General features: G+C 38.2%; 5 protein-coding genes across 11 annotated transcripts in view; 4 read left to right on the top strand and 1 right to left on the bottom strand.

Annotated features, from left to right (window-relative positions):
* Nucleotides 1-9,290, top strand: part of dkk2 (dickkopf WNT signaling pathway inhibitor 2) — a 15,857-nt gene extending 6,567 nt beyond the window's left edge. The window contains exons 2-4 of one of the 2 annotated variants that reach the window (XM_042485601.2): nucleotides 3,696-3,846; nucleotides 5,272-5,403; nucleotides 6,668-9,290. In XM_042485601.2, coding sequence (XP_042341535.1) covers nucleotides 3,696-3,846; nucleotides 5,272-5,403; nucleotides 6,668-6,918 — 534 coding nt within the window. In that variant the 3' untranslated portion in view covers nucleotides 6,919-9,290. Of the gene's footprint in view, nucleotides 1-3,692; nucleotides 3,847-5,271; nucleotides 5,404-6,667 lie in introns of both variants that reach the window. The other variant, XM_042485600.2, reaches the window with a different exon arrangement.
* A 31,850-nt stretch (nucleotides 9,291-41,140) lies between these two features.
* aimp1a (aminoacyl tRNA synthetase complex interacting multifunctional protein 1a) lies at nucleotides 41,141-59,595 on the bottom strand. 2 transcript variants are annotated; one of them, XM_088075968.1, is made up of 7 exons: nucleotides 59,555-59,595; nucleotides 54,059-54,189; nucleotides 52,845-52,958; nucleotides 49,852-50,010; nucleotides 47,004-47,212; nucleotides 43,908-44,076; nucleotides 41,141-41,446 (listed from the first exon to the last, which is right to left on the bottom strand). In XM_088075968.1, exons 1-7 carry the CDS (start codon nucleotides 59,578-59,580, stop codon nucleotides 41,280-41,282), a joined length of 975 nt encoding a protein of 324 aa, XP_087932094.1. In that variant the 5' UTR covers nucleotides 59,581-59,595; the 3' UTR covers nucleotides 41,141-41,279. The 2 variants fall into 2 exon arrangements, with proteins under 2 accessions (XP_087932094.1, XP_087932095.1); XM_088075969.1 differs by lacking the exon at nucleotides 59,555-59,595 and adding an exon at nucleotides 57,126-57,157.
* Nucleotides 58,802-120,027, top strand: tbck (TBC1 domain containing kinase). Of its 2 annotated transcripts, none has more exons than XM_042485272.2 (26): nucleotides 58,802-58,961; nucleotides 59,394-59,597; nucleotides 60,870-60,942; nucleotides 61,236-61,350; nucleotides 61,450-61,523; nucleotides 62,342-62,483; nucleotides 62,616-62,676; nucleotides 62,769-62,830; nucleotides 64,095-64,156; nucleotides 64,496-64,644; nucleotides 66,187-66,325; nucleotides 66,459-66,558; nucleotides 67,582-67,631; nucleotides 67,751-67,880; nucleotides 69,253-69,351; nucleotides 69,444-69,506; nucleotides 69,605-69,731; nucleotides 70,279-70,329; nucleotides 70,444-70,527; nucleotides 72,477-72,562; nucleotides 76,216-76,252; nucleotides 81,343-81,504; nucleotides 93,592-93,764; nucleotides 106,189-106,352; nucleotides 111,530-111,689; nucleotides 118,354-120,027. In XM_042485272.2, the coding sequence occupies exons 2-26, from the start codon at nucleotides 59,405-59,407 to the stop codon at nucleotides 118,462-118,464; spliced, it is 2,667 nt and encodes an 888-aa protein (XP_042341206.1). In that variant the 5' UTR covers nucleotides 58,802-58,961; nucleotides 59,394-59,404; the 3' UTR covers nucleotides 118,465-120,027. The 2 variants fall into 2 exon arrangements, with proteins under 2 accessions (XP_042341206.1, XP_087932090.1); XM_088075964.1 differs by having other exon boundaries at nucleotides 58,803-58,961; nucleotides 59,398-59,597.
* Nucleotides 120,028-120,173: 146 nt separating this feature from the next.
* Nucleotides 120,174-131,842, top strand: LOC121941966 (polyunsaturated fatty acid lipoxygenase ALOX15B-like). 4 transcript variants are annotated; one of them, XM_042485015.2, is made up of 18 exons: nucleotides 120,174-120,516; nucleotides 120,673-120,754; nucleotides 121,044-122,046; nucleotides 122,639-122,754; nucleotides 122,964-123,123; nucleotides 123,557-123,761; nucleotides 123,920-124,001; nucleotides 124,385-124,507; nucleotides 125,104-125,207; nucleotides 125,548-125,714; nucleotides 127,295-127,438; nucleotides 128,141-128,344; nucleotides 128,464-128,550; nucleotides 128,661-128,830; nucleotides 129,243-129,364; nucleotides 129,499-129,599; nucleotides 129,956-130,126; nucleotides 130,353-131,842. In XM_042485015.2, exons 5-18 carry the CDS (start codon nucleotides 122,971-122,973, stop codon nucleotides 130,530-130,532), a joined length of 2,013 nt encoding a protein of 670 aa, XP_042340949.2. In that variant the 5' UTR covers nucleotides 120,174-120,516; nucleotides 120,673-120,754; nucleotides 121,044-122,046; nucleotides 122,639-122,754; nucleotides 122,964-122,970; the 3' UTR covers nucleotides 130,533-131,842. The 4 variants fall into 4 exon arrangements, with proteins under 4 accessions (XP_042340949.2, XP_042340951.2, XP_042340950.2 ...); XM_042485017.2 differs by having other exon boundaries at nucleotides 122,909-123,123; XM_042485016.2 differs by having other exon boundaries at nucleotides 122,639-122,796; nucleotides 122,909-123,123.
* An 898-nt stretch (nucleotides 131,843-132,740) lies between these two features.
* LOC121941967 (polyunsaturated fatty acid lipoxygenase ALOX15B-like) lies at nucleotides 132,741-143,941 on the top strand. The gene is made up of 15 exons (XM_088075967.1): nucleotides 132,741-132,843; nucleotides 133,009-133,186; nucleotides 133,619-133,823; nucleotides 133,982-134,063; nucleotides 134,361-134,483; nucleotides 136,817-136,920; nucleotides 137,244-137,410; nucleotides 137,565-137,708; nucleotides 138,057-138,260; nucleotides 138,583-138,669; nucleotides 139,866-140,035; nucleotides 140,617-140,738; nucleotides 140,855-140,955; nucleotides 142,186-142,356; nucleotides 142,560-143,941. The coding sequence occupies exons 2-15, from the start codon at nucleotides 133,034-133,036 to the stop codon at nucleotides 142,737-142,739; spliced, it is 2,013 nt and encodes a 670-aa protein (XP_087932093.1). The 5' UTR covers nucleotides 132,741-132,843; nucleotides 133,009-133,033; the 3' UTR covers nucleotides 142,740-143,941.
* The last annotated feature ends 238 nt before the right edge of the window (nucleotides 143,942-144,179 follow it).

The raw sequence follows: 144,179 nt of genomic DNA, 5'->3' as shown, positions 1-144,179 counted from the left end.
AGCCCCCAGTGTATATGGGCCCTTAGAAGTATTTATGCAATGGCCATGCCAAAATAACCCTAATGACATCTCCAGGGTTATTTTCTTAGATTTTATAAAGTTCCTCCTCTATACAACTGCAGAATAGTGATGAGTAAATTTGTCTTCATGTGCACAACTGGTGAAGTGTCCCTTTAAAATAAGGCCTTTGGATATTCTGAAAACAGCTTTGAACACAGCAGTAATTAAGAAATATTTAGAATCCATCAAGCATCAGAGCTTTGTTACTTTCATCAACACATTAAGCATCTGCATTATGTCAGTCTGTCATAATGATGGATTCAGTTTAATATTCCTGCTCATTTTTCTGCATCATTGCCTCCATGTGTGTCAAGCTTGAGAAAGTCAGCATGGCATCCATCCAAATATCATCTTGTTCACTCTCTGAGGCACGAGCACATCAAGTAACAACTTATAATGTGCTGAAATATTGATACCGTTGAGATTTTATTTCAACATGTGGTGTGCATTCTTGTTTGCCTGCTCTTCTGGGCAGGGCAACCCCTCTACGCTGACCTTCATTCCCCAAACGGAGTTGGCTATTTATTGTGGTTATAACGATTTTACTCTGATTTAAACCCCTTTCTTGTTCATTCTCATGTTTATTGTTCTATGTTTGTCAGTGGTAAGCCACACTAAATCAGATCTGTCAGTGCAGTGCCAGCTAAATGTGGTTGTGGTGCCGGTGGTGGTGTGCCAGCCAAACATGTTGCTCTAATGACGGTCTACGCTGGACATAATTTACGTAGCCAGAATCCATATCCTGCTCTTTTTTACTGATCTGCACATCTGACAAGGTGTTTTATTGTGCAAGTGTCTATCCGTTGTAATGCCAATACCCTAAAATAAAAATGAAAGGTTTAAATAAGATAAAGCTGTGCAGAAATTGAAAATCACAGTGATCTGAAGTATGGCTCTAAAAATGTCCCTTTCTCTTAATTTATTCTTCTCAGTTTTTACAATTTCCGACAAACTCCTTCCTGCTCGAAAGTCTAACAGGGACAGGATTTGCATGTGTAGCGAATTATATCAAGTTCTTGGAAAACTTCTCATTGGTGCACACACTTGTTATGGAAAAAGTGAGCTTGGCTTTAATTGTACTTCTGGGTGCTGCAGAGAGTGGATGTTTGCTAAGGTGGTCATTTTAGTGCATTTACGGCAAAGACTTTGTGTGCTTTGCTGGAGGACAGAGTATGTCTCAACCTTTCAGTGTAAACATGAGAAATACTAAAGCAAAAACAAAGCCAAATTGACTATGAAGGAGTATGATTAGCAATAGTAATTACCCCTAAATTATGCCTGTAGACTCATTAAGCCTCTGAACACTTTGAAAGTAATTGAGAGAAACTGAAGTAGTTTCTCTTGGTTTGGAAATTCTAATAGCTTTATTGTCTGGGACCCGAAACAAATGACCACACCAGTGAGAGACATTTTAATCCCTACAACATGTTATCCACTAAAATTGGACGCAGAGGGACCACAGCAGATCTGCAGTCAGTTCACCCAAAGCAAACAACCAACATATTTTCCCATTTACCCCCCAATGATATCTGGCCATGCAGAGTTTGCTGTCAGTTTTTATGAGACTTCTGCAACCACTTCAATACAGTGAAGCTGAATGCACAATTGGTTTAATATATTTTCTGGTTAACTATGTTCGTATAGGGATGAGCATGGAGCATGAATCAATGCCACGGAATGTATAGCCTAAGCTAATTTGCAATGCTTGTCCATAGATGAGCCTTTAAAATACATAAAGCTCAGCAACGGTACACAAAAGACAGTACAAAACACAAACTCAGCAATAAATACACACATAAAGAACACAAAACTGACAACCAAGAAAACACAGAAAGAGAACAGTACAAGACACTAACTACACTACAATAAATCCAACCCAATCACAAAAAAATGCTTTTTACTGTTTCTGCCAACAATGGATACTACACATTTGCACGTTATTTGGGGGAGACAATACTGGCATGAAAAGCAGTTATGTCTCAGTAAAAATCAACCACTTTTCATGCCTACATAGCGGCTAGGAAAAACAACTACTGCTTGCTACATCACATCAACACTTGGTGCCTAAAAAGCTGCTAGAAAACAGCAAATCACTACATCATGACCAATTTTTTCTGCTGTTGTTGGTCTTTAACAGTTGTTGTCAGCTTGGCAGGCATATTGCCCAGCTGACACATAATCCACCATCCCTTCCACATCCATATGATCTATTTTTTTCCTGGACTTTTCTTAGACTGGGCTGATAAAGCACCATAAAACAAAAGGCACAAGATCATTCATTCTTTCACTGATGTCCAAAACATCAAAAATTACATTTGTACAACTCAAAAGCTCTGTCTCTTTCCAGGATAAATGCTACTTGTAGCTTCCAAACTGTTAACAATGAGTAAACACACAGTAAACCTTTGATACAATACAATACAAAGTTAGTGACTTGAACGTTCAAAGCCTCCGTTACCTGTTTTCCCACAGAATAGTATCTAACATTTCTTTCTTTAAACAGTGACATGTGATACATATTGCAAGTGCACACAAATAAAACACAAACAAAATAGCATGTCATCAGTTATTCTTAGACTGACTGCCTCATTTTCTAATATGAAGGATAGCATTTAAAGTGGGCTTCAGTTGGGCCTTCCTGCAGTCCTATTATTGTTCTAAATCAAATTTTGATTTGTCCCTCTGATTTTCTGGGGGTATAACCTCTCTAAAGAACAGTAAGCATAACATTGGGTTTATTTGGCTTGTTAACTGCTACAGTTTTTAATTTTGCAATCTGAGTTGCAGGGAATGGAATTAGAAGAAATACAGTTACAGTGTTTGATCTTGGTAAGTCAGGGTTTGCTGATTGTAACCAACAATATCTACTGTTCCTCCGTGTTAACAATGTTTCCTTGTTCAACACATCACTCCGATAATCTGGTTGAAATTTTTCGAGCATAGCTGATGGCTTTGTCCACCGTTAATAGGCTCTATTTAATCAAATTCAGTTGGAAGGCGAAAACACTTTGGTTTGGAGCCACTGCTCAACATTAGATGTAAAACAGAATCAATGTGGTTATTGGACATAGTCATAGTGGTCAGTCTGAATGATGTAATCAAGGGAATTTGCTACACATACCAAAGCCACAAGTGTGTGTGTGTGTGTGTGTGTGTGTGTGTGTGTGTGTGTGTGTGTGTGTGTTTCATATTGTTTTATCAACCGTGGGTAAAGATATCAAAAGCAACATTTTCTGTAATATTTACAAAAAAGGTAATTGTGCTTTTTAATAAGATGTGCTCATGTTTGGCACTCTAAAACCACAAAAATGAAACAAACTTGTGACATGCACCTTTGAAGTAATCTGAGCAGACTGGCATTGCAACTGCAACCACATTGGTACCAACATTACACTTTCTTACTGAGAAACCTACCATATTGTACATGGTATCAAATATCCCACTGAATTAAGGTTGAAAATGACACCTCATCAATAAATAATAAAATGAGACCTCATCAATAAATTCAGTTTTTAATTTCAGAAAGAGTTTTAAGAGTTTTAAGACCTTTTTAAGATAAATGTGTGCTGATGCAATGTGAGTTCTTTCATAAACCAAGTGAATTGATTGAGTAAATGCATCTTTTTCCTCAGCAGGTGTATCCATGCAGCAATGACAAGGAGTGCAGTGTGGGAAGCTACTGCCACAGTCCTCAACAGGCTCCCTCTCGCTGCCTCACCTGCCGCAGGAGGAAGAAGCGCTGCCATCGAGATGCCATGTGCTGTCCTGGGAACCGCTGCAGTAACTGTGAGTACCTGACTCAAACACATTTTCAGTGCACGTCAGTTTCAGTTGTGACTGCAGGGTACGATTCAGAAATCTGATTTCTTGTCTTATGCAGATATTCTGGATAAAGTGTTCCAGGTCACAGAACAAACAGTACCAAAGTATGTAGCCCAGAGACTTAGCGAAGGAGCCAAGACATTTAAATAATATTGAGCACATGCTTTCAGACTGAATCCTGAACTATAGTATTCAGTAACTGTATTCAGTTGATACCCAGAAGTTAGGAATCAGTGGTCACCTTTTGGAAGGTGTTTCATTCTTGAAAAGTGTGAATGGCATGAATTAGTGTGTTTGTGCAGAGGCTGTGCCAAAATCATTCTTTGTTTTTAATTGAAATAACTGGCTGACACAGTTGCAGTTACTTTGTCACAAGAAATTGTTGGCATTGTGCGTTTCTGCAAACCACAAATTTGTTACATGTGTATGCTTCATATGTATCATATCAACTTTTTTAAAGTAATGTAGTATATGAGCTGACTTTGTAATGGGGACATAAGGAGATGGTGGAAGGTGTGACACCTAGTTGAGACACCTGCCAAGCTGCAGACCACTGTTCCAGACCAACAAACAACAAATCTGGTTGCAATTTACAAAGTCATTGCTGTATTTTCAGCTGTTTCTTAAGCACCAAACATGGGTGTGTTGTAATAACCTGTCACTGCTTTTCCAGTGTCTTTTTTAGCCACCCATTGCTGTTTTCCAGCATCTTTTTAGGCACAAAAAGAGTTTTTTTTTTTTTTTTTTTTTTTTTTACAGAGACATTGCTGCTTGTCCTGCCAGGACTGTGCCCCCCAAATAAGATTTGTTAGCTGAAACATAATGTTTTCCTTACCATAACCAATGGATTTTTGTGGGTGGGATGTCTGAATAGCCTAATAATGCAATCATGCTATTACCATATTCTATTTTTCTCAACTATTTTTATTCATGAAGGCAATTTAAGTGCAACGTTTTCAAATGTTTACATATCACATAATCTTTACTTCACAATAATTTGCATAGCCAGCATTTTATTTATTTTTTTCCTTTCTCCTCTGTGGTGCCAGCCGCTGAGATTGATGTTGCAACAATTAGCATCACAAGCTGCAATAGAGAGGAGGAAAAAAAGTCACTAAGACAAAAAACAAGAATCCCTCCCCTAAAAAAACAAGAGAAAAATAAATTTATGAACAAATAAATAAATAAAACTTGTTACACATTATTATATTGTGGAGTAGGAGTAAATTGACACACAACATAATGCCATATTCATCTGATCTTTTTACTCATAGGCCTATTGACCATCAGGTTAAAATCTCGTGTGTAGTTTCTTGAGAAAGCAAGCAGGGTTGGTATTGTTTTCTTTCACATTTGACCTTTTTTTTCCTCTTCTTTTTCTGCCTGCAGATATCTGTGTCCCTATCTCTGAGAGCGTGCTCTCACCTCACATCTCAGCTTTAGACGAGCATAACAAACTCTCCACCAAAGACCACAGCTGGAGGAAGAGTGGGAAAGCACATGCTAAGCATTCTCTTAAAGGTGAGACATACAGTATCTCTGATGTTATGTTTAAAACATGTCCACTGGAAAGCCTGCCCCCTTGAAACACTGTCATTGATGTTTTTTCTGTCAACTTTTCTGCCGTGGCTGAATCTTTCTGTTGTTCACTGCCTGCGTGTCCTAAAGAGTTCGTGGGTGACGCCAGTGCACAAACTATGTTGATAATTATCCCTCTGCTCAAATGTCAGTGTCTGTGAGCATAAAACACAGCATGGGGAGCCTTGCAGAAACCACAATGCCCCTGCTGTTTCTGCACCTACATTAAGGCCATACAAACACTTTCACTGACATAGTGTGATACACAAGTAAAACCACAGAATGCGAATGGCACAATTATAGCTAATAACTCTGAGCCCCCTGCTAAGCGTTCATGTCACCTGATTTAAGTCAGTGTATGGGCCTTATCCATAAAGCAATACATTTAATGAGACACTTAAATTACTCAAATGCACCCTCAAGAGAGCAGGCTGCATTGCTAAAATCAATGTGAAAATAGCAGCACTGCGTAAAAATGCCATTTACTTTTATTTGGACTCCCTCTCCGTCAATGTTATTACATTATAATGACCTCATGCAAGTCGCTTGTTGAGAAAATCCAACAAGAGGAATCAGTGGTGTGAAAGCAATGTACACGCATTCAGGCTTAGCAGTCCATCATGCTGATACTTTGAACTTGTAAATGCATCAGCAAAGTGTGGTTTTGTCAGCAATACAGGATGACTGGTTTGAATAATGAAGCTTTTGGCAAGAGGTGATGCACATTTAAAAGTGTTTGTGAGGAATAAAACAGTGCCTGACTAAATTACACTAATTATGCATTCATATGAGTAATGTTAACATCCTGCAAAGGATATCAGACTCAGACCAGATGGGACGATATGGTTAATATAGAGAATAAAACAAATTGTTTGCTTGATTTATGTTGAAAGCTTTTGCTTTTGTTTTGTCTCTGACATGGCCACACATAATGCAATCTGAGCTGAAACGTGAAGAAAGGGTTGCATAAACTTATCCGTATGGAAAACATAACAGCTTAATGAACAATAATCATACATTTCCTGCACTTTATTTAACTGAATCACTCTACAGCAAAACTCTGAGATGATTTATTATTTCATGCAGGTCTTTTATGTCTCTGATAAAGCATTTGTTTCTGTTTTTCTTAGCAGACATATGTCAACTTGATGTACTGTTTGTAGATTTATCGTTCTAATCCGCACTGGTTCTTGTCTTCCTCTGTTAGGGCATGAGGGTGACCCTTGCCTGCGTTCCTCTGATTGCTCAGAGGGCTACTGCTGCGCGCGCCATTTCTGGACCAAAATCTGCAAGCCAGTGCTAAGGCAGGGAGAGGTGTGCACCAAGCAGAGGAAGAAAGGCTCTCACGGCTTGGAAATCTTCCAGCGCTGTGACTGTGCCAAGGGCCTTTCCTGCAAGGTGTGGAAAGACGCCACCTCCTCGTCCAAGTCCAGGCTGCACATGTGCCAGAAGATCTGAAGCGGGGGCAGCTGCTTGTCAGCGTATAGAGGCCTCTGACTCCATCTGCCAGGGGAAGATCTTTTTTTAAAGGATGGGTTGTGGCTGGATTTAAAGGAGTAAAAGACAGAGACTAACAAGAGGCAGAAAAGACTGTGTGGGTCTGAATTCGCTATTCAGCGAGCAGAGAGTGAATGCTTTCATGTGTTTGCTGTGAGTGGTCCATCCCTGCACCCACATACAAACAAGCACACTCATATACACACACTTCACGGGAGCTCATGGTGTGTTTGTTCACAAATACAACAACCTTTTAACACATTCTCGTGACATTCAGGGAGCCACAAAGTTAGCCAGTGAATGCTGTGATAGTTATGGACCTTTTCTACATGGAGGAGGTAACAGTCTTTTATCAGGCTTCAACCTATAACAGATAAAATACACACAAGCCATATTTTTACTGCACTCTTTACTAATATCCAAAGTCAAAGATCTGATATGTGACATCCTGTGTTTCGTTACTGGATGTGCCATAATTAGTTAATCAAATTTCAATATCTCACTCATCTTGGTGTTTGTCTTAAAGTCTTGAGGAATTCAGCTATTGCTATGCAAGACAATTACAACCAGTAACAATGTGCAGACCCAGAAAATACCAGTCATATCATATGAGGAACTAATTGCATCAACTTCACTCCAGAGCTCGACTTGTGTAACAGCATCCTGAGACTTCAATGCGTCGCGTAATACTCTTAAACCAAAGAATGAAAGAATATTTACATCAGAGTGATGAGTTTCATCTGGGATATTAGCTCCTCGCCCCAATTTTAGCCACAAGAAGAGAGATAAAGTATTGTGTCCATTGTGGAGAGCTCGTTTGATCTGTCAGATCCAGCTGCAATCTATTGTGATACAACTGTGTGGGTTAAAACAGTTTGCACTGAGGTAGTGCTCCGCTGCAGACTTAGTGGTTCCGATACCAGACTGGAGAATGGTTCTGCTTTTCCAATCACATGAACAGGATTCAAGGATAACCATGGAAGTGCAATTTTTTCCGTTTACGTAGCCAGTAGGAATGGAGACGTGAAAAGATTGATTAGAGTTACAAAAAAATGCTCCATAAACCTGATGTTTTCAAACGGAATTACAGTTTGAGTCAACATTTAGTTGATGGCAAACAGCCCTGTTTATTTTTTCAAATACGACTGCATACTTTCTTCTCATGAAATACCGTGCAGTTTGTGGTACTGGAGTTGAAAAAATGCTTTTATCCTCTCCAGTACAACTTCTTAAAACAACCACTTGTTACCTTCATAGTCAATATAATATCACATTCGCCTCTTTTTGCTTTAATGTTTTTAGAGCATCAACTACACATATTTTGTAACCATTTAAAATATCAATAAGCTCTTATATTGTAAATAGACTGGAAACAATGAAAATGTATTTAAGAATCCATGTATATCATGTACATATAATAAAAGTATGAATCTTAAACGTTACAGCAAAAAAGACCTAGGTGAGAAGAGTAATGAGGGATGGAATAGGACGAGCACAGCTGGATAGATTCAGAATAATGTAGTTGAAATGATAAAAGCTGTGTGTATAGGCAGAGGGGAAGGGCATAGATAGCTCTGACTGGTATTACAGACTGGATGCATCAAATAAAGAGAGACAAGCACATTAATTTCCAAAATAGTTTGTGTAAATGGTGTGTAAATGGTTTCAAGATTTATATCCCACTAAATATTATTTGTGTTGATACTTTGCATTGATTTGTTTTGTGTATTTACAGTGATGAATGAATAAAATAATGTATTTTGTATCATTGGTTACACAGGACTGGTTATTACTTTGCTTGTTATGCTGAGTTTTTATAATGCTTTCACTCTGCATAGACCTTTTACACAAACATTTCTGACCTGTCAAAGTAAGAAAAGCACAGGTGGATTCAATAACTTTACTGAAAGCTGCATTCTGCTTAAGCAAGGCCCTGGTATTTTGCATGCTGGCTTACTGGAATAGCTTACCGGGACACTTAATGGAACTGAGCCATCGTTAATGTTATCACTTTCACCTGTGCTTATCCGACTATGCTGTGAAAAAGATCCATTGTTAGCATTTAGAATGACAAAATGAAATCAACAAAAAAGCTCACCAACTAAGAGGACAGTGTGGCTTGTTACGGACGTACAGAATATCATTTGACAAGCTGCTATTGAAAAAGTAAGTTTATTCCTCTGTTTCTTTGCATCACATGAACATGAAAGCTTTAGAACGGGGGGTTTGGTTTTATCGAGGAAGCAGGTTTTGTTTTAACACTGGGAGAGACCTATGTGAAAGGTTGGCTTTGGGGGTTCTCTCCCAGAAATAAATTGAGTGCCTAAACATGATTTCTTGCATTCTGGTGAATTTTTGTGCATCAATTTGTGCCCCTTTTCTGCAGCATTTTATGGTTGGAATGTCTTTAATTTAATTAAAATAACAGTAGCAATTTTATTTTGAATATAAATAAAACAATTAATAAACAAAATAAATAAAGCAAAAGCAGAAATCTTTCATGTGACACACTGAAAACTGTTTTGCTTTAGGTTAAATGCTTTAAGAAGCACTAATAAGCATTATTGTTGAAGCTGAATTTGATGACTACAGTGACTACAACTCCAGCATAATAAGAAATTTATACCATAAATAATGCAAAGTAACATTTAAAAAATAAATTAATTAATTAAAAACATATTCAGAAACCAAGTAAGTAGCTTGCAGTGCTTAGGTCTGATAACATTTAACAGAGGTCTAATATTACTGAGATTATATGCTACTATGTAAAGTGACCATATAATCCAAGTAGAAATTATCATAATTTGAATTGTACTTTGGAAACGCAGTGATGCGGTAAATCCTGATACAGTTCAAGGGTCACAAAAACCACAAACCGACAAACTGTGTCTGCATTTGAATTTTTTTCATGAGTACAAATAAGACTTCCTAAGACCCATTATAGTCTGATGCATAGCAGATGTGATCTATTGCCAATATGCTTTGATATGCTGCTTTTACAGTAAAAAATGTACAGGATGTGTTTGGTTAGGTAGAAACCACTTACATTTTTTGAAATGGCATCATATGTAGAGCATGATTAAACAGAAATTTCCTAATGGCATCTTTGAATGCGATCACTGTCCTGACCACTTCAGACTATGCGGCAACATGTGATGAAAGCTCTCTGAAAAGCTACTTTGTAGACAAAACTCACAATTTTAAGAACATTATTGTACAACTTGACTGTTTTGACTGTTCCCAAGAGAATGACATATTTTTTCCATCATCTCTAGCAGGGGGAGTACAATTTGCAAAAACATCAAATGCAGCAGAGTCATTGTGGAGCTGCTATTGTTCTGAGTATTAGTATGCCTCATTACAATACGTTCAAAATAAGCTTTTACTTATTGGCTGGCAGGGGATTTGTTCTTTCATATTTCAGCTTAACTTCTTCATGCCCCTTGCTCTGGGTCACGACAACATTAAATAAAATTAAAGCTGTTGAAAACTGTCTTAGCAGCAGTGCCTGTCGCTACGTTGAGGCTTTTTTCAGGCTGTTTTAAAGGCAGTTTGAACCAGATGTTAAGTTTACATGGCGCAAGTAAATAAAAATGCATCTACTTCAATGCTGTTTGTGATGTACAAGCTGATGCGATAAATTTTCCAGACCTGTTGTCAGTATATATTTGCATAACAGTGTAGCCAGCATCTTTAGCTTAAACATCTGGTGCTACTAAACAACCAGAACACACTGGTAGGATATTGTCTGTCTTGCTGGGTTTGATATGTTTTCTCTCTGTACACTGTAAAAACAAATCATATGTTTAAAATAAAAAAAGAAAATGTCCAGGCTTCCTTAAAATTTTAAGTTATCTGAATTTAAGAAGACAAGTTGAGGTAATTTTGGATTGATCCAACTTGTTTTGACGGCCCTGAACAAAACACTGCAACATTTCAGAAAACATTATAGAAAGCATTACAACATTTAGTGAGAGTAAGAGGCAGGTACTATTGGGCAATAATTCTGATTTTCTGAAATGTTGTAGAGTTCTGACCCTCAGGGCCACTGTAACTTCAACTCAACTCAACTCAGAAATTTAAGGCAGCCCAGTCACTAGCTTTTTTAAGTTAAAACAAATAGTTTATTTTTACAGTGTAAGTCCTCCGTAAATTATTTAATAATACATATTCATTTTTTCCTTCAGTCATTAGCTTATTTTACAGACTATGTGGAAAAGTCTGAGAGTGACCTTTTATGTAAACGTGTTCACCAGATGTTCAATATTTGTATTTCTTTTTTAAAGGTGAGACTCCTCCAGGTATTGACACCATTATCTTTCATTTTTTGATGTATATTTTATGACCTATTTTTCAATTTAAAGTGGCAAGAGACACAATAAATCATTTTCTCACATTCCTGGACAGTTAAAAAGGCAAGAATCTGCAATAATTATTCTGCACCAAACTCTGCGCTCTTTACAAGGTTGTGTTTTCAATCCAGCAAGTGTCCAGTCATTTTTTTTCACATGTGCTTTTGATTGAAAGTAATGACTCTACCCTACCTTTGTTTGGATAGGGTTTCTATTTGCTGAAATATTGGATGCCTTTTTATCTCCACAGACACTGGAAAGGGTACACACAGGGTGAATGGAGACTTCAGGTCTCCATGGAAAGAAGAGGTAGATACAGAAAAAGAAAGATCCAGCTCCAGGCCACCCACAGGCTCTGGAGCCTCCACCAAAAACTTGCTAATGAGAGAGTGACTGTCACTGGCTCTGCACTTTCCAGCGTGTGTCAGCAGAAAATACAAATGAAGGAGTTCACACAGACAGGTTCGACTGCCCATGAAGTTGCCAGCTAAATAAATATGCTAAATGATTCAGTGGAAGGCTTTGATTTTGTGCCCGTGTTGGCACGGCGTGGATCATAAATGTAATTTGGGATTGTACGGCTCATATCATTTACTGTGGCAGAGAGGGAAAGTCTTCTCAAGCAAGCAGGATTCATGGCTTTATCACATGGACTCCTGCATCTGTGTGTGATGTGTTGGGGTCAAGCTTACATTTCTTGAAAGCGAATGAAAAGGGTGATGTTTTATGGTGATTTTATGGCAAAAAGATGGCTTTCATTTGCCTCATGTTTTTATCTGTATGTCTTCATTTAGGAAGGAAAAACAATCTCTCCTCCTGAGCGAAGCTAGAAAGCCCCCAAGGAAAAATTCTTAAGCAAATGAAGAAAGTTGGTTTGACCACAGGAAACATGTGGTTGGATGCTTGGCGACATTTTAACCTTCTGTCACAGGGTCTGTTGGTCATTCTCATTTTTTTCTCCTGCCTGCATCGACCCAAAGTTCAGGAATGCACTTTTGTCCTGTGATTATGAGAGAATTACAGCACTAACATTCTCCTGCAGGAAGTGGTGGAAAACATATGAAAAGCAAAACTAGTTGACAAGATCTCTCTCTCTTGGTTCACATCTAAATAAATCACATTTGTAGTATTTTCCACTATTGGGAGAAGACTATTTGTATTAACAGCAAAAAATATGTAAAAAAAAACAAAAACAAAAACTTAATTACAAGAAAAAAGGTCTCCATTCATTTTATCACATAAATACAAGTCCAGAGGTTTTGTGAGCAAAGTGCACTAAAAGTATAAAAATAGATGTACTTGTTCCACAAAAATTGGCCCCTGACTGTGACATATTATTATGAACTACATAGTTATTGTTAATACTGATCCATCAGTGTGTAGGTAGTATTTTATTTTTGTAGCTGATTAAGGTGCAGCTATTTTTTAACTACTTTATTGGTAGTTTAGTCCAGCCTTTCCCAACCGGGGGAATCACCATAGGGAGTCATAAGATGATTAATGGGGTAGGAAACAAGACAAAAACAAAAACTCTTCTACAAAAAAATGGTAATTGTATTTTGGAATTTTTCCCCTAATATTTGCTTTTCAGCAAAATAATGGTTACTTTAACTGTCTGGGCTTTAAACGTTATTCAAACAAAACCATCTGAGAAGTCTAGAGATGAAATCAGTCATTGGTGGAAAAGTAAGGGCATACGTTTCATTTCAAAATTAAGGGAGGATGCATATAAAATGGGGGGTTTGTGGGTCCTCCGACATTTCCTGCATTCTGATCAATATTCATGCACCAATTTGCGCCTTTTCTGAATCCATTTATGTTGTAAATGTCTTTAATTTTGTCAGAATAAAAGTTCTCTGCTACTTTCACATTGTTATTGGTGGGGGACAAATGCACACATTCTAAATATTGAGGGGGACATATCCCCTGCGTTCCCACCCAAATCTAAATTTTATCAAAGTGCTAACATCTAAAATAGATTTGAGATGCTGTTCATCTTACACCATGTATGTTATCTTATGATCTTATCATATGATTTTTATAAAATATTAATCTGAATAGTAACTTTATATTTCAAATAAATATAGCTTAGTAAAAATGTTTCCCTCTCAAATGATGGAGTATAAAGCTGCATGAAATTTAAATCATCAAAGTAAAATCAAAGGATGATTATATTAGTATAAGGATTAAATCAAATATCATGGGAATAATATTTCAGAATATTACAAAATATTTTAGTACAACTCAATTCTTGAGTTAAATAAAGACAGAACAATCCATTTCGGGTCATGACCCACTGTCATATCCAGAGAGAGTACATTTACAATGGGTTATTATATATGTATGGAATCAGCCAAAGCTATATCAGATACAGAATAACGTCTCAGCCTGGAGCCTCTTGTTGCTTATCTTCTCTATCTAAATCTGCATTCTGCTCGCATTGAAGCAATCATCACAACTGGCAAAGTTTTGGTTTTATCATTGCAGCAATAGTTCACGGTTATTATTTTCCATGACCTCTCCTTGCAGCAGCAAATGGTCCAAGAAAAGAACCATTTTTACATCAGAGGTTATCCAAATAAATGAAATGTCTCTGCCAACTCTCAGTCCCTGGACCCCTGCCTGGCCAACCACTGCTTTTTGTCAGCTCTCAGTATCTCCGTTCCACTGTTATTAAATAGTTGCATTAGTCCTTAATGGAAATACCACAGGGTGTGTAACAGCAGCCCAATAACCTTGAGAGACAAAATACTAAGTGCCATATAGAGAATTGTGTCATGTCACGACAGGATAAATATGACCGATAAGAAAATCATGACTTATCCTCTGAAAGCTCTGAAAGTTCCCTCCATCGCCAACACTCACACAACACTCAATTTATATCTGTGCTTTTTAAATCCTCCCAATCCCCGCTGTGACTTTCTTTCTCTCTCTTTTAACCAACATCTTATTTCAAAACTTTCAGTCAGTGGACTGTTCGTTTATCCTCCTCCATCACATGGAGCAACATGAACGCGGGAGTGTTCGAGCTGTATGAGTTACAAAAGATGATGGTGCTGGAAAACTTTTCACTGGGGGGTTTGTTTCGAAATTCACCCATTTGTGTTTATTTAATCACTGCCAAACAAAGTATAGTGGCAGAGAGTCAGTTGGTATGACATTAACAGTGGTGGATCAAGTACTCAGATCCTTTATTCAAGTAAAACTACTAATACTGTGAAAATACTTCAACATAAGCAAAAGTCCTGCATTCAGTGTGAGTATTATCAGCAAAGAGTAACTAAAGTATCAAAAGTAAAAGTTTTCATAGTGCAGTAAAATGTTTTCTTCAGTATTTTATTATTCTATCTGATGTTTTTAGAATAATTTTACTGCAGCATTAATGTGTATGTTGCATTTTACTGCTGTAGATGTTTAAGGTTGTATTAATGTAAACCCCTTTGTGTACTGTTGTGTAGTTTAATGTTGCAACAAAGCATCATATTCTACAAGATCATAATGACTAAAGCAACACTTTTCACAAGAAAAACAGCTCTGTTTCAGCTTTGTGAAAATGCATCTTTCAGCTGATTTAACAGTTGTTTAAGTATTTTTTTTAAGACTTTGAACAAATTTCTCAACACACAACACACTTCTTCCCTTCTTTTTTTCAGAAAAACTCATATTAAAAGAAGGTAGATTTATTTGTTATTTTTAAGCAAAGCTTAAAAATTTGGAGCTTTATACTAGACTTAATAAATGGGCTTAGCGCCTACACATTTCAACTCACAGTCTTCATCACGACATGTAAAAACAAGTGGTCTGGTCATTGTAATAATGAGAGAGTGTGTCATTTATGATGAATTTGCTGGTCTTGAACACACTGGTGCTTTGTTGAGGTTAACCTGATTGCACATTCATTGATTGCACCTGTGACAATTATCCAGTGCTCCTCGGATTGCCTGACACCTGAGAGCAGCCTTGTTCCAACTGTGAGCTCCCACTTGATTTTACATGCCTTGATGAAGACTTTGATTTGGAACATGTGAGTGCCCATTTATTAAAGGTTTTTTAAGTTTTTTTGCAAAGTGGTGTGTCCTGGTATTTTTCTGGTTATGACTTATTTACTTCACTTATTTCTTGAGTAAATGTACTTAGTTACATTCCACCGTTGGTCATTAGTTTCTGACAATTGTTTCCAACTATCAACCAAAGAAAACATCAACTTGACTACTTGAGAATAAATCCACAGTTAAACTCTGTACTGTTTATTTTGTGAAAATATGTAGCAATTATCTTGAGTAACTCAGCCTAAACAGCTTAATTGTGCCAAATTGTAATGTTTGGGGTCTTAGTCCCCCAAAACCCCCCAGTTTCACTGTGCTGCAGTTGGTTTGTGCTACTTGGATTAAATATGATTTAGTTTGGCAATATTCACACAAGGCAATAAAACTGAAACAGCACTCACTGGGTTCACGCTGGGTAAAGTGATTTCTAATCATTGACGGGGAAATATCAAAAACATGGCAAGAATTAAAAAAGCCATATTTTTTAGATAGTTTTTCAAATTCATCTAAAGCTGTCTACAAAGAAATAATCTGCAATAACTTCCTTATTGTGTTTCTTATGCTAGTATTTTGTTACAGAGGAGTGACAGCGACATTCTCTGGAGCACAGCTGCTACTTCCATCTTATTGCTTTTTGTCTTATGTTTAGAATAACTGCATTTCCTGCTGTATAGACAAAATGATTTTTGAAAAAAAAGGATTTATTTTAACACAAAGAAATACTAAGCTTTAAATTTTTAAGCTGTCTGCTAGCCTCAGCTTCATGTTTAATAATAATAAAAAAAGCTCAATAGACTGCATAGACACTCTTAAAAGCATATGTCCTCTCCCACATAAAAAGTCCAGAATATGCAAATGTGTTTTGTTTTATAAAACTTAAACTGCCAGATGCGAGATGTCTCCTACTTCACTGAAAGGTTAATACTCAGTGTTTGCAAATGAAGGTTTCATCAGATTTGTATTGGTTGCATATTGACTCCCAAACTAGGTGTAAAGTTATAAATCATGCATAGAGTACATACACATGTTAAACTCAGGTTTAAGGTGAGCACAGAGAAAATGTCCTTCCTAAGCAAATAAATGTGAAAGCAGTCTCCTAGTATCAAACACAAGCATCATTCTGAAGCTCAAACATCAAAGTAAAGAAGTAATAAGCGGAGCACATTTCTTCGCAATTGTCAAGAGTTACACCAATGTGAATCATATTAAGCTCAGATGCAAGGTCAATAAAATTTATCAACTGCTTATATTTATCTGTCCTGTGGGGCAAAGGAGTTTCATGCGAAATTCAAAGCGTATGAATTGTTGGGATATGGTTCTAAACATGGAGGTGCAGCCCAGTCTCGAAAAGATGTTCATCTTGTTTGTTCCGCAAACCAATAATATGTTACATTGTACATTTCATGCATATCATATCAACTTTTCTGAAATGAGGTAATATTTATGCTGACTTTGTAAGTAAGTGCTCCCTTGGTGGATGGTGTGACACCTAAGGGCCTGCCTGGGAATTCTGCCAAGCTGCAGACCACTGTTCAAAACCAACAAGCAACACTTACTGTCTTTTGTTGACCCTTCACAATGTTTCCAACAGTATTTATGGCACCGAACCCATGTGTGTTTTATCGATCCAAGTGTCTTTAGCTTCACGTTGCAGCATTTTGGCCAAGAAACATGGATGTCTTTCACCAACACATCCCTGCTTTTGCAGCAGCTTTTGTGCCTCCACACAAGGCTATTTTAAGCCAATACATAACATTTTTTAAACCATATTCAAGTATTTTTGTGCCTAAACCTAACCACACCTTTAACACAATGTTGTTGAGGATTGTTGAGTTTCACCATATCCACTACAAAATAAGGTACAATTATAACATATCTGGGATTCTCAAAAACATTCAATGAAAACATTTTTTTCTGTTGATTGCGTTGGGGAAGTGCCTAAGCTGACAGCTAACAGCTAGAGGTACTAATTTTTTAAAAACGTAATAAACAACTGGAACAGGGCTGACAGAGCCAACAGTGTTAACCAGTGGAGAACTGGAGGGTGGGTGCTAAGCTTCTGCAACAATGTTATCCCAATATTAGCAGTAACTGCTGTATGAGATCAGCGCACAGCGAAAGTGATGAGCTAGCCAGTGGTATACACACATGCACTGAAATGCATGCTGGTCAAAACTGGCTTTCCACAACAAACCACAGAAAAGCTCGGACAACAACACATACAGTAGTACTGTGCCTTCATTCTCTGCTCAGGACTCCGTTGCAAATAGTGCTGCTGTATTAATGTTCTGAATGTTGCATACAGAACCCATAATATCCTCCGCTGCTCTGTTGATCCAATTTGTCTGCGTGTTTGTGTGTTTGACATATGTTCTCATAATTCTCCCGTCTGTTCCCCATGACTTACCAAATAATTTTGGAATTCGGTCACGCGCAATTTAACATCTTTGAAGCTTTGTTATTTGTCTCATGTTGTTTTGAAAACTTTCACATTAAAGTGCTAATTTGTGCTTTCTTGTGGCTAAAAAGTGGCATTCAACTTCATATGACCCGACTTTGTTGTAGTGTTTGTAATTTCCAATAAATAACTTCAAAGTTAAAGCTGTGTTAAGAGGTTTTTACATTATTTTTCCTACCACCTGTGTATGTCTGGAAAGGACATGCTGAGTAACCGTCAACATCAAGGGAGAAAAAAAAGACAAGTTTTCCATCATTGGCAAGTTGAGATGCAGCAATAGAGGAATGCTCCTTGACGTGCCAAACCTCAAGCATTTCCTTTCTGTCCATATTGTCTGTATTTATAGTTATTGATTTCAGTTTTTATACTCGAGAAGTTTAGCTTTTGTAAACTCTCGTCTTTTATACAACAGGGCAGGGAAAACATTAGGAGATGGTCCAAAGCAAGTTAACAAAAGCACATGGCGGACTGCCAGAGACATTGTGTCCGTATACTTCTCCTGAGAAGTTTCAGATGGACGTTTCATGTGGACATTAGGCAGGACATTCAAATAATAGATCCAATTACTTCATGCACAAGTTATGAATCAGGCAACATGTGCTCAAACCATTTCTGTTTCTCAAGGCCTCACATCTGCATAACAGCCTACATATATGGCCTCTGGTGAGTGATGTCTGTATATGTATACATCCAAATATGTTTATAACCTTGTGTATATTTATATGTGTACAGAGAACTTGTCATATCTGAAGCAATTTTATTTTGTTTATTTTGTATTGGTCCAAAATCAGGTTATTGTAAATGTGGTGTATATCCAGCAGCACCTTAAGAGTTTGGGATTTATACTGTAAAACATGACAGCATTTCCATCATGATAATAAACCCATTTACACCTGCTCAAGGCTGATCTCCAACTCACTTTGGGGGTCATGACTCTTTTCTCACTTTCTCAATCTTGGAACATCTGTTTTGGCTTCCTCGAGCTTTGCCTCTGCCAGACTTTGGAGTGTAAAAATTTATGAGAACCCCAGAGGGAACTGGTTGTTTGTTGGTATATGCACTGATTTTCTTTTCAGGAAACAGCATGGGGAGTCAAGCCAATTGTAAGAGTGAGTAATTACAAGAGATAGGCCACCCTGGTGGATGCAAGTTCTGAAAACTGGAAGTTAAGTAAGACAAAAGAAAAAAAAAACAACACGTCAGGTCAGTGTGATTTAGGTGCAACAAAATTAACACTCTCCCTAGCTTGATGTCTGTTGTTTGTAAGTAATCACGGCTAATGTTTGTGCCAAACATATGTTTGTGCGTGACCAATGGGGTTTCTATTACATTTCACAAAAAAAAACAGGTTTTTAAAAGTTAACAGTAGAAGACCTGCTTTTATTCTCACTTTAAGGTCAGCTTCATATTTAGTGAAAACCATACAAACCTTCTGTATAAAATGTATGTTTTTGTGAAAGTATACAGCTATTACTAATATAGTAGTGTTCGAAAAGTAAGCAGAATTGTGCCATGGTACAACTCTTAAAAAACTTAAGCCAATGTGGAAATGCCAAAGGCTGCATTTCCTCCAGTCGCCACTTGAGGGTGGCTCCAATGGCAGGTCAGTCGCCATAGACACCAGTGTTAAAATGTTTGAATTTACAGCAAATATAAACTTGTTTACAGCCTGGTACAAAAAACAAACAATTTTGGTCTCTATAACTAATTTTCCTATTGATGACAAATATACTGGGACTCATCCGTTTATTTTTTATTAAGGCTTAAATTAATGCATAATTAGGAGTGGAGCCACCTTAAGAGACAGGCTGTCTGTGAGATATTAACTGGGGGTCTCTTGTCAGATCCATCCTTGCTTCCAAATACAGTCACCTGGGGTCATTTATGACTCCAAAAGTTCAAGATGGCTTCAAAACAGGAGTCAATAAACCAATAGTTGACATTATGGTGGCTACAACCATTATTTTTATAGGGTCTTAGGCCTGAACTGACACTTTGACTTGCTCATAGCCTTGCTCTCTCTGTTGAGCTGCAATGTTTTGCTGGTGAAAGTTTGGGGTTTTATCAGCATGGTGCACATTAAAGGCCACAAAACAAACAAATAAACAAACAGTAACAGATAGTTTTGCATGTTATTAGCATAATACAGCTGTCAGCGGGTTATTTAATGGAGTGATCTTTCATCTGGGGCAGAACCGGAAAGTTCATGTTTCTATTCGGCTCGCTACGCCAAGCCCCCAGGAACAGCTCTAGGCTTTGAAGCCAATTTGACATAGTAGCCAAACCATGAAATAAAATTTCAGAGTTGTGCCAAGCGAGTTACTATTCTAGTAAAGAATTTATGGAATGATCAGTTGTTTTAGTTGATTTAATTTATTGTCGTTTTGTTTGGTGGTACAAAGCAACAATGATGGCTCGAAATTGTTTACAAAAGTCTCTTTCAGTGGTCCAATTTATTTGCTCTTATCAGGGACAGAACGATAAAGGACCCAGTTTCACAAATGTTTGCATGTAGCTAAAAAATGTAATACAGCTGGTCAGCTTAATTCCACATACTCTAAACTGTTGTCTCAACAAGTGATGATTAAAAACAAAATCTGCTTAGAAAAACCACAAACGCACAGAGTATCACAAATTCTGACAGAGTGTGTCCAATCTCCTTGTTTGTGCTTCATGCTGTTTGGAGATCATACTCAGGGGAATGGTCAGATGAATTCAGCTTCAAATGAAATGAAAGTTCAGTGCTTGAAATGGATATGGGGTCAACAAACAAGTGCTATGCTTTTGAGCGCCGCATGTGAATGTGTTTAGCGTGGAATGCAGGATATGCCATGTAAGATTCACAGCCCCGCTTTGATCAGCGCTCACCCTGATTTACAGGGCCTGGATCGAAGATTTGTGTGTGGTTTTATTGGCGAGAGTAAGTCGGGGATAGCAGCCTCTCAGTTCAAAGGCTGGCGTTTTTGCACATAGGTGAGGGTTATGCTGACTTCAGGGCCAGATATGTCAAAGCAGGCTAGGTATTACGTATGAAAATGTGTGCCTGTGTGTGGCGGGGTGCTGTCCTGTAAGTCATGCTCAGAAACAGTTTTGTTGATGTTGACCTCCTTAAATCACTCTTTAGTGCCTGCGTGTGTTTCTTATCACTTCTACCAGAACAGAAACTCAAGCACATTGTGAGGTCTTCTGCTGGAGTGTAGGCCTACATCCCATCCCAGTGAATCCATTTTTGCTGGATTCCAGGTGAAAACTGGACAAAAACTTAAAATTTTTACCCATCTACGTAAAACGCATGTTTAAAACACATTTCAGTGTCAGTATTTCAGCATATAATAGGTTTACTTTTTAGATATTTTTCATGCTATATTTTGGACATGTTAGATCAGCTAAGAAAAATTTAAATTCTTCCAAATTTGGCAGTGTTTTACAGCTTCTGTATATCGTCATGAATTAGTGTGCTGTCCAGACAGAAGGCAGGCAACTGAAGGCAAAGACTAGCAACACTGCACAAATGCCAATGATTTGTGCTGTTAATGGCTGTTCCACTCCATCAATTTGGGAACCACTGTCTAGTGGTCTAGACTCTGCACCTTAGTCTAGTCGTGTGGAGTCAACTGATACGTTGGATGCAATTCCAATGTGCTGTGACAACTTTTTTTTAAATTGTGTTTCACCAGGCCTCTGGGAGTGATCAACAAAGACAAAGTTTGCCCACATTAGGTTATAATGTTAGCATGACAGCAGTGCATTCAATTTACTCACACAGCCAAATCAACCCAGGCGCCTAGGAAAGCAGCTAAGCCTTGCTCCCAATTTTTCCCAGTGGCCACTTGCAGTATTACAGCAAAAACAATTTCCTGTGGCTCTAAAAAGCATTTTCCCATAAATCACCACTGTAAAAGAGACGCATGTAACACTGTTAACAGGACACTGCGGACTTGGTTAATTATGACTCCTTTTATTATGAATTTCTGCTCTATGGAGGTTTTAGATTTGTTAAACTTTTCTTGAACTGAGAAAAGTAATTTAAAAATCTGTGACATCATCGCAGTCTAAGGTCTTTGAGCCAAGCAGAAACTCGTAGAGGGGCTAGCAGAGGCCACACCACTGCTCATTTTCAGTGGGCTGCTGTGGAGGTAAACCTCTCAATATTATTGAGATACATCTATACATCATACATCTATGAACCAACCACGCCCAAAATAGTTATGGTGCACCAGACCAGAGATTTGTAACAAGTGGCCCACACAAGGAAAATTGGTCAAGTTGTGGGGAAAAAACACTTTTCTCAATTTTGCATGAATTACATCAACATCAAGTTTCAATTTTCTGACAATACCTGCTTATAGCAACCCATGATTATTTGGGACTTATTTTCCTTTTTTCAATTCATTGTGGCTGGATGTCACAGATTTGATTGGAGAGTGATTCAGATCACCTGTTGTGCAGGGTGTGGGGACTGACTCCTAATTAGGAATTGAGAGCAGCTTGGTGCATTTCCCCCTCTGGGCCTTAATAGAGGTGAGGAAACACACACTCAGGGCATTCTGATCCTTCCTCAATTGAATGCAGACCTCATGTTAGCAGATATTGTCAGCCAGACACTCTGATCTCTAAGCCCTTTTGAGACTTGAACGCTGTCTTCGCTGTTCTGTTTGAGGGCAGTTTTGTGCAATCTAAAACGCAAGTGTTGTTTAAAGAACCCCTTAACACTAGGTCACCTGTATCTGGGCTGTTTTTAGGGTTTTATTGCAAGAATAACATGTGAAGGCTTTATATTCATTCTTTCATTCCACCTTTATTTAAATCTCAAGGAATCATTTAGGGCAAGCCCTCATTTTCAATCATGTCAGGAGCATAGAAAACACAAAGAAAGAACAAGCATGCATAATGATTTGTTTATTGGTGTATTCCACTAAGACTCAATATAGCCCCCATAAACATATTTGCTTGTTATCGAGAATGCTTTTGTTTATTATTATTATTGAGGAGGCACTTTCTATTATGAAGGCTCTCAGGAGATATGTTTCAACAAGTGAATATAATTGTGTTTCTATTATGTGGTGGGAACTGAGTCTCACACTTTTCAATGAGATGAAATCTGGGGAAACACTATGCTGCCTGCAGATTCATCCAACCCAGTTTTTTTTGTTTTCACATTCCTCTATTTCCAATTTCACACAGTATATAGATTAATCACCTCCTGACCATCTGAATTTTACATGTCATAATAGTCACATGATTGCAAGCTGTTTAAACCTTTTCTCTACAACCAAGTCACCATGCTTACTAGGTCTCTATATTTGCATAATGCAGCAATTTATTTCAGACAGCTCTTTTTGTTATTATGACTCTTTAATTTGCAGGGGTGATGACAGCATGCATTTCCATTTTGTTTGACGTCTCCACTTTTTTAAGACATTGAGTGTGACTAACTGCAAACAAACACATCCTGTGTTTATTTTGCTATGGCCCCTTAGAAGTCAAGAAGAGTAATGAGGATTTTGTTTTGGGAGGGGTGCATTATTCCATTGCTCAATCACCATTACCATAGAGGAATGGTTGGTTTAACATTTCAATCCCTCATTTGGCCACTTTGCACAAAATATTTCAAAGTACTGTTGTAGTTCAAAGTACAAACAACAGTTGGATTTTGCGCCAAAGATTTTTATTCAATTAGTTTTAACAACTCGAATGGCAGTGTTAAATAAATACCAGTAGAAATTCCTCATTCACTCAAAACATATTTGTTGACATGCTTGCTTGTAAACATTTAATAAGATGCTCCATATTTATCTCCATCCATCCTCTGTTGTTGTTAACAGATAGGGCTCTTGCACTCGCCACGATCACAGCAGGAGATCCATTTGTCAAACAGGCAAACCTGATACCAGGTGTCATTGTGCTCCTTTCAACAGCTCCAAACGGTGACACTGCCCCTCCTACTCCCGGGGGACAAGCTTTAACCCCCACCCCGTCCTCATCTCACTGTCATCCCTCATCTCTAAAAGGAGGCTTTGTCACAACGTCTCACTTTGGCAGTTTAACTTGATAGTTACCATTGAGTGCTTGTGGGTGGCAAAGGGTACAATTTCCTCTAGCTAGATAATAAACTCCAACAATTACTGGAACCTTCCCATGGTGGATCCACAGATCCTTTCTCTATCTGCCTGTCCTTCTGTCCTTGATCTCTTGGTTCTCCATCAATCTATCTTTCTATTATTTAAAACCTATAGCAATCAATCTTGAGTTCCCTCCCATAGCTTCGTGGTGCAGATAGTGGAATATTCCAAGCAGCCCCACCAGCTATGATCTAGCTGTACAGCTCTGCAGCAAGCAGGAGCCAACAGACTCTGTAAGCAATCAAGACAATGAGACAAACACATGTAGAGTCCCAAACTCATGCAAGCCCAGTCTTGCTATTTATTTACACCATGTAATGCCCTGGCCTTTGCTAAACGTCGCCCTCACGCCGTGTGCCCCTAATTGAGCACACTGTCGACATTATTTTTTAGTCCCTGCTGTAAAGTGGTAATGGAAGCTTCCCTAAGGTCATTTCTGTTGCACAAATTGGACAGGGCAGATGAGAACGTTGCTGAATGTTACTGAAATTGTTTCTGAGTCGATTCCTCCCGGAGAGCTTGTCCAAGGCTGTGCCGCATTTACTGAAGGTTGCTTAATGGGTGGTTTGGATCCCAACAAGTTCCTCCTCGCTCTCTCTCTCTCTCTCTCTCTCTCTCTCTCTCTCTCTCTCTCTCTCTCTCTCTCTCTCTTTCCCTTTCCTTTCCCAATTCATAATAAAGTGCCATGGCGAGATTCAAGCCCACACTTGTGCCTGATCATGTATTACAGCTAAATGGGGGTATTAATATAGCTGAACTCTTGCCAGCTAATTCTTCTTTCTTTCACTTGAGGGGCCACTCAGGTGTTTCTGCACACGCAGTGAATGTGTTTGGATTCAATTTAAATTTGCAAAGCATCACTAATCAAACTTAGAAGTTTCCTGTGAAATAACAGCAAGCTGTGGGTGTTTAGAGAGAAGAGAGGAAATGGCTGAGCATGAACAGGGTGCGCCAAAAGGACAAGACCACACAACAATATAATTCATCCATTAATTATTTCCTCGTGAATGTTACAGTTTTTGTTAGCACAGTGAGAGAGTTGAAAGTCCCATAAATATGGTGGAGAGTGGGGGTGGAAATCCTGAGGTGGAAACTTAGGATGTGATGGTGGCCATAGGTAATAAGTATAAGGATTTAATAATCATCAAATCTTAATTACTGAGTTTTTTTGGGGGGTGAGTGAAAGCTTCATTGAGTGTGTAAATTGGTCAGAAACTTTATGGAAGTTTTCAATAATGTATGAAATAATTGACTGGAAAATAAAAACCACAGAAACGGAATAGTCAAAATAAAAAAATACTGTATTAAAAAAAATGAACGGTTTTAGAAGTCAATAAGTTTTAAAATGGACTAAGAAAGATAGCTAGATATATACTTAAATTATGCTTTGTAACCTGCATTTTGCCTGCAGCAGTGATCCGAACTCAAGTGTGTTCATGGAGAAAGTGCAAAGTATAGACAAGATCATGAACCTAACACACGTTAAGTGAATTAAACGTAGATCAGAGTCAATTACATGTTGGTGTCCTTTTACTAATCGCATGCCTCCTTTTCTCTTCTCCACCTGTAATATCCCTGTCCACTCCCCAAAGCACGCACACATGCATGCACACGCACACACACACACACACACACACACACACACACACACACTCCCTTGAGGGCGATCCTTTACCAGGCTTCCCTCTGAGCAGCGTGCTCAGTGGGGACCTGGGCATGAATGAACGACCTGGAAATCTCACTGTTTCAAATGACGGGTGTGCGGAAGTAGAGCTGCGAGCCTGGCCCATTATGCTTCCCAAGATTCATTCACTAAAAAAAAGGGAGACACACATGGGGAGAGGGAGGACAGAGGTATGGCCCCACCCAGCCGACTCATCCTCCCACCCCCACACCAGGGACTCCACTAACGTGACATCATGTCTCTGTCACAGACCAGACTGCATTGTTGTCAGTGACTGGCTCTAACTTTCTGCTTTGCCCTCTCTCTCTCTCCCTCCCTCCTCACGTCCGCTCCCTCATGCTCTTTTTTTTCTACCTCTCTCCCCCTGTCCTCCTCTCTTTTTGTTTTGTTTTCGCGAACAACAAAGGGACGCCAGAGTGAAGGCTGGAGACATCCTTCCTCTCTCTGTCCATTTAAAAGACAGCTCCCCCTCCCACCCATTCCTCCACTTGAATAGACAACACACACACACACACACACACACACACACACACACACACACACACACACACACACACACACAGACGCACACACACACACACAGATGCACAAACACACAAATCTGCACACAAATACATAGGACCTTTGGCTGCGCCCACAGCTTTACATTGGTCTCTAATTTCCTTTTACAGCAATGCCCATGTGCACACCGTGAAGCGCCCCGCCATGATTCCCTCCTTTCTCATACACTCAAACACATGCACACAAATACACACACACAAATACACTCACAGACACACACACACACACACACACACACACACAACCACAAAACTGACTGCCAACCCATCATTTATCAACGGCTCACTGGGAGGTTTTTCTCACAGACACTCGAGGTGACGTCCCACTCACTTCTTGATTAACTGCTACCACCCAGATTCATTTACCATAACTGATAGGGAGTGAGGTCCTGTGTGGGCTACTTCACTTGTGGAAAACTTTACCTAAAATGTTCAGATTACTATTTTCTTGCTACATTACATAACATTTGGTTTTTATTTATCATCACCACAATGGTTTCAACAGCCAATAACCTCCAGAAAAAAGGAAAAGTTTCAAACATCAAAGGTAATATGGAGCGAAGATTAATGGCAAGACATGGACTATAGATATATAACTCCACCAGGCTGTATTTCTGATTTGGTCCATTATGTATATTTCATTACTCATAGTGCTTTTTATGTGCTGTATATTTCTTCTTTTGTTCTCTATCTGTCTGGAGTCACAGCAAGTGCCGTCATGTTTCATCAGAGGTCATGGCACTTGTCAGAGGGGGTGATTCATATTTATCTGAAATGCTTCTCCCTGTAGGGGTCCCACTGTGTTTGAACTCAGCACAATATGCAGTAAGTCGCCTGATATGCCTGAGTGGTTGCAAAAGAAGTCTGTTTGAAGTATTTAGGCTTCATTTAGCGTGACATATTGTTTCAGTCAGCTGCAGAGCCTAATCACTGTTGGTACTCTTAAGTTACTGCATGTAACTTTCTAATGTATTGATAGGTTGTTTTTTTGCCAATAGGTGAACAGATTGTAACATAACGTAAAAATTGAGAACTTCACCAACTTTCTTGGTTGCAAATAACAGGAAAGAAGGACTTTGAGCAAATTTTCTAGAAAATTTGAGAAAAATGGCAGTATAGTGGGATGCGCTAGCTAAATCTTGTCTCATTTTCAGTCCATTCAACAGTAAATTAATCAAATGTAGTGCCCCATAGACGCAAATAATATTGTGAAGGAATCTCTTAGCTGGCCCATGTTAGTTAAAGTTTGGCTTGGATTGTAACAATGGCGAATTGCTAGCGAGCTAATGTAGCAAAATACTGTAGAGTGGATAACGTCCACAATTAAGTCTAGTCAAGTAAGTCTAGTTGCCTTGCTCTATGGGCCCCACAATGTGGAAGATCCTGAAACTCAAAAATAGAGCTTTTTTTGCTTCATGTGCCACTGAACAACCTTCATGGGCATGAACAGGTCCATGCAGCCAACAAGCTAACCATAACCTAAGATAAGGTAAAGCCAAGCTGCATAGATAAGCCATTGCTTTATCCCGTCAGCTGAATAAATTTGCAGATGGTAAACTAATAAGAAACATAGAGCCGATGGTACTAATGAAGTATAGGGACATATAAATAGTAATGTTATTGTAAACGTGATTATTGAGTATTCTACCAACTTGATGGCAGCAAATCACTGTCAGTCTATTATTAGTCACTGTTGTGGCTGACGCAGTTGCTCGCTGGCTGCTCTGGAGGATGGTGACTGTAGTTCACTTGACAGCCTCAGAGAGATGATGAAAAACAAGGTTTTCCTGAAAGTTACATACAGAAGTTTGGAGCGAGTTACTGATATTAGGTGGTTCTCCACTTCAGCTCACTTTTTCTCACTCGCCTCTGTTTTCATTGTTGGAAATACTGAGAGACATTAAGTGGACTTATTATGACTCTTGAGCTCACATCGGTAATTTGCTCTCTTTTTGAAATCAACTTTTTTCTGTTTCACAATAAATAAAGGTCCATTTAGTGGTATTATTGACACCTTGTGGTACAGAACCAGAAATAACACAATCTGTTTATCCAGCGCAGCCAAGCAAGCAGTCTGTGTTCGGCTGCAGAAATGTATTCCTTGGCAGGTAAACTGACCTTTTATCAGAAACTATATCCTACACTGTCATAACAAATTAACAACTTTTTTCCTCCACAAGACATTTTGGGCAGTATATATAAATACTAATGGTACACCATGTTGAGTATCCATAGTGACTGAAGCAAGGTTTTCTGGAACAACTGGGCGTATAAGCAGAGTTGTACATCAGCTGGGTCATTAGGAATACTCCTCATATGTGACATTTAAAGAGATTCACAGACGTAAAACTTTGCCACACATTGGACTTTAATGAGTAATGAGACCTGAACCGTTCGTATGATGGAGTCTATGTTTTGTTTGGAAAATAGGTGCAATGAGGTGTTTTTCATACGCACGGATCCCTGCATATTATTAATGAGCTTTGGTGTTTTCCTCTAGTAACTCTACCCATGCATAACCGTGCAGAGTGATTGCTTTCCTTTCCTTTGGCACAGTATACCTGACAGACTTGATTACTGTTGAGTCAGATGTTGCAAGATTATACAGTACATGTGTTCAGATATCTGTTTCACAGCGTCCTGATAAAGGCCCGATGGGGATTAAAAGTCAGCCTTCATGTTAAATGAATTCGTGTTTGGTTCTGTTAACAGTACTCCAGTGTACAACAAATGTCTTGGCTTTTGTTGCAGCCTTTGTTGCCTGGAGAGAAAATCAACCCTGACAAATGACACTCTGACTGTCAGAACATCTGAATATTTGGGGCCTCTTCATTGTCATCATCAGGACTCATCAGTAACCAGTCATTGTCTGGGTTATGTTTCAGTTTTTTTGTTTGGTTTGGTACTATTTTTAAACTGATTTACATAAAAACCAATGCGTAATACAGTGTTTAGGATCATATTATTAATACATTTGAAGGCAACTATTTCAACCTATTGATAATGAACATTAGAATCTGAATTTGAGTGCCACATATAGATAACCCTTGCTGTGATAGATTTCAGAAATGAAATCTGGTGTGGAAAATGTGCTTTTGCAGTGCATTGTATAGTCCCAAAAAGTCACATCTATAAGAATAATTCTTAGGTGGAACTCTTTTTAGGTGGCTGAAATACATTTTGTTGCCGACCTCTCCACATGAGTAAACTGCTTAGCCTCACGTGTCAGACTCCTACCTGCTCCTCTAAACTGGGCGCAAGCCAGCTGCTATCTACTGTATGTCATACACTGACTATGGATGAATACCTCATACACCCCCATTTCAAAATATCGAATTGATCCCTTTAATAACAGCTTCTCTGATTATATCTGGGTTCTCTATCTTTGCTTCCTAAATGATATCACTTACTTTCCAAACATCTCTGGTAGATGATATACAGGAAATAAATCGTTTACGACAGCCTGAATTGTTTTGAGGATCAAAAGGGTAACATGTACATGTCAGCCCCACCAACACCCTTTGACTGAGGTTATTGGTAGTTTGACTCTGGGTGATTCACAAGGGGAATTTTAATCTGGGCCTGGATGTTGTCAAAGGGCTTTTATATCAATATATAAGGTGGAGCCCAATCAAAACCATTTTGCTTCTTGCTTTCCACTTTTGTCTTGTTTAACAACTCAGAAAAAACAATAGATAATTCTTGGGTAAATCAAAGTCTGTGTGGCAGTTACTTGGCAGTCAGCAAGAAAAACACAGGCCAGATGTAAAATGTTGCACAGAAGAGCTGCTCAGTGATTCAAACAGTGATTCAAACATCAGTCAGTGGCAGTCTCATCATCCACTGAGTCCTCAGGTGAAATGGGTGACGTTGAGTGATGACAGTTGTTGTAAGTGACCCCTAACTTTTCATAGTTTCTTTTTCATGTCATGACCCCAGTGACCATCAATTGATACACTTGGCCAAAGGCCCCATCCAAAAGCCTCTTCGGTCCAGCTGTCTCCTCAGGCCATAACTGATTCCTGAGACAAACCCACTCTACTCAACCAACTCCAATTATTATATCAGGTCTCCAGGCCTTTGTTTTGAGGCTTTGAGGGATGTTTTTTTGTGTTTGTTTGAGAAATTATGGGTGTCCGGTCTGCAAAGAGGGGAAAAAAATTACCTGGGATAGAAAATAGAGCGGCCACAATGCTTTCACAATGCTTTTTGCTTCTCCTTTCTCTTACCAATACCTCATGGTGCAACCTGATTCCCCTTCTATTTTAGCTGTGTGTTTATCTAAGCGTCTCCACGGGACAGGCTGATGTGATTCTTTAGTGGACATCTTTTCAGTGTTCCACTATGAGAAAAAAGCAGGATTCCCATGCAATCTATTCTTCTCACACAACCAACACCTGCCCTATACACACACAGTACACTCATTCACACACACAAAAATGTATATAGATACTCCTACCATTAATGTTTCTTTAACCCTTTAAAACCTGGATAGACATCAGTTTCCTTGCACAGCGCTGAGATGCCTTTTACAAGTATTTAAACCTTTGAAATGGGATTTTTGTTTTTCAAAAACATGGAAAAAAGGCAATCAGCATTGGTTTGAAATGTCATGCCAAGTGCAAAGAAAATTATTAAAAAGTGACAAGCATGTTATGTCATGACGTAAAAGCAAAAAAAAAAAAGATTTCTGAAAAGACTAGGGAAAAATAGCAAGACATTTTTATTTCTAATTATATAAGTATATATTCAAAATTAGATCACAGAAAAAAATATCACTATTATTTTAAAATGATTTTTATGTTATTTTAGCACATTTCTCAGGTCATTTCTATGATTTGTTTTTTTTTTTTACTTTTTTTTTATAACTGTCTTTTTAGAAAATTGTTGTTAAGTTTCTCAATCTCTTCTTTCCATGTTTTTGAAACAAATCAATCCAATCTGCTCTGGTTTCAATGTGTTAAGGAGTCATACAATTATCAAAGAAAACAAGATCTGACCATACAATCAGGCAAACAAAAAACAAATAAATAAATATAATAATATAAAGATGAAGATTATATACTTAAAACTCAAAAACAGTCAGTTTAGTAGAGCTATACCTATTTAACAGCAACCTGTGATTTTTAAAAAAAAAAAATCTTTTCATAAGTCCTATGATGGCATTTGCCTCCTGTATCATCTTTCTCTTGGGATTCAGCACATTGGACAGCTCAGTTTTTATGTCCTTGGCTTTGGCTCAGTGACATAATCCTAAACATTTGTTCACACATGCACAGGCCTTACATCATATGCAAATAATTTTCCCTCAAAGTTGCACGAATGCTAGTCTTTAAAGAGCTTTTAAAAAGTTCTGAAGGATAACAACCATGAAAAATGTTCCCCACTCTCCCTCCAGGCAAATAGGCTGCAATCTTCTTCATTATAATTGGCTCAGAATTGATTTTATAGGCATGTTTAATCTACATCTGATGGGTGAAGCCGGTCTGTTTATCAGGGGTAATGATTTGCATGTCTTTATCGTCATGTGGAGGAATGAGCCTGTATGGAGCTCCATTTGTCCCTGTGACTTTTTTTGTTTACTTCTGTAACATAATCTCCTGTGAGATAAGATCAGTGAAGCTGGGGCTTTGTACTCTTATGTGACACTGAGTGTATCTCTCAATCAACTGCTGGATGATAAGGCAGACCTGACTGGCAGTTTTCAAACTGAGGGTCACTACGCTGAAGATTTATCATGGTAAACCCTAAACTGCACGGTTGCACTTTAAAGTGAAGTTGACGGAAGAGCTGTGGTAGTTTGGCATGCCACTTGTGGGCTTAATTGTGGAGAAACAAGACCAAGAGTCTACAGCTCTGTTAGGCTGTACTTTAGCACAACTAGGCATTGAACTAAATGCTAAAATCAGCATGCTAATATGTGCCATGACAATGCTAACATGCTGATGTTTATCAGGTATAATGTTAACCGTGATCACCAACTTAGTTTTTTCCAACATTAAGTGGCAACCTCCAGGGCTGGAAAATGAAGCCAGTGCAGAAATGCCTAAAAGTGCATTTCATCAAATGGCTGTTTGAGGATGGCTTCAAGAGCGAGTCAAACCCATGTTAAAATGTCTAACTTAACAGTAAAAATAAGAAAATAACAAAAATGTTTTGGTCTAGCTTATTTACCCTTTCATTCTTTCATAGAAACTTAACCAGTGATTTTGTTGCCTTAACGAAACAATTGCCGTTTCACAACATTACTCACATGCTACAACATGTTTCAGCTGTGTGGCACATAGATACGCTAAAGTATGTCAGTATCAGACGCAGAAGGGTGTGACAAAGCATCTGTATTTGAAAGCCTGGGAATGAGAACGAATTAAGTGACCATGAATGTCAGCACAAAATCTTGAGCCTATCCATCTGTCAGATGTTAAGATTTTCCCAGGATAAGTGAAAATGTTAACTTCATGGTGGCGCCAAAGTAAAGGTCAAAGGATCATTATAGTCAGTGGGATTCAACCTCTGGGGAACATGAAGTTGCTTACAAAATTTCATGGCGATCTGTTAAGCAGCTGTTGAGTCTTGGACTGTCAATCAGAAGGTTGACATTACATTACAAACTGAAGGCACTCACAATACAGAACATCCAACAGATGTAACAGTTTCTATTAGTGATAAAAGGACTGCAAGGCAGCAAGTGATGAGGTTATTCTTGAAAAGAGAATGTTGCTTCACAGCTGAGCAAGAGATCAGGTCAGGCACAGTCATAGCTGATGTGTTTTTCCACTCAGGGGTGTCATCAGAGCTCACCATGCCCCTCTTGGCTGCTGAGTGGCGTTTATAACCAGGACACACTCATACACATACAAAGTGGTGAGTCAGCGGCATGGTTCAGGTGTGTTTTTTGGGGGTTTAGAGTTCAGCCCTTTGGTCTGACTATTAGGAGACAATGAAGTCATAATAGTCAGTGTTTCCATTGTCTGATGTTGTGTTTCTGGAGTGATGCAGAGCTTGTGTGAGTGGTCCCCCGAATACTCTGGCAGAGTTCTTGCATTAGTCACAGCTGCTGAGCTGTACGCAGTTGAAAAGCAGCTTAAATTTGGAATCACCTGCTCCAAATGTGAACACACAAATGATGTAATAATATTAATAATACAATACCATATTGGAAATTCAATCTATAATTTTGACATGACAATATGAAACCCATGTGCTCATCTCAATGTAAAACAAACATTCAGTTTGTTGAATATGTCAGCATGTTTCTAAAAGGTTAGCCTGGTCTGGTTTACAGTTTGATTGTGTACATGTGTGGTTATTTAGTGATTCAGTGCCAGGATGTCAAAGCCCTGCATCAGCACTTCCCCTCCTGTCCATGAATGAGGGGATTTTCCCCCAAAATGCTATGGGCAAATAAACCAAATCAACAAGCATTAAAACAGGAACATTATATCCAGTGTGGCAACTACAGTAAAGGACTGTGGGCACCGATAATGCCTGTCTTCATTGTTTATACCTAAAACAGCTGCTCCACTGAGTCCACCGCATGTTATTCAAGACAAAGCTGGATTACATAGTGCTTCTCACTAATATCACAATAACACTTGTCCGCATATGGTAATTAACGGCGTGTACACTCAGTCTGCTTTCATGTGAGTTGGACTTTGTCCTCAAACAAAATCCCTGACGGAGCTTAGGAAGGTAAACTGATCTCATTCCCCGAATAATAATGCATTATAAGACAACAACCACAGCGAAACAAGAGCTCCCAGTCCAACTCTCACTCTGTAAATCAAATAATTGTGTTCGCCAATTCACGAGGTATAAAATTACCCTTACCCTACACTTCTGACTGTCATCCACCCATCATACCCAAGAACCCATCATCCTAACTGGTGTCATATACAAATCAGTCATGATGTTATAAGTAGGTCCTTTAAGAAGCCATAAACCAAAACAGGTAAAGGGCCTCAACTCCCGGCCTTAATTTGTCCAAAAAAGCTCCCATTCACATCTCCCTTCCTTGTTATCTTGGGTTTCACCTGTGGATGCAGGGGACAGTAGTGTCCTTGTTTGATTCTAATTATGGTCCTCACCTCAAAAGTTCCCCCCTGGGAACTTCCCTCCTCCCCCTCCAAGGGGCCTAAAGACACACTCAGACTGACTCATTAAGTGTCAAGGTAAATCAAGACAAACCAGAGCTGTCTGAGAGGACGCTGGAGTCTCACTGGAGACGCTCTCTGTCAATTGTCTTATCTTCTTTGGCATGCGAAAAGTGTCTCCGCAGGCCTGCCGGCTGCTGAAAGATGAATGAGCTCATCAAGACACTAGACCCTGAGCAGAGTCTTAGTGTTGCTGCTGCAGACATTTTATCTAGGGTCATTTTTGTGTGAGGTGTTTTATTTTTAGCTGAGAATGACCTACCGAGACTATCCATGATCTATGCTGACAAATATAGCCGTTTCAAAATGTTTTGAGTAACACTATTTCTCAGCCATCTCTCAAGACAAATCAGGTTATAAGAGCAAAGGGTGCAACCCAAAACACATGTCTCAGCAGCCTTTTCTTTTTTCATTCTTTGCAAAAGGTCGAGTAATTAGGGAGGCTAACCACATCCTTATTTATGCTGTTCTGATAGATTAAAAAAACATACATTTCTGTCTCCAATATAGCCTTTCAACACTTTGTGCATTGATAAGAAATGGATGGCTTTATGTACCAGCCCAGTATGGATCAGTATCACAAATGGATCAGATAAGCACAAACAAAGCATTTTCCTCACAAGGATAATTATACAGTCATATAATACTTCCTCCTCCTCTGCATCCTCTTACACATTGCTGCAGCAATGAATGATTCCACATGAGCAGGACTTTCCTTCTGCCACTTCAAATTGGCTTGAATGTCAACAGAGGGAAAAAAGACAATTCACCATATAAAGGTCAGCTCAATCAAGCACATTTAACTCTTCAATGCAATGCACAAAGCCCATTCTTTGTGTAGTGGGAATAGTAATTTAGTGGTGGGGTTCTGCCCTCCTGTGGTCAGCGCAGCAACTCTCAAGGTGTCTCAGAGGTACAATGAATTTTCCTGTTCAGTGGTTTCTGGTCTTGTGCAGTGGTACAATTATCTCTGGAGACAAAGACCCTTTGGTTGTATTTGGTTTAAAAATGTTCCCTTTGTTTTGAATTATTCAGTTTGTCAGCACATTTTGACATGTCACTGTAGGAAAAGATGTAAATGAGACAATTAATGATGGTTAAGGGCTTCAGTTTCAGGGCTCTTGGAGGCAGTAGTTAAAAAAAATGTACCCCCCCGTAATATATTGACAACAAACAAAAAAAAATGCTATGCAACAACAGACAACCACACACTCCTGTCAAAAAATAATAGTTAGTGAATGTATTCCTAATCGCAAATAAACTTTAAAAATTGCCATAATTATTCTTACTGTAAGTTGTATTATGCATACTGCAGTTCTTTTTATTCAGTTATTTCTGCTTTTATTTGTGTCATATTTGTATTACATACTGTTTAGAAGGACTTGCTTATGATAATTAATAAAGCAATAAACCCCCCTTCTGGCTGATTTGGTTCCCCCAAATGTTGACTCCATGGCTATGGCGTTAGGTCTTAGTATTGTGCATGCTGGCTCACTGTCACACTGTCATATCGTACAGAGTCACTTGAACAGAGCAGAGCAAGCATTAATGCTATTAGTAAAACCTGTGCTTTTTCCACCATGACAGTTTAAAATGTCTGCTGTATAAGCAGCCTTCAGTATATTGCAGTGGATTAAACATGAAGCCAGGATGATATCTCTACAAGTATGTTTAAGAGCACATACTGCATGTGTTCTTTACAAAATCTACCTTGCAAATATTCAAAAGATTGATGGAAATAGTCATAAGACAAGTGAGGCAAAGATGAATAAGTAACAATGGAGACAAACACTAGGACAAAACACAAGTGAACGAATGAGAAGACAAAAAAGATACATGCATAATATATTTCAAATACTGTTTTGCATTTACATTTATATTGTTTAAACATATTAAATGTCTATCAAAATACTGCCATAATGAATGTGACGTGTAGTCTACTGGTGTCATTATGTTTTGTTTTGCCTCCATTTATTTATTGAAAATGGCTATCAGAGATGGAAGCAGGCTGGGACTGTCTTTGGCACTTATTAAGTATTTTACATTGAAACTATAAAACAACTCATGATTAAAAATTGTTCAATTATGATTCACAAATACAGTATTTCACTATACTAAATGTCTCTCACATATTTATTTGATCATGAAAGTTTTCCCTTGCCTAGAGCACTGAATGTGCTGCATGTACAGCACATTTTTTGCATGTTTTTGCTATTACTTTTTTTAATTACACTTTTTGGATGACGACTGTATTTTCATACAACGTGATTTTAAGGCATTATGTTCTTTTGCAGTAATCTGTTTTACCACTAAATTTTCCCTCTTGCTTTTTATCGGTTCACTGTGTTTTTATAAATGGATATCCTGCTTCAAGTTGGATCTGTCAGACAACATGACACAGACCGAGGACAGCCTACAGCTGTTTCCTTTGGAATTAAGTATTATATTAGTCTGAGCTGCTGCCCAGGAATGTATATATTCTGTTATTCCTGTGGTTGTCTTATTGTTGCCTGAGGGATTGAGGTCCTATGACAGAAAGTCAGAGCCATTAGGCAACAAGTGAAGACAGTAAGCAGGAGTCTGTTCACCAATGCTACCAGCTGAAATTAAATTGGCTCTTCAGATTTCTATCAAAATACTGACTTCACTCGGAGAAGACACAGAAATGTTGGCGTGAATGTGAGCGGCACTTTAAAATAAATAATAAAAAGGGTCCATAATATGGATAATAGATTTCCTCTAGTTGAAAGGAAAGCTTAGATAATTTTGTTCATTGTGAACACTGGCGAAGCGTGAAACCACACACAGAGCAGCATGCAAGATCTGCTCTTTCAACTACAGCCAACATATGTCCATGGAGGTTTGTCTTTCCCGCAGCACTCTTGACAGTATTTTCCACCCAAAACATGTTTCTGCCCACCTACTGCTATTAGTGAAACAGAGTTGTTGATTATTTTAATTTGTTGGCTGTTTGTTTATTGATGATCTGATCCAAATTCTGAACACATCACATTTAACAGATTTTCCATTATGTAATAACCACCTAGACCATTAAGGAGTGTGGAAGGACTTTGAGGATATTATGTCAAACTGTCTATCACAGGAACATTTACTTGCAAATGTTTTCATTTATGAACAGCATCTTTCTGAATAAACACTCTACAGACACAAATCTCAACAGGAAACAGTCAGTACAGAGAGATCACCAGAAGGTTAAGCCGCACAGAAGGCTCCATCTCTGCCATGTGCTCTCACTCAGCTCTATCACAAATAGTAAAATGCAGAGTTTAATCACTTATTCTAGTAATCCATATTTTTATATAAGAGAAAAAGAAATGACTGCAATGTGAAAAAGACTGCTTGTGGAAAACACCCTAAAAAAACACTTGAAACACACTGACAGGTCACTACCAGACAACCATATTTAGAGCCTAAAAAGCTGCTGAAAAATACTGACAGTTTGCAAGAAAACACCCATGTTTGGTGCCTAAAAAGCATTTGGGAAAACATGTATAGGTTGCTAAAAAATACCCACATTTGGAGCCTAAAAATCTGCTGGAAAGACAGCAATGACTTGTTAAAACTGGTTTAGTTGTTTGTTGGTCTTGAACGGTGGTCTGCAGTGGTGTAAGGCTTGGCATGTGTCTTGCCCTATGTGACAATGACAAAGTCACCTTATATACAGTATTACATCACTTTAGAAGTGTTAATATGATATTTATGAAGCATGCAAATGTAACATTCATGGTTTGCAGAAACATACGATGCCAAAATTTTGTTCTAGCCACAGGGCTGCTGTCAGCATTGGAGCTCCTCAGCCCCAAAGCGGCCCCTCAAAAATATAATAATGGATTGAAATGCACTTTGAAAAATAAGTATTGGAATTTTGATTTCAGGATAGAAAAATGATTAAAGCTATAACCTTGGCTTGCAAGATATTTATTAGGATTTGGAAAAAACAATACTCATGACATCATTATTAATCGTAGATGTAGACAAAATAGAAAGTCCTGCCAATGTACATGGTAAAAAATGAAAAGCTTGGTTTGGCTTGCTGTTATAGCCATTAAACATCACTAAGTAAATGATAAACAAATGATGGTTAAGCTGGGCTCTTCCACATGTTCCTGCATCCAAGCAAAATCAGCCACATATAGAATAATGCATTCTTCCTTTGCTCCCTTAATAATCATAAATTACACATTGTGCCAGTCTGAAATGTATTTGTTGAGAGAAATGTAAACGTGTTACTTGTTATTAATGGCACACAAAGCATTCAAAGAGGAAAAAAAGATTTTTGTTACAGTAAACAGCTACTGTATAACACTAAAATATATTTACACGAGGACTGCGTCTTCATTACACTGTTGCATATCTTGAAGACACGCGGCCAGTGTTGATCCAACGATTCAAGTCATTCTGCTTGGGGGGGATTTTTATTGCTACACAACAAACACAGCTAATACATCATTTCTGAAAACAAGGTTGGGGAAAATGTAAAAAAAAAAAAAAAAACAAACAAAAAAAAACAATAACACATTTATCAATTTGACAGGACCCCTACACACATCCAAATGGTCTTGAAGTAATCAAGAAACACACGATGTCTTGATTCACACCAAATCAGATCTTGCAATATTGAAATGCAAATCATGCTGTCCAAAATGAATCATGACTTTTATCCCAGAGGTTTGCATTCCTTCATAAAGACCTGTCATAGTTTAAATTTCACGCCTTGCCGCAAACTGACTGCTTGGCTCCAGAAATGAGAAATATATTCCTCATGGCCTCTGCTGTTTCTTGAAGTTCTGGCTGTTGGGACACTCTTTGTGAAACTTTGAACCCAACGTTTAGAGAAACATAAAATTAAATTTGCCTATTAGTCATAGTTACCAAAACACCAAATCCTGTTTTCAGATGGGTCTGTTAAGCTCCATCACATCAAGGGTTGTTTGGGTTTTTCCAAAATTCTTTTTCCTTTTGTTCATATTCACTCATGTCTGAAGGTGTTACATTTATATATGTCCACCTCCATGAAGGCCTGCTAGAGATATTATTTGCTCAGGGGCCATGTTGTGGACATGACCTGGAGGATAAAGGGAAAGGTTGAAATAATAAAGCACCAACACCTACAGGTCTTCTCTGCTTTCGCTTTTGGCAACTAGAGGTGAAAGAAGGTCTCAGATAGTTTTACTTATTAAAAATAGTAACAAACTGTGGAAATACTGTTTCAAGTTTGCAAAGTCCTGCAATCAAATCTTTATTTAAAGGTCCAGTGTGTAAGATTTAGAGGCATCTTTTGGCAGAAATAGAATACAACTTCTTTAATTAGTTTTTAAGTGGTTTATAATAACCTGAAAATAGAAATCCTTGTGTTTTCTTCACCTTAAAATGAACTGTTTACATCTACATACAGAGTGGGTCCTTGACCATGAAGTCTGTCATGTTGTTTCTACAGTAGCTCAGAGTGGACAAACCAAACACTGGCCAATTGTATTTTTTGTGCTGGCTACCGTAGTTCTCCTATCCACTTGGCACACAGGAGAAGTTTCAGTTCTGCGATCTCACCTCTAATACAGACAGACATGTGAGCAGATATTCTGTTAGGACGAATAGGTGACTGCTTCACACAGTGTTCACTAGTTACAGCTGAAAATTCAATTAGGAAACGTGTGGTCTCCAGACGTCTGAGTCAAAATATCCTGGGGTGAGTTTCTCTCAGTTTGCAACACTTCTTGTGGTCAGAGAAAACCCAAGAAGAACTCTGTGGTTTAGGTGAGAATACGCTTCAGCGGAGGTCACTTGCTTGAGCTGTCTATATGTCATCTAAACCAAAATGAGAGGTTCTCCTCAGTGAGGATCTAAATAACTTTTTTTTTTTCACTTGAGGTGTACAGGGGTCCTGATGACAGATTAAGTCATTTAAAAACAGCTTTTATTTTTGCAAGAGAAGCTAAGAGAAGTTTGGACTTCATTGCATGTGTATAGGGGTAAGGGGCAGACGCCAAAGGTAAATCAGCAATATGGGTTTACTCAGTTCTGCTTTTGGTGCTAAATATTAGAGATAAAAAAAAAACAACTTATTAATATAATTTACATTCTCTCTATCTGTGGTCTACTTGTGGAGTATTTATCTTTGCATAGGTGACTGGCTTTCAAGAGATTTAAGAAAGATAGAATACACCAAATATACTGAATAATAGCACTCCAACAGTAAGCACAAGTTCTGCAGGATGGTTGGTTTTGACCCATGACAGATGTTTTTGTCGAGTGGATGGCCTTAATTACTGTTGATGTAACATTAGAGGCTCTGGTGCACAGCTCTCTGTCTGTTTCTTCTGCGTAGTCCGATACTTCCGGAGGTGGGTAGACTTTTTCTTTCAAGGGGACAATAAAACAAAGCACATGGAACTGGCATCACAGAGCCCAGATTGAGACACTGACAGTGAGAGCTGGGACTGAGTACCATCTTAAATAGCCCCTGAAAAGAGCATGAGAACCTGATCTGTTTTTCTTGGGCTTTGTAGAATCACATCCCTATTTCATGTCCTGCTCATTAAAATGCCTAAGACTAGATGAAGTGGAAACCAACGATGCTCTCTCAAGTCCGGTACTGTATGTCCTTTAGAGTTATAACCTCAAAATCAAAGCGCAATCAAGCTCAAGTGCCTCCAGGGAAACACTGATGAATTAAAGCAGAAACTCAATTGTATTGATCAATTTCACTTTATAGAGCATGACTGTTTATATTTAAGAGGTTAAAAACGGATTGCCATAAGACAGACTCTTAGGAAACACTTTAAAAGTATTATTTTCAAATCCCTTTATTGAACGTCTTCAAAGCATTTACTTCCATTCATCACCCTTCTGTTTCTCAACACCATCATCGGCGTCACTGCAGATGATTGCCAAGTAAACACTGCGCTATTTCAAGCAGCTCTGTTATTTTATTTGATTCCACTGTTGCTCATGGTTTGGGCTTTGCACACTCCCTTGCCGGCGACTTCAAAGGCAGCTCCCTTGTAGGTTGCAACACACTGGTCGTCTGTGCGTAGATCTGGCTGGACCTGCTCCCACACCTTCTTCTTGGGGTTCAGCTCTTTGTCTGGCTCACCTGTGATCAAGAAGTCAGTTTGATGCGTTAGAAACTCCTCAGTTCTCTGCTCCTCCATCACACATGCACGATTTATGGATTCAGGGCTGATGTTTTATGAAGTTTTTGTGATCTGTCTTGTCCTTGCATAACCTCCTGAAGCTCTGTTTTAATATACTCAAGCAAAATTTTGACAGATTTAACTTTCCTTCATGGGTTTTTCATCGAATACACGATATGGTCTGTTATAAACTGAAGCCAATACAAATTGTGATCAAATGACGATGATTCATAACGCTGATTCCGATTTTATTTCTCCCACATGAATTGTGAATATTTCAACTTTCTATCATGTTCTGTTAAGAGCTTTTTAAAACTGCCATTTGTTCTTTGCCATAATTCAAAACATCTAAAGCCAACTTCTCAGAATCAAAATATGCATCCACGGAAAACAATTAAGTGAGGTTCTCATTTCCTACGCCTTTTTTTTTGATGCTGCGCGGCATTTGTGAAATAATCATAGCCGTCACTAGCTGGCTTCTGTCTGGTGTCAACTTTTTCCTCTTTACAACAACCATCTCAGGGTATGAGGACACAAATGTGTTTCATTTCCCAATGCTGCCATTTCAGCCGCTTTTACGACCCAAGAGTGGCAACAATCAGTTTTGATCAGAAGCGTGAAAGAGGTTTTGATGAGCAACTTGAGCACATTCTTAAGTTCAAGCAGAAGTACTGGGCCCCATTAGTTGGGGAAATGTGGGCAATTACAACCATGTACTCACACCAGAAGTGGAGTGGCTGTAATTGAATCTGCACTATGGCACTTTGGTGGGAGAAAAGAGGGAAAGTTGGAAAAAAAAGTCACCTCTTCACCTCTTATTTTCCATTATATGTACTTCAGAAAGCAGCAGTATCAGACAGACAAGAAGTGAGGCCTACGACAAAAAAAACAACCAGTCCCGTCTTTGCGCTATCCTCCATGCCTTCTGTTCTCTGGTGAACCATGTTTTTAGAGGATGGTTTAAATATGTCTCTTTTTAATGAAGGATCCATAAAGATGATTCTGGCTGAAGACATCCCTTATGAATCAAACAGCTTTTGGAGTGGCTGGGACATGTGTACTGCAGAGACAAAAAGCCTTGGCTGATGCAGCTGGGCTGGGCTGTGGGTTCTTGGCCCACAGATCCAACTTCATCATATCCTCCTCTTCACTTTTTGTTCAATGGGAATTCCCAATTTGGTTTTCAAAAGAATATGAGAATGACAAGACTGATAATCCTCTAACCACCAATATCCAGGTTTGCTAACTGAGTCTAAGGGTGCGTTAAGGTTCCGAACTGCACGCTAATTCTCTTTACTTTTAGTAGGTGCTAGGGCTGCTCTTAGATAGTCTGTATTGTTACATATTACTTCTTCATAACACTGCGCTCTGAACTTTGACCCTACTTCTCTCATACATGTTACCATGGAGATCAAAGAAAACATGGAGCTCATCAGAAACGAAAATCAACCCTGAAAGCTCCTCTGTTGTTACTTTGCAATGTATGTGGTTTAACCCTTAGTTATAACTGCATACATTATGAATTCAAACATTTTAAATCACTAAAATTGGTCTAGATATGCATTTCTCTATCACTGTTGTTATTTTTTTCTTTGAAGGTAATCTTTATGATTATTTTGTTCAATTAAACAATTAATATATAATAACATTTTATTAGCCTACTATTTGAGGCTTCAGCCACTGTAATGTGTTGTCATCCGTCACTGCAGCTTCTGACAGCTGTCAATCAGCTGTCAATTGGCTGTCATCTGTTTGCCTCTGGTGTTTTTCATGCATACTATATAGTATGGCAGTATGGGTATTGTAATGCACAGCAAGAAAAAGAAAGACATAAATCACAACCACACTGGCTTGCTGGTGGCAGTCTTTGATTTTAGGCCGCATTCATTAGAGGTTGTGTTTGGAATACTTCATGGGAGAGACCTTGAACCTTATATGGTCTAGTTGATGTGCAAATTAATAGATAACAGAGTTCACGTTTTTTTTCCCCAAAACTCAATTACATTAGTCGAGCTTAGCAAGACAGTTAGCACACTTATCTTTACAACTGACTATTTAAAAAAAAAAAGTTGGTTACATTCCTAGAAATGAGCGTTGATTAGTCTGTCAAATCAGCAGTCACAGGCCATTTAGCCACCACCAAACAGAGCTGAGGAGTCCTCTAATGAGAGCTCTCAGTGGGGTCTGAGAACGCATCATAATTGGTGTTGTTTCTGGCAGTGAGAAGGTTGAATGCCACCCTTCATTACCTTAAGTCAGAGGCGTCTGTGGACACTATGCTGGGAAATTCTTTCAGTGGGCTTTATTCCATGACAATCAATTAGTCAGTCAGTGTCTGTATGGTTGGATATGATTATAATACTTAAGCTTTTTGCTGGTGATTAATTCATTTCTGAGAATACAGTGATTTGGTGATGGTACCTGGGAAGCCCTGGAAAGTAAGTCTGTCCCCTGGTACTGCTCCACTTGGGGGATCGAGGATTTCAACTTTGTCTGGTGAGCTGGCGCACATGACCATTGCCTGGGACACGACTCCTCTCATCTTGGCTGGCTTCAGGTTACACAGCAGGACTGCCATGCGGTTTTGCATCTGTACAGGGGACACAAGATTAAAAACATTTTTACAGCCCATTTGCCCTCGACAATAGAGGAGAACTTGAATCACTGCCTTGCGGTTGTATGCCTCCACCAACCAGTCAAGTTGCAGTTTACATCCATGCCCAGACTCATATGAAGCCATGACAGTAGACAATGCTTCAAAGATGGATGTTGCTGCCAAAGCTACTAATTACGTATGTAATGTGTAATTTATATTTAATCCTTTTGGATAAAAAAATCACTTCATCCTTTTATCCTATTAGACATTTGTTTGGAATTTTGTTGTAATTAGTAAATGATTGCCTATAGTGATAGTGAAAATACCAATTAGTTGCAGCAAACCAACAAATTTGAATCAGTTCATCCTTGACCGCATGTGAACATTTGTGCCAAATTTGAGGGAATTCTCTCATGGTGATCTTGTGAGACTTTCCAAAAAAATAGGACAGACAGACAACTCGAAAACATGATTCCTCCTGTCACGCCTGTCACTGGCGCAGAGGCATAGAAACAAATTATATCAAATTTACTTAAGTAAAAAAACACCTTCAACTGATGTGGTCTAATTTCACAATGCAATATAAACGATAAATGACAATTCTAATTTCTTCATTTAAAATGAGACTGTCCAAGGTTTATGGTTTGTTTGCCCCATTTCATAAACCCAAAGGGAGCAAACAGGAAAACTTTAGAATTGAGTCTAGAGACTTCTGCGGCTTGCCAAAATTTAAAAGAAGACCAGAGGCAATTTCTGCCAAAAGTTGCAAGACAGAGAAAATCCAGCATTCTGTGAGATGATGTATACCAGATCTTGGAAAATCATCGTACCTTTTTTTTTAATGGACCATCCTTTTAGAAATTGCGACATAAATCTAAAATCACTCATGTTGCTTTGACAGATTTTGGTAGTTTTCAGTATTTACTTACTGAATGTTTGACATGTCATGTGCACTGTGGACACTAAATTATTTTATGATTACACTGTCTCAGACTCATGTTGGACTTGTATAACAACCCATTATTTATCCTAGTATAACAAACACTCAAGAGTGCTGCCATACAACCCACAATGCATTTCCTCAGATATTTCATCACTCCTGCTTGCTTAAAAGAAACAGATAATGGCTCATACAAATACGACATTTAACAAGAGAATAAAGTAAGAACTGTGGGCAATGGACTGATGACATTAGCTTGGCGTTTTAACTGCGGCCAGTCAGAAAGCATGTAAGACTGTGCCACAAAATACCCTTTCCACCAGAGTGTGGACCAGTTAAAAATGCTGATGTCTAATATTTGTCTGTGTGCAACGGAAAAACTGTTCCAATTCGAAGTGTTGTTCCTCAGATACAATGGCTTTTTCTTGACAAAGTCGGACAGGCTTTGATATGCATGATCACAAGCATATGGTTCCTTTTAAATAATAAACACTCTCTATGTACAGTACAATGCAGAAGTGTAATGCACAAAGGCTCCCTGGTCTAGAAATATTAAGAGACAAAGTAAAACAAAATACTGATGACCACAAAAATAACTAGTGCACAAATGAGTTTGCCCCAGAAGCAAATCTTAACATGAAAGCAAAATAAACACCAATTTTTGACAGAGATCCTGTATCACCAACCACCAAGAGTTTCTGAATAGAACCATCAGGACAGAGTTTACATAAGAACTCACTTTAAACAGACTAATAAATCCTTATTATGGCCCTAATGAGCCTTTAATGTATACATACAGCACTGCCTGTGTGTAATAAAAATACGTCTCAAATAGAGTCTCAGCAGGGATTCATAAAGCTAATACGAAAATCTAATTTGTACTGAAGTCTGCATTTTCCTCACTTATAAGCAGACAGTGTTGTTAGCTGGCATTGACAGACCTTTTTATTTGCCACCTAATAAGCAAGTAAATCACTGAATGTGTGTAAATCCTTGTATATAATCTGGATTCTTGTGAGGTGGCCAAATCATCATATGACAAAGTTCTCTGACCAAACTTCTGTTCTGGATAGGGCAAAAATAAATGTGTGTTTTGAGTTTTCCACACCACATAAGTATGTGTTATTAACGACTCAGCTAAATCCGAATGATTAAATCGCCAAGCATATAAAAATAAGTTTCAAAATCATGAAAAAAGAACCAGTATTCTCTGCTCTGAGACACTGCAGGTTTGTCCACTAAGGGAGCTAATCTGAACAAAAAGCCGCTACAAAGCAAAAGACTCTTGTTAGCAGTTACCCCAGTAGCACACAGTCTATGGGAGCACTGCACACACACACAAGCTAAAGACTGAGTGCTGCCCCACGGAGACAGAATTCAGCAGCTAACAGCGCCTAATGTTAGCACATAACACACCCACAGCAGTGAGGAGTAACTGCCTGTGGGTCGGTAGCTGATTACAGCTGAAATATTGAAAATTACATTAGTGAAGGCTATTCTAATTGTGTTTAAATAATTGTTGCATTTTATAGAGTTGTTTACTTACGTATTTATTAGACTGAAAGAGCTAAGAGAGTTTATGGAACGTAGCGAACTTGCCACTCACACACACACAGGGCAGTGAAAACGACATTTCAGTTTTCATATACTAGGAGAGGATCTATACTAAGGATGGCTCCAGTGTGTAATCCAACTATCATTTCAGGCCCACCCCAAAAATCCTGCAGACATAAATTGTGAAAAAGCATGTCACAGTTCCCAGGCTTTTCACATTTTCAGCAAGTCTTTTCTAACATGTAAACTGTGTTTAGAAAGAAATCACTGATTTCGCTTAACCACAACTTTTATCACATAATATGCCAGAAATTTCTTAATCCCGCTCTGCAAATTGCACTCCGTTGCCAGACTAAAGGGCCTTTTTTGTTTCAGCTAACTATATATAATAACATAGCAAATAAGGTGCAGAAGAGTTGGACTGTACCTGGTCCAGAGGTATGTGCTTGACCAGCCCACTGACCACTGTCCTTGGAGAAGCCTCTCCCACATCGACCTGCTCCACGTACAGACTGTCGGCATCTGGGTGCTTTTCAGCTGTGATTATACGTCCAACACGCAAGTCCAGACGAGACACGTCCACCTTGGCATCCTCTTGGCTGGGGGCCGCCTGCTTCTTCTCTGCTTTCTCCCCTCCTGACATAAAAGGCAAACACTGTTACTACACACTTCACATTGAATTTTATTATCATTTTAGTAGTTTTGGCAATTCATTTGTGCTCTTTCAATGCAAGTTTGGTATAACAATGTGGAGGTTTGGCCGGGTGCACTTTAAGAACAGAAAGTCAGACAGTAGCAATCCATCATGTGTTAAGGGAAGGTTTGCTGAAGAGAGGCATATGTGAGAGTTTTCATGCTATTATTTCTAAATGTGCATGATATTTTTCGGAAATGTCTATCTAAAAGTACTGAGATAATTTCAGCCAACTGGTATTGTTCCAGGGGAAATTATAAAAATGAAAATCATAGTTGAAACAATACTTGGCATCTGTCTGGAATCTGATTTAATTTCCTCCCATAAATGAAAACAAAGCTCACCCATGACAGGCCTCAGGGTTTCATGCAGGGGCATTTCAAGTGATCCATGGGTAAATAAAAATTAGAGAAGAGACTATTACTTTTTCACCTATTCCCAGAAATGTTGGGCACATGCCTTTACCAAATGACAATACCAACACCCACTTTTGGCTGAATGCTTCATGATCCAATGACCTAGCAGAATAGCAGATGCTTTCCCCGGAGAGACAGAGTACCTTTCAATCGCCTGCTTTGCTTACAAATTCATTCCAGTGGGTTGCACTGTTTAAATGATCATGCAGTCTTTAATCATTCATCTGAGCCCACACCAGCTCTGGTGAATATGAATACCCCTGCCTTTGATACTGAACATTTCTCCTTTGTGTAATCAATGCTCTGCTCTCATGACAGTGTGCCACGCAACATTATCAGGGACAACGCTAATGTCACACATGAGTTTGTGGACTAATAAGTGATGACGGTTTGGATGAGGTGAGAACGCAGTTACATTAATGCCTGAAGTAATAGAGCATTTAACATATACAACACCTTGTAAAGGGGAGTAAGTAACTCTCATTAACATCTCCCTAACATCTGGATGTAAGAAATGCCAGACACAGCAATGACTTTGGCAATGTCCTAAAGGGAACCTATTGTGTTTATTTTCAAGTTTGTAGTCATATTTTGGGTTTCCATTTGAACATATTTACATGATTTAATGTAAAAAAAAAAGCAAAAAACTTTATTTCCTCATGCTGTCTGTGCTGGACCACCTGTATTCACCCACCTTTTGTTATAAGGCCTGTCTCTTTAAGCCCCCCTTCTGAAAAAGCAGATCTGCTCAGATTGATCAGCGTTTCTGGGTCTTCCCTATCTTAATATTTTTTTCATACCTTCCTAAAAATATACTGGGGTATGTGGTATATGACCATATTTGTGTGTGGTGCTGCCTAACAAAAGAGTTAGATATGGAAGTATGCCATTTCCCCTGTGGTATCTCTCTGCCATCACTAGATAGTTGTTTACTGTCCTTTAATGTTATCCCCACCACTTGCAGTGGTGTCTGTTGCACTAGTAGAGACTGACCTCTTGTAATGTGCACTATTGCAGTACATATAATACATTCTGAATGCTGCCTCTCAGAATGAATTTAATAGAAAAAGGAGCATCTGTATTTTTGACAATATTGGAAATCATACCATCTGGATTTCTAACTGCCCTGGTATACCGTTAATACCGTAATACTGCCCAAGCCTAGAGTAGACTATGTAATGTTCGGTAGCAGTAGCATGCCCCAGAGCAGATGACAATATAAAGAAATTCGTCTCAAACGGAGGTCAACTTGTCTTGAAAGTAATAAAAAAAATGTTAGAAACATATTCAGAAATGTGTGAAGACTGAGGTTTTACTCACGGGGATTACTTATATATATATATATATAAGGAAATGGTAAAAGCATGAAAGGTCCCTTTAAAAGTTTGTTTCTTTCTCTTTCTAAACCATAACCTCAGAAACACATCCACTGCTAATCATTCTCCATCCCTGACAGCTGTTCTAATTATTCCAGACAGCTTTTTGCTGAAAAAGATGCTGAAAATTGATTGAAAGTCTGTGGCAAGGATTTTCTCGTTTTGTAAGTTTAGCACCATTATATTTGACACATAGTGATACCCAAGTTTTATGATGGGGTCATAGAATGGCGTACATCCACAAAACATTAAATCATTCTCAAATGGGATTCAATTACTGGTGACATTAGACAAGCACGCCTCTTTACAAATGTAACGTATAAATCATAATACACCACAACAAATGAAGCCTCACTAAACGTCTCCCTACTGAGGCACAGAGATCTTGGATCCATTAAGAGGCCGATATTGCTGCCTTACATCCATTATCACCTGATATTAAATATTCAAGTGGAAAAATGTGTTTGGAGAAGATCAATTGACTTCTGGAGACCAGAGTGCTGGATCTGTCCAACTGTTGATAGAAAGACAGGATCTTAAGCAAGACCTTAAGTTTCAAAAAACAATAATACTGTTGATGAAGGCCGAAAATATCCTGCAGTTGTGACAGGTCACTTTTATAGCTTTAATAAGGTTCTTACCACTAACAAACTGAAAATTCAATACATGTCACAAATGTTGCTATATCACATAAGGGGTTTCATTTTATTTTACTGTGATGTGAAAAGTTCAAAGGATTTCTTATTAAATTCTTGCAATATGCCATACTTTTTCTCATACAGCTGTTACCTTTTTTCTCTGGCTTCTTCTTTTTCCCCTCATCTTTGGGAGGAGGGCTCTGGACAGCAGCAGGGGAGGCAGAGGGTGCTGGTCCAGAGGGTTTTGGAGCAGAGGGCTTAGAGATGCACTCGACACCATTGTCAGCCAATGGCATGGCCACATCAAGCACTAGAGAAAGGAACACAGGCAAAAGGTCAATAAAAATTAATTATTAAATAGTTTCTATTGTAATACACCCCCTCCAGTCAGTAAAAATCTGTGGAAAGTATTTAACCTTGTTCGCATGTTCATACGGTGTTTTCTATACCCTACAAAACATATCATGAGTAAAACAAGTCCTTAATGTCATGGATGAGCATTTATTCTTTGGACACAAAGTGTACCAATGTCTCAAAAACACAGATTCAAACCTGAGGTTCATGTTATCTATTACTGTCTTAAGGCAAAGGTTCATGTGCTTGATGTGTGCTTGAGCAGAGCTAAAGGTGAGCAAATGTGCTCAAGCTGCAGATGAGCACCTAAGTGGGCGTGGCTGCTTCGCATCTTCATAGATCCTTGAATGCTGAAGGCAGAAAAGGTGTAGAGTTACATCTAAGCTATTTTAAGGCATGGAGGAATGTTTTTCATGGAAAAAAAAATATGTTTTTGAGCAGAAATGACTTTTTAGGGGTTTAATCAATGCCTGAAGAGGAACATTGAGTATCTCACGTTGTTTTCAAAATGTCGTGTGGAAGTCTAGAAAGACATGAGCACAGCAGCACTGTCGTGAAAGAGATCATTTACATTACAATTCCACAAAGTACACAACTTTGCAGTTGCCCCTTTTCACGCACAGAGGTTGCATCAACATTGTACAATGAAATGACACAGAGGGAGCTTTATTTACACACCCAGAGGGAGGACTGCTCTCCTGATGCAAACAGTTTAGATGGGAAAATGACACAGTGTCCAAGTTGATGGAAACAAGGAAATGGAGCCATAAAGTACGGAACAATGTCCTACAATAACTCTCCAGAAAAAAATAACCCCTTATTTGAGGCGCCTGATGTTTGAATTCCTCCAAAATCTAGTGCCTGTGTCTGACTAACATTGGTCTGCAGGCACACCACTGTGGCCATAATGCTTTTAATTACCTTAATTCTATGTTAGGACCCGAGCTCAGGACCTTTCCCATTCACCTTGGAATTACGGTCAACAACCTGTTAAACTCTTGACAGTCCCTTTATGTTAACTCCTAAGGTTTTTGACATTTTGAACCAACATTTTAAACACCATTTACCAATATCACATTCTGTGCTGTACCTACAGTGTGGGTATGTGGTTGTACTGAATTCTCAAATGAAATGGTTGTATGTATTTTATTTTATGTACATTTCATGCATGTATTGGAAACATTGGGATTTTGGCTATAATTTAAATTAAAACTGCACTAATAAACGTTCGTAGAATTTGACCTGACTTTATCATTGGGCGGTGGAGGGGATGGTGCAGCATGTCACCTTGGCAGAATGCCTGCCAAGCTGCAGACCTCTGTTCAAGACAAAAATCAAAACAAAAAAAAGGTCATGATTTAGTGATTCATTGATGTGTTTCCAGTTGTTTTTTTGGCCCCAACGGTGCATGTTTTTAGGGACGAGTCACTGTTTTTCCAGCAGGAATAGTGCCACAAAAAGCAATTGTTTTTTTTTTTTTTATCACAAAATTGCTGCATTTCCTGCTGGGTTTGTGCCCCCCACACCAGGTAATTTAAACCAAAACATGATCTTTTCCTAACCATAACCAAGTGGTTTTTGTGTCTAAATCTAACCACATGTTAACATGTTTGCTACGTAATAAAGTGCAAATGTAATGCATCAGTGGTTTGCAGAAGTGTACAATGCCAACATTTTTCTAGTCATTGGGTAGAACCCACTGAGAATTATCACTCATCAGTACCAGTCAAGTTTTCTGACCATGGCCTAATGACTTGCTAGTGAATACAATTAAAAATTTAGCTGCTAAGGAGCCAGATATTTCAATTGGGAGTTGTTGAAGACCAAAATTAAAGAGCTTAATGTGAATATTGAACATAAATTTGTCACATCACCAGAAACACAAATCAAAATCTTTGTTGCTCCATGTATGCCAGATGTGTAAAGATATTATGGCAACCAAAGTAGACCCAAAAAATGATTGCATCTATAAGCTCTGTGGTTTTGAGCCATACTTGTCTTAACTCCTTTTCATCTTTAAAATGGCATTGAAGCAAATCTGACACTGAACTTCAATTGCCTGCAGAACTGTTGTTTTTCTCAAGGCACTTTTGTATTTGGGTTCAATAGTTTGTTTTCCTCCCCTCAAAAACAAATCAGCAAAGCCGACTAAAATTCCTTTCAAAAGGTTCATATTTATCCATGTTTTGATTAAGCTATTTTATGCCACCTTAAAGCCATTGAAAAGAAACCCTCAAAAATAAACATCACAATTAGATACAATATGTGGAAAAAAGGTCTCGGGTGTATTGGAACGCATTCCTTCTACGTTCCAACACTAACATATTGAGTCTTTTTGAATAAGGTTAAATTGCTTATTTCTTCCAGTCCCCCTTTTATTCCTGGAGCGTCTTTCTGGAAAACATTAAATGTGTGTTAATGATCTGAGCAGTTTGCCCTTGAATGTCAACGTATGTCAGACGCACAATAGCTGACAGACATGTTGTCCCCATCACTCTAATGGGGAATCTTGAACCACTATGGCTGCTTATAATAAAATCAAAAAAAAAAAAAGAAAGAAAAGATTTGGTTATAATGGGCTGAGGCGAGAACGCACAAGATGTTATCATTGATAGCACAAACCAAACAATGCAATAATGAGCAACAACTGACATCAAATGTTCCTAAGCCGGGCACGAACAACCACTTCTGTAACTAGATAGAAAAGATATCAACATCAAGGTCTTTTTCAAGAAAAACAAACATTTGATCTGCTATGGAAGTCTTTGCTGGGAACCAAACGCAGCATACCTCCCCTCTTCTTCTCTTTTTCCAGCAGCTGTTTTTTTAGTTCCTCAATGTCGTTCTTGAGTTTGGCATTCTCCACCATCAGCTTCTTCTCTTCTCTGACACTGGCCTGGATGACTGCAAGGAGGCAAATTCCTGTTAGCTCTCAGCACTGGAATGAAATTTCACTGTCCCACAGGACATATTAAGAACTGCTGAACTCGTACAAATATACAGTAATATGGAGTTAAGTATGGTGACTATTAAAATCCATACTGTGCCTCCTTAGGAGTTAAAAAAGCCATGAAATTGACCATTAATCTTGTTTTTGGAATTAATAACAGTCCCAAGGAGTCTTAAATTATGGTAAATCACTCTCTACTTTTACTCCTTTGGAATAATTCACATTTCTTACAATGTACAGGTAATGCATTTAAAGTACATAGAAAAGTAAAGCTTTATGATTCACATGACTTCAACAAAAATATTAACTTCTGCTCACTCATTAAGGCTGATAAAATAAAACATGATATATACCTAATAAAAACACCTACATATATAGAACAGTTTTTTTAATTTTAATTTTAATTTTTATAAACAGTCAATTACTCCTCTTGCAGTGGGCAACTGCTGTGACTGCTGTTTTTACATCCTGAAACCTGAACAGATCGCAAAGGACCTTTAGCTGGCATGTTTCGTCTTCAGCTATTCACAAATTAAGTAATTCTGGGTAAATGGAAAAGTGAATGTCATGCCTTAAGTGTATGGGATACATTTGTGTATGAGTCTAGCTCGAAGATACCATGGGAAATTATCATAAGAATGACAATTCTTGAACATTTTACCACACAATCCTTGTGCCTTTTGAACAAGTGAAACAACTACAAGATGAATATTGTTATCAATGTAAAAAAGTTTGAATTGCGTTTAATGCTTACTACAGTCATTCTGATGTTCTCTACTGCTAAACAAGAAAAGAAGTCGTTGTTAAAGTCTTGTTATAATGATCTTTTATTAAAGACGTTTAAATGAATGTCAATTATCCCTGTCTAATCAAAAAAATGCTGTCAAATATTGTATCGAAGTTATAAATTCCAATATTGACAAAATTAGTGTACTATTAACCTAAATGCACTTTTTGTGAAACTGTGTCATAATCAACCGGCCAGTTCCAGATGACAAAACGTTCGACACAAAAGCTTTTGAGTGTCTGGCTTGTGTGTGCACATGTCTCTTACTGGCTTTCTCCTTTAGCAGCTGGACTTGTTGATTCAAGTATTCGATGAGCTGGTCAGCCTCAGCTGCTCGCTGCTCCAGCCTCAACAAAGGATTGTGTCCCGACATCTTGTATAAGGAGCGAGCTAAAAACCTAACAGACAAAAAAAGGACATTCAGCAATTTTGACACACATCAAATGCTTGATATTAGGGATGTGCAATATACTGAACTGATTATATTCCAATATGATGAAATATAATCTGTGGGGGCCAATTCTGCAGTATATTTCTGGGTTTTATGGATGGGAGTATCTTTCCTTATGTTTTAAATAGAAGCAATGGTTCATGCATTGAAGCTCATAAGCAAAATGAATTCTTAAGTTACCCTTGTCCATGTTATTTCAAGTTTACTCATGTGACGGTCGCAACGCAAAAAGAGATGGTATTTTAAAGTACTATGCTGAACATCTACAAGGATACATGTTTGGAGTTACAAGGTTTGCATTCCAGTACAACGCAACCACAAACTACAGCCTCCAGGATGACCACAGAGTAAACTCAACTCCTGTCAGTCTCAACAAAAAGGAAACATTGCAATTTCGACAAAGGTTGTATGTGTTGCAGGTCTGCACTATGGGACTGCATTACATTGTACAGGGATTCCCTATTTTGTAAAACATGTCATAATGTAATGTTGTGGCTGTGCTTCAACTGGTTCATTAGTAAACGCTCTATAATCCTAAAGCAAAATCTAGACACTGCGCATGCCATATTGCAATATGTCCGACAATTCTGATGTGTTTTCCATGTGCAGTCTCAGTGAGTTTAAACTTTGGTGTGCTAATAGGATTTTCATGACTTATATATTTTGGCTGATAGCCCAAAGTGACAAAATCTGACCCCCGTCAATATTACATGCCGAGGGATAACCAGAAGAACGTGTAATTCTTTTCATGAAAATGGGACAATAAATCAGCAAGTCTTGACTCCAAACTCATTAAATTTAAATGTTTGCTGCAGTTTTTCGGTGTATGAAAACCTCGACATGTTCCAAGTCAACTTGAACAAGCCAATTTCTTGGATGAATTCCTATCTGTCTTTCATAATAGCACTTGCTAAGAAGTGGCAAGTAAAAGGTGACATTCAGATAGTTTATCCTTTAAACCACACTTAACACCAGCATCGTTTGCATTCAGTTTAGGAGATTAGGATCAAAAGGAATCAGTCACCCCTGAGCCACTCAACCAAAACACAACTGGACACCAGTTTGGTTTCGGGGTAATGCTCCTTTATCACGTTGAGCTCGGCAAATTACTTCTTGAGGAAAGAGGAAAAGAAGGATTTTTACAAGGCTGAGGCATGGAGAAGAAAACTTCTTACACATATTACAGGGAGGCGCTGGAAAACAACAGCTGGCCTGAGATGAAAACAAAATGTTGGGGGATGAGGAAATTAGAAACACAAAAGAGCTGGAGTTGATAAAATCAAGGATCAAAGCATTGTTTTTTGAGAAACTAAATTGATTTAAACAGGACCAGTGGTGGAGTAATGACAAGAGCCACAAAAAAGCTGATCTCATTTGGATAACCCCTGAAAATGGGTCCGGGGGCTGAGGTATGGTCTACAGCATAAAGACAATAAGGGGTCATTTCAGCTTCGGATTTCAAATGGAAATAGCCAAATGTGTTAAATGTTAGTGATGTAGACTTTCAGCAGCCTTCAGGATGCCTAATTTACCTTTCTTCACTTTCTGGAAATAAAAGTATCTTTGATTCATCTCCTGCTTTGCAACTTTATAAATTTATCAAGTTAAGAGTGGACAGCTGGTGTTCAACTGGAGAAGGCATCTGCCTTATCAATCTCCTAAAAATAGGCATGACGGGTTTGCTTGGTCATAAAGTTCTTAATAGTCCACGCTAACCTTTTGTCAACATCCATTTTCAAATTAAACTATCAAAGATCAAACTGCATGGCTGTACAAAGATGACACAGGTGGTTTGAATCAAATTTATTACATTTAACCACCGACTTTTTCTGGTATGGCTGTGATGTGAGAGCAGACCCACCAGGATACAAGTGTTTCCTCTTTTCATGCTCCATTCCCACAGTAAAAATATACTGTTGGAGGATAATTCCCCACCTGTCTGCAAACCAGACCATTATAAATGAAAAGAGAGAGCAGTATGCCAGCACCACCTGAAGGCATTAGAGGGACCTACACATTTAACTGTGTAGGTCCCTCTAATGCCTGATGTGTAGTCTTCAGCACTGGGTGTAGTCACTGCTTTTCAGGGTACATATGTGCTCTTCTGTCTCTTACTTGCCATTTGATTGTTTATTCGAAATGTGCATGAAAAAATAGATGTACAAGTAATTAGGAGGAGGGAAAAACAACAACAAAAAACACACTAATAACTGAGATAATTCAGCGTCTAAGAATATCTGGGCAGAAATTAGCAACTATTTTATAACTATATTGACATCATATTTAATGGAATTGGTTAATAAATGACCTTAATTCCACAACTGCCAAAAATATAAAACAAAAATACAGTCTACGTGTGCCTAATGAACAGCTGACAGTATGGCAAAGCAGAAATAGTGACATTATCTCATGTTTAGGTCTACATCTATGTCTTGTCGTCATTATCTGCTGACATGTCAGTTCTTTGAAACAGCACTTATGAAATATTTTGAGAGTACCATTTCTAGTACGCACTGAGGTTGCAACAGTATACCGGTTTCGAAGTATACTGTGGTAGAAAAATTGGTGGTTATCATACCGTGTACATTTGCCTATCTACGGTATTGAAAAACACTGCAACCAGATGGAGAATCTCACTTTTATTTGAGTTATTTTCAGTAGGGAGACTTTTTACACATACTTTCATTTTTTTTTAAAAAAAAGGTCTGAAATTTCTGTAATAGTATTAAAGCCTTTGTTTTAACCCCCAAGAAACCCTTATGTTTTTTTTTTATTCCTTTAAGTGTCATTGTTACTGCTAACAGCAACGACAACAACAATTAATGTGCAATACTGTAGCCACAATATTTTCTGAGACATAATCATACTGTAAAAATGTCATACCATTGCATAGTGCCCATTGTGATATTTTGTGTTTCCAGGTCCTCGGTTTGTTTAGAGGGGTAGTAATTTCTCGTGTACTGGATTTCGAAGAGTGCTGAAAGGACTGAATTAGATCAAGGACGGGAAATATATTGATTATTTAAAATAATAATAATAATTCAGGTACTTGTACACATTCCAGACTTGCAGCTTTCAGTATTACTGGACATTTATATAATAACTTCTATTATTATCTGCTACAAAAATGTGAAGATTTCCTTTATTTGTTCAGTTTGATACCACCATATTAATTTCTGGGGGGTTGGAATGCTTTACAACACAAAATACACAGGTATTATTGGCAATATTGCGACACACTCGGGGGATTAATCGATAATGAAAAAGACTGTGTGCTGCAACACAGTTAATCATTTACCTAGAATGCTAAAAATTAAAAGACAAACTAAAGCATTAAATTATTTACAAATCGCAGCGATCAAATAACACTCTTCTTATTTCAAAATTACGATCTACTGTGCTTTGTTCACGACGGATTGCTCAACAATGTATATTGAACATTAGTTACACAGAAAAATCAACCATCAGCTATTAGCCGGTTGAGCTCACAGAACAGGTTACGTTAGCTTCAACTGGGAAAAGAAAGATCAACTTGGCTTTAAGGCTAACATTAACTCGTATGCAGCTAGGAATGGTAATCCAAATAGCCGGACGGTTGGTTACACGTTATCGATGACATAGTTATAGCACTAAAATTAAAACACAAAGGGTTTCGAAACTTACATAGACTCTGAGCAGCAGCCCCAACACGTTTCGGGGAGAGGAGGGGGCCGGACAGCTGCTAGACCTGCTAACGTTACATCAGCTAACTGGCAGTTATGATGCTTTTGTGCGATAATGGATCGTCCAGAAGGATGGGGGCGGGATAATATATGCGTCTTTACACACAGTGTAGTCAGTGACTAAATTAATGTCAAATAATTATATTGTTGTAGAATATACAATATGAAATGTATCATTATGCCATGAGTAACTCCTCATGCATACATGTTCATTCAACTCCTATAACATTTCTCTTTCGGCTTCAACTGAACAAATTACTGAAGTGGTTAAACAAATATATATATTTTGAAACGTTGACGCTGTAACTGCAGTTGAGCTGATTAAAAAAGGGGTCTGGATATTCTGGCTGAATTTTTAAACATTTGATTGGTGCGAGTGCAGTCAGTGTAGTAACTGTATGAATCGGTGTAGTCAGATAAAGCGTGAACATTTGGTGACGCGGAGTTCCCGCCCCCTCCTTCCAGACGATCCATTCTATCATCAGCCAACCGGACAGGCAGCTAGCAGCTAGCCGCAGAGAGACCGAATCAGGCCCCCGCAGATGAGTTAGATCTCTACATCATCAAGACAGGAAGCACCCGTCTAAACTTTGCAAGCCACATGTTCTATAGATCGGACACTGTCGCAAGCTGTAAGCAGGCAACAGATATTGCCTGTGTGTAATTACTATATTGAGGAACAAATTCTTCAAAATAAAACCGAAAAGAAATGTTAAAATACAACTCTGTCGAGGGTTTGAAAAAAAATTGTTTAATTTTGGTCTTATAATTTTGTTAATTTTGTTTGTTATTTGTTATCATTTTCGAAAACATCTTTCGCGCACTGCTTTGTCGCACAAAAAATGTCGTAATTGGTCACGTTCACTAATGTTCCCATCCCACCGCAGAGGCAGGAAAGAAATTCACCTAAAAAATCGAATATTGTAATATTATATATAATATTGTCAATAATTTCATTTCATTCTGTCGACATGGCCGGACAGCCTTTCCATTAAGCGTGAGTAGACACATTTTTCTGATGCTATGCAAGTAACATTGTCCGTTTCCTTCCCTATTTTCAGAACTTTACGTCTGCTACATACACAGTGGGTTTAACTGCAGCATCACTGTTTACATGCTGTCTTTTGTTTCTAAAGTTAATGCACAACGGAATGGTGTTAATGTATTGCGCTCACAATGACAGTGTTGACATATCACTTGCCCCATTGATGGTGTTTTCCTCAGCCAGCGTTAATATAAACACTTATAAGCTTTAATTATGCTAAGCAGATAACATTTAGCTCAAGCTTTTAACGCTTTGTCTATAGTCTAACGTAGTGGTATAAATTAACTGTCAACATACCATACCTCGCTGATGATAGGAATGTCCCTAACATACTTATTTTCATACATCATATTAAGGCTTTTTTTCCTTCATCTGTGCTTAAAGCCAGTGGCAAGATGAGGCCTCTCAAAGACGCCCAGCTTGGGGCCTTCACATTCTTTGCCTCAGCTCTCCCTCATGATGTGTGTGGGAGCAACGGCCTCCCTCTTACCCCCAACTCTATCAAAATCCTGGGACGTTTCCAGATCCTCAAAACCATCACTCACCCCAGACTCTGCCAATATGTGGACATATCCAGAGGGAAACACGGTATGACTTCCTGTCTTGCCCTTTGAAATGGGTCTGGTATTGTGTGTTCTTGCCTCCCATTTGATCACATTTCATTTGGTTTAACTTTCAGTTAGGGACACATTTTCTTTGGAAGCAATTAAGATAAAACCTGGTTATTTATTAACTCTCTAAACTAAGTGATGTTGTTCTGTGTGGAGTGCAAGTTTGCTTTGATTTATATGCACGCTTTGTATTTAAAAGTGGTTAATTCAACAGAATTGTGAGGGACTGCATTTCATTTTTGTCCAACACAGCAACATCACACAATTCAATCTGTGAAGTTTCCATTTCAGTCAGTGAGGGTCAACAGTCTCCATCGCTACACCAGCAGTAGGGATTTTTTTCCACCTAAAACTATCGCACAGGGACACAATTTATTCCTCCTCAGGTCTAAACAAATGTTTAGGTTCCTGAATTTCCCTAAAAGTTCTTGGTCTCTTGGAAAAAATCCTCTGATGGGGATGCCCTAATACAGTGGCTAGTGCCTAGGGGTCCTAAGAAAAATGGGGAATAACTTATTTTCACTTTGCCTATGACTTAATGTGTATTAAGCCTTCAAAAACTAGGCTAATTGGCTTGGGTTCCATCAAAAACATGGGCAGAAGATAATGAGCAACTTAAGAAGAAATGGCCCAGAAATAAGAAAGAATTAGTTAAAAGTACAAGAAAATTACCTGAAAACCCCCAATCAAATATACTAACATTTTTTAAAAATAATTCTGTAGAATAATTTTAAATATTTAATTGTGATAATTTTAAATATAGTTCTCTTGACATTTTACCCTAGCTTATTTAAAAAAATAATCTAAATCTAAAAAGATTCTTGCAATTTGCGGAACATTTCTTGCCAAGCTGCTCATTGCCTTTTTCTCGATGTTTCTAAAAGAAATCAAACCAATTTGCTGAGGTTTCAAAGGGTTACTGAAGTGGTACTTGACACGAAAAGGGCTGAGACGCACCAACCTAATATGGTGCAATTCATTCCTCTGTGCCAAACTTTCAAAAAGCTATTGCATAGGTATAAAAAACTTAAGTATATTGTTTATTTTAATTTTGATAAGTAAATGCATCAAAGCTAAGAGAGCACGAAACTTTACATATTCTCAGTTAATAGATTTAGATTAGAATCAGATGTGTGTTTTCACCTTTATTGCACAGGTGTGTCATTAATACATGATCACTCATCATTAATATCAGTAAATGTTTACTTACTCAGTTGCACTTTTTTTTCCTCCTCTTCTTGATCTACAGAACGGCTGATTGTTGTTGCTGAACACTTTGAAAGCAGTTTGAGTGATTTCCAAAAACAGGGGAAAGCAGTCAGGTGAGATTATTATTAAAAATCCTCATTAACTATTCAGAATTATTAGAAGTAAATTTGTTGAACCCATGTTATTTTCTTTCTTTACTTTCACTGGTACGCAGTTTTTGTAAAGCGTTGTATTGTTTATGATGGAAAATAGAATGCATTAACCTTGCCATCTACTGGCAGGTGGTAGGTTTGCATAAAAGTGTATTCAAATTTGTAAACCTTAAAAAGTAGGTAAATTCTTTACGATATTTCTCACTGATTTAGCCACCACCTGGCCTGACACACTGTGTTTCTGTCTGTATTAGCCCAGAGAAGGTGCTGCAGATAGCCTATGAGGTCCTCGAAGGTCTAGAGTTTATGAACAAACATGGTATGGTGCACAGAGCCCTCAGTGCACACAATGTGCTCATTGACTGCAAGGTAAAATTTGTGCTGTTTTATGTATGTCTTTTACTTACCGGTAGTCTATCTAATTAAAAGACTTGCCTATATGTAATACTGTCACTCTTTTCTTTGTAGGGGAATGTCAAGCTGGCAAAGTTCGGCCTTTATCACATGACTGATCATGGGGCAGATGTAGATTTTCCCATTGGGTATGTCTTTTTCTCCTCATTCATCACACAGAGAGGCCCATTAGTGCTTCTCTGGAACTCTTCAACTGGTGGGACCGAGCTCTGTGAGCTGTCTGTTCAGGGTCAAAGGTTCCCTTGAATCTGTTTGCTGTTAGTCAAATCATAAAAAACGGCAATTGACCATAACATTGATGCAGAATGGACCATGGTTTTTCATAGAAACCAGCTTTTGGGGCATCAAAACAGCTTCCTGGTTTGGGAACTGTAACAGATCGCTGGACTTTTATCCTAATCCAAAGGCCTTTGTGTTCTACCAAGTATCTCTGTGTAATATCCTTTCGTAGATTGAAAAGAGGAATGGTGGCACATGCCCATGACTTACAATAAAACATCTGGATGGAAAAATATAATAAATGTAACTGTCAAACAGCTATGCACTGTCCTCAGGAACAGCTGAATATATATCACTAAATGACATAAATCTGAGCAATATTATAGTGATGCGCTCAGTCTCTGGTTCCCCACTGGTTAACACTGTGAGCACTGTCAGCACTGTTACTGTTGTTTAGTGCAGTTTATGGCGTTAGCTGCTTGCTGCCACCTCAGCCACCTCTTTGTAGAGGACTGTGTCCAGACAACTCATACGCTCTGAATTTTGCGCAGAGCCCCTTTAAAATTCAAACAAATCTCGCTAATGAATGTAAAAACTATGATGGAACATTTCTGCACTGAGCTGATGATACAGTTATTTATTATAGTTATTGATTATGTAGAGAATACTGTATATTTTAAAGGCTAACAAAGTAACGTGCTTATCTGCTCTGTGAACATGACTTCAGGTACCCATCATACCTTGCTCCGGAGGTGATCGCTCAGGGCTCCTTTCATCCCAGTGATTCTTCCCATGATGAAGCCCCCCTGCCTTCAGGGCCCAAGACTGACGTCTGGTCACTTGGCGTTTTGCTCTTTGAATTATGTGCTGTAAGAATCCTTCATAAACCTCTTTACACAAGAATAAGACATTCATACAAGAAACTTTTAATACGCTTTGGTTTTTGCCAGAACTTGTGGATCATTTTCACCATTAATTCTAATGCTGTGTATTGATTGCAGGGCAGACGACTGCTGCAGAATATTGAAATAAGTGAGAGACTGAAATTCATTCTCACCTTGGGTAAGTGAAAAGGACGTAATTAATCTAAGTTCCGAGCAATATGCTTTTAAGCTCAATTAGGCTTACGCTGTGATATTGTTTGTCATTCTCAGGTCTCATGGACGACATTGTGACTGTCCTTGCTGAGGAACACGGCTGCCTGGATGCCATTAAGGTAAAGTAAAAATCATTGACTGCCTCAGCCTTATACAATGTCTGTAAAATGTCTTTTGTTATATACAAAGACTTCCTTTTTTTAGGGAAAAAGCTATCACTGGGAAATTAGGTGACATTAGTGGCATCACAATATTATATTCATTACTCTTAATAAAGCACGAGGGCTTAGTATCATTTTTAGTATCATCAAGTTTTTGGTATGTGCATGTATGATTCAGTACAGGAGTTGAAGTATTGATAGCAAAAAAATACTTAGATAAAAAAATCTTAGTTTGGAAAAAATCTTTTATATTTTCACCCAACAACAATACCAAATTCCTCAGTGTATTAGGATTGAATTAAGAACATAAGATAAACATAAAATATTGTTTTAGTTTTCCTGATTTGATCAAAAATGTTTGATCAAAAAATAAGTCACAAACATAAGAATATGAATGCATTTTATGCCAACTTAACTCGAGTTAAGAATACATTAAAGTTTCCAATACTTATTGCTATGGTCCATGCTTCAAGGAGTTGATGGATAGATTTGTGTGTTTATAAGCTAGAGGGTCCCCAGAAATTATTATAAATACTAATTTAATATTGTCCTGTAAGTCAGAATTACACGTATAAAGGCCCAGTGTGTAGGATTTAGGGGTATGTATTGGCAGAAACTGAATGTAATATGATAATTATGTTTTTAGTAGTGTAAAATCACCTGAAAATGCAAATCGTTGTGTTTTTTTACCTTAGAATGAGCTGTATATATCTTCATAGGGAGCCGATCCTCGTCTACAAAGCTTGCCATGGTGCACTGCCATGTTTCTACAGCAGCCCAGAATGGACCAACCAAAAACTAGCTCTGGATAGGGCCACTGGCTTTTTTGCATCCGCCGCTGTAGTTAGCAGCCCCTCTGCGTTGGGCAATGTCAGAAAAACAGATTTTTTTTACGTTAAACTGCTTTATTCAATGTTTTTACTATTTGCAATCACCGGGTCAGTTTCTTTTGAAGAGGTAGCGACCTCTGCTGATAATTCGGCTCCCGGTAAAAACCTCAATAAACAATAAACACGGAAGGGAATCTAACTGGAAGACGTTTCAGCTGGTTACAATCTGCAATCTACATGCCAGATATTACAAAATCCCCCTTAATCTTAAACACTCCTTCTTTAAAACAGTTGTATGTGTTTGAGTGTATTCAATCAGACATCTAGTCGCACTAGTAGTTTTTTGAGTACTTTCCACTCTTTCTTGAGCTAATAAAGTCAATTTTTTACAGGAGCTGCCTGGTAATGTTCTCCAGTTATTAAGGAAATGCTTGACATTTCATCCATCCAAAAGGTAAATAGAGTTTCTGATGGATTTATCTTGTTGTAGGATATCAGCCGTGAAGTTTCCAAAACACGTTGGGCATGTGGGTTATGAAATATTTGCTGCATGTACATCAGAGACAAGTGAAACTGTGCCAAAATGAACTGATGCAAGTTATTGTTACTGTGACGAAAAACTTTCATGACTTTGTATAACTAAATGTTTCATGTAATATATTGAATATTGACCTTAATATAATATATAATTGAATATTAATATAATGTCACTTATTACAAAATTACAATTTAAAGGCACACTCCGTGGATATTTTGCAGCCATGACCATTACGTCTTTGTATGTGTCCTACAGGCCGACTCCTGCAGAGCTCCTGGGAGACTCTGTGTTTACTGGCGTTTCCTGCCTCTATACGCCCTTCCAGAAACCCGTTAGTCTGTTCTCTTCTTCCCTGCGCTGTGCACATCTGGAGCTCCCAGAGGACATCAGCGACCTTTGCAAAGGTCTGCCCTGACTACACACAACTGTACATGGAGCCTTACACTCTCACTGACACTACATACACACCAATCACCTGTCAACCCTTCATCAGCTTCACTAAAGACTCAAAAAATACAATTTCTCAAAGCTGAATTGATTATATTGAAGGTTTAATTAAGCATACCAGCATTGATATTATTAATAGTAGCAGTAGATTTAAGTATATAGTGTTATAAGAGTCAAAAGATCTACTTAATTTTATCTGATATTAAGCAAGTTTTACATTTGATATCTCAAATAACCTTTAAACTAATCATCGTATTTCTGTTCTTATATGCTGATCATTTTTTTTTTATTGGTGTACATTTGCTGTCTAGAAATTGTCCATATATATAAATTCCTCTCCTGGCACTGATTAAACGACTCATCCCATCTCTTTAACTCACTAAAATGGGTCAGATGTAACTCATCTACACCTTTGCTTCATTTGCTATGAGCTGAACAATGAATATGCAAATTAGCCATGCTGTGCAGCCGTTTGCCTACAGCTTGAGGACCTGCTCACTTCACCTTTGACTTTGCTCATTAAATACACAAACCTTTGCTTGTGAACAGTAATAGATAACAAGTCCTCAGCTTATCTACATTATAAAACACCTAGTTATGTACTAATGTAAGATAAACCTCGTTCCTGACTGTCAGCTCTAACAAATTGAAGTGAAAATTAAACTTAACTTAACTGTTTCGCTGCTGTAGTGTTATGGGAAGTTAATGGGATAGTTTCTTAGGTTTTGACATGACAAACCCTGAGTGTCTGACTCTATGTTTTTGTGACTGTCATTGATACTCTGCAGGTCCAAGGGGGAAATGCACAGCTATGCTTATTTGGCTCATATGTCTTGTAGCACATTAAAAACATCATATAAACATGTTAACAAGGTTCAAAGTTTGATTTTCATCTTTTAGTTGTTACAATCTAAATTCTGTGAAACACACTATGTAAAGCTCACCTGAAAGTAAAGAGGACTAAATAAAAAAAGTGACCATCTTAGACACATGGGAAACTTCTTTTTAGATAGAGATACATTTTTTTTGGTTCAACAATATTCTTGCCCCTCTGTTTCAAATACGGTCCTGCAATTAACTTGAAAAATTTTCCCACTGACTCCACAAAGACAAGAGCTCCACAGTGAACCACATGTTGACAGCATAAGATAGAATGCTTCCTCTGGGCTCTTTAATTTTGGCAGAGATTTTATTAGATTTATTGTGTTTGTTTTAGCTGTTGTCGACCAGATTAAATCACATGTGACATTTGTATTTGAGTTTTGTCCAAAAGTTTTGTCCATAGTAGTGTGAGCAAACATGTCTCCATGTCAGGAGAGGAGTTGATATTTAACTTGTTAATAAAGTAATCATTCGACTGTGTGTGCAGCAGCAGCAGCGCCTGTTTTGATTGTGAGGTGTTTACTGTTTTGTGTGTGTTTGTGTGTGTGTGTGTGTGTGTGTGTGTGTGTGTGTGTGTGTGTGTGTGTGTGTGTGATTTTGTGTGTGTGTGTAATTAGATGATGATGAGGACTACCTGTCGGAGCGGGCCATAGATGAGGTGTACCATCTGTGGTGTCTGGCAGGGGGAGACTTGGAGAAGGAGCTTACCAACAAGGAGATTATACAGTCCAAACCACCAATCTGCACACTGCCCAAGTATATTACACACATGCACTGATGAAGGCATTTGCCAGCCTAGGTGATATTCAGATTCTGAGACAAATCTCTCTCTCACTCTCTATCTCTCTCTCGCTATCTCTATCTCTTTTTCTCTGTATTTTATTAAAAGTTTTGTCCTGGAAGACGGGGAGTCCTTTGGCCAGGGAAGGGATCGGAGTTTCTTGCTTGACGACACAACAGTAACGCTGTCTCTATGCCAACTCAGAAATGTAAGACAACAAACCTGTCAGCAGAGTTGTGCTGTAATGTCTAAATGAATGCATTGTGCTTAGGGTAAGGGTTTGCTTTTTTTAAAATATGTTTCCAGTTTAAAACTAACATATACATATACATCTACAATTATCAGGAAAACTACTCTGATGCAATATTCGCTTGACATAATCTGCACGACATTCAGTACAACCACTAATTTTACACAAACCTTACTGCAGTTAGGCATTTCGGTGTAATTGTTAAGTTTATCAGCACTGCACTGTTATTGTTATGCATTAAGTGTTTTATGTAATTTGATATATGGAATATTCCCAAAATGAGTTACATGTGAACCACTGTTTTAACCTAAAGATCAAATTCATACTGTACTTGGTCCCAAGGCTATTTGGTTTATACTGTTATGTTAATACTGAGTCTGGAATGCTGGTTTTTAAATACTATGCAGCACATAAGTGGAACAATCTTCAGAAACTTTACAATTAGACCGGCTAATCCCTTCAGTCAATTTAAATCCTTAGAGCAGTGTGAATGCATGTGTTTTCTGTGAACTGATTATCTTAATGTCCTTGTCCTGTTTCTTGAGTAATTTGTTTATGTATACTTACACTTTGTGTGCCTCTATTGTTTTATATGTACTACAATCAGGGTGCCCTTGTAAAGGACAGCTTGCTCTCAATGCCCCCCTTGTTACATAGAGGTTTTTATAGTAATTATAATAAACAAAGAGAAGAAAACAATATTGCACTCATTAAACTTCACATTATTTGTAATGATATATGCTCATTCATCACAATAGCTATCAGCTGTTTCATAAACAATGCATCACTTCAGATTTTTGTTTTGTCAAATGTGCTCTTGCTTTTGACTGCTGTTGATCCGTGTTTGTGACAAACCCACTTGGGTAACAGTGGGTGTTTAATTTATGCTTTAAGTGGTTTTAATGTGCACCTTTTAACAGAGATGAACCTTAACTGTGAGTACATATTGTCTTTTTTCAAGCCTCTCACTTTCTTTTTCAGAGGCTGAAAGATGTAGCAGGAGAAGCCTATTACCCTCTACTTGAAGACGAGTAAGCAATCCCCATCCCGAACCTTTGCCCTATCCTCCCCTGTCACTATTTTTCACATAACCACATCATTTATTTTGGCTCTGGTAATGCCATATTCCCTTTACTTCTCCCTCCTTCAGACAGTCAAGTTTGCCCCAATCCAACAGCAGCAATGAGCTGTCGGCCACCGTCACGCTCCCACTCATCATCCGCGAGAGAGACACCGAGTACCAACTCATCCGCATCATCCTCTTTGACAGGCTGCTCAAGGTCTGGGCTCTTTACAAATTCATATATACACACATGCACGCACTTTATAAGAACAGTGTCCAGGATTTAGGGGAATCTATTTGCAGAAATGGAATATTTTATTCAGAATTATGTATTCATCTAAAAATCACCTAAAACTAAAAATCGTTGTGTTTTTGTTACCTTAAAATGAGCCCTCTAATCTACATAGGGAGCCGGTCCTCTTCCACAGAGCCCGCCATATTTAACCGCCGTGTTTCTACAGTAGCCTCAAAAGGAAAGGAAATAAAAGGAAACAAAGGCTCTAAACACTGGCTCTAAAGAGGGCTGTTTAGTTTTTTTATATTTTTTTTTTTTTTAAAAGGGAACCATAGGTTTTCCTACATGCTTGTAAAGGTAGGGCTTAGGGAAGTGGTATTCATTTGGTTGCAATTTGCAACTTTAGATGCCACTAAATCCTACTTACTGCACATTTAAGTTGCTCATACAATAGCAGGTTAATTCAAAAAAAGGATTTCACGACTTTTGTGGCTGCTTAACCTGCACAAATAAGACAAATGAAAACCGATTAATTCTCATACCACCCGCAAAGGGTGAAATGCACCCCTTACTGCTCAACCAAATAAATATTGTCTCTGCGCTCCTGTGCTATTTTCACATAATTAAATTAAGTTATATGCATACATTTTGTTCAAAATGTGCCCTTTTTTATGCAAATGATCCTCATTCCAAAAACAGTCAAATTCACAAAAAGCCACACACAGTTACACTGGAATTATTAGCTTCCTTAGGGAGGTGGTGGTAAGAAAAGCACTCTAGCAGACTGGGATATTCATTTCCAAATACAGTTTCTCTCTTTAACCTTAAATTCCTTGCCTGAAGTTTTGAGGAATGCCTCTGCACCTCATCAGTCAGAACCTGTAGCTTGTGCTCTGAGAATTTGATATTTTTTCTCTGTCTGCCATTGTCTGCCTAATGCATTCTTGGCACAAAGGCAGCATGCATACTTTGCCACATGGATAATTGCAATCAGACACAAAAAAACCCAAATTGCACTAAGCTGCAAAAATGTATGTGCGTGTTTGCAATGTAATATCATTCGCGCAGTATCTTTTATGAATTGGATGTTGAGATGAGGAGGACAGCGAGTGAGTGCAATTCGTGGTTTAGTCTGCGTGTGCAATGCTTTGTGAATTCGCCTAAGAGAATACACATGAGATGCCACACACGCTTGTTTTTTTTTTTCCAAATAGTCCAAGTGTCTAAATATGTCAGAGCCTGGTGATTGTTTCAACTGAAATATTTTTCCTACATTTGTAATAATTATTATTTAAAAAGGTTATGTTGAATTAAAGCTGGATAATATATACTTTGTTTAATGTGTTGTCTGTAGGCGTATCCTTACAAGAAGAATCTTGTGTGGAAAGAGGCCAGAGTGGATATTCCCCCTCTTGTTCGAGGCCTGGCATGGGCAGCATTGCTGGGCATTGAGGTATGAGAGAAAGTGTAGTTTTGTGTTAAAAATATGCAGTTTGAACATTACAGTTACCTTTATTTAATTTTTTACAATTTTCTTTTACACAGGGAGACATTCAAGCCAAATATGAGAGCATAGACAAGGATACTCCCATACCAACCGACAGACAGGTATCTTGTTTAAAACTAGACTAAAACACTGAGTTACTGTACAGGTTTGAACTGAATTTAGCTTCATTGTTTTGTTGGCTTTTTATCCATGCTTACAGATTGAGGTGGACATCCCACGCTGCCACCAGTATGACGAGCTGCTGTCGTCTCCTCAGGGCCACATAAAATTCAGGCGTGTGCTGAAAGCCTGGGTGGTCTCCCATCCTGACCTGGTCTACTGGCAGGGTCAGCCACTATTCTGTCAATTATTTTAGCAGTCTCACTGGATGTTTCTTTTATGTCTCTTTCTCACCTTTTGTTTTTTCCCCTTAGTTTTTTGCCCTCTCTCTCTCTCCTTCATTTACATTATCTCTTATTGTACTATACATGACTGGACACTAGATGGTGTTCACGTTACATTTTGTAAACTCTCTTCTCTGCCTTCAGTTAACCCTTTTAAACCTGACCAAATTGGTTTGAATGCCATTTAAAACTGTATTTATGTATGTAATTATGATAATCATGAAAGGGTTTTTTTCCCAAACTTTCTTTAAAAAATAATTATCTATCAATTCATTTCTTGAAATTTGTGGAGCATTTATACCACGTTTCTCATTACCTTTTTTTCCATGTTTTTTAAAAGAAATTACACCAATTTGCCCGGGTTCAAAGTTTTAAATGGGTATCTAAAAGAAGCAAAAGTGATGTTGCTCCAGGTTTCAAAGGGTTAAAGCTGTGTGACTATACAGCAAATTTATATTATAACAGTTTGATTTTCTTTTAATCATCGCAGGTTTGGATTCACTTTGTGCCCCATTTCTCTACTTGAATTTCAATAATGAAGGTAAGAATTAAAATTCTAATAGCTGGTAGCTTATTGCTGTCAGTACTGAGTGTTTTTATTTCTACCTTTTTCAGTTTTTGGCTTCCTTTCATGCTTATCTTTTACTCTTCACAGCCCTAGCTTATGCCTGCATGTCTGCCTTCATTCCAAAGTACCTTTACAACTTCTTCCTGAAGGACAACTCTCATGTCATTCAAGGTGAGATTAACTGAAATAAGAACTTGTCGTGTGTGTATAAGCTCTGTTGTGATTTGCACAATAATACCGTATTGTGATCTCAAAGTCTATTTTTTGTCCTGATTCTAATATAAATTACATACTCTGCTTCATTTTTCTATCTTGCCTGTTTCCACTTCATCCAGTCCAGCACTTTTGAGCTAATGCAGTCAACTGCCACTGCAGGTTAAGTAATAAGTATTAAACATGGTCAGAGCGTTCAGCTAAGTTCAAAAACAAATTATCATCTGCTGGCACAGAGCATCAGGCCGTCAGCTCAATGTTGATTAAATTTTGGCTCCATGTTGTTCCTAAGCTGTGAAAACTAATTTCAGTTTGTCTTAATGGAGTTTGCAGCTGAGCCACATCATTTAGAGATAGGGAAACAAATGAAACTGAAAAAGCCTGCAGAGAAATGTCACAAGCAATTCCTATGTGACTGATAAACAGCTACACCATACACCTCTTGAACTCTGTGGGGAATGTGGCTATTATCCATCCTTTCCACAACTTGATGCCCTGGAGAGCTCGCTAATGTTTATCTGTCTGGTCGGAGCTCCTTTGTTGATTTACAGTGTGAAGAATGGTGGTAGCACAGCATTACAATATTTCCATTTCACATGTGCTGAAGTTTCCAAGGTTGCAAAGTGCATCAGCAGTCCACCTCAAACATTTTGGCTCCCTGCCTCTTCTGAAAAACACTGAAAAGACAAAAACTGTCACAGCATTTCCTCTCTCACACCCAGTCTTTCTTATAGGACACCTTTATTTTAACTCTTTTAAAAGGGAGACTTTTTACACTTGCTTCCGTTTTGAAAACATGGTTTCACGTTTCAATCATAGTTAGAAAATGCTTGTTTAACAAAATAAAACATTTGTTGTTTACAATAATTTAAGGATTATTGTGACTGATAATAATAATAATTCTGTATGACCGTGTTAACGTGAAGCTGCAGTATTTTCTGAGACGGTTATCGTACTTTGAAAATCTCACACCATCACAACCCTAGTTTTGTAGAGTATTTTTAGTATTAGAGTATTGCCATAAAATATATTGCAATATGATGTGATTATTACACTTTTTCAACTGAAAATTATGACCCGAAAGAAAACTTTTTCAACATCTGATTTATCTAAAAAGTCAGTGTGTTCATCTCACTTTAGTAATAAATACTACTAGTAATAACTAGTATTAAAATAAAATAGAAAACAGAAAAGGTGTAAAAGAAAACAACAACAAGCAAATGACCTGGACAAAGTGCTTAAAAATTACAAGAATTTTGTAACATAATTTCAAATACATAATTATGATCATTATAAATTGAGTTTGCCCTAGCTTTTTCCCTAAACATTTTTCCTCAGCTTTTTAAAAATATCTTTTTTAATCTACAAATTTCTTGCAATTTGTAGATCATTTCTTACCAAGTTGCTGATTGCCTTTTCCCCATGATTTAGAAAAAAATCAAGCCAGTTTGCTCAGGGTTCTAAGGTAACATACAGTACGTACACACAGTAAAAGGCATTTGAAAGCAGTGCAAGAAGAGTTGTGTCGCTCCAGGTTTTAAAGGGTTGATAAACAAACATTAATAATATTTATGAGATAAAATGAATAAACGAGGCAAATCCTGTGCAGCAGCCCCACAAAGGTTAGGTATGCAGGGGCATTTCTTAGCCTAAACCTCTCTCACTGGGTCTTTTTTGATGCCTTTTATGTAATTTTGCACCTCAACTTATTTTTTATTTTGACTCAGAAAATGATCGGCAGGCCACCCTGCACCCTATTTAGGGGCCAGATTTGGCCCACGGGCCATAAGTTGAGTGTCACTGCTTTGAGATCTTGTTCAATTGAGTGCACTTCCTTTCAGCTTTTGAGCACTCAAGCTACACAATAAACTCTGTATAGACCTCTCACCTTTTTGTCTGTGTTTCAGAGTACTTGACCGTCTTCTCCCAAATGATTGCCTTCCATGACCCAGAGCTAAGCAACCATCTAAATGAGATTGGCTTCATCCCAGACGTAAGTTACCAAGAGTGCAAGTGTCCTGACAGACTGATGACAATAGTGGAGGGTATACTAGGATAGCATCTTTATCTTCTAAGTTTACCTTTAATGGAAAGTCAAAGATAGTGACATATTTCTCCAGTTTTGGTCTCTGCATCATGGCCGAAAGAAACGACCGTCCATAGATCACCGTGTATATCTTGTCATTGTCATTGACATTTTTTGTTCCACATCCTCCTTTCCATAATTTGTGGCGAGGGTCAGGTTCTCTCTATAGTCCGCTGGTGATGATTTATACAGCGACTAATGTCTGCCAGGCACACTTAATGATTGTCCTCTCTGCCAGGCTTACCTTATTTCTCTTACTCTGTGCCACCTCTTCCTGCCCTTCGCTTTCCTCTTTACAGCTCTGCTCAGACAGTGACAAGGTTAAAGTCTCTACCGTCTCTCTAGGGTTTCAGTTAGCGTGCTGATGAATGTGTGTCACCTGTAGACGGGCCCCTGGGACATTAGCCGATGAAAAGTGGGGTCTTTATCATAGAGGAGTCAGGGATTAAAACCGCCTCCTCCTCCTCCTTGCAGTTTCTGATGCTGCAGCTCCTTTTCTAAAGTGATGCTGCGAAGCAAAAAACTGTTTGTTGATCATTATCAGTCATACTTTAAAGGTCCAGTGTGTGGGATTTAGGGGATATATTGTTGGAAATGTAATATGATATAATAAGTATATTTTTTAAGTGAATAATCACCTGAAAATAAGAATAGTTGTGTTTTAGTGACTTTAGATGAGTCGTTTGGATCTACATAGGGAGTGGGTCCTATGGAGATGGCCATGTTGCAGTGCCATGTTTCTACAGTAGCCCTGAATGGACAGACCAAACACTGGCTCTAGATAGGGCTATTCACAAGTATTTCTCCTACCAGTAAAACCCTCCTGATCATCTGGGGATGTATTCGCAAACATTCTGAGAATGCTGTCAAAAAGCTCCCAACTTATCCTGAAAACATTTTGTAAGGAGTCCTAGCTTAAAAGTGATAACACAAAAAAAAACAGTCTCCAGCATGGAAACAAAACAAAGAATGTGTTCAAAAAGCAGCAGGAAGAAGCAAAATGCTTTTCTTGTCCTGCCTCTTCTTCAATTATCTCATATTTACATTTTCATAAATATAAAATTATCAATTACACTTTCATAATCTCCAATGCACAGAACAAGTTCTATTTACAACCATGTCATATTTACATCCTAATAAATCAAAAACATCATAATTGAATCTTTATCATTTGCAATACTCCGACCATATCCTATTTACAACCATATCATATTTACATCTTCATAATCAAAACAATATCATTATTACAGCTACACAATCAGCAATACTCCTTGCCTCATTTGTATCATTAAATCATTAATTTTAGGCACCATTACATTGTAAATGCCCTGTCATTTATGTATCTTTCAAGGATTGTTTCCTTATATTTAGTTTTAAATTCTTAGTGAGGAGTTGCGGTTAACCCTGTTGCCAGGTATGCCATATTCTTTTAAAAATGTGATAACATGAGACTGTGAAAGTGTTGTCATTTTTGGACTGATGACTGATCCCTCTGCTGATGCAAGGTTAAGACAGACCAAAGTCATCACTGCTGCACTGTAGCATTTTTCCAGTTTTCCAAATATTTTAGTGCTGTGATCACTTTCTTTCTGTTGATATAGCGTTATGTGATGGAAATACTGTGCGGATCCCTAACGAGATCGAACACAAACATATTCCCTGCACCATCCAATCTGTGGCATTTTATTAATTTAGTGTCATTCAGCATATTGAGAATATTTTTCCTGCCTCTTTGGCTTTCTACCATTTTTCTCCTTTGCTTAAGAAACTCTTCTCTTAAAAGTCCTCCTCCCTACTCCTAACATGTTTTTTTACTCAGTAGCTCTCTTAAGGGCTAAGGGCTTTAAGTGTAATAACTTTTATCTTTATGAGGACCTAGTATTAACTTTAAGGGGTAATTCTTAGACAGTGTCATCATTCTAAGAATTTTCTCAGAATTTTGTCATTAGGAGCAACTCTCTGTCAAGTTATCAGTGAAAAAGATAAGCACATGTTCGCAGGTGCTGGGCTAACGGCCCATTTGCAATTTGCTAAACAGGGTTGGATAAACATTGATTTTTACCTTGAGACTGCTCTAATCACTGTTTTTACCAGTATAAATCACCTTTTTTGGGAAAGAAAGAGACCGGCACATAATTCAGCTCTGAGTAAAAATCTTCTGAACAACAAACACTTTTTTAGCTGGTTGCAATCTGGGATCCTCACGACTGATTGCCGTTTAATCCTATGAATTCTACACACTGCTTCTTTAAAGTGTTTATATAAAAAAAACATTTGAAAAGTTAATTTGTCTGGTTGCACAAATGTCTTACCTTGAACAGATGTCCCATTGTCATTTTTTTAACATCCTACTCATCCATTTCTCAGACTTTGCTCTTCAAAGAAAAGCATGCTGTGATGATGCTGACTCGACACGTACTGTGCATGTACAGCACTACCAGCACTGACTTGCCTTTGAAAGGAGACTTTGTGCTGTATGCCTGTTTTCATTGTTAGGCCAGGATGATATTGGAACAAGCTTTGTTGATACAGCTTTCATGCTTGATGTCAATCCCAGCAATTAGACTTTACACACCATAAATCCCTTTTTCCTCTGTGAACTTGAGAGGACACTGAACTGTTGTTTTACTGAGGCAATAAATCCATCGGCCCTAAAACACCAAATGTCTCTGCAGTATGAAACATATTTGATTTCCCATATTTGCATACCAAAATGTGGCTAACGAAATACAATTTGTCTTGTGCAAGCGCGCAGAAACCACAAGTAATCTTTGGAAATGTTGTGGTGTTCAAGGACTCTGCTCCAGTAATGCCTGAAGCAAGAGAGTCAGATTGCATGTGGCCAGTGGTTTGATTCAGACTAGTCTCAATTTCGCCACATCTGCTCTCCTGGGTCTGCCATTTATACCTGCACTAAACCAATCTGCCTGGACTCACAGTACTGCTACCAAACTGTTAAAATTCAGACTGAGACTCTGCACTGGCTCTCTCTCCTGGTCATCACTCCTGGGCACAGAGGAGGTCTACCGTCACCAGCTCCTACGCAATTAGCTATCAATTAACTGACCGAGATAAGCTCCAGTCTTCCAGCACGCTCTGCTCCAGACCCTTTGCTAACAGAGCCTCAGTGATGGTGGCCAGCAATTGGCAGGTGTTATAACAGGTGGTTAATGGGGGCGTGTGTGTGCGTATTCTTTTATTTCAATTTTATGCATCCCCTCCAGGGAAAAAAGTGTGGAGAGAGAGTGAAGTAGAAGAGAAAAGAAGGATGGATGACAAGATTTGTATAATGAGATTCATTGTTAGCTTTCTCCCCATTGACTAATACCCAAACTCAGCAGTTTCCTCTTTATTGCCGTTTCTGTTTCTCAGAGGCTGTAGAGATGTGCAGCCATGTGTGCTGCATTTCTTAAAGAAATCTCTCTTGTGAGAAAGCAGTTCATTTATTTCATTTGGGCTCTTAGCAATTTGTCTCGACATACTGAATACTGCATACAAATGAATGCTACATTATCTCACAAATGTGCTCATATCTTGTGTCTTTTTTTCTCACCACACAGCTTTATGCTATTCCATGGTTCCTGACTATGTTTACACGTAAGTCGCTTTTCTTTGTTCTCATAGTGTGGGTATGATGTGGCATTGAGTATAATTCAAAACTTTCAGGGGGTATTTTGAGTCTGCTTCAATTAGAGGATCAATAAAAGAGAGTGAAAAGGTCAGTGGGTCCAGTGTGGACCTGTTCTGTAGGTTTTTGTGTTTTTTCTCTGTGTGACCTTTATTCCAGCTGCTAATTAATTCCAGTTCTGAAGGGAAAGGACTCTACCGCTTAGTCCAACACTACCTCAGATTTTCAACAGCTCATCTTTTATTTATGTTTATTTTGTATTTATCTGGACACATTTTTAAATCAGCCTGCAGCATTTTTTTCTCCTCTCTGTGGGAAAAGCTCAGGAGCACCAGAGAGAGACATCATAAATATTTTTTTACAAAAAAAAGCGTAATTCAAGGTCCACTTACAAGCTTTTTCATAGCTTTCAACTAAATCTTACAGTTTACATCAGTGGATAGTTTGCTCGCTCATTAATGATCTATAACAAGATATGTGAAAAATTTATGTCAAGTCCAGTTGATTTACTGAACTGCCTTTGCAGCTAAAGGAATGCTTTACCTGCAGAATGACCATTTGTTTATAAATCACTTACCACATATTACATTGAATTTGTGAACAAAACTTTGTTATCCTCTATGTTAAACGAATAATCCATAAAGGCCAATGTTCTTGAACATAAACTCAAGTAAACAGGCCACATTTAACAATAGCAAAACTCTTTCAAAACATCTTTTTACAAATTCTGACACAACCCAAGCAGCATGATGCAAGTCATATACATCCAGTAATATGCTCAGTAATTCCCAAACACATGCATTTTCGCTAAAACATTACAATTTAAAAACACGTCAGTACAAACAGTCTCATGCATGGCCGATCTGTGTGCCTGGCATGCGTTTGAACTCTGCTCAAGCAGAGCTCATACGCATGCATGTGCTTAGGCACGCTCAGGGCACACTACTTGTATGCCTAAGTGTTTTATACTGTAATGCAATACTGTAAAGATGGATGGGTTTGGAAAATACTTTGCATACGACTGGATAAATTAGACTTTAGTTATTCTCCACGAGTTGTTTTACTGTTGTTAAGTTTAGTCCCCAATGACCTCATTTCATGAAGCATGTTTGCCTTTTTTGAATTCCTCCTTCACTGTGAAGGCATGCCATAAAATGACAATAACAATAATAATAATAATAATAATAATAATAACAATAATAATAATAATAATAATAATAATAACAATAATAATAACAATAAAAATAAAATGTAAAATGTTTTCTTCATAAATTCAAGGTAACTTGTTAAGTAATTGTTATACAAATGATAATTTTGCAGGTCAGTCATTCTTTAAGACTGAAAAAAAACCAATGGTGGAGAGTTACAAATTCCATTTATTCATCTACCACTTATGAACATGAATTTAACTACCCAAAAGTACAGCAGATAAAACCAACTCAATACCCACAGTGACAATTAAGTAATGAAATTGAAATAATCCTAAAATGGGCCATTCTTAAGTACATTTTGTTACCGGTAGTTATATACTGTGCAATTTAAATGCTGGATTTGTACGTGCTAATAAATAAATTTTAAAAAATCATATTAAGTGAAGTAATTACTCTGTAATGTAATGCACCTGTGATTTTTGTCATGTAAAGCGGTGGTGCTTAACACTGGGTAGAATTTGGTGCTATTGAGAGCCAGTGTTTGGTTTGTCCATTCTGGGCTACAATTGAGACAACAAAGTGGACTCTGCAGAAGATTACCCGCTCTGTAGACATAAACGGTTTATTCTAAGATAATGCAAACACATCAATTTTTATTTTCAAGCGATTAAAACTAATGAAAACAGTTATGGATATTATGTACCATTTCTGTCAGTAGATGCCCCTAAATCCCACACACTGGACCTTTTAATAGATTTTTCCTCAAATCCAAAATGCCATTTAGAAAGAGATGGCGGACATTATACAGTGGTCTTTAAAGGCAAAGGTCTTTTGTATGCAGATACATGTCTGCACCAAGTGTCACGTCTCTGACTCTGTTACTGAACAGTGTGGCTGAACTGAGCTGTAGACTTTACAGGCTTATTATAGCGCTCCCTGTGGGCCAGTCTGCACCATTTCCCACCCCTAAGCAGTGAGTCACAGGACTGTTAATGTACCAAGATAGAAAAATAAACACCAATTGTGCCTGAGATATTTTTGTGAAATATTGTATAGAAGCCATTGTCGGTGCTGGGAGGGTTGTTATTATCACACAGCAATTTCAGGAATATTGATTACATTGTCATGATTTTTCAGTCAGCTGAAAATATGCAATTAATGTATTCTAACCTGGAGTTCGTGAGAAGACTTTAAAGGGAAACATTAAGAAGGAAAAAATACAGCATGTCAAGATCCACAGATAGGCGGTGGCAGACAAAATCAATCCCAGGCACTCCATTGCAGGATGGTAAAAATAAAAAGGCTTTCATAAATATGGATTTAATACATTATAAAAATACATCAGCACTTATCTGCAAGCGTGTCTTCCTCAGGAGAACCTTGAGGAGATTTGATGTATTTTTACAATTCGTTGTGCCCATATTTATTAAAGACTTATTTATTTTTATGGTCCTGAGTACCCTAAATTGGATTTCATGTATAACATCACACTCGAGAATCTTTTTCCCTCTGTAATATAACTTCCAGAGCACCTGTGGATGGAGAGGTCACCATAAACATTTTTCCTAGTTTATTCCCAAAAATACAAAAAAAAATACTGTTTGGCAGAGCTATTCTCTATAAAAATATTTTTTCATATGTGAAGTTCAGGGGTTGTACAAATTAAGTGAAAACACACTCTCGTAGAATCTTTTCAAATATCCCTGCAGTATCTGCCCGCTGTTGTGAAGCTTGCAACATTCAGCTTTTGAGACATACAAGCTTGAATTGGTGTTGAAAAGTGTTGATTCAGTTAAGACGAAAAAAATAAGAGTGTAGCTTGTAATGTCAACTTTGCATTATGTTACATGCTGTTTAAAACGCTTTGTCACCCCAATTATGTACAGGGAATACATAAAGTAGTTTCATTAGTTAGCATAAGTTTAGGTGTCACTCATTTCAATTGTGAATTACGATTGCAGTGCCACTGTTTCAAGATGTTGAAACACGCTGGACCAAAAAATGCTCCTGTCTTAAAACAATATGTCAGATGGTATCAAATAATCCTGAATTTTAACTCGAAGCTAAAATATGTCTGTGAAAACATTTTAGATGAATAGAATAAGCAAATCAGTAACAGAAGCATGGTTCATACATGACCAGCACTGATTACTTTTATCGTTTGATCCCCGTTTTTTAAGTTTCCATTTTTATAATACAAAAACCAATACGGTGCCCACTTCCTGTTCACAAATTGTCATAGTACAGTTAAGCAGTGCATTCAAATACTTTTTTGAAGATATTTGTGCTGAGAAATAGGCAATACGGAGGAGGTTCTCTCTCAATCCACTGGTATGCTCTGTGTCCGTGATGGTGGGCATTTAAAAAAGCTGAAGTAAAATCTGTAGTTCCATCAACAGCCCCAGAGCCAGCTAAATCTGCCAGATGACATGTCATATTGCAGAATTGAGCTGGCAAATGTGCAGGGAGATCTGGGCGCTGATAAGATGGAAGGAAGTTTACCACAGTTCATTTACAGATACTACCCACACTGTTATGATAAAAAGCTGGTTGGAAATCGGCAAAGTATACCTTTTATAGTGTAAATCTGTTGATTTCATTTAGCATGTGAATGCATTTACCTTCTGTGCTGCAGCAGAGTTACGTTAAGTTTTTTTGGTGGGTTCTCAGCATGCAGTTCGTCAGTTGATGGCAGCATTACACTTTTATCCTCCACAGGGTGCAGTGGGGGCTCTGATATATGAGCATAGTAGCTGGGGTCACAGATTATTGTTACAAATTAAATAATGTGCAATTAACCACGGTGTCTCCTTGGTAGAGGTTCACCATACAGCAAAACTGTTTGAATAGCTTTTTGCCATCTTGATATAATTTTAGATAGTTGCTTTGGCCTGTGATCTGCAGACTCTTATAGAAAGAGCGCAACCTGTGATTTACATTTATTGCAGCCAAACTGATCTTGATTAGCCCTCTGCTGTGTGGTATTTCATTTTTCAGTTAAACACACAGAGACTTCTCCCGGGGCGGAGAGTGTGAGGTGTGACCCTTTTACCCCTTATCCTCCCCCTGAGGCAGTGTGTGAGTCCAGTATTCAGGAGGTGTGCCCCTCTGACTGCTAATGTCCCCAATCCAATATGAGACAAGGTTGGAGGGTCATCTTCAATTCACATAGAGACACACAAACACACACTCAGACACACTGACTGTCACTCACATGCACTGAGTCTGCCCAGCTGACTGCTAATGTGGTGCGGACCCTCCGAGGCATTTTCTCACCACTCCTGCTCTCTCGGCCCCACACTCCAAACACACACTCACACTCGTGTCCAGCCCAGCAGCCACCTTCACCAAACCGCGGGATGATAGAAACAGGTGGACAGTACCGGTTCTCATGCATAAATCTCGACAGGGAGGAAACATTAAATTTTCCAATACTGAAAGTAATATGACTGAAATAATAACTGCAGTGGGGCGCATTATCAGGATGTGGTTTTAGTTGGCTCGAAATAACCTGTGCAGGTTCCTTGCTCTAAAGCTCCTCAGCCCCCTGATGTTCTTCCTGTCATTTTTCCACAACAACACCCACCTTAAAAACATTTTCCCAGCTGCCTCCCCCACATCAAATATCCCTCCAGGCAACCTCACCAATGCACAATATTGCTTAGTGAGCTTCCCATTTTAAAGCCATAGAGCTGTGTTAAGTAAAAGGGCTATGCACATGCAAATCACACTCATTATGTACAAACTGATTCCCCTATTTCTCACTGTGCGCGTGTTGCATGCCATTGTCCCGCTTGTAGGATCCTATTGTACAGCCCTCCAGGGATTTGTCTTATCAGGCACTCTCGTATTCAGTCCTTTCGTAAAATCTCCCCTTTGTTGTGTTTATTTCTGCTACCGCCATACAGATGTATTCCCACTGCACAAGATCTTCCACCTGTGGGACACACTGCTGCTGGGTAACTCCTCTTTCCCCTTCTGTATCGGCGTGGCTATACTGCAGCAGCTCAGGGACCGTCTGTTGGCCAATGGCTTCAATGAGTGCATCCTGCTCTTCTCTGACCTGCCAGGTGAGAATATGCGCTGGCATTTACATCTTTGTAAATGCCATTACTTTCCTTTTGTCGCTCTTTTCAGATGTATGCAATACTTAGCCAAATGTTACTTGAATATAAACATCAGTTTAAAAGCATTGTTTATGGTTTACTTTCTGCATACATTCAGCTGTTATATCTCTGCTGTCATACACAAGTGAAAATCACACCTTCCATCTTCACTATATGTGACTCAAAGATTGTCCATCTGTATGAGCAACTGGCATTTCTAGGAGGTTGTTTTCTCTTTCCTCAGAGTACTAATGTCTGCTGATGTGTTTTGAGTTAATGATATCCTCAAAGCAGGCAGCTCGGCTCTCCTACAGATACACTCCCTCCTTGATGTGCTCTAGGCGTGTCACGCTCTGCTCTGCATCTGTCGAACAGTCAACCGCTGCACCCTGGGAATTGTCTGCCACAGAAATCACAACCTCTATGTTTCTCCGGCGTTTTCCATCACTTATAATCTTCTTTCCCCACTTTACATCTATCTTGAGTGTGTATAGTATGTTAAACCACTGAAGTAATAAGGTTCCTTGGTGATATCAGACATGAAACAGGAAAACGGAATGGCACTCACTCAGCTCTGGACCAAAAATGCAGGATTACTCATGTACAACAGGAGATATATGCAAATAAATAACGGCATGCGTTAGCATGGGGATGTTAGGCGAGCAGGCTGCCTGAAGAATCGGTACATGCTTTGCTAATACCAACAAAAGACTGTATAGGATAGGATGGACAACTGTGCAGAAATGAAGGAAAAATATTGCGGATACCGATGCTCCCATCTTACTGTGATAGCATCATTTAGAGCAAGAGTCTGCGCAGAAGCGAACTTTGTGGTTGATTAATAGGCATCACATATATGGTTTTGTATTTGATTCTGTTTAATTAAGAGTATGTTGCAAAATATCACATAACAATATAACATATCAGAAAAATTAACTCCTGAACACACATCACCATGATAAGAATTAACTTAGATGGCAAAACCATCTTTGTGTAGTTTAAGTTTTTAGTTAAGCTTATGTCCTATTTGCTATTGTGAAGGTATCAGGGTATATGATCGATGCTGCAGTTGGCTACCAGGGGGGAATGAGATGTTTTGGCTTTTGGGGGAGCTGCCATGTTGTCTATCTAGATAGACCAAACTGACATTAAAGACGTAGCAGAACAAATACCTACTATTTTGTTGCCTCATGTCACCTGTGTATTGGGCAAAAAGTTGTACATGAACACACGGAAAAGTCCACAACAGACAGCCAGCCAGCACATACGTTTCGCGCCTGCATCAGAGGAGATACCCCTTCATACCAGCAGGTGGCTGTTGTCTGTAAACATCATACAAATGCTGAATTTTCTAGAAGTAAGGCAGCCAAGGGCAGATGATGGCAAACGGTGTGGTACAGCAGTAACTAGGGCAAGACGCTCACTGACAGCCAATCATTGACTGACAGTTGACCATCAGTGTGTCATGGCCTTTACAGTCCATGATACAAAGAAATTTGTATTACAAATTGCACTAACAAAGGGAGACAGTGAGGTGGTGGTAAATGGCACTGGTAAGAGAGAAGGATAGTAGAAAAAGAGTGAATTCCAGCACAAGTAATACCAAATGTGATGCACCTGCAATTGCTTTATGTTTTTTTTCACACTTTCGAAACATGATGATGCACTTTGCAGATTACAGGTCTCTGACCTCTCATTACGCCACCTAAGTGAAATGTCACTGTGGTGCAGGAATGAGGTGTATGTGTGGGTGTTGGGGTGGTACATATTGTAATACAGTCTTTTAACTCAACAGTATGGTTGTCCAAGCAGGTTTCAGTGCATTGTAGTCAAGAAGAGTAATTCTGGTTCCTTTATCAAAAAAAGACACATACGGAGGCCGAGGAATTCAGTGGCTAGATTCTAATCATACAAGCTTGATGGAAATTAATACTTATCAGTTTTGCTCTTAGTTACATGTATTTGTTAAAAACTTTAAACAGACTGACCCCAAGTCCAACATTGAATGGGCTGACACTGACATATTGCCCTGGGGATTTTTATATTTTTGCCGCACAGAGTAAAAACTCCTAACAGTGTCTCATTCGCCCTCTTTACCACTCCTTTTGAGTTGCACAAAGAGATTACCTCAGCAGAGTATCGTTGACATAAAATCCAAGAGCGGCATTCATAATATATGTCTTCAGAATGTACCTCTCACCTCGGTGATAGCTCAAACATTTTCCTTTAAAACTCTATTTCCAAATGCTGCTCAGCCCTCTTTTTTTTCAAGCTGAAAGGCAGAATGACATTGGGGTTTTAAAACCAATAGAGACAGGGACAATTTGTCCAAAAGGCATGCTGGAGCACTCTGTAAACTAAGGCCAGCAGCCTCCCCTTCTGCCTAAATTCAACGTTGCCATACTTCACTATGTTTTACTGTCCAAGAGATTCATGTGATTGAAGCTGAAGGGAGAAGGAGAGCCAGTTCTCCTTATAAAGGTAAAATATGTTGGCCTAGAGCTGCAGTCCGCTTCTTTGGCAAGATTTTCTGGGAGTGTCTACCGCTGCCAGCTCGTTTCTGTATATCACTTCCAGTCTTATTATCGCAGCTTGTGTATACCTGGGTAGTTACAGCGTAGTGTCTGGCACTCTCTGTGAACTATATTAGGACTGAATTCTGGGCTGTAGACTGAACTCAAACAGTTTACTTAAGTTTCCAGCCATGTTCTTGTCCACAAGGTGGTATTATATAACTTGTTATGAACTGCTAAATCCACTCAAGCACCAAACAGTTCAGCACAATATTTATCACCTCCACTAAATGACAGTAGAGGTCTTACTACTGTAGGCTTCTTGCCATTGAATGTGCAGGGTTTGTTTTTAGCCATGCTTGAATAGCTTTATGGCAGTGCCAGTGTCTGTCTGTCAGTTGTTCCATCAATGATTCAGACTCTGGCTTTGGTGATTTCCTGACTTTTCTAGTTGTGCTACCATCATCGGAAAGTTTTGTTTGGTTCATGAACAAATTCCTGCAAAAATTTGAAAGTAAGTAACTTAGTAATGCTTTATCTATGCAACCCTTTTCAAATACACACAGTTAAGAAGTGCTTCACACTCACAACAAAATATAAACCAATAAATATAGCAAATGTAAACAAATAACAATATAAAACACAGCACCATTAGAGACAGATCAAAGTAAAAAGAAGCAAAACATTAGACAGAGATGGAGATCTATAAAACCCCCTGCTTGGGGGCTAAATAGCTGCTGGGACACTGTGATGAGTCCTTAAAAACAACCCACATTTGGTGGCTGAAACACCACAGGAAACATGCCCACAGGTTGCTTTAAATGTCCATGATTAGGGGCTGAAAAGCCGCTGTAAAAACTGCGTCCCGTGAAGGCGTAAAAACCGTGATTTGATTTTTTTTTTTGCTGTCAGAACAGTGATCTGCAGCTTGGCAAGTGAAACACCATCCGCCATCTACTCCACCTCCCTATGACAGAGTCAACTCAAACATTATGTATCTTTAAAAATGTTAATATGATTCATTTAAAATGTGCAAAATGTAACATATTCAGTTTTTTTTAGAAATGTACAATGCCAATATTTTCTGGTGAGTGGGCTGAGAAAACGGGACCGGACAAGCTGGATAATGGATAATATGATGCTCAAATGATTCGTAGCGATGTGTTTGATATTTGATTGAAGAGCACACATAAACTGAACAACTGCAGTGGCAAAGTCATCAGGACCAATTAAAATTTCTGTTATGTTAATTCCTGTTATGTCAGGAGGAAATTAAGAGACATCATATCTTTGCTGGCAGGTTTGCAATCACAGAGGGAGGACAGTTGATTCTGGATATTGGGTTTGGCAGAGAAATAGACCTGCGTGTCATTGGCCTAACAGTGATATGAAATATCCTGAAGGAGGCTAAACAAATGACCCAGAGCATTTGTGCAAAATTAGACGAATATTGGTCCAAAGACTGACCCCTGAGGAACTCCCCACAGCAGGGGAGCTGAGGAGGGCATAATTGCTCATAGAAACAATAAAATATCTATTTGTCAAATTAGAATGAAGCCAGTTTAAAAGCTGTACCAAACATGCCACCACCGTTATGCAACCTATGGGGTAAAACACACTGTAAAGCCCTCTGAGGCAGACCATGTTTTGTGATAATGGGCTCTATAAATAAAAAAGAAAAAGAGAAAAAGAAAATAGCATGATTGATTGTATCTGAGGTAGTAGGTAAATAAATGAAAATGGAATATCCACATTTGTCTCACACTTAATAATGTGGTCTCAGTACTATGCTTATGGCAAAAACTGGATTGAAAATTATTTAGAATTTTATAAACCTCAACCAACTCCATGAGTTATATTTTCTGAAGGATTTTGGATAAAAGAAGATAGCTTAGTGACTGGGCTGTAATTTTCTAACTGGGCTGGTGTTACATAAGTAAGTTATATAAGTTTTCTAATAGACCTTGTCAGCCTTTGTTGGAAGCAATGTTTTGGAGGTCAGTCCGTATGTGCTCTGCCTCATTCATTCATGTAGTTATGAGTACCACCCCCCACCCCCCACCCCCACCCCCAAACACACACACACACACACACACACACACACACACACACACACACACACAGACATGGACTGTGAGTTATGGTAGATATCTTGTGATTTGTTGCTCGCACCTGCTCCTTCCTGCCATCAGGCGTGCAGAATTGATATCCTCATACAACTGAGGCTTACATTCATTTGTTTCGGAGCAGACTCCACATGCTCCACATGCTTGTAACTACAGATACTGCAAGCGTGAAGCCAGAAAAGCAAACCTTGATGCTGGCTAGACATTATAAAAGAAGAGAAATAGGCTCAATCTAGCTCATTGAGCTCAAGGACTGAGAAATCAAAAAGGAAATAGCTATTTTAAAGAAGGTGGATAAAAGATAAAAAGTATTTAGATTAAAAGAACAGTTCAATATGAATGGTATTGCAGTTATGTGACTAAACCTGCTCAGCAGGAGCACATCATGTCCCACGCCTTACGATTCACCATAATTTACATTTCTGTTAATTTTAGCCTGTGCATGATGAAGCCTGTATTTAGTTGTTATGACAGTCTTGGTGCTATAAAAGTAAAGGAGCAAGAATTATACGTTTTGTCTTAATCGAAGTTCAGAGATGTGGATGAACTTTACAACACATTAGTAGGCTTGACATTTAGTCGTGAAATAAAAAAACTAAAAAAAAAACTAGTCTGCTCTCTTTCCACTCCTGTCTGCGATTGTCAGAATAAAAGTTAACGGTCAAGATAACGTTACAGGACAGTGGCTCTTAAATGATTCAGACACACTCCTCTCTTTCCCTCCTTCTAGGCAGTAAATAGGACCACTGACAATAATTCTCAGTGACAAGCCTATTACACATAACGTTGTGAAGTCTATAGTTGCCAATACTGCAACGAAGAGGAGAGGTGCAGATTTAAGGGATGCGATACAGACTATAAGGTCATGTTCCACCGCTGGTTTCCCAAACTGTCAATATATATATATATATATATACACATAACTTATTAGAACTGCATGATATGAGGGAAACATGCAATATGCATTCATGTTGTTAAATACTTTGATATCACTTGTGATAAACAAACGTGTATGCTCAGTTCTACCTTTTTGCTGCCTTCAGCATACTGCTAAAACATAACTAATTGCTTGTTAAATGTAAAAAATGAAAGAAAATTAATTTGAACATTTTTAATTGTACAAATTGGACATTCAACTGAAAACAAAAGACACCAGTGAAACAAAAGAATGACACTGATACTCTTTTAGATAACTCAGAAAAACTCAAAACTAAATAAATCCCTGACCATCTAGATTTTCACAGTAAATGTTCAAAACAAGAACTCCAAAAACAGTTCCTCCTGGCATTTTCACTTTTATCTGCTCTTACCCTTTCCTCCTTCAACCACACAAAGTTGTACGGCAGCGCTAGTTTAATAAACCTCACTTGCATGAGTGCAGATTCTGACCAGTCAAATATTGCCTAAAACCGAGGGCTCTGTCTCGTTAGCCAGAGAGTTCACATCATGTTGCACATCAGAAAAAATAGCTCCTAAAGAGAGAATTTAATTATAAAAATGACTACTGCTACTATATTATTACAAGGTGCCCACGGTAATGGAAAACTAGAATAGTCAAGGAATCTCACTTCTCCAGGTTTGGAAAAGTCATGAATTAGTAGAAGTCATTGAAAGTTTTGGAAAAGTCATGACATTTTGTTGTGCATAATGAATTTATTGTTACATTATTCTTCCATGATTTACTTTCCATATGACAACAACAAACTTATTTTCTGTAGGTTAGCTTTTGTCATTATGTAGCTCTCACATGCATGAATGTGTGATGTTTTGTTTAATCAAATCAAATCATATACCTACCTTCATTTTCGCCCTGCCCTCCATCTCTCCCTCCATGTATTCCAGCTTGCTTGAATTATTTTTGAATAGAGGTCATATGTTTCCATACCCATGCCCCACTATTATTTTTAAACTCTACTGCATATTTGAAATGAAGTAATTGACATGGACAGCCTTGAGTGTTCTGTTGTCACTCAGAGTGCTTGTGCATATTTTGATTTAAATTTAACTTGTCTGCCCTGAAAGTAGAGCATAGTGGCCTAAAGTTATGGAGCTTTCTTTGTTCGAACAAATCAACCACCAGGACAAACGAACTATCAATTGTCACTCCGCTTTAGCAGCGCTACTGCTACATAGTGTTTGCAGACTGCCTCGGACAGTGCCCAGACTGTGCTACTTGACAGTAATTAACATTTGGTGTAAAGTATACAGTTCTGTTTGTGCTATACTTTGTAAGTGGTCACTGAAATTTTATTATGGGTCTTTGAATAGTCATGTAAATTTTGAAATTTTGTCCATGAAAATGTGTAGAAACTTGTCATTATTATATATTCATAGCACAATGTTGCAGTCTTGTGTTTATGTGTGTGTTTATAAGTTGACATGACAGTGACAATTACAAAACAGTATATTGTGCAGCCTGTTCCTCATCATCCGTCACACAATTTTCTCTTGACAAATATTCTATTTAGAGTCATCTTGACTCTCCATCTGACACCAAAGACTAAAATACTTCTGAATTATTTTCACTAAAGTTTTGTGAATGATATCACACTCAGTATATCAGAGTCTGAAATAAAATTAAATGTGAAACAGGTACGACCTGTGCTGCAACATTTTGCCTTGGAGCCAGCAATACATCTCAGCCTGCCATTTGTTGGCAATTAATCTCATTTTGTGATTCCCATTTGCTTAGTCTTGTAGCCTCGGGTAATCTATAACTTTCTCTTGTTTGGAGACTTCATTGATTCACAATGGACCAGAGAGGCTCTCCGGCTGACAGGAACTGTGTGTTTACTGATGATGCAGCGGCATTTGCCTTCACGGGACATTAGCATCTGTCTCAATGAGCAGAGCTGGGCACAGAAGCGATGAGCTCTAGTTATAGACGTTTAGTTCTGAGAAAAACAACCATGAGATGCTGAAAGTGCTCAAGGCAACACTGCACACAGGGACACCTTGAAAACACTTGCAGAAAGAAAAGTAGATGATACATTGATGTTTAAGGTTTAGTGTTGGAAGTGCATGACAAATTTGGCATGACATATTTTTATTTACATTTCTATACTTTTACTAAAAGTCTGCTCTGGAGCAACTAAAATTAAAATTGCAAATAAAATAAGATTGACATAATTATAGACAACCAACATCAAGGAGGAGCAGAGTATTATTCATAGTGTCCTCCTGACACTATTTGCCTGGGGCTGATTGTATTAATAGTCTGACATCCACTCCAGCAATTGTGATCAAGTTAAACTATGACTACAAAACTCTGACCTCAGAGAACCAGTGAGCTGTTGTGAGCTCCCTATGCTTTACTTAGGAGAAGTTCTCATGTTAAGATGACTGACACTGACTGTTTTATGACAATCAAAAAAAAAGTCATCATGTAGTTTTTCTGAGTGGATCTGGTGTGCAATCGGCACATTCAGGAGACTGACAGTCTGCTCTGTTCACAATTTCATAAAAGTAAAAAAAGGATGAAAATGACACATTTGTTTTGAAAAGGTGAAACAAGTTGATTTAAATCAGAAGCTGCATCTTACATTTTATCCAGTGAGTCTGTTCTTTTTTAATTTACTGTACAAATTTAGTCTTCAAAATCCTTTGATATGTGAACATGCCTTGGAGACAATAATAATTTAGACAATGCTTTGGCACAGCCGCTGGTCCCCTCTCTTGTTTCTGGTGCATCTGTGCGTCATGTGTGTGTGGCTAGATCATTTGGCCACAGCATCAAGGATCAGGATATGCCTAACCAAAAAGTTAAAAAAAGCAACCAAAGCTGTGGCTTCCCAAAGCATTTTCTTAATTTTCACTTGTCTGTTACATGTTAAAATACTTCACCCACAACATAATAATTTGTATACTATTTCTGCACCACGTGGTAGTGTAAATCTGTGAATAGGTGTGAAACAGTGACAAAGAATCCAAAAAAGGTGACCCTTCCCTAGTTTTAAACTCTTGCCGAATTCCTGCAGTGTAATTCAAGTCCCATTTATCCAGTCATATGCTTTGTACTTCCCAAACAAATTGCCAAAACATAAGATTTGAAACATGTCAATACAAACAGTCACAGCTACATTATTTAACTGTCTTACCGGGCAAAGGCCCCAAGATCTAAGTGCCAAGGGGCCCCCTGGCCTCCACTTGTAAAATGTCAAATGTCAAAATAACACATAAAGACTGGAATGAGACGCAAAGAGACACAACTCCCACAAAAAGATGCATAACGACAACTAAGATTTGCAAAACCACCACAAAGTCTGTGTGTCGCTCCTGCGTAGAAGAAGTGGTAGACCCCTTTGCATATATCTGCCCAGGGGGCCATTGTCTCTTAACTATGCCATGCAAACAGTCTCATGCTTTGCCAGTACCATGCACAAGATGATGTGCGTTTGAACTCAACTAATAGTCATACGAAATAATTGCTGAACCAGGCTCATGGCCCACTACACATCAGAGGAAGTTTTGTGTTTGGGAAGTACTGAGCATATGACTGGATAAATAATACTTGGATTATACTGCAAGAGTGGTGTGAGAGTTTCTGCACTGATGTTTTGATATAACTTTGCTGAAGTTAAATCTGGTCCCTGTTAACGTCAATTCATCAAGAATGTTTGGCTTTTTAGGATTCCACTTTTACCATGGAGGCATGTGAGAAAAAATACGTTTTCTTTACTATTTCAGCATAATACACAGTATGTAATTGGTATTTGAATGGTCATTTCACTCAAGTGTTCTTTTAGTGCAATTTTGAAATGAAATAGCACACTAGCATGTATCATTCCATCGTGTGTTGTCCAAATGTAATTAATGGCAATACCGTATAACTAAATGAAAAGATGTACCCATGGAGCACCTGTGGTTGGCTTTATAGTCTGCGGGTTGATAATTAGGGGTAATTCTAATGTTTTGTCTGTTATTTTATCAGTGGTTCAAACATTATTATGCAGTAGATTTTTATTTATGTATTTTAATTTACTAAATTCTCTCATCTCCACTATTGTGAGGTCTATCTTCCTTTGCACCACAATCCAATTTCACAAAGCCCACGAGTTGCTCTTAACTAATCATACTATTCTACTGTTGTGGCAACAACCCACAGCCCACAATCAACGCCTCTACATAATTACTAAAATGTAATTTTGACCGACAAAAAAAGGAAAAAAAAATGCTCTTTAACAAAATTGGCTGCCTTGGAATGCCCAGCTGAGACCAGGGCTTGTTAAAACTGCTATCAATCTCCTCTTCCTCATTCCTGCCTCTTTTAGCTGGAGGAGTGATTGCATGCAGCATTCGTCGCCCCAGGGAGGGAAAATGTGTTTCCCTGAAGTGCCTGTGAGGCTGTCGGTGAGGAATCTCAGACCACCAGTGTGTTTTTCACTGGAATGAACCTTGTAACTGAGTATGTGAGGTCCAAGCCCAAGAGAGCTGACAGCCCCCTAACCTTGATGCTGCTGTGGGACCTTGAGCAGGGGAAAGATACATCTTTCATATAATTTCACTTGAGCCTGTGCCAGGTGCAGGTCATACCAAGGAGCAGTCATTAGACAGACTTACAAATTATCCTAAGAAAAAAAAAGGGGGGAGTGAAAAAGAGAGAGGCTGTCAGTGTGAAAGAGTGTGAAGGAAAGAATTCCTAATTTACCCAAATCCTCGACTAATCCAGTGAGTCCCTGTTCCCTAATCCTCTCTATTCTCAACACGAGAACCAGAGGAAGGATGGATGCTGCTGGAGAGGCATTAGAGGGGAAGAGAGGAACATTTTGCTTTGCACTAAAAACTTATTTCAGGACAAGAGCTCAGATGAGGGACATCAGTTAGACGATGTCCAGTTATTATCTTAAAGAGCCACTAGCTCTGCTCGATGACTACTTAAAATTATTAATGGCAGCAAAATGCCAAGGTCAAGCTGCTCACTTCTGCTACTAAACCTCCCACACTCCATTTACATAATCTTTAATGCTTATGTCTGATTCCAGGGAGGGAATTACATTTGTATTCATTCACTTTGGATTCTCTCACCGCAGTTAAATAATTTGTAAAAGTAAAATGATGTCAGGAGTAATTGATAACTCAGAGATTAGGCGAATACCCTCTGTTCTGAGTTGATTCAGTTTTTAAGTGAAATGTCTTGACAGCTATTCTGTAGTCATTTGTGTTGTACAGAGTTAAGTTCCCCTCAGGATGAATTGTAATTACTTTGGTGATCCTGAGTTTTAATCTAGTCTCACCATCTGGTCAAAATGTTAACTTTGATTATTTGTTTGTCTGTTGTTCTGCAGATATTTGCTAATAAATCAAACAGCATACCTGGCAAACATCAGAACATTAGTATTGTCATTGTGAAGCGTGTCAACAAACTAATGTGAGTATTTATTTCAAAGCAGCACTGTGTCTAAGGCCGCATTTATGCCTCATGTTAGATATGTATACGGACACAGATGGGACCTTCTGTGCCTACTTTGCATTTATTTTGACTCTATTTGTGCACATTTCCTGAAAGCCTACGGATACTGACAAGAGGGAGCGGTACCAAAGGAGATTGCAGGGGCATTGTAACGCAGTAGGAGATGAAGATTTTTTAAAAATGTTTGAATGGAACAAACTACGTAATGAAGTTAAAAGAATTCTCCGTCCACATATTGTGATGTATTTAATGGCCTCACAGACCAGTGTTGTCTACAACGCTGCCTCCATGTATAGCTAAATTATTATCACCTTTCCCACAATTTCCTTTGTTTGTTTGTTTATTTATGCTGTCATAAAGGATGTATATAATATGAGGGCAGTGACATTTACAATGTTTGAAACTGGCGTGTCTTTTTGTATATTAATGAAGTATAAATGGGCCTTAAGTAGGAAAAGCTGCTGTCTTCAGAAGCTGCTTCAGATGCAAATTTCTGTTACTTTGACAATTAATAGACATAAAGTCTGTGTGATGACGTTCTGTAATATCATTTAGCCACTTGTTAACAACTGCCTTTTTTAAGACACTCCAAAGCTTCAGAATTCGCGATGCGATTTTTACTCATGTATTTTATGCTTCTGAACAAAACATGAAAATATTTAAAACTGGTGTTAACTGCAGACCGTACTTCAGGCATCCAACAAAAAAACATTTAAAAAAAACGACTGACTTTTAGAAGTCAGAGAGTGCTAAAATGCTAAATTATTTCCACATTTTATTTGTCATTCCTGCAGCCCTCGAAAAGATTGTGTTTGCTTGTACAGTTAGGCAAACATAAAACTGATGACTGAGGGTGTAGGTTAATGTTTGCAAGCTTATTATAATATATATTATTAGGGTTGCTCTATTCACAACTTTCCTAACAGGCTCTCAAACACCAAAGTTGTTAAGTTACATTTTCAAATTCTTTCTTCTTTCTGCCCATTTTTTTTTTTTTGCACAGAAATTGATATTGAGCGCTGTGTTCGTGAATCCATTAACCTCTTCTGCTGGACTCCAAAGAGCGCTACATACCGACAACATGCTCAGCCACCAAAGGCAGCTAGTGACAATGGCTTTGGGAAAACAGCAACATACTACTCGTCAGACTACCAGGACATGCCCAAGACAGACCTGGTGAGTTTCACTCATAACACACACACACATGCAATCCTACACATAAACTGAAGTGAACTGTGAACTGATTTTCTTACTTCAACTGAGTCACTGAATGTGGAGGTTAAGCTACAGTGACCGAGGAGGAAGTCTTCTGTTAGTATTTCTTTGCCAGTACTGTTTTTGTCTGTGATGTGTTTCTATGCTGCATCCTTTTAGGCTTTGTTCTTTGTTTTTGGTGTCTGAGGTAATGGGCTGCCTCTTTCAACACACACTGATCAAGGCCTTGACATAACACCATACAGTTTTCAATGAAAAGATTCTGTACAGACACAGAGTGAGACAAGACTTTTTGAAGCAATTTAATTCTCCATACCATACATGCAGGAATATCTGTATCTTATCTAACAATAACATACTACTGCTTTTCTGTAAATTCAGATATACTATCACAGTTAAAACAATGAAAATATCTTGGTAATACTATGGTTTAATTTCTGTAATAAAATACTTTTAATTTAAGGGGAAACATGTCTAGGTAATAATGGGGCAGAAAATAGACAGTCCGCTCACAATATTATCTCACTCAACAGTTGGGCAAAATCAGTGTAACATCCTATTGTCTCAACTTTGAGCTGATGCAATTACAGAGTCACTATATGTAATAATAAGGTGAGGTTCTAGTTTGATGAAAAATAAGATGGGTAAGTGGGGTATTACCACAAAATACTGCTGAAATCTTATTCTAGTTCTGTTGTAAAGTAATGCTGCCAAAATTCTATTTCAGATGCAGTGATCACTGCATATGGAGATAAATCTGTAACTAATTGGCCTAATATGGATTTCTCAATTTTTATCCAATAATTAAGCTGTAGCATGTAGAGTGTGTGTACATAGACAGTATGAGAAGAAACAAGGCTGCAGGATCTTTTACTTATTCAGTGCCATCCATACACCCATGGGTGATTTTGCCTGCTGCTGTTTGTAAAGGTTTACTAAATGTGTATGGTCTGCAGCTGATTGTGAGTTGTGACGTATTTTACTTGTGAGATTTGTGTCAGCAGTCACACTTTTCTTTGTGAAATAGTTCCCAAGCTGGATAGCTTCAGACTGTTCCATCTATTTCTTTTCTTCTCTGACATTATAAATTCTTGCTACTTGCACCCTCTTTATGATTTGCACAAAGAATTACTCACTGCACATTAGCCAGCACCTGTTCTTTTCATTAATCAACACCTGATTGCAGAGCAGTGCAGTTATTCCTGTAGGCCTGCTGGCTGTATTGATTTTTCGTGTTAAAATGAGTTCCTCAGGAATTAAAAGTCACAGTTTAATCCTCGATACTGGTACATGGCAACTTCTGCCTTTGATTCCCAAAGTGGCCAAATATTGATTTGTTTTAAAATGCATCCTCTTAAAAAATACAAACACTAAACAAAACTCAAAATGTCTCAGCACAAATAAAGTATAACTTTATTTATATGGCACCTTTTAAAATTGTATTACAAATTGGTTAGCAGTAAACAAAAATGCATTACAATAAATTAAATTAGTTTGGCAAATGCTTACCTCCAAGGCATTAGACTTCAGTATTAGCAAGCGTGAAACACTGCCAGAATTTTAAAGGAATACTTCACCAACAAAGTAACTAATTGTATAACAATTAGTTATGTCCTATTACCTTGATTCATGAAGAAACAGTTTTTCTTGCATGCCTCCATTAAAAATGGTAAAGGTTTTGATTCATTGATTGATTGGGGACCATACAACAGCAAAACTATATATCAAAACATTTGCGCACAAACTCTCACACAAGTTTTGCAGTATAATTCAAGTTTCATTTATTAAGTTGTATGCTCAGTACTTCCTCAACACAAGCTTTTTTTTAAAAAAAACCCCAAAAAAACAAAAAACAATAGTATTGGAGTATGGTTTGAAGAGAACATGGATAAGTTTCTATTTCAGTTTTCATAGTTTCATAGTTTTGCTGTTGTGGTCCCCAGTCTATCAATATGTTTGCAATTTCTGGGGAGGCATGAAAGAACAACAAAGTTGTCCTTACAAATTCAAGGTGAAACAACATGACTAACTGATTTACAAATGGTCATTTTGTGGGTGAAGTATCTGTTTAACAACCTTCCTTCATAATTACTGATATATGTGCAATTAAAAATAAACAAACCAAAAATTGTTGATACTTAATTTTAAGAGTTTGTTGATGTGATGCTGTCTTTCACACAGGCTTTTTGTCTTTGTTTAGTTTTCGTGGTGCAGCCCTGTTTGCCTTTCACACCTGAATGCATCGTGTCCAGAAAGCTCACAAACACTCTTGTCAGTCCCTATCTGCTGTGTGCCCAAGTGATTGCTGTAATCTTTCTCATTCAGCCGAGGCTGAATGAGAAATGGTTGGGTGGTGGCATTGATCCATGGCTGCATCTATCTGCACCCCACCTCTTCCTCAGAAAACATTCAGGCAGAAGTGCACTTTTTTGAAATGTCACTCTCATCATTGGACTGATAGCAGACACACACATACAGTGCACACAACACTACAGTCTTACTTCAGGCAAGGAATCCAGGATTAAAAAATCTGAATGTTGATCTGGAATGTTCTGCTCATTTGTCATTATTAAACGTCAGCACAGATTAAATTGAAGATTTGAAGACTGCTGACTCTATGAAATTCTTTTCAGGCATTTGATTCTGTCACATCAAGCCTGATAATGTTTGTGTAGCATGTTAAGTGCTGCAAGAGTAACAGTGAAGATGGTGGCAGCAGCAAATAAAGGTTTATGGGAAGTCACATCAGCATTCAGTCTCTTGCCCCTTTAAGGTCAATCAGAAAATAGTGGCCCATATAAACGCCTCAATTAGGATAAACTGTTTTTTTCTGTTATTATATATATATAAATATATATATATACTTATTTATTACCATAGCATTCACGTTGACACTCTACCGTCTCTCTCAGGACAGCAGTCTTTGAACAAGTGATGTTATTAGTTTCATTGCCATACAGTTCAGTAACTCCAGTAATGGTATCTTCTGATAAAACTTTTGCTTCAGTACAAAACTACAGTGAACCAATTACTGTATGTTGCCATGTGTTCAATGTCGGCCCATCTTCAAAAGCTTGCTCGTGGGAGTGCATGTCAACAGGACATAACGTTAACATTTAAGAATCCACTTAAGACAGTGTTTCTGTGCTTAGATGTGCTGAACCAACAGTAGCACACTGAGAGAATTTATTCTTAAAAGGCTGTGACTTTGGAGGATATTCACTTGATTTAAATAACACAGTAGTCTGAAGTCTTAAATTGGCTTCAACTAAAATTTGTATTGTGCTTTTTCACAGAGCAAGGACTGTCAATTATGCCCCTCATCATTACTTACATTAAGTTGCTATAGGAGGGAATCTCCTTGGGGCCAGTATGGACAAGAGGAAAGGTTACAGCAAGCAAATCCTGTTTATCTTACACATATGGGCACCTCACTAAAGTTTCAGGCCCAAGCAGCAGCCTTTGGGGCTGAAAAATGAAGCCAAAAACTACAGTTCCTCAAATGGCCACTTGAAGCTGGCACCAAAAGCGAGTCAATCCTCCGAACCACTCATGTTGAAATGCCCAAACTTAACAGTAGAAATATAATGTCTGCAGCATGGTACAAAATATGTTTTTGTCTTTGTAGCTATAGTTTCAACATGACAAGTATAAAGGGGTGAATTCTTTTTAATGAATTTATTTTTTTTTTAGTATGGCTTAAAGTTATGCATATTAAGGGCAGATCAGATCTCCCCACTCACTCCTCCACAGCTCCAGCCACTTGCCCAAATACAGTCACCTCTAGCTCCAAAAAACAAATGCTGAATTTTGAAACAGTAATCCACAAACCAATGGGTAATGTCACAGTGTTTGCGACCATTGTTTTATACAGTCTATGTTTAAGAATACTTGCAAAACAGTAAAGCTGTCATTTAGGGTACATTTTTTATAGAAAACAAAACATAGTATAAAACAACAAGCAGTGCTCATCGTTAATTGTAGACATGTAGAACTACAGTCACAATTAATCTGTGATGGATTCCAAAAAATATTTTAAAAAAGTGTTTGGGCTTGTACTGTACTGATTGGTAAACTATATGCTTGTGTAACATGTTTGTCTGTTGCCCCTCTCTCTTGTAAGCAAACAGGAGGCTATGTCAGCAGATTCTCCCCCTCGTAGTGAACAGACATCCATCTCACTGGACAGCTGCTGTCCACTCAGCTTGGTCTGAGTGAGTGAATTGGAGAAAACAGGCTTTCCTTCGCTTTTCTCTCAGCCACTAATAAGACAATCTAGACATAGAAAAACAAACACAAAATGCTCTGCACTTCTACCATAATTAAATTGACTCTGTTTTATCAATCTTTTACATTAATTGAGTTTGTCTCCAGTTAGTTGATCAAGAAAGGTGGTCTTCCTCTTTTTCATATTGCTTATTGATAATAACATTCGCAAATCAGTTTGCAGATTTGTGCTATCATGACGCACAAGATGGTTTGTTACACAGAACCATGTAAGAAGCCATCACTGGAGCTACGGGCTGTCCCAAATATATTCTGCACTTTGACTCAAAGGAGGGGGGGGGGTAACAGACACCTTGCGTGACACTTTATAGTTTGTAAAGTTAAAAAAACTCCAATTGTAAGTGCCCTCATTTTTGGTGAGATATTAAAATTCACCTTCTTTGTGCTGCAGGAAAGAGCTCCACTTGGGGTGAGCTGCGGGAGGGCTCACGTGTTTGCTGTCTGGTGCTGCTCAAACCAATACAGAAATGGCTCAACTCAGTCAATAAACCCGTTAATAACCATTGGGTAAAATTATCATTCCTGTCACTGTGCATGTGGCAGACGCAGCAGCAGGATCACAAACACTGGAATGGCACTGGAAAATCTGAATGTCTAAATTGAAAACAGAATATCTACCCAATTAATGAATACTCAAACGCCTTAATATCAGGGTCCAGCCCTTCGGGAATCTGTTTGCAATAGGGAAGGCACTTTAAAAAATACTCCTCAGATGACTGGATGAACCATCTGTCTATCATGAAAATTGAACCTGAAAACAGGGCCAGTTGGTAAATCAAATTTTTGCCAGTCAGGAAAAAAAGCAAAACTATCTCCTCCATCAAGAAATGCCTTCATTGCCACTGTTTGCTCTTCTTTCAGTAAAGAAATACACTCCCTTTCTTTTGAAGCCAATACTACTGCAGCATCTACACTAACCTCTTTAGGAGTAACCATTCTTGTTTTAAAGGAACATTCGCCTTCTTGTGTTATCACGCACCTCAACCATGCCCATAGCTGCCAGTAGCTCCTCGCAGGAGCAAACATTTTACTTGAAGACTGACAAAATAGATTTTCATGTAAGCTTGTGATTCTTGTGTGATCTAAAGAAACTGCAAGAATACAGCTGCCTTTTGAGGTAATATTTATGCATGCCTGCTAGCAAGTCAGTGACATTTTTCTGTGGCGGCCAACATAACTGAACACACATAACAAATGTGTGTATTTGCCAGCCACTATATGTTTCATTAAGACAGTGGCTCTCAAACTTTTGGTAGCTTTGAGAAAAATGAAAGCAAACCAAATGTGGTAAAGTGCATGAGAGACTATAGTGCCATTCCCTATGGATTAGCAGATGTTTCACTCACTGTCATCTAACAGCTGGCTGAGCTTGTGTTTCAATGATTGAGCGCATGGATGTCCGTGATTAAACAGGAATGCTTCCTGGTTCCAATTTTTGAGTACTTGTGTGCCACATGCACCCATGAACATGTAAAATTATGAGTGAATGGAGTATTCTCAATTATGTACGGTAATGTATACAAGAATTGTTGTGAATGGGTAAAACCAACTTATTAAGTCCTCACTTTCTGAGATACAATCGCATGAGCACTGCTACAATACTGTATATGATGCAATCCAGTACAAAATCTTTGCAATAAATTGTAGTATTTTGAAGCTCGTTATACACAGTTTTGACATGTTGTTCCAGCTATTAAAATCATTTCACAACATTATACACATTATACAAATGACTCTCCAAAGTGATAGGTGAAGTGATTATGTATTTCAGCTGTAGTACATACATATTGTACAATTTTATCAGTTAGTGACCCTACATACATACATACGTCATTAGGGTTTTATAAGATTATGAAACAAATTTGCTGTTATGATTTTGCATCCAAGTGTTTTAGTCATCATTTGGAAGTACAGTGGAAGTTCCTTATGCAACACCAGAGCAGCATTATTTTTCAGCCGCTGTACCTCAGTTCTCACATCTGGACTCAAATTCTGCTTTTTGTCAGCAAAAATAGGGATGCGTTTTATTAGCGGAGGCTGCTTTTTGTCATCATCATTCATGTTAGAGCAATATTGGTAACTGCTGTGTAGTCAGAATTAAAACAGGAAGTTTATGAAAAGCTGGAAAGATTCTTTGCTATCAAATCCTCCTCTATGTGGAAGCCGCTGTGAGGGGTATTTGTTGTCAGCATTTTTTCACAGATCATGGCCTCAATTATGCTCCTCTTCTCTTTGTCTGACTGCAGACTTGGCAGATAAAATGTGTTTTTGCTTTAGAACTGATGCAAAAAACACCACAGACAGTGTTGTTTGATATTAAAAAAAATCTCAGCACAGTGAGGAGCTCACAATGTGAAGGCTCTTTAAATGAGTCATTGACCTCGTCATCAAGCTTTATCCGAGCTCTACGACAACGTTGTTCCCAGTTCAATGTGTTAAGTGACTGGGTTTCTTTTGGCAACTGTGGACCATGAGCATTTGTGCGTAGACGCAAACACAAACACAAAACCACTGCAGAGGATTTGTGTCTGCTTATCAGTGGCTCCAGTTTAGCCTCATCACTGTCAGGCCAGTGAAATGCGAAAGTGTCATTAAGCCATTTTCAGCTGGCACACACTGCTTGTCATGACATTTTAAGTCACCACACAGTGCTCCGTCAGCCCCAGGCAATGACAGGCTGCATATTTTGCCTATTTTAGTCTGCATATTGTTTATGTATGGATACATTGATTTGCATGTGTAGAAATAAACATTATTTGGTGTTACTGAAGTAGATCTATAGGTGTTGCCAATCATCCTTGCGGATCAGAGCACTGAAAATGTGCTTATATATGAGCTTAGCCAAGTAGCTGAGAGGTTAAACTCTGTAGATTTCCAAAGTCTTATTCACTTTCAAAAATGGTCAAAAACAGTACAACCCAGTGGGGTGCAGCCATTTACAGCTTAGCACCATTAATTGTTTCAAACCCAAAGCAGGCCTTCAGCATCTTGGAACCCATTGGCTATTGTCTGACAACAATAAAGCCTCTGGGAGGAAGGGCAAATATTTCAGACTGATCCAGTGTAGCCATAAGATATGCAAGTCAAGACTCCCCCCTCCATGCACCAGTCATTTTGGCTACTTTATAAATTGATATCTGCATTTGAATGCAGATATATCAAAAGAGGCAATAACCGATGGGTTCCAAAATTGCATTTTTGCCAATGCGTTCTGCCTCTTTTGCTCTCCAGGTGGACTGTTTCCAAATGTGATTGGTCAACACAACTGGGACTACATACAGACTACAAACAGAAACCAGAACTCTATACTCTACCAAAATCTGGTCCCAACACATCAGATTTGGCATACAAAAGATGTTCATTTGTAGAGAGATTAGCTTCTTTGAAACCTTTATACACCAGAGGCATGATGAATAAGCCTGTGAATATTTTGCATCAAAACTATTCATACCTGCAGCCATATGAACTGCAACAGTTGCAATAGGGCAAGAAAATATAAAAATATAAAAGAAGGAAAAGTAATTACTCAATAACAGCATTCCAGGAGTGAGACTTTGGTGGCAGGTCTATTGTTAAATAGGGAGAGCACAGCAACTCACACTTTAACCCAAACAGGGGCTTCAGACGTAGCTATTGGACAGTGTCATGATCTGTTTGGTGACCAATAACAAGAAAAATGACACCTTTAGATTAAAAAAAACATAAGTAAGAATCACATTATGTGTGTTTTGTAATCTAGTTTAAGTATTTTTTTAGTCAGCGTTGAAACAAAAAAGATATGATGGCTTATATTGTGATTTGCTTTGTGAGCCCCATTGACTCCAGTAGGACACCAAAGTCTGGCTCCTGGAACGCTGCTACTGACTCATGACCTTTCCTTTTTTTGTTTCCTTGCAATAGGGTCACCATTGTTATAATGTAATGACGAAAGTGCGCATAACAAATGTCCAATCGAAAAATATATTGATGTACGCATTCAACTGCGCAAACAAACCTCCCAACCCCAGTGTGTTAAGGCCTTAATAATGATTAGTCGGGATCAGTGACATTTTGTGATGAAGGATTGCTGATGACCTTCCACAGAAATGTTCAAAATATTGGCTTAGCACCCTTTTATTGGTTGTTTTTCATGGATTTAACAGAAAAGATAAACATCGGTGGGTTGGCATACCAACTGCTTCTCTGTGGTCTTCTGCTAAATGCATACTCATGCTAGAAAACTAGTAAACTTTTAAAAGCATTCCTTAAAGGCAGACTGATTGACCCACTTTGCCTTTGTCAACACTTAATGTATTTTTGGTGTTTTATCTAAAAAGAAAAGGGAAAAAGTACACATATCCCAAGGGCCATTGAACAGTGGAATGGAGTAAGCATTTATTTATAATTTATAAATACCTGTTCTTCTTATGTCCTTTTTTTCCCCTCTGTTTATTCAGTGACTTTAGTATCTTCGTGCATAAGACAAAGACTTTTTTATTGACCAGCATCTACTTTTAGCACACTGCTGTTTATGTAAGTGCACATGACAACAGCAACATGCGCTAATGTTTTAGTGATAACATGGTATGTGATAGTCAAGTCAGGACTGCCTCTAATCGTTGCTCATCTTAGCAACAAGCTCTGCTGGCTCAGGAGGTTAAGACACAGCTGAACAAACACATGCTGTATCTGATCTAAAGCAAAAACATCATTTCACATTTGATAAAGAGATTGGTGCATCTGTGTTCCCTTTGGATTTTTATTTTTTTCTCATCTTGTTGAACTGTTAATGACTAGTCTAAGTTTCATTGAAAAGCAGTAAGCTACAGCTTATATCTCTAATGTTTTAGTAGATACCATTTCTGTAACACATTTGTCTGGATGGGAGATTTTTACAAAACCCTGAAACAGACCTATATACTCTGAGTGAAGATACTGTGTCAGAGTTTTTATGTACCAGGTTATTTGATCTGTTACTCAAGCTGTTAATTGATTTCTCTGGTTTCTCTGAGATTATTAACCTAGAATTACATCAAAACTTAGACGTACATTTTTTTTGTAACGGCCCTCTTTGCAAATAGAGCTTTCTCTACAATACAGAGTAGTTTTTTTCAAAAAATGTCTTCTCACATTTTCCTGAATTTCATTTTTTTTAATACTAGGGGCAACTGGCCTCTCAAATTGTTTATTTAGATCTATGATGGAACAAAAAATATGAACCATATCTTTGACTTAATTTGAAATGTTTATGCTGTATAGAGCAGTGAATTTTAAAAAAGACGCAAAGAGACACTAACAGGGAACACGCGTCTCCTCTTAATCTCTTGTATTGACATGAAAGTTGCATAATATTTCAAGACTGATTATGCTGTGTAAATGACAGCAATTGATTACTTTACATGTGGTTTACCCTCAAGCTTGTCTACACAGGCAGGTTTTACTGAGCAGGTGTGTTCAGTCACACCCTCTTGAACTTGTACTTCTTTTATTTTTGTCTTGAACATTAGAACTGCTGGCCTTGGATAGGCTCCCTGATTTTAACACGAGCACCATGTCTTATTAAGATTCCAGTTTTTTATTTAAAGGGTAGCTCCATAACTTCTGTTGCTATTTTTGGGCATACACCTTATTAGGTGAGCACGAAGCCACCCCAAAATTAATACATTTTATCAAAATAACCGCATTACTGAGAGACAAATTGTACTATTTCTAAATGCAAATGCCATTTACCATATTTAACTTGTGTGGCTATTGTTTTGGCCCTTTTCTATGAACTAAATTGGTCATGATGAGGCAAAATGGATTAGGCTCTGGGCAGCTTTTTATTTTTGCCAAACAATTTTCAGGTGGAAACATTGACATAATAATGTGTTAGAAATAGAAACACCTTTCAAATAAAATGCTGTTCAATATTTAATATAACAGAGCAAAGTATCAAAACATACCACAGTACAGATTTAAAACACAAACGGCATAAGTGATGCTCAACAAACAATGAACATTATGTACATGGTAGTATTTATTGCAGGGGTGGTATTGTATCAGATAGGTACAGATATTTCTACTTTTCTTTTCACTCAGTTTACATTTACTTTTACTTGTCAGTGGTTGTTACAAATCAGATAGAAAGTTGAAAGAGGTGAGTGTCTTGCAACAAACCAAGGTGTTGAATATGGCAGTAAGACATCATGAATATGGAGATCCCAGCTCTGCCTCTGCTCTCTAGTGTTGCCTAAAATAGCTACTGTCAAGCTTTCTGTTGAAAATTCAAGAGGGCAGAGTAAATTAATTTAATGTAAACAATGCACCACTCCTCAAATCTCCCCCCTTTCTTACTCTGACTCTGTGTAGATTCAGCAGAGTGAAGCTGTACCCTTTACATATATCCAGACAAATTATCTCTATATAGAGAGACTGAAATTTAGCTACACTCAAAGTTGAAATCAGATACCTATTGAAATATTTTAAAACTATGAATGTGTATTCAAAGAAGAAAGAAAAACTCAATTGTTTGGGAAAATATGAAAGAAATGTAAAATCTTTGTAGGACTAGATATCGACCGAAATAACCCAGTGTGACGCATTATTAAAACGTCTCCCAATTCTTTCATTTGATCCTTTTTGTGTGATGGGTCTGATCCTGTACTGTCCTGACTCCCCATCAGATCAGCATCTTTCTAACATCTAACTCTGAGGCATTAGTCGGTCAAACTGTATATGCATTTACTTCTTTTTGTACCCAGCTCTAGAAAAAAATGACTGGTTTTTCTAGCAGCCAATCACTACAATATAATGCTTCAATATAATGCGATGTGTGATTGGCCCACTGCCGCAGCAGCTACAAATCTGTGGTCTGATGGAGTCCAGCACTGTGTATTTAATAGAGCTGACCATTCAGTCTGCTACGATGCAGCCAAAGTTTAGAAAGTATGGCTAAACTACACACATCTGTGGCATCTGGAGGCATTTTACACAACTGAGTGCTTCCATTTGCACAATGGGTATCAGGTGAGGTAGAATAAAAAGTATCTAATAAAGTACTCTATTGGGATCTGTATCACTTTAAGAGTACTGGTCGTATCCATACTCATATTGTAATTCTTAAAATGATACTCAGCTCAATAGCTTTACATGTTTTTTTGTCAGGCTAATTAAAGAAACACATAACACCTGGATTCAATGGCACTAGCTTAGATGGACAGTGCACTGAATTTTTGTCAAAAAAAAAGAACATAAATCTTCAAAAAATCCCCTCTGGACTCACAGATGTCACTGACTTTTTCACTGTAGGGAGGACGGATTGTTCAGCTAGCCAGTGGCTTTAGCTGCTTTCAGACATTTTTGTTTCATGGATGACAGAGTTTTGGCACTTAACCTACTCAACATGCAGTTGGCCCGTCTCTGTTCTGTAAATGGTTTTCACACCGTGTGCTGAAATTCATAGATAATGCTGTTAGTATTTCTCCCCTATTTGATTTGCATATCAATGGGCAGAAGTACCAGACTGCTTTATGACCACTCATTATCACAATACATTTTTTGTTATTTTTTTTTTTAAGGGACTTTGAAAAAAAAAATCACTGTCAGTATCCTATTTTTTTCTCCACCTCACATGCTTTAAATGATTCTAGGCCATCTGGGGAACATAGAGGTGTTACAGTTGCTTACTGCTGCAGAGAGCAGGGTTTGGTTCCCTGCAGCCGTGCCTCTGGCTCGGTGCTTTAATGAACCCATTTGGCAACCAACATTGAAACTGGCAAAGGGCCATGTTCTGGTCACTGTTGCTGGCCATGTGTGGTGCTCTCTGAGCTGTAGTACTGCTTTTATGGAAATACATCATGTTTTTCTACTCCCAAGTTTGCGGACGAATGGTGACAATGTGAAATATTTCATTGATACAGAGGAGATTTATTTAACATTGAAGGCAGTCTGGCCAAATCAAAGTTGGTGGTTGGTTTTAAAAATAATATCTAACCTGACACTATTCTTTCTGTCTCCCATGCCACAGTTATTACTTATCCAACTTCCATTATTCAAATTATATTCAGAAATTCCCTGAAAGCCCAAAGTACAATTTACTCTCTCTCCCTCTGATCTCCTGTGCCTTCCTTTCTTGTAGTCTCGGGAGCCTCTGGCACTGTGTGACCTGAAAGCAGAAGTTTCCCCGAGGATCTCGGCCGAGGACTTAATTGACCTCTGTGAGCTGTCATTGACCGGGCCCACCAAAAGGACCAAAGCTGGCAAGCCAAAGATTGTTGCCGTCGACATCCGCAGTGTAGAGGAGTATCCTTACCATTTCTTTTTAGCAAATTTACCTGAAAGGACCTCGCCTGTTTAAACAAATGTGCCTATTACTTTGCTTAATATTGTTCAATGTTTACCAGGTGCACACAACCTGGAAACTGTTTGAACAACCTCGGATTGTGTCTATAAAAACACAACAAATGTTCTGCTGACGTTGCGTTTGTATAACTAAATACGCACTATTCCCAGAATCAGATCAGGTTGTTTTGAGTAGAATTTGCTTTGGAAAACCTGCTCCAACTTAAGGCTTAGTATTGCGCTTCATAAATCTCACTCCTTACACCTCAGCGAGATAGTAGGTATCTGTTAACTTCTTTATTCATGTTTCCCATGAAAGGAGTATTAACTTGGACAAAGGCTTATCATTCCTCTCTTACTCAGCTGAGATGTGCTTCAACTGAGTGTGGAGCTGACTTATGTGCTACAGCTTTAAGAGCCACATTATACTACAAAAGATGTGGTTCCCACAACGTGTTGTCTGGCCACATCCAAAATCCAAACTATTTAAAGCTGTTTTCAAACAGCTACACCGGAAGGCTTAGTGGAAAGTTGCCTGTCAGTGGAGTGGGTGATGAGTTAGAGGGAGACACAATAACCTGCCACACTTTCAGTTGATCTCTCCTTGAAGACATTCACAGTTTTGCGCTTGTTTGTACATGTGAAAAGTGACAGAAATAATTGTTTAAGAAATGAAAGAAGAGAGCTGGAGAGAGAGAAGCCCAAACCCAGGCTCCTTTCCCACCCGGTAAAGTGAAGGTGAATGTTTGATTGTTGTTTTTGAAAAGCTGCTGGACATAGTCCCTTCAATTCTAACTGGACAGGTTTAGAAAGAGGGGGTTTCCATAACTATAGACCATCCCGCAAAGGCCTCTGAAGAAGTACTTGCAAAATTTACTTGGAGGCAGGAGAGGAAACAGGAAAGGGTGGTAAATTTAAACTTCAGGAGCTAGTGGAAAATTCTTGGACAGTACATTTACTTGTTCACAAACACTTCTAAAAAGCCTCTTTTGCTAGGAGTGTTCATAGGTCATAAGATAAAACACTAAACACTGAATTTAAACTAGAAGCATTGATGTTATTAAAGAAGTATTTCACTCTTTCATAAAACTAGGCTGTCGCATTAAAAAGAGGCAAATACTTTGTAGCATACTGTAGCATTGCTTTTGCTCAAGAGTTAGAAAACCTAGTTACCAGAATGCACTGTGCCGCAATGGACCACTAAAAGCTCCTGCTGGTAGGTGGTAATGCAAACTTGTCCGTTTAACAGAAAGGCAAACAAACAATAAGCAATGCAGTTACATAATTTTGGTTTATATTTAATCAGCACTGCTTACTTTTACCTTTTGATCTGAGTTTGTCTCAGAATCTACTTCTATACATCTTGTATCCATGGTGACTGGAAATATGAAAATGCGGAAGTACAGCCTGTAGTTTGAGCAACAGCCAAGAGCCCCTGGAAGGGGAGACAAGAGATCTAGTCACTGGTTAGATGGATGGAAGTTTACCATAGATAATTTACACATATTACCCACACTGATTTGATACAAAGATGGTTGAATATTGGCAAAGAATCCATTAAAGTATGAAAAAGATGTAACCAGTGGATTAAGATTACACTGCACACTATGTCGTTGTGTTCACTGTGCACAAAATCCCTCTGTCAATAGGTGCTTTTATGTGGACACTAATATTCCTCTAACATTTAGAATTATAGCACAATCAAATTGAAAACGCCTCATGTAACCACCTCAAAAAAACTTGATCCAATTATTTCTCTCTTGTTGAAATAACTTTATTTTTTCTGCAAGTGGGGGTCATGTTAGGTGATGCAGCATGATGCCTAACAGGCACATAAGTTATGCCACAATACCTTTTCTATGCTTCTCTTACTGCTGATTTTGACATCATCAATTCAAAAATATTAAGCACTCTGCTAGTCTTACATACTTACGTGACTACTTTGATTAATAAATGTGTTCTTTGATTACAAACAGTAAAATAGCTTATGTAATGTTGTATCAACAGGCTGAATTGTGGAGCCCCTGGTCTCTTTACCACAGAAAGTAGCCTGCCTGCACATGAGACTTCTAGGGAACACCAGTAAATTGTAGCATTTAAAAATAATCTGAATGTGAGGTGTTAGAGGACATGTGTTATTTGTAGCTATAGAAAATAACCTGCGTTATAGTGTTGTTACCAATTACTAAACAGCATTATATGCATATCTGGAGAATGTAAATGCACAACTGATTGAATCACTTCATTTAGAGTCCTTGTAAAGAGTTCAGTTGGACTCTCTAATCAAAATGATGTCAGTCAGATTGAAGAATCATTGTCCATATAACCGTAGCTAGTGATCCTTTACACTACACCTGGCCGAAGGACAGAAAGACTCCTTTGCTTTGAGATTTCTTCTGATGAGCATGTCTCTGTTCACTCTCACTGTTCGGTTAAACTGGTTCTTTTAAGGTCAGAGTCCATGTACTTAAGTGTGCACCAGGTCTCTGTGAAAGCTGTGAGTCATGCATCTCTGAATGTATGCAAGTTGTTTCTATTGCATGCCTCTTCCTGTGTGGCACAAACGGGTCATGTCGGTGTCGTATCTACTGATGTGTGAAACTTTGTTCTCTTTTAATAGCTAATCAAAAATGTTTCCATTCACACGTTTAATTTGCACAAGGTTAAGGCTAACATTGGACACATACACATGCAAGAAGCCTTCCTCTTCATGCCACAGTGCCTTGAATCTCTTGCTTACCTCTTGACCTGCTGCCAATGCTTTGCAGAGTTTTGAAATTGAACCACATGCACAGAAAGCAAAACAGCTTTGTTCCATCTAAGGCAAGTAGGGGCAGATTCAGGGATGATCTAATTCAGTTATGTGCTGCCAGATTCTGCAACATTCAGTGAGGCCCTTCATGATCACCCAGGCTTTCCCACCACATCCTGCAGTCTGAGAGACAGGGGCACAGAGCAATGGAGATTAGACTGTGAATCTGAGCAAAATGCATTATTCTGGCCTCTTAGCTACACCAAAGTTTCCTCTTTTACATGGTATATTTATTTCTTTTTGAAAATTATTTTGTCTTGTTATTGTTTTAACAGTCAGCTAATAATCACAACTAACACATTTTAATGTTGAATGTAGTCAACATGTGTCAACACATAAGTTGGTGCTGGTATTATTTCAAAGTGCATTTGAGATATTAAGAAAACAGTAGTTATTGCAGATGTAGTGTAGATAGCCAAGGGTTAACTTGCTGGTGTTTATGTGCACCGTGGCACCAGTTTACTCTTGCACTTTGAGCCATGCAAGTGGCAGTGCTTTAGGGATGGCGATGTTGGTCCACGTATTTGACTCAGACCATAGACTGTATAAATAATGGATGTATGGACTGTTTTTGGTTGAAAGCTGCATAAAAAAGATGTTCTTTTGCTAAGTTAAACTGCAATGTGTGAGTATATCAAGTGAAAAGTTTGGCAGCTGAGTACAGGGTACTCTGTGTTAAGTTTTTGTGTGTGTGTGTGTGTGTGTGTGTGTGTGTGTGTGCGCGTGCGTGCATGCTGTCCACAGAAAACCATGTATCTCCAGAAGCAGCGTTTTTTAATTTTTGTGACATTAAGTGTTCCCTTATGGTTTGAAGAAGAAGAAGATTGCTCTGTTTCTTAAAAAACAGTTTGGTGAGCTTAAGTGTCAAAATGCCAGAAACAAAACTGTGGTTTTTCTGTGGTTGGTTGACTTTTGGAGATACATGGTTTTCACATGATGGTGAAAATATGTGTGAAAATATATATGTGCACACACACACAAACACACACACACACACACACACACGAACACACACACACACACACATACACAGCAATGTTGGTGTCCCATACAAATTCCCTGTAAGATTAAAAACGAAAATTTCCACTGTTGCCACATTTAATAACCACTTTATCCATCTTTCTCGTAGCTCTGCACAAAATTACAATATTACATAAAGAAATTAACTTTGCATCTGCAGATGAGTGGGTTTTTATTTATGCTTTAATATAATTTATATATAAATCTCAGCCTAAAGAAAATGCAGAGGACCCGAAGGAGTGAGCCTCATCCTTCAGATCAGTGGAATGGTAATTGTCTAAGGGAGTTAAAGAGCCATTAATCAATGGGGATTAGTGGATAGAGCAGGGATTTTGAAATGGCAATTCCTCTCGCCAAATTCCCTCTCTGGAGCCTTTTGATAGACAGACACTCCTCGGGCTAACTCACACGGACAAAAGAGATTTGACCACTTTCACAGGATTTGGCAACCCTTGTTCACCTTTGTTGTGATTTTAGGAAAAGCTCTGTTGTGGGTGTCTGCGGTCACAAAAAGTGGATTAATTTAAGACCTCTGTGGGGTTAATCAGGACCATCTAGATGTAGCTGTCTAGGTGCCTGGTGGTTATTCTCTGCTGGCATGTGCCTTTTGTAATTCCAAGGCTAAATGTACCACAATGGGATTTGCTGGCTTGTGGATTATATGCATTATGTAACGTCTCAACTCTATATGTCCTTGTGGCAGCTTTGTTTTAGTGAACACAGTCTTTTGACTGCGAATGAAGCACCACTTGTGTTAAGATGTGCAGCAATAATATCAATAGCTTCACTCTCAGAAATAGAACAACCTCCTTTTCTCAAGAGTTATTATTCTGCTATATACCACTCTGGGGTTGTTCACTGTCCCTGTGTTGATACTCACTCTGTTTTTACCAGCAAAATCCCTCACTAAGACCCAGTCCTTTTTCTTTTCTTTTCTTTTCTTTTCTTTTCTTTTCTTTTCACTGGCTGAGTCCCTTGTTACATCTCCTATACTGTTTCTCTCTCCTCTACTTCCTCCTTACTGTCCTTCAGTAGAATTAGAGATAGTGACACAGCTATCTCGAAGCTCGTCTTACGTACTTTTTGTATTGGACGTCAGCCTGATGAGCAAGATAACAAGCACCCTAATTAGTCTCATTTTCTACTGACTCTGACTATTTATCAATGTCGCTCATGAAAGATTCCCATGACATTTAAGATGTAAGTGTGTAAAAAAAAAAACAAGGGTTGCCTCCATTGGCCTTGGTCCCAGGCAGTTGTCATACCTGTTCAGAGTTGTGCTCCTTAACCTCACTGCCTCCTTCAGCTTCAGCAGAGGCCATATATCTGGCAGCATCAACATTCCTTTCAGCACGGCATTCAGCCCTGACGGTGAGCTGGTGCAGTGTCCTGCAACAGGAGTCCTGCAGAACTACAAAGGACGTGTCATCGTGGTCATTAGCCACGCCATGAAAAGTGCTGCCATGGTGAGAAAGCAGTCACACACACAAACACACACCTGTGTACAGCACATCAGTGTAAACAATACTTAGTATTGACTCAAATATGCATACCCAATGTATGCGCTATATATGCTTTCAGGGACATAGGATGTTGGAGTACATTTTTTAGGCAGACATAAGTTGGTGCTGGTATTATTTCAAAGTGCATTTGAGATATTAAGAAAACAGTAGTTATTGCAGATGTAGTGTAGATAGCCAAGGGTTATCTTGCTGGTGTTTATGTTCACCGTGGCACCAGTTTACTCTTGCACTTTGAGCCATGCAAGTGGCAGTGCATTAGGGATGGCGATGTTGGTCCACGTATTTGACTCAGACCATAGACTGTATAAATAATGGATGTATGGACTGTAATGTCACACACTGATTTGGGGACTGCCGTTTTCAAGCTTCAAGTTCTGTAATTCAGCTGTTGCCATCTTGTTTTTTTGTTGCCAGAGGTGACCAAATTTTGGATGAGAGGGTGGAGTTGTGAAGTAGCAAAGGGTGGATTTGACTCATAGACTGTGGTGACGTCTTGTAGGCAGCCTGTCAATCAAGCAACCATGCCATTAAATGTGTGTAACATTGGGCCATAGTAAAATGTAAAAGGGTGAGTTATAAAAAAAATCACACCATGCACCAACATCCATGATAGAGACTTTGTGTAACAGGCTGTAAAAATGTTTATTTCTGCTGTAATTTGGGCATTTTGACATAGGTGTCTATGGGGATTAACTCTGTTTTGGAACCAGCCTCAAATGGCCATTCAGTGATCTGCAGTTTTTGGCACTTCTTCACCTGGCTTTTGCTATATAATTGACAGATTAAGCATATTGAAGAAAACTGGAGTAAAAAATGTTGTCAAAGAATAAAATAGATTAATTGATATTTCCCTCATTAATTGTATATTAATCCAACCCATCCCAAATCATTTGCTTGCACCTGTGTGTTTAACAAGCAGTGCATGGATGTTGTGAACCCAGTTATGTAGGCACATCTTACTATCTGAAAAGGCACACTTTAAATAGCAGGAAAATAATGCTCTGTCGACAATAGACCAGGTTTTTGTTGGTCAACTTCCTGCTGTCTCAATATAGAAAAACAGCAAAGGGCACCTGACACATACTTCATATTACTTAAGACCTACATGTCCATGGGCGCACAGATGGGCAGAAGTACTGAAACAACGTAGGCTCTGGCTGTGAAAATGACAACTGCATTGTCCTAAACCAGCAATAACAGTTGCGCTTTGCTGTGCACCAATTTGTCCCCATTGTAAAATAGGGTCCTTTGTCTTGTTTAATGATCACTGTTTGGCAATCTAATAAAATTACAAAATGTCTGAAACGATCAGTTGATTGGAGCAAATATTTATTCTAAAGTTTGGACACCATAAACACCAAAAGTTTTGACAGAGATTGGATGCTGGCTGATATTTACCAAAAAAGCAAATGTACAACTTACTTACACCAAACAATCTTAACAAATGCCAGCATATGAATATCCTGTAAACTGTAGACAATATGTAAAAATCAGAGGAAGTTAAGTCTTATTCCTCTTTTCAGAGATTTTTCATGGCATGTGACATTACTTCAGCGTCCTGGGAGGGGGTCGTGTCAGGGCAGTAAAAACAGGGTCATGTGGCCTCCATTAAAACCCCCCTGATCATCTGCCGGATCTGACTGGAGTCATAGGTGAACTCCACAGGAGCTGTTGTTTAATGGGATCATACTGTTGTTTGAAAAAAATTGTTTGTACTTATCCTGTACACTTATTACTTACTTACTTATCTTAACCCAAATCAAACACTTTCATGTGAAATTACTAGAAAAAGCAGCAATTAAGGCAGCTTTTCCATAATATAACAATAACATATTGTTGTAAAATTAATATAATTTTACAACAGTATGTACTTTTAGTAACAAGACTTATAACAACTGCAACACAATAATAGTTAATAATGTGAGACTTTAACCATATATTTATATTTATCCAGTGTCATCAGTAAGTCTGGTTGTATTTTTAAATTACCTGGAAACACACCCTCATGTCAGCTGAGCATGAGGCTGTAAATGAGACAAATGGGAACAGCAAAGCAATGATACGGTGTAAGTGAGTAAAGTTGAAGGCCAAAATAAAAATAAAAAAGTAATGATTTACGTAGAACAGGTTTATGGTTTAATTGTCTTCTTCTCAAGAACTCTTGTTTGGCCATGTTTACTTTTTATCACTTAAAATAATCACCTCAGTCTGATGCTGTTTCAGTCAGAATTCTGTATTTTATGTTGCAAATGGTTACATCATATCTTAAAATGTGACAGTGTTTGCTTTGTGATGTATTTGAAATAGAATCACAATGAAATGCTGATATATATATTTATATATATATATATATATATATATATATACAGTTTTTTTTTTGTAAAGAAGTTGGAAAAGAGGCTGTGACACAAAGGATGTATACTCTAGTTACATAATGTGTCTTGCATAAAAGGGCAGAATACCGAGTTGTAACCGACCGTGTGATGTCTGTAAAGGTGTGTGTGGTTAGCAGCCTTGTTATTTGAATGTAATTTAATGAAGGTAAACACAGTGGGGTGTCAGTGCTAATGTCACTGCGCTCTGGTGCGGCACATCTCAAATCAGAGGCTGCAGATTTTTTAACTTCCTGTCCTGCGGCCTTCAAACGACTGATAGGATTTAATGAACTGCAGGAGAAGCTTTTCATACTGTCTAAAGCTGCCGGTTTAAACACATCTCTTAACAGGAGACACTAATCCCCCAGACCTCTGTCTTGTCAAATCCATAACAGTCATAACAGAAAAAACTCTGGCTATCCTGAAGAAGCCATGTTTGACCTCAAGAAACACCTACTCTGGTTAAGTTTTGGTGGGGTATGAATATCGTAGTAGTGTAAGTTCATAGGTTTGATTTACAGTACAATAAAATGCTACTTTGTCCTTACTTTTTTTTTCCTAAAAGACACCAGGACCTTAGCCAAGGCTGAAACTGTATTTTACATAAATCATCGTCTTTGACATTTGAGTGCACAAAAATAGCTTTGCTCACTTCAGCGTAACAGAACTGAGAACTATATTGATCATTATAAATTCTCCTTTTGTGCTCTCTTTGGAATAAATGAGCCAAACTTCAATTTAAAACTCAGCAGGGATATTGCTTCAGGCAACATCCCAATTTAGAAAAGATGTCCTCCTTCCATATGTTGGAAAGTAAGAGGGGAAAATAAGTAGTCCTCCCTAATTGAGGAGACAGTCCTGCATTTTTTAGGGGGCAGCAGAAATATCTCAGTTTCTTACCTGGTTGTGAGATTTTAGTAACTATTGCAGAGAAATGGAAAAATACAACTGCAGAGAGACTGTTGTGCATATGATCAGAATGTGGTCACTGACTATTGAGCACTGACTTCTATGTACTTTAAGATGAAGCATGAGTGGAAAATCAGTGTTGTTACACAGACAGTTTAATGATGTTCTATTATCATTATCATTATTAAGTACAATAACTATTCACTCCCCATAATGGCTGGCCCCACACTTGAAATTCCACATCTGTGTTTCATGATAAACCTCAGTAATTCATCAGACCTTTCAGTGGTGCAGGTCACAGAATTAAAGGTCGATAAAAGGACTCAATTGTGCTTAAATGCCATCCACATCTCTTTGTCCTGCACCAGTGGCATTATCATTAGCTCTGGGGTAAAGCAATGAGTCCATTCATCGTGTACGCAGGCTTTACTGTACACCTTTAACATTTAAACCCTATTGGCATTCAGCAGTAAGCCTGATTCCTACTGCTCAGTTTTTATGTGGACATTTCAGCTGATTGAATTAGAAATGTTTAAACTTTAGTCGAAAATCCTGTTAGTATGTGAGGAACAACACAAGTAGACAACTGATATTCACTAAATTTTTTTCTATTATGTTCATTTTTTGCATTTATATTTCTCTGTTGGGAGCGGAATCAGTCTCTTTTCACTATAAATTCATCAAATACTGTCATTTTGTCAGTGGATCTTGGCGTCAGGCACTGACAAACAGAGGCACCCTTTGCAGCAGTATGATACACACTGGGCACTGGCAATTTGTCAGGTTTGCTGCAATTACCATACTTTAAATAGTCAGAAAGTTCATAAAGGGAGGGCAGAAGGGGAGGTGAATGGGTCATACAAACTCCGGACTTTCACCTGAGAGCCCACTGTTCATTTCCTGTGTGAATCCAAAAGTCAATGAAGTTATTTTAATGATAACGTAGGCTTTTGTTTCCTAGCCCTAAGGCAGTAAACCTTAAAACAAAATAAATTTACTTTGGAAAAGGCTGTGCATGTAACGAGCAGACACTGTACACTTCCCGTGAAAACAAAAGTGTATCTTGAAAAGATTCTGATGAGAACTGTTAACTCTGAGAACTGATGCAGGATGGTACCTAGCATGCCATATTTTGAAGTGTACTTTCACTGACAAAGAGGCAGTATTTGACAAGTTGGGGTGAGAATGTGTTGGCAAAAAAGTAGAGAACGTGACTTTGTGAGCCTATGAGCTTCAACTCAGAACTAAAAACAACAGAAATTACTGAGATTGTCACACACATTTGCAGATCTCAGGTGTGACAACAGTGTGGCAAGTCACATTAACATTTTTTTGTTAAAACCTGCCAATTCAGAGGTTTTCCTAGCTCTTGAAAAGCTGAATACTTCTCAATTTAATAGCATTTACATTGAGTTTGTATTTTTTCTGTTATTTTATCAGTTTAAAGACTCTGCACACCCATGCTTGTCTGACATTTCCATGACTCTCCTGTTTCCTTAGTTGCACCTCATAGAACTGAACAAAATACACCTTTATAATAACACTCTATTACATAGAGTCCTGTGACCTTGCATAATTCCCAATGTAGCCCCAACCACCTTCAACCTGAGAAGAGCTCTAATCAACCAAAATAACTGAACATACTTGTGGGTGTGCACTTGAGGGTGTGCAGGGACTTTACGAGGCGACCTCACACATAGTGGATTTTTTATGTAGATGTTAACATGAGGGGATTTACAGTTTTTCACAGAGGTCGTTTGTAAAGATTGATTGATTTTGTTTAAATAATACTTTCATTTTTCATCCATTGTATTTCTGGTCAGCTTTTTGGAAGGTGCTGTACCACTGAAATAAGAAGTATCCTTCTAAAGGAATATCTCTATTTAGGAAAGCTCTGTATTGCAACAGAAGAAAAAACAAGATAAGAGTTATCTGGAGATTGGAAAGTTCAATATAAAGTTATCCATGTATTCAGTAACTTAGAGCCTATTTACAACCACAAAGACGCATTGTGATTCAATCACCCAAACCACTTGTTAAGGTTGTCTGGAATGTAAATTTGTGAATATTAGGATAAGGAAGGCATGACCCAGACTACTGTCCCTATGAGTGGCTGGTACTCTTTGCATTTATTGGTTGTTTTGGTTAGGTTAACACAAGTGGGACTGATTTGGTTTAGGATAAGAACTACAGGGTAAGCCAAACAGAGGCAGAGTAAGCTGGGCCATTCCTTCCTCATCATAGGATTCGCAGATTTGCGTCAGGGACACATTTGGCCACATACAGTATCTTTTATTGTGTGAACGCTAATATACATCTATAACACAGGGACTACGTCATCAGTGATGGAGGTGGTGGTTGTTTTGCTGACATCAGGCTAATGCTCTATAACTTGTCCATTTTATAACAATTTAGACAAATTCTTGCATGACTGTTTCATATTTTTGCCCTGTGGAAAGAGCCGTGTTAAATTCTGCAGAGAGCAATATCCCTATTTGTGCGAACACGACCGCTAACGTGGCTAGCAAGCAACTTACAAGAGAGCAGACTTTATAACTTTTGGACAGTCGACACATGTCTTAACCCCAGCTGTAAACAGACTCTTAGGTATGAGAATATTTGTCAAATTCTTTAAAAGTCTTGGTGGTTGAATGACAAAAGTGAAGTTCATTCATCAGTCAATTTCAATTTTTGTAATAACTGTTCATCTGAAACAGAGGTTTCATAATCAGATTTCCCCAAATTACAGAAGTGAATCCACACGTAGCGTCACCAACCACGAACACACAAGGGCTTACATTACACAACACGAGTTCAATAAAATGGCACAGCAACAGCAACATGTGTTCAATCTCACACAATATACCAGCAATATCTGCTTCCTCAGTGGGTACATTTTCGCATTTTTATTTTTATAAGGAAGCACTAACACTCTCCAACTTATTTTATTAACAATGAGTGCACAAAAGAATGTGACAGAATAAAGTCATATCTGGAGGCAGCTTCAGTTCTGACAAGTCCCTTTTCTTTTATGCAAAATCATATGTCTCTTTAATTTTCATGTTAATTCCTCAAAGTCACCCTCAGTTTTAGTTTAACCATACATGTTATGTAATGCATTACATATTCCACATCAAGGTGTTACCTAGTTGCTGAAGTGCCATTAAAGATGTAATGTTTATGTTTAGCAACTGCAGGACCTGTAAGTATTTACTCAAGGAAACCAAATACTGGTTTAATGTTGTGTGAGGTGAGGGGTATCTGCAGTTCCTGTATTGAGGAAAAATAAGTGTCTTTCTCTTTTCTTTTTATTTTCTTCCCAGTTTGCAGCACATCTGGCCAAGGTAAATTTCCAACGGGTTTGTATCCTGGATGGAGGGATCAACAAGCTGAAGCCCACTGGACTCCTGACTGTCCCCTCCCCTCAGATCTGATCCCAGCTCTCGGCTTCACATGAACAAAAGGGACAAGTAGAAAGACTGTATATTGCATTTTGCGCTTATATTGAAGATTGAATTTAATTGAATTGAGTAACAAATTTTGATTTTTTTTAAAAACATGTTCTAATTAAACTATGATGCAAATATATTTACAGGGCAGTTATTTTCTGTTTCAAAACAAGAATGATTTAATCAGTTTTTTTTTCTTTTGAACACATGTTGTAGTAGCTTTGCACTAATAATTGATCTTTTTGTGACCAATATAAAATACTTGTTATATTATGTATGTTGTCTGTTCTGAGCCAATTGATTTAGACAACAATGTTATACACTCTTTGGTCAGTTTATTAAGTACACAGGTACAATCTTATGCAATCCAATACAACTTTTCTGTCATATATTCTACTTTTATTATGTCTATAATAACTTCGGAAGGTGATCTATGTATGTTATATGTTTAAGCATTGACTAGGTCATAGTAGCGCTGGTGGTGTACTCGACTTCATTATATTTTATATTTTTTCCCCTTAGTGTATGTAAATATGGAGGGCAAAAAATAATAACCATCATTAGTCAACTGTGTCATCCTTAACTATGACCCTATGATATCAGTAACAAACACAGAATTGATATATCCGATTAAGCAATTTGATTTGATAAGTGGTAGTGCCTGACTTTTAACTAAGCCTGTATCACTCCACTTTACAGGTGTTGTAAACCGTAATTAGTCTACAAGGTCATTTTAACATATTTTGCACCATAAAAAGGAACATATTTCCACAAATGTGAGATAATTACTGAATACCTGTCAAAAGAGGACGAAGGCAAGGAAATAAGCCTTGATACTGCATTGCAAATGTCTACTCATGCCATATGACGTTAGAAGATGTCGCAAGGTGCTGTCTGAGTATGTGATAACTTGTTTGCATCAAATTTATGCAAGAGCCACTGTCAACCAACTCTTACTTCACTGATTGCACAATAAATGAAAACTTCCAGATAAATGTACATGATACATAACTGGCCTGTGATAACATGTAGACAGTAGCAACAGTACGTGTAGGAGGTAGCAAGCTAGCATGCAGGAATGTTTATTTGTTGCTTGGCAAGACTCCAGTCCCAGTACAGTTGCATGACTATAATGTAAACAAAACCCAAATAATATTATAAACTTGAAAAGTTTATGGCAGAGCCGTTGTATTGAACTGCAGTATATTGCACAGGAGTACCTCATAAAGATGCCACTGTGTATTTGTCTTAGAAACAAAAATGAACACAGTAATTTGTGCTTTTGGTGATTTCGTAACAAGTATTGTTATTTACCTTGTCTACTCATCACTGAATTGTCTACTGTACTGTATATTCTATTGTATGCAGTTGCCATGCCATAGAAATTGGTTACTACCATGCTACAGTTGTTTATTTTAAAACTATCTGATAAGTCTGGACAAGCTGTGTAAGTGATGGTCTTGATTTTTGTTTCCTAATTTTGTTTAATTCACTGTGATGATCTTATATTTAGTTTTGAATAAAGCTTCATGTGGTTTTGCAGGTGCAGTTTTCATACGTGTCCAACATTCCATTGCCAGAGTTGACTCTATACTGTTATTCCTGACTAGACATTCCCACAAATGTGGAATACATTATATGTATGTCATGAAGTTGATGTACTTGCATGTTTCTTGAAATATTTGTGTCTCATCTATACGGTAGAATGTACGTAAATTGCTTTGTGAAAGTGTCAGCTGATTAATGTAATGTACTATAACTTATACCAGTGTACTATAATATGTACTATAACTCCAAATTAAGACGCTTTCATATGATCTCTGTCATTATTCCAGGTGTCTTGCATGAATGTGCTGCCCTGTCTCCACTGGAAAGCTGATCCTGATAGTGCTGGGCAAACAGAAGCTCCCACTGTTCCCTGAAGACTCTTGGTTCCCTACCAAGGTGGAAGTGAATCCCCTGAGGGAGACACCTACAACTATCGCATCTACCGTTGGATCACTGACAGCGAGGTTCACCGCTTCAGAGAGGGAACAGGTTTGTGGAAAATTTACCTGTCTGACATCCTGTATGTTGTTTATTGACCACAGATGACACAAGAGAGACATGTTCTGCAAGATGGACTACAAGGAGGCTGGAGTAGATTTATGTAAACATACAAACAATTATAAACTTGTTGTGTTTTTCCTTAAGCTCTGACAGTCTTTGAAGACAGCCATCATCTTGGCAGGTACACTCGGCAGCAAGAGCTGAATGAACGTGAGAAAGACTATCGGTGAGAACTCAGAGCTATAAGACATTTTAACTTTTCGCAAACATTGCTTCTCCTTTCAGCTACACCAGAGTTTCTTTACACTATATCTCCTGGGTTACCATTTGGTTAAATTTCTATCTATGTAACAATCTGCTAGAGCTAAAAATGAAGGGACTGGCAGGGAGAACTGCCAATCTGACACATAAGGTATTAACAGTACTTGATAAAATACTTGATACTGTATGGATAAAAAAACATTCAACTGTATTCATTCCGATGCCCGTCAAGTTCAACTCTGTTAATTTTCCAGGCTATATCCAGAAACATTGGCTTTTTCGCCTACCAGTACCACTGCTTGACCACCAAGATTTTTGTGAGTGCAGATTTCCAGAGCATCAACCCAATATTCACTTGCAGTGTTACTGCTACACATCATGCCCATGGTGCATCCACTGTACAAGGTAACTATAAGAGAACTGAATTACTGTAGTTTTCTTTTTTTTTTTGCCTCCACACCAGCAAAAGCCATGGCTGGAGGCACTATGTTTTCACGCTGTCCATTTGTCTGTGCATCTATCCCATTTTCACAAGTGCGATATCTCAAAAATGCCTCCTCAAATTTGGCACCAATGTCCACTTGGACTCAAGAATGAACTAAGTTCATTTTTTGCTTCTTACTCACAACACTACTCAACTGGACATGTTCTTTTATCCAAAACTGGATCTTTACCATAGCTATGAAAAGACAATCATGCTCAGTAGACCATTGCCTAAACTATGTGGGGTTTTTGTTTAGTATCATGATTCATGTTCAGTATTTGTCTCTAATTTTTATTATATTTTTGACGGTTCCCTTGCTTGCAGCTTCTGCTGGAGGAAGGTATGGTGACAAAACCCGATTGCCAGAATAAATGCTGGCATTTTACATTTCTGCAAACTACAGATACTGTATGTTACATTCGTGTGTTTCATATGTTAAATTTGTATGCTTCATGTGTAGCAGATATGTTAAAATGTTTAATTTCTTTACATTTTAAATTTTCAATCTTGTGTTGTGACATCGCTGTTAACATATTGATTTGTTTAGGCCAGGGTTGGACTGGTGACAAAGTCTGGCTGTGGCAATATCTGTCTGGATCAGCCCACCCTGCTGGGCAGCAACGCCAAACAGCTCTCCCATGACAACAGGGAGAGTGCCGAGAGCATTGATAGTGGCCTGCCAAGTTCCCTGGTCATAAAAGCCAATGCCTGCAGAGATGCATTACTGATGCTCTGGACAGAAGGGTCCATGCTGGAGGATTGGTAATATCTAGGTGGGAAAGAAAGTTCCAAATAGGGTCCATTTGTGCTGTCATATCCTAACACTTTGTTAGAGAGTTGAAATGTATCACTGTAGCCTGGGACAGTGACTGTCAGGTCTCGAGACCTCATCAGGTGACACAATAAAGAAGGCGGTAGATGGTTCTGGCATCTGGTCCAGTCTGTAATTTCTGGCATTCTGCATGGAAACTAAGGCCCTGCTGTCACCTGTGTAGTGAGAAAGTTATTATGTGTCTGGCCACCACTGTGGAGCTCCCCAATGTGTGGCTGAAAGGGCCACTATTTGTTTCTGTCAGCTCTCATTGGCCTATTGTTATAACTTTCTTTTTTTATCTGAAAATAAGAAGGACTGAATCAATTACTATCATGTCAGTGTTATTAATAATGACACTGTTTGATCAGTCTGGATGAACTGTAAAGTTGAATACTTTTGATGTAACGGTGTCACATTTCATGTTTGGAAAAGCTGATTTATCTTTATCAAATACATTACCGTTGCATTAAAAAAAAAACATTATTTCATCAAATTCCGGTGGTTTCTCAACAGCAGTAATTGTCCATACATGTCCAACATTCCACCAGCAGAGCTGCTGGAAGTGACAGGACACGCCCCCAAAACTATGTACAAAAAGAGGAATCAGCGGAGATTACTGTCATCAAAACAGCAGTTCACTGAAGGAACGTCAGTGTCACATTAACAGGTGAGAGAGCTTTGAAAGTCAGTGAAGACTGGACTTTAACTAGTAAGTGAGAAAAGACAAACTTAATGTTAGTTATTATAATATCATTTGCCAATGCCATTTTCATTGTGAAGCCAGAGATATGAAAATGTTTTTGCTTTTTTTCTCCGCTCAGGTTCCTCTAGTGATACTTTACTGAAACAGTGATCACTGATTCTTCCGTTTTCCAGAGTGAAAATGGTGAGTTATGAGGTGACCGTATCCACTGGCAATCTAGCTGGTGCCACCACTATAAACAATGTCTTCATTAAGCTGGTGGGCACAGAAGGGGAGAGTGACCGCAAGTGGCTCATGGGCTTTAAAGGAGCTTCATCCTTCATGAGAGGAGTAGTAAGTCTGAAATATCCCTCTCTATATTTGAATGCTTTACTCTCAGCCTATATGAGATTATTGGCACATTAAATACCTTATCATATTATTTTATGTTGTGCGATATATTGTATGTTTTCATTTTGTCCAACTTTCTACATTCTGGAATTGTATACAGCTCGATTCTTGGTTATAAATGTGCTTTTTCTTAATCTCTTGTTTGCTGTCCTGGCTTCATAATGTTTGTTTTCTTTCTCTATCTCTTCCTGTTTTTTAAAGGGAGCACATGAAGCTGTCCAGCATATATGATGCAGTTGTACTTGCATTATTCTTGCAATTTTTAGGCTGTATCCATGTGATTGGCTGCAATTTATGTAGGCTGCTTTGGATAAAAGCATGAGCTAAAGAAATGTAAGATTTAGATGTTTACAAACCATCTCTGTTATTACTCCAGGTCTCTAGTTTTAGCGTGTCCTGCCCTGTCTCCATTGGAAAGCTGATTCTAATAGAGCTAGACAAAAAACAGCTCCCACTGTTCCCTGAAGACTCTTGGTTTCCTGCCAAGGTGGAAGTGAAATCCCCTGAGGGAGACACCTACAACTTTCCCATATACCGCTGGATCACTGACAGTGAGGTGCACCGCTTCAGAGAGGGAACAGGTTTGTGGAAATTTGCCTGTCTGACATCCTGTATGTTGTTTATTGACCACAGATGACATAAGAGAGACATGTTCTGCAAGATGGACTACAAGGAGGCTGGAGTAGATTTATGTAAACATACAAACAATTATAAAGTTGTTGTGTTTTTTTTCCTTAAGCTCTGAGAGTCTTCGAAGACAGCCATCATCTTGGCAGGTACAGCAGGCAGCAGGAACTGACTCAACGTGAGAAAGACTATCGGTGAGAACTCAGAGCTTATACACGTTTTAATTTTATGCATCCCAAAATAACATGCATCCAAACCTCCTCCACCTTTTGTTAAATATATTCATTATAAATAATGGTAAATTAAACAACACATAACACTGTCACATGGGCGAGGGTTTATTGAACTCAGTGAAGAGCTGAATGAATGTGAGAAAGACTATCGGTGAGACTTCAGAGCTATAACACATTTTAACTTTTCACAATCATTGTTACATTGTCCAGGGTTTTTTTCAAGCAATTGCACTATATGTTTCCATATCGCAATATTAAATATTAAATTAATTTCTATCTATCTATCACTGGTATCTAGATTGTCCAAAGTTTCTCACCACTCTGCTGTTCTCTGTTTTTCCCAGCTGGGATGTGTATGAAGAGGGAATACCCCACTGTATAAAGACAGAGAACATTTTTTCTCTACCTTGTGAGGTCCGCTTCTCCTTCACCAAGACCACAGAGTTCCTCTTCACTGCATCTACTGGGTGATGTCCTGAAATTATATTAGACAGCAGCATTTGTTTCGTGTCTTACGTGAAAGCCTCCTGTGTGACATTTTAAAGTATTGGACTCCAAGGGTAGTAGAGAGGTGCAACAATCATAGTGAGACACGAAAAAAAATGCCAAAAAAGATCTTAAGGGTATGGACTTAACATGTTGTCAGTTGTCTGATTAGTAAAAGTGAGTTTCTCACCAAACCACCTTCCCCTCCTATTGGTATCATTAGTGCCAGCCAATTCAGACTGGCACAATGTTAGCTGAGCTGGTCTGACAAGGCCACACAGGACAGGACGCTTTTCCATGGTGAAACAGTCACTCAGGCTAATCTGAGAAACAGGGTTATGTCTATAACCTTATTTTTGTTTTTTAATCCTGAACTATATGACTCTAAATAAATGTTCTTTTTGTGCATTACTTTTTGCTTTGTGCCCACCTGTGCAGTTTTTCTTAAGTGCATTTACAGGGTTATATCTAATTCAGTCAGAAATCTTTTGATCCATAAGGGTAGGCCTATAAAAATGGCCTGCCTATAAAAATGATTTAAGTCTGATACTGAAGTAACTGTGTTTTTATTTTCTAGACTTACTGAGCTGCAACTTAAGGGACTATCCAACTGCAAGAAGAAGTGGACCAATATTGATGATATCAATCGGGTTTTCTGCTGCAACCGGACTGACATATCAGGTACTATTATTGTAGTTTGATGAACTGCTTAATGTTGTATGCATGATAGTGCATTAAATTATATTAATTTAAATATTGAACTTTATTTGTACATAACACCACTAATTATTGAATAGTCTGTTGGCTTTCTCACTTGGCTCACTGAATGGGAAAAAATGTGACTGGGAAACATGTATGCATCTAATCACACAGAAGTTTTCTAATTTTAGACACGTGTAAGACAGTGTTTCCCATTTTCCAGTTCTATATGCAATTAAAAGTATAGCTGAACATTGGGATAGAAATATTTTTTAGCTTAAAGTTTGAAACCCAACTAGGTTCAGCTCTGTTCTTTTTACAGACTATGTCCAGGAACATTGGAAGGACGATGCTTTTTTTGGCTACCAGTATCTAAATGGTGTCAACCCCATGTTGATCCGACGTTGTTCAGCTCTGCCTGATAACTTCCCAGTCACTGACGACATGGTCTTCCTCTGTGGTCAGTGCAGCTTGGCAGATGAAATGAAGGTGATTTTTCTGACCTTGATTGATCTTAGTACCAGGAGGAATCATGTTTTGGCCCATGATATGTTGAGTTTCGAATTGCATGTTGCACTGAATCACTCACTTAGTGTATGTTATATGCACACTGCATGCATGTGAGTCAAATCAGTTCTCATACTCACAGAGTCCTCTTTCAGCACTTAACAACTCTTTTGATGTTTTCCAGTCAGGTATTTGACCACAGCACAGAACTGAAACTACTCTTATCAAGGTCTTAAGTGACATCCCCTTAAACACAGACAGTGGCAGAGTTTGATTCTTAGTATTACTGGATCTCAGTGCTGCATTTGACACAGTCATTGACAACATATTACTAGACCGCCTGGAAAACAGGTTGGATCATTCTGGTACAGTACTAAACTGGTTTCAATCCCACTTAAAGGACGGGGACCTTGTGTCAATGGATAATTATACATCTGAATGGACAGAAATGTCATGCAGAGGTTCCCAAGGCTCCATATTGGGGCCCTTTCTATTTAACATCTACATACTTCTGACAACTCAGATTATGGAAAACATAATATGTTACCATAAGTATGTAGTCGACTCACACATTTAAATAAACGTATCATCAGGGGTCTATGGTCCAATACAAGCTCTGACTAAGTGTCTTGAACAAATCAAATATAGTCAGCACTTAACTTCAACTGGCTATGTTAAAAAACAGAGACCAAACCAGAAGTCTTGGTGAAGTCATGGACTCAGACCTGAATGTCAATTACCACATTAAGCTAATTACAAAGTTAGCCTACTATCTATAACATAGAAAAAAATAAAAGGACTTTGTTTTAGCAGGATTTGGTAAATCTTGTAGAGGCATTTACTGTCAGTTAACATAATTACTGTAATGGTGTCACTACATTAATGGTACAGGTCACTAAAAAAAGTAATCAGACAACTGTGGCTGATTCAGAGCACTGCTGAGTCCTCACTAATACCAAGAAATTTGATCACATCACTCAAGTTCTGAGGTCTTAGCATTGGCTTTCTTTCTGTCAGAGAATGTATTTCAAAATACCATTGCTGGTTTAAAGCAATGAATGGTTTAGCGCACAAAAACATTTCTGACCTTATGCTACAGTATATACCATGAAGACCTCTCAGATCTTGCGGGACAGGTTTACTTTGTGTCCAAAGAGTCAAGACTAAACATGGGGAAGCAGCTTTTAGTTTTCATGCACCTGATATCCGAAACAACCCCCCAGAAAACTCTCAGTTCTTTTAAATCGACTTTTTTAAAGACTTTTCAAGACTTTTCTCTTTGCCCGTGCCTTTTATTAAATCAAATATTTATTCATTCTCACACTGCAAGTTAACTTTTATTGTTGTATTTATATCTGTCTTCACAATTTTGTAATTTTTTTTCAAATCTCTAGCTCTTTAATAATTTTTTGATTGCATTTAAATGTCATCTCACAATGGATTTCTTTTGCCCTATGTCTCAATGCTTTTTAAGTGTTTTATGTAGAGCAATTTGAATTCCCTTCTTGCTTACATGTGCTATATAAATAAACTTGCCTCGCCTTGTCTAAAATTTCAAACAGAAAGGCAACATATTCCTGTGTGACTACAAGCAGTTGGATGGACTGAAAGCAAACACCATCAATGGAAAGAAGCAGTACTTGATGGCTCCCCTCCTCCTGCTCCACAAAACACCCAGTGATGAGATGGTGCCAATTGCTATTCAGGTGAGATTAGTACCCAAATATAACTTTGAGTGAAGCTCTGTTTAAACTTTTAGCAATATACATTGGGTTCTTTGCAAGAAAGCCACCGCCATGGCTAGTATTTAGATTACAGCTATGACTTCTCTCTGCTAGGAAAAGCTAGTCATTTCTTATTGCCTAATCCAGGGCCATGTCAAAAAGTTCATGCTGTCTGCCCTATTAAATAAAGGCACAAAAAGCCCTTAAAAATACCTTTAAGGGGAAAAAAAAAGTTTTTCCCTAGTCATACCAAGTCAAGCCAATTTTATTTATATAGGCCAAATTTGCTGAAAAGGACTTTACAAACTGTACAATGTAATAAGCCCACTGTCCTGGTACGATACGATAGATGACTACGATACAATAGACAAGTAAGATAGATGTCATCTGTACAGAGTAGACAGAATTACCTTTAGTGAAATTATACTAGTAGAGTGCAAACAAATATACTGTATAGGAAGAATATGGATCAGAGAACAGGCAACATTTGAAGTCTTTTTATTGCTATTGCCAGCCTGCTTCCCTCTTTCCCTTTTGTCAAATACTTGAGACTTTAGACATGCAAGCATTGATGTATGTGCACAGGGTTACAGAAAATTCTTAAACATTTTTGACCAGTATTGGCAGTAGTGATACTGGATCAAATGAGTTGAGTGAGCTGCACAACTTTTCTTTCTCCTGCAGCTGAAGCAGACTCCAGCAGGTGACAATCCCATCTTCTTTCCTACTGATTCTGAGTACGACTGGTTGACGGCCAAGATTTTTGTGAGAAGTGCAGATTTCCAAGAGCATCAACTCAATGTTCACCTGTTACGCACTCATCTGCTGGCTGAAGTGTTTGCTGTGGCACTACTGCGTAATGTGCCCATGGTGCATCCACTGTATAAGGTAACTGACGGGAGAACACTGAAACTGCTACGGTTGTTGATTTTTCAACTTGGAGATTTTCAAAACTTCCAAAGTTAATGAATCATTGTGTAACTTACAGAATTCCTTTTTTCTCTTAGCTCCTCATACCACACACTCGCTACACTCTGCAGATCAACCACTTAGCTCGACTTCTTTTGATATCTAAGACTGGAGTTTTCACAGAGGTACTTAAAGACCAACACATTCACTGCACCATTATCGAAAACAATACTTTTTTTCCAATATCAAGCAGAGTATTTCTCTTTCTCTTTCTATATGTTTCACTGTTTGCTAGTTTGCAGCTTCTGGTGGAGAGGGTATGAGGACTCTCCTAAAGAGATCACTGTCCTCAATGACCTACATCTCACTCTGCATACCTGATGACATTGCTGAGCGTGGGCTGGAAAATGTGCCGAACTTCCACTACAGGGATGATGGAGTCAAGCTTTGGGATATCATCCACAGGTAGTACAGGTTTCCTGGTTTTGGAAAATAAGAGCAAACACCCTACCCCTTGTAGAAGATAGCATTTGTTCTCTTTTGTGACTGTGTCAATTTTCTCAAGGGCTAACTGTTTCCCTCTGCTTCCAGCCGTAATGCTATGAAAGCTAATTTCCTCCCTGCTGTAGCTCCATGCTTAATGCACAGATGTGAGAGTTGTATTGATGTTGTCATCTAATTCACCACAAGAAAGTAAACTAGAAAGTTTTAGAAAATGTCAAGCTATTCCTTTAAATTTATGTGATCCACTGTGTATATTTCACGAGATTCTCATCCATGAATTCAATAAATAAATTCTTACTATTGCATTGTGTATTGAAAAATGCACAATTCAACTAGGATTGTGCTTTACAGAACTTATCCACATTTCTCAAAGGTTTGTGCAGGGGGTGCTCAGCTTCTACTACAAGAATGATGCTGAGGTCCAGCAAGACTCTGAACTGCAGAAGTGGATTTTGGACATTTTTGAACATGGATTCCTTTCCCAAGCAGGCACAGGTGAGCTTTACAGACAGTCTTAATGATGAGAAATGTGCACATTTATAGTTTATATTCATGTAAACACAAGTCAAACTTTTCATAAGTCATTTCAATGTCCACAAGTAATGCAGTTTATTTCCTCTAATTCTCAGGGATTCCACAGAGCTTCACCACTGTAGCTGAGTTGGTCAAGTTTGCCACCATGGTGGTCTTCACTTGCTCGGGGCAGCACTCAGCTGTGAACGCTGGACAGGTGAAGCCTTTTAATATACTGGGGTTATCAGTTACAATCTTGCGATTTTTCTGGATAATGTTGATGAGGTTTTGATGTTTTGTTTTTTTTTTACTGGAGAGATAGATGAATTCTGGCTGGTGATGATGGTGCTGGATGAAAAATCAGAGGATCGCCTAGGTTATCAAAGTTTATCCTCACATCAACATAATTATTTGGGGTATCACTCCCTAAGTAGGGTTTTGTGTATTGTGTTTTGTGTAGTCCATTATAGGAGATGCAGCTTGAGATACTAATCCTCATTGCCGTGTTTGCTGTCTCTCCACCTGTCACAGGCTGTGTTGATCAATTATCTATCAATCCTTAATTTATTTCAGTTTGACTATGGCGGCTGGATGCCCAACACTCCCATCTCCCTGCAACTTCCACCACCAACCACAAAGGGGACAACAAGTGAGGCCACAATGCTCCAGACATTTCCTGACGTCAATACAACAGTTCAGGGCATGTCTACCATGTGGCTTCTCAGCAAGCAATCATCTGACTTTGTAAGTGCCAAAGAATTTTTGACAAATTATAACTATCAAATGTAAGTTCAAGGTGTGTTAAACAGACTGATATGTTATTAGAGCCAAAATTCTCTCTTTGAGCCACTGGGAAGATCCTGATCAGCTCCTACAACTGTAGCCTACATTACATTGCTAATAGTTAATGTTAAATTAAGGTTTAGATTTTAATGGATTATTCGTCTTAATGTATCATTAATGTCATCAGGTGCCTCTTGGCCAGTACCCAGAGGACCATTTCAGCGAGGAGATTCCCTGCAAGATGATAAAGAAATTTCAAGGAGATCTTGAAGTGTTAAGCGCAATCATCAAAGCCAGAAACAAGAGTCTGGATGTCCCATATACATACATGGATCCAGTGGTCGTAGAAAACAGCGTGGCAATTTGAGTATTAGTATCTGTGAGCTTCTCAGCTGTTGGCCAAATTCAGCTTCATTTGAGCGAGTTAAGAGTTGCATTTTCTGGTTTAACTAATACTACAGTGGAAGGAAATTACTAATGTGATCATTGTATGCTGATCTGTGTCTCTTATACCACCTGGCTGATTTAACTGTGGTGTGAATGTACTGTTTTAAATTATAATCCACATTTTAAATATTTTTATTTCATCAATAAAATAGACAAGGTATCTTTAAAAAACATGTAAAATACAAAATTTGAGGCTGCTCTTTGAGTCAAGTCAACTTTTGTATAGCACATTTCATAGAAATTGAGATTTTTTTTATAAACACATGTATCCTCTATGAACAAAATGATCATTTGCATTGTTTTCATTTGACTTTTCTATTATTTTCTGTCTCAAAATAAGAATGATTAAATCAATTATTATCATATTACAGTTGAGTAAAATGTGTATGAGTGAGTTTTTGTTGTTTGAGCAGTTATTCAGAACTAATATTTTGAGTTAGGCTAAGTTAGACTGTGATGGTCTCACATTTATCCATATAAAAGCTGGTTTATCTCTATTAAATGAACTAGTGCTTGTTTTAGACATCATTATTTGCATCATCTTTGTTGTTTTGCAAGTGCAGTAGATGGTCATACATCAGTGATGGTAACTTTTCATGTTCATCAAAGGCAACAAGTTCATCAAAGAAACTTTTCGGTTTCATTAACAGGTAAGTATGGAAGCTGAGGTGGGTTGTGCTTCCAATTAAAACAAAAGGTTGATTAAAACAATGTGATAATCATAGAGTACCTTGCCAGCATGCATACAAAGTATAGAGACTTTGTACACACAAGACACTGTTACCACTTAATTAACCGTAACTCTGTGCCTCAGGTGTATTAGAGGACACCTTGTTACCACTATATGGTACCATAACCATCTATATGGGATCAATAATATAAATAAATGGTATTCCTTAATCTGACATTTTCATCTTAAATCAGTTGCTATAGTTGTCATGACACCATTTATGCATGCTGGCTTGGCACTCTCTGATCTCTGATAAACATGATAAGTAAGAGTGACCTTTTTGTAATAATATTTTAATCTCGAGATAACAAACCTCATTTTCTTGAGATAACGAAATAAATCAACCTTTTGTTTTTTCATTGTAATGGGTTAATTATTGCATTATCATGAAATAACAATGCTTATTTTATGAGATAACAAAATAATAACATTCAGCAGTCAGTCCTCTGACTTTGTAAATGCCCGAGACATAATAAAAAGAGTTACATCCATTAAACTTATGTTCGTGTTGTGTAAAGTAAGTTAATATGACAACTAAAGCCACAATACCCCATTTTAGCCACTGGAAAAAAATCCTGCTTACTTCCTTAAACTGTACATTATATTGTCAATCGTTTATGTTTGATAGACGCGCTTTTAATCCATCATTAATCTCATCAGGTCACTCTCGGATAGTACCAGAGGACCATTTCAGCGAGAAGGCTCCTTGTAAGCCGATAATAGAATTTTAAGAAGCTCTTGAACTGATTAATGCAGTCATGAAAGCCAGAAACAAATGGTCCCATACACATACATAGATAAAGGGAAGGTAGAAAATAGTGTGGCCATTTGAATATCAGAGTGACCCCCTCAGGTTAAATTCAGCTTCATATCAACAAAATAAAGAAAGGAAATGGCTGTGTGTTATTTTTAACTGAAATATAGTGGAAACAAAACTACTGCATGTGGTTGTTTTATGCTGATCTGTTATTTTTGTACAGATAATAACTCATACATTAAGCTTTATCTTAGTTCTTCAAATGTAAAATATAAAATGTGAAGTTGCTACTTTGAGAAGTTTCTTTTAAACACGTTTTTCAACAGAATATGACAATGTGCACCTGTCTTTCCTCATTAGCCTATTGCTTTTATAATCTCTGACTGAAACAATGAAGATTAAATCAGTTATCATGTCTGACAAATCTGGATGAGCTGTGATGGTAAACACTTTTTCTTTTTCTCTTGTGATGTTGTCACTATTCACTGTGGAAAACCTGGTTTCTCTTTATTACATGAACTATCGCAGTGTGGAAAAAACTAAGAAACAAACTAACGTCTTGATCGTCTTCCTGTTGGCTCTCAACTGCAGTAAATGTTCATACATGTCCAACATTCCACCTGCAGATCTGTTCCTCCTGACTGGACACACCCCAAAAACTGTATGCACAAAAACAGGAAACAGTGGGGATTGCTTTTATCAAAACAGGAGTTCATCGGAGGAACTTCTTGGTCTCATTTAGTGGTAAGAAATGTGCTTTTAAGTTATTTCAGTTAGAAAAGTATTGACTGTGGTTGAGAAGTGGGAAATGACAAATTTACTGAAAAAAATTAAGTTAACTTTAACTTCTTCAAGTTATATTTAATTTGCAAGTGCTAAGAAAGGTAATTATTATTCTCTCTCCACCAGGATTCTTCTGCTTTCCAGAGTGAATATGGTGACTTATAAAGTGACTGTATCCACTGGTAATCTAGCTGGTGCCACCACTGTAAACAATGTCTTCATTAAGCTGGTGGGCACAGAAGGGGAGAGTGACCGCAAGTGGCTCATGGGCTTAAAAGGAGCTTCATCCTTCATGAGAGGAGTAGTAAGTCTGAAATATCCCTCTCTATATTTGAATACATTACCTTTACCATTACCATTAAATACCTTATTATATTATTTTATGTAATGAGATTATATTGTATATTTTTATTTTGTCCAACTTTCTACATTCTGACTACATTTCTACATTTGGATACAGCTCAGTTCTTGGTTATAAATGTGCTTTTTCTTAATCTCTTGTTTGCTGTCCTGGCTTCATAATATTTGTTTTCTTTCTCTATCTCTTCCTGTTTTTTAAAGGGAGCACATGAAGCTGTCCAATATATATGATGCAGTTGTACTTGCATTATTCTTGTAATTTTTAGGCTTTATCCATGTGATTGGCTGCAATTTATGTAGGCTGCTTTGGATAAAAGCATGATCTAAAGAAATGTAAGATTTAGATGTTTACAAACCATCTCTGTTATTACTCCAGGTCTCTAGTTTTAGCGTGTCCTGCCCTGTCTCCATTGGAAAGCTGATTCTGATAGAGCTAGACAAAAAACAGCTCCCACTGTTCCCGGAAGACTCTTGGTTTCCTGCCAAGGTGGAAGTGAAATCCCCTGAGGGAGACACCTACAACTTTCCCATATACCGCTGGATCACTGACAGTGAGGTGCACCGCTTCAGAGAGGGAACAGGTTTGTGGAAATTTGCCTGTCTGACATCCTGTATGTTGTTTATTGACCACAGATGACACAAGAGAGACATGTTCTGCAAGATGGACTACAAGGAGGCTGGAGTAGATTTATGTAAACATACAAACAATTATAAAGTTGTTGTGTTTTTTTTCCTTAAGCTCTGAGAGTCTTCGAAGACAGCCATCATCTTGGCAGGTACAGCAGGCAGCAGGAACTGACTCAACGTGAGAAAGACTATCGGTGAGAACTCAGAGCTTATACACGTTTTAATTTTATGCATCCCAAAATAACATGCATCCAAACCTCCTCCACCTTTTGTTAAATATATTCATGATAAATAATGGTAAATTAAACAACACATAACACTGTCACATGGGCGAGGGTTTATTGAACTCAGTAATACTATATGTTGCAAAATTGCTATATAAAATAAATGAATTCACGCCATGTAAATAATGCTTGATTAAAACTGTGGACACACTGGTATCTAGACTGTACAAAGTTCCTCACCACTCTGTTGGTCTATATTTTTCTCAGCTGGGATAAGTATGAAGAGGGAATACCCCACTGCATGAAGGCAGACAACGCTCAATCTTTGCCTTGTGAGGTTCGCTTCTCCTTCACCAAGACCACAGAGTTCTTCTTCACTGCATCAACTGGGTGAGATCCTGAAATTTTCTCAGACAATAGCTTTTATATTGTGTCTCACTATAGGAAAGCCTCCTTGGTGACCTTGTCAAGAGCTCAGTTTGCTGGAACTAGTGACACCTTTGTCAGCAGGAGATGGGAACCTTATCCTATATACTATTAGACTGGTAAAGCATCAGTTTCATCCAAAAACCTCTTTTTGCTTTGCAGAGAAGCTTGTCAACAGTTGTGTTATTGGTTGCTAAGCTAAACTTTCCACTGACTTGAGTGCTTGTTTCCAGGTGTACAGTTGCATACTAGTTTTACTTTTATCTTGGGAAGTAGCACTGACAAGTTTATTCACTATGCTGTAAGCTACTTCATCACTGGCTAGCCTGGCAGGCTAGCCAAAGAACATGCTAACAGGGGAGAGACCCACTCATAAGTGAAGAAGCTGCGCTGCAGGAAGAAGCGGATGGATCCATGAGCTTGGCTGTTACACCTGGATTGAGCTGGGCAGAGGCACATGCCCAGTCCCTACCCCCTGTTTCACATGAGGCAGATGGGGAATGCAAGAGCATGGCTGCTGCTCATGCCTTCCAAGAAGGAGATGAGGACGATGATGAGGAAGAGTTGGACAACTTGGAAACAACCTTTTCAGTCGTTTTCCCTGTGTCTTGACATGCAGGACGTGCAAGCACACAGCTACCAGGCTTAGCATTCCACGACCTATCATTCAATCACAAGTAAAATCTCAGTTTGGCTGAAAGACACTGCCAAAAGTGAAAAAGATGGAGAAGCAAGGGTTACCTCCAGTTATACACACTGACACACAGACTGATAATTTGGAGCATTGTGCACCTGCAGTCACTTAAAGCAACTCATTTACCAGACATGCTGAATTATGAGGCAGATCTGTTGTCCAAAGCCAACCCAGTATGCAGACTGGAGGCTTTGGCCCATGGAGTTGGTGAACCAGATTTGATTATGTTTCTGTCAGGCAACCACGGGCTTCAATGCAACTTTGGAGATTGCTTGGTGCCCTCTATTCTTCCCTCTGCATGATCACAAAGCCTCATTGAGGCTGGATCGGCTTGCTTGCTTGCTTGACCCTTCTTTTTGAATTTTACCCAACTGGTTCTCTAACTCTGGTAAGTGAAAGACGATGGTCTAACTATGATCCTGGTAGCCCTGCATTGGCCAGAGAAGCACTGGTAAACACTGGTGTAGCGGAAAGACAGTGAGTTAACACCTTAAGTGTGTTGATTCATGAAGAGTGCATAATGTATATTGCCTATTTCTTGGCTACTTGCCCATTTGTGGGATCTTTCTGCTGTATTAAATGTTCTCTCATACCCCTTTAAACTTCTTGGACAGTAAAGTTGAAAATGCTGCCCTTGAAGATAGTCATATTGCTTGTTTTAGCCTCGGCTTTGCACATAGGTATGATCCATGCAATCTACTGTATATGCATCAGGCATATAAACTGTTCTCCATGGTAAATACTAAGGTCAGTATGCAACCTAGAACAGCCTTTTCCCCTACATTATTTCCAGTTCTTGCACTGAAACATTTTTGGAGAGAACCCAGGTTTTTAGGCAGGGTGACCAGTTAAATGTGTCTTGTGTAAAACCACACGTGAGAAAAGCCTGTGTCCAAGCATGATCTCTCCCACTGGATAGTAGGGGCCATTGCTCTAGCTTTATCAAGCAAGAGACTTCAGCCTCCCACTTGCCTTCTTTTTGAGGTGCTGCAGGGGACAGTTGTCATCTTTACAGGCATGTTTGGCAATCTGAGAGTCAGTTTTTTCCCATAGTGAGACATGAAACTAATGCTTTGAAAGAGAACTTAAGAATATGGATATAACTTGGGTTCCCCGATTAGCATAAATTAGGATCTCAAAAGGTCACTGTCTTGTTTTGGAAGCTATGAAGATGTAATCTTGTTTTAAACAACGGCTGACACTACGTCAGCCTAATTATACTGGGAGGTCTCCATTCCTTTTCTGACATAGACATCATTAGTGCCAGCCAATTAGGGCTGGCGTAATGTTATCTGAGCCTCTGATGAGGTCATGCAGGAAGCGTTTCCACCGTGAGACACTCACTCATGCTAATCTGAGGACCAGAGTTGTATCCATAACCTTATATTTTTCTTACTCCAAATAATATGACTCAAAATACATGTTCTGCTGTGTGAGTTAAAGTATTGTCTGCTGTGTGCTTGCTTATGCAGTTTTTCTGAAGTGCACTCACACGGTTAAGTCCTCAAATTCTGTCACAAATCTATTTACCCATTTAAATATTTACACGCATAGAAAAAAAATCTGTCATCATAATAAAATAAACTCTGTTTTTATTGTGTAGGCTGACTGAGCTGCAACTTAAAGGACTATCTAGTTGCAAGAAGAAGTGGACTAATATTGATGCTATCAATCGGGTTTTCTGCTGCAAACGGACTGATATATCAGGTACTATCATAGTAGTTTATTAAAGTATAATAAATATTATTTATGCATAGTAGTGCCTTGAACTATATTAATTCAATTATTCAACCGTATTCCGTTCTAACACTACTGAATGCTGAATAGTCCATTGGCTTTCTACTTGGCTCATTTAATGGGAAAAAATGTACGCTTCTAATCATGTAGAAGTTTCCTAATTTTAGACTCATGTACCACATCCTTTCCCATTTTCCAGTTTCACATACATTAAACAGTTAAACAGTGGGAGAGTAAGATTTTCTAGCCCAAAGTTTGAAACCCATCAGGGTTTAACTCTGTTCTTTTTTCAGATTATGTCCAGAAACATTGGAAGGAGGATGCCTTTTTCGGCTACCAGTATCTAAATGGTGTCAACCCCATGTTGATCCGACGTTGTTCAACCCTGCCTGGTAACTTTCCTGTCACTGACGACATGGTCTTCCTCCGTGGTAAATGTAGCTTGGCAGATGAAATGAAGGTGACTGTTTTGACGTTGATTGATCTTAGTACCGATTGCTTAATTTATGAACTGCATGTTGAACTTACATGTTCACTTGATTTATGCAATAGTCTATGCACACTGTAAGCATGTGAGTTCAATAACTCCTCACCTTCACTAAAATTTCAAACAGAACGGCAACATATTCTTGTGTGACTACAAGCAGTTGGATGGACTGAAAACAAACACCATCAATGGGAAGAAGCAGTACTTGATGGCTCCACTTGTCCTTTTCCACAAAACATCCGATGATAAACTGATGCCAATTGCTATTCAGGTGAGATTAGCACTCAAATAAAGCTAATAGCGAAGTTTTAAATGAGAGTATTAACTATTATTTACTGAGTATTGACTATCATACAAAGGTGTAGGTTCCCTTGTGACAGGAAACAAACAACATTGTTGGAAATGTTTTTCGCGCAATTAACTGGATTCTTTGCCATACCATAACACCTAGATGACAGCTACGAATTCTCTTTGCTATGAAAGAAAAAGTTCCTCCCATAGCCATATTAGGTCAAGCCAATCGCAGTAAATTCCGAAATATTATTGACAAATAGTAGAGTAGTAGTAGTGGTATTGGTTGAATTAATTGAATGAACCACACCCCCGCCTTCTCCTGCAGCTGAAACAGACTCCAGCAGATGATAACCCTATCTTCTTTCCTACTGATTCTGAGTATGACTGGTTGATGGCCAAGATATTTGTGAGAAGTGCAGATTTCCAAGAGCATCAACTCAATGTTCATCTGCTGCGCACTCATCTGCTGGCTGAAGTGTTTGCAGTTTCACTGCTGCGCAACGTTCCCATGGTGCATCCACTGTACAAGGTACATGAAGGGAAACACTGAAATTACAATAGTAGTAGCTACTGATTTTAATCAACTCATCTCTCAACTCCAAAGATGTAGCGGGATCAAAGACTAATGTAATTTCTACCTTCAAATCTACCTTCTACCTTCTGCCTTGTAAATTTTTATGTTGCACTTCTTTCAACTTGATGATTTTTATTATCTTCCAAAATTGATGGATCATAATGTTTTAGTTTATGTATATGTTCAAGTATTTCAACCAGCTAAATGTTACAGAAGCATCAAGATTTATGACTGCGATAACATGTTATAGTGTGACTGGGTTTCTCCTTTTCTTCAGCTCCTGGTGCCTCACACTCGCTACACTCTGCAGATCAACTTTTTAGCTCGAATTGCTCTAATATCCAAGACTGGGGTTTTCACACAGGTAAGAAAACCCTACATACTTTTTTGTTCATTAATTAAACAACGACATAATGCAAGAAGCAATACAATCCCTTATTTTTGTTTGACTTACAGTTTGTTCTGATTTTGTTACTGCCCACTGATTTCTTCGATTCACCGATAAAGTCTTATATTTGCTCTTCTCTTAGATAAGAGACATTTTTTATGAGTGGTTGAGAGCATTTTAACCAAGATAAGATGAAAACAACATTTTTTTACAGTTCACAAGTTGTCCAACAGGAGAAAAAAATGTTTTAAACTTGAAGAGCATGAAAAGTGCATGAAAAGGATATAATCAAATTTAGATGAATTTAGAGTTATTATAATGATTGGTTTACCAAATTTTTGAACTAAAGAAATATTATATTAATTATATTAATATACTTGGTCCATTAATCCCATTTACTGTAATTACAATTACTGTGCATCCGTCTGCTGACCAGTGGTGGAATGTAACAAAGTACATTTACTAATGTAGCATACTTAAGAACAAATTTGAGGTACTTTTACTTTACTTGAGTATTTTAATCTCATGCAACTTTCTTCTACTATACCTTGGAAGGAAATATTAACGCCAACATTATAATTTCATAATTTTAGTTAGTAGTTGCTTTACAAATCCAGATTTTTTTCACACAAATACTATGATACTATGAAACTATGAAATGATTAGTTGATTAATTAGAAAGAGCTTTTCCTTTTCATTATTGTAATTATTTTTGATTTATCATATTGATTTAAAATTTTCTGCATTTTCAACATTTTACTACAGCAGAACTTCTTCTTCTTCTTCTTTTCTTCTTTCAGCCTTTTTTGGAGGCACCTTTCCAATTGTTGTACATGTGCCAGTGTCTTTGCACAAACACCACACATGCCCTCACATAGTATTTAGGGGTGTTACCTATGCAAACATGTTACTAAAGATCAAGTGGCATTCATCACTCAGCACACCTGGATAAGAGCAGATTTGGATGGCTGAGAGTGTTTGCCGCACCTGGAGTTGACTTCTCTTACACAGTTTTTGTCTAAATGTATTCTCTCTTCTAAATCAGGAAGAGAGAGTAAAGGGGAAACATGAGCGAAATCTACGAGAATGTTGCTGCATGAGGCCCAATGGTTTTTTTCTGTTTATGTAAGTTACATTATTTGTCTCTCACTCTGTTCCTTTCTGTTTGCTAGTTTGCAGCCTCTGGTGGAGAGGGTATGAAGACACTCCTAAAGAGATCACTGTCCTCAATGACCTACAGGTCCCTCTGCATACCTGACGACATTGCGGAGCGTGGACTGAAGGATGTGCCAAACTTCCACTACAGGGATGATGGACTCAAACTTTGGGATATCATCCATAGGTAGTATAGATGTCCTGGCAAATAAGAAGAAAACTTGCTAGTTGTTGTTCTCTTTAACAGCTGATTCTCTGAAGGGTTTCTTTTGTCATGGCTGCTGTTTACCAAGAAAAAGTTTCTGTATGTTACTCACAGTAAAACCATTAATTATCATTTTTATACAATGCTTGTGTATTGCTTATTATAAAAGAGATATAATGTGTTAAATGATATGATTTAGAGGTGTTGGTTGGCATAGATTTGACATTTAAAGCAAGCCAGGCTAGCTGTCTCCCCCTGTTTCCAGTCTTTATGTTATGTTAACCTAATTTCCCACCAGCTGTAGCTCCATACTTATACAGAGATATGAGAGTTGTATTGATCTTGTCATTTTACTCTCCACAGAGAAGCAAACTGGTAAGCTAGGTTAACAAGAATGTCAAACTACCCTTGTAAAGTTGTTTAATCTACGGCGCATATTGCATCAGATTCTTATTCATAAATTAATTTTATAGATAAAAAAATTCTTACTACTGCGGTGCATATGAAAAATGCATAATTCAACTAGGAATGTGTTTTACAGAACTTATCCACATTTCTGAAAGGTTTGTGCAGGGAGTGCTCAGCTTCTACTACAAGAATGACGCTGAGGTCCAGCAAGATTCTGAACTGCAGCAGTGGATTTCAGACATTTTTGAGCATGGATTTCTCGCCCAAGCATGCACAGGTGGGCTTTATTGAGAGGCTCTGCCTTAATAATGAGAAATGTGCACATTTACATCAACCTTTAATTTGCTCATCTAGTCCTCTTCAGTTAATAGTTTTTTTCCCTCTAATTTTAAGGAATTCCACAGAGCTTCACCACTGTGGCTGAAATGGTCAAGTTTGTCACCATGGTGATCTTCACTTGCTCGGGAAAGCACTCAGCTGTGAACACTGGACAGGTGAAGCCTTTTAATACATTAGAATGATCAACTATAATGTTGCAGTATTTCTGGAAATTGTTCATGAGGTTATGTAGTTTTTGTTTGAATTGGAAAGACATAGATGAATGCTGGCATTGAGGATGACTTTTTGGATTGTTTGCAAGCATTTAACAGACAAGTGTACAGCCACGCTAGCAGGTGTATGAGGCTGCACTTTGGCACAGTGATGCTTTGAGCTGAATGAAACAAATTCCATCACACTTATGATGATAAGGGTGACTTCTGGCAATTGTTTACTGAGATCACAATCTCAGTTTATCATGTTAATGCAAACATTAGCAAAATACACAAGGCTGATGGGAATGTCAGTAGTCACACAGGTGGTGATAAACCAAAGTATTCCACAAATACAATTTTGGATTTGCTGGATAAAAAGTCAGAGGTTTGCCAAAGTTATCACAGTTTATCCTGAGGTCAGCTTGCATGTCTCAGCAAAACTGAATGTCATTCCAGGTGAAATTTTCTCTTGAAAAACAGATTAATATGACATGGTTTCAGAAAGTATAATCAGCTATTTGGGAATTATTAATTCATTGGTTTTAACACATACCTTTCACTGAAACTTTTAGACATCGTCAGTATGTTACCTGGGGTCTCAGGGAGGTCTTCAACATAAGACACTCTGATTCAGGCTACCCACTTGGGAGTGATTAGTCTGCAGCTTGTGTCCAAGTGACTTGTGCCATCCACAGATCACCTGTTAATCCACAGACAACTGGACACTTTTTCTAAGGCATATGTGGTGTTCTCCTGCTGTACAGCCCCAAACTCCAAGCAGCTCAAGTACTCTGCAGAGTGACTAACCTGCAAAGTCTCTGCACTACCTTGAGTGGCTCACTATGGGTCCTCCATCCCAGGCTGCAGCAAAGCCTTTGGGACAGTGTGGGTTGACTCTGGACCTAGCTCCTTATGCTGTGGAGGACCTGACCTGTGCCTTGCATTACTTGCATCCCCTTCTAGGGTTAGGGTTTTTTTTTTTTTTTTTTGCAAACTGTACTTGTAATAGTTATTTCATTAATGAAATATATTTCATTGTGTGTATTTTGTTCATCTTGTTTTTTTTTTCTTATTTTGTATATTCTGTTGTGGGAGCTGCAGATTTGAATGCTAATCCTCACTGTATTAGTTGACATGGCGTGGCTTAAAAAAGAGTTCATCAGTTATCTGTCAATCATTCATTTGTTACAGTATGACTATGGTGGCTGGATGCCCAACACTCCCATCTCCCTGCAACTTCCTCCACCAACCACAAAGGGGACAACAAGTGAGGCCACAATGCTCCAGACATTCCCTGATGTCAACATAACAGTAAAGGGCATGTCCACCCTGTGGCTACTTAGCAAGCAGTCCTCTGATTTTGTAAGTGCCCAAGGCTTCATGAAAAACAACATCATATTTATGATCATGTTGTGTAAAATAGGTTAAAATGTTATTAGAGCCAAAATACCTTCTTTGAGCAACTGCAAAGAAATTCTCTTCACTTCCTACAACATATCTCATTGCCAATAGTATGATAAGCATTTGAATTTAAGTAAATTCATCTTCTTAATTAATTTCATCAGGTGCCTCTTGGCCAGTACCCAGAGGACCATTTCAGTGAGGAGATTCCTTGCAAGCGGATAAAGGATTTTCAAGGAGATCTTGAAGTGTTAAGTGCAATCATCAAAGCCAGAAACAACAGTCTGGACATTCCATACACATACATGGATCCAAAGATGCTGGAAAACAGCGTGGCCATTTGAACATTAGAAGCTGTGAGCTCCTCAGCTGTCGGCCAAATTCAGCTTCATACTAAAAACAGAGAGAAAGGGAAGAACTGTATGTTCTGTTTTAACCATAGACTGTATAAATAATGGACATAGCTACCATGTCTATGGAGTCTATAGAGATTCACTCTGTTGGAGCCAGCCTCAAGTGTCCATTCGGAGATATGGAGATTTTGACACTCCCACATTATCTTAATTTTTCAGCCTCTGAGGTTGCCGCTTACTTTTAACTGATAAATTTCTGCATGAGGTAGTTGTTTGCTAAGCTGTGATTTTGATATGCCCAGATTGAATCTAACTGTGGTAAAAATGCATAGTTTTTTTAAATCCATATCCAAAATCTTCCAATTAATTTGTCAATGAATATATACAAGGCAAAAAAGAATACAATTTAAATTACACAATTTGATAGTGCTGCTTTGAGAAGTTTCTTTTAAATATATGTGTCTCTTATGGGCGAAATGTCATAATTTGTGGTTATCTGCCCTCACTGGACTATTTTATTTTTTCTTTGTCAAAACAAGCATAATTGGATCAATTAATATCATGTTATAATTGCTATAATGATACTATCTGGTTTATTTTGGATAAACCGTTTGTTTTGTTGTTGTTTTAGCATTTATTCAGAACCAATATTTTTAATTGACTGTGATGGTCTCACAGCTAGTTGTTGGTTTATCTTTATCAAATGAACTAGGGCTGCTTTAAGACATCATCATTTGCATCATTTTCCTGTTGTTTTGAAAGTGCAGTAAATGGTCATACATTTCCAGTATTCCATCACCAGATGGGTATTGCATTGGATACTCCCAAAAGGATAACTTTTACTGTAAGTTCACCAAAGCAACTTTTTGGTCTCATTAACAGGGAAGCATGAAAGCTGAGAATGGCAGTGCTTGCTATTTGTTGTTTTTTTTTTAATACTAAAGAGGGACACCTCAGGTGAATGGGGTAATTTTTAACAAACAGATACCACAGCTAAACTTCCCCAGTTAATTACTCACACTAAGACAATTATTGTTTTTTTTTTTTATTACAAGGCCTATCTATCTATCTATCTATCTATCTATCTATCTATATGTGTAAAACATATTTTATACTAAATTACTCTCAAGAATTACACATTAATGAATGAATCAGTAGTGGTCATTTTTGCCAAATAAAGGTACTAAAATTTCTCTCTGCACTTATGTTATTTGCAATGACTGCAGAATTATGCCATCCCCGATGTGCATAAGTACCACTTCAGATGCAAAGAATTGACTCAATTCTAACCAAATTGTATTTTTAATTTGTAACTGTGCCTGCATTTGTGCTTGCAGTGCATGTGTACACAAACAGAGCAGAGAGTCTCTTTCACCTTCTCTTTGTCTGTTTCCAGAAGTCTACATTTTCTGTGTTGTGCTCCACCTGTTT

Source organism: Plectropomus leopardus, chromosome 3 (genome assembly GCF_026936395.1).
Source record: "Plectropomus leopardus strain MGB_pleo_1.0 chromosome 3, ASM2693639v1, whole genome shotgun sequence".
Classification (NCBI taxonomy): domain Eukaryota; kingdom Metazoa; phylum Chordata; class Actinopteri; order Perciformes; family Serranidae; genus Plectropomus; species Plectropomus leopardus.
The sequence above is the reverse complement of the archived record's forward strand: the minus strand, read 5'-3'. Positions and strand labels throughout refer to the sequence as shown.

Excerpts from the sequence above, each read along its gene's own strand:
- tbck (XM_042485272.2), top strand. The coding sequence starts at position 59,405 with ATGAGGCCTCTCAAAGACGCCCAGCTTGGGGCCTTCACATTCTTTGCC. Across the intron at positions 67,632-67,750 it reads TACCCTCTACTTGAAGACGA|ACAGTCAAGTTTGCCCCAAT; the intron begins GTAAGCAATCCC and ends TCCCTCCTTCAG. Across the intron at positions 67,881-69,252 it reads TCTTTGACAGGCTGCTCAAG|GCGTATCCTTACAAGAAGAA; the intron begins GTCTGGGCTCTT and ends TGTTGTCTGTAG.
- LOC121941966 (XM_042485015.2), top strand. The coding sequence starts at position 122,971 with ATGGTGAGTTATGAGGTGACCGTATCCACTGGCAATCTAGCTGGTGCC. Across the intron at positions 129,600-129,955 it reads CAGCTGTGAACGCTGGACAG|TTTGACTATGGCGGCTGGAT; the intron begins GTGAAGCCTTTT and ends AATTTATTTCAG. Across the intron at positions 130,127-130,352 it reads GCAAGCAATCATCTGACTTT|GTGCCTCTTGGCCAGTACCC; the intron begins GTAAGTGCCAAA and ends TAATGTCATCAG.
- aimp1a (XM_088075968.1), bottom strand. The coding sequence starts at position 59,580 with ATGTCCACATATTGGCAGAGTCTGGG. Across the intron at positions 54,190-59,554 it reads ACATATTGGCAGAGTCTGGG|GTTTTTAGCTCGCTCCTTAT; the intron begins GTGAGTGATGGT and ends TTTGTCTGTTAG. Across the intron at positions 50,011-52,844 it reads AAAAGAGAAGAAGAGGGGAG|TGCTTGATGTGGCCATGCCA; the intron begins GTATGCTGCGTT and ends TCCTTTCTCTAG.
- LOC121941967 (XM_088075967.1), top strand. The coding sequence starts at position 133,034 with ATGGTGACTTATAAAGTGACTGTATCCACTGGTAATCTAGCTGGTGCC. Across the intron at positions 133,824-133,981 it reads CCGCTTCAGAGAGGGAACAG|CTCTGAGAGTCTTCGAAGAC; the intron begins GTTTGTGGAAAT and ends TTTTTCCTTAAG. Across the intron at positions 137,709-138,056 it reads TGATGCCAATTGCTATTCAG|CTGAAACAGACTCCAGCAGA; the intron begins GTGAGATTAGCA and ends CTTCTCCTGCAG.